This window comes from Neopsephotus bourkii, unplaced genomic scaffold (assembly GCF_033783945.1).
Source record: "Neopsephotus bourkii isolate Nb327-2 ecotype Australia unplaced genomic scaffold, CSIRO-AGI_Nbou_v1 NB_266, whole genome shotgun sequence".
In the NCBI taxonomy this organism is placed as follows: Eukaryota; Metazoa; Chordata; class Aves; order Psittaciformes; family Psittacidae; genus Neopsephotus; species Neopsephotus bourkii.
In genome coordinates, this window is record NW_026900775.1 from 1,267,959 (window position 1) to 1,412,137 (window position 144,179).

A 144,179-nucleotide genomic window follows, 5' to 3' on the forward strand; every position below is an offset into this window, starting at 1 on the left:
ACACTCATTTTTCTTGGTTTCCAATACCTTTTAAAGGTTTCTTTTTACATGTCTTGCACACGATAATGCAATCAAGATATTGAGGTTCCTGTACATATAACAGGTCAGCAGCACACACCTAATGCCTTAAAGCAGCCATTGCTCCAGCCCCGAATAGATTGAGGAAATACAAGTGAGGGTTTCAGGTGCATCATCACAACCTTGCTATCCACAATGCCAGCGAGTGGGCATTGTACTTGTAGCTATATAACTGAATAAAACAGGCCAGGGACCATTTTCTGCTGCTAAGCCCTAGCAAATGCCTCACACTCATAAAATACACATTTCCCCCCAAAAGAGTCCTTATATCCAAACTGCTCATGGGGATTGATCCCTTGCATGTCATGTCCTTTCTACTACTGGGAGAGGGTGAGATGGTTTAGTGTGAAGTGTTCCCGCCCATGGCAGGGGAGTTGGAACTAGATGATCTTAAGGTCCTTTCCAACTCTTAACTATTCTATGATTCTATGAATTAGGTGAGGGTTAGTTACCACAGGACAAAAGTCACATGAGAGAGAAATGTGTGTGTTGAGTGAGGACTGCAGTTCCTTCTCAAAACCAAAGACCTGTTTTATTTGCCTGGATGGACATGAGTGTGTCCTAGGGAAGTATCCTGACTAATACGAGAAGAATAGGCTTAAGAAGTAAAGCCTTTTGAATGTTACAGTATGTTCCCTATAGATAATTGATGGGGCTTTGAGCAATCTGCTGTAGTGAGCAGCGATCTGCTTGATCCATGGCAGAGGAGTCAGAACTAGATGACCTTTAAAGTCCCTTCCAACACAAGTCATTCTGTGGTACTTGCAGTTCTGATCATAACGACTGCTGAAGCAATAATAATGCAGTAATAATACCTAAGAGGCTATTATTTAGCCACGAATATCAAAATACACAGGTAATAAAGCATCTTCTTCACTTTACAAAAGGGAAACCATGACCGAAAGAGAAGAAATAGTTTACCCAGAGTTTTCCAGTGCATCTATAAGCAGGATCTGAGGCTCCCAAGGCCTGTGGGTGTTTTGTGCCATAGGAAACAGGGCTTCCCAAAACCAAACCATGGTTAGGTTTTATTGAGACACTTCTATTTATTGTTTAGCAAACTCTGCAACATTTGTTACAAGATTAACTCAGATTAAAATAGTTCTAGATGAACTAGCGTGTCCCAGGATGACCAGTAACTGGTCCCAGCTACTCAGGAAGCTTTGCTCAGACATAAGTTGCCTCAGATGTTCACACTGCTCCTCTAATTGGGAGGTATATTTCTTCTCTTTGAGATACGAGAGCAGTGCTTTGTATCTTGGCAGTGCCTTGATAAATGGCATTATCTATCTAATAAATGCTGGAGCGGCATTTATTTTCATGGCCATATCAACTTTCAACCATGTCATCAAGTAGTATATCCAACAAAATCCTTCTTCTCCCTGGTCATTTCTAACTGAACACTACATTTATGGAAGAATATTTTTATTGATCCTGAAATGCATGTACTTGCTCTCTCTACTATTGAATTTCATCCCTTTTCTATTACTCCAGTTTTCAGACTCATCCAGTTGCTCCTTGCAGATGCTCTGAACCTCTTGTATCACCTTGTATCACCATCAAGCTTTATTAATGTGCTCCCACTTTCTATGCCAGGACTGCTAGTGAAAATATTAATCAGTATTGCTCCCAAGGCTCCTCTATCAATCTTCCTTCAGGCCGAAATCTTCCTATCTCAGCAGTCCCAGTCTATTGGCTAACTGGTATGTGGGCAACCCCACAATTCTCTGTCCTCTTCACAGTTTAACATCTTCCCAGTTATATATTTCAGCTGTTATACTCTTTTGCTGACGTTCATGCTGCTTTGCTGAGGAACCCAGTGTGGATTGGCTTTTTTTTGTAAGTGAAAACCAATCAGATTTCTCCAGCAAGATCTACCTTTGGCATCCTAAATTGTGTTTTACTCTGTATCCATTTTTCTGAATATTTTTAATTTCCTTCTTTTCCTTTGAGACTTGTTCCAAAGCTGTGATGCTGTTCAGGTGGGACTAGCAAGTCTGTGTTGAGCTGGATCATTTTCCTTTCTACTTTCTGAAAGTAATCCCTACAGCTTCAACTACCTGTGCCTTAGAGATTTAGTGCTACTAGCACCACAATTTCTTTGAGTTTCATAATTCAGGCACATCAGGTCACCCTGACTTCTCTTAAGCCCTTGGAGTTTTGCTTCCTAATAATTTCCATTTCCATATGTTGTGTGTTAGTCATCCTGCCTTCACTATTGTGTTCAGCATTACTGTTCTTATCAGCCACCTCTGTACTAGTAAATAAAGCAGGACCTTGACATAAGCACAAAGACTGACAAATAACAGCCCATACCATTTAATGGTAGGGATATAATTGACCATTTTTGACTCATGCAAGCTAGTACTGACAGACAGTGCCCATGACCAGCTCAAGGACAGCTACAAGTAAGAAATCTGTATGTTACCACTCATTTTGGGAGGCATAGAGAGTTTGGTCATAACGGTATTAGCACTTGATCTACCCACATGCAAGCTTTTAGGTGCATATTATTTATTAGCATATAGCATCCACTGAAGCCAAGGCACAGTATTCATTTAGATTAGTTCATTATCTTTCTTTCCTACATTGCTAATTCTTGCCTTGCAGTACAAAAACCTGAAAGCAGAGGTACTCAGTAACTCATTAAGTTTGGCACAGTCCTTAAAACAGGGTGAAATTAAACAGGACTAAAAATGCACAGAGTGGATTTCTATATGCCTTTCTAGACTGATTTCTTTGTCAAGCCTGCAGCTTGTAAGCAGCTCCCTGCTTGAGTCCTTTTTATTCTCTCCATGTTGTGATTTTATCTGTTTTCTTTTTTGCACAATAGGTTATTTAACTTCTCCCTACCCTTTCCCCTCCCCATTCTGTTGTCTCTGCTGTCCTTTTATAGCTTTGTTTGGCTGATTTGGGTTTGCTTGATTTCTCCCTCTAATAACCTCTTCCTGCAGTGGGTGACAGGGAAGGTGCCGTAGAGGGTGGAAAACTCTTTCTTCTTTGTTGTTGTCTCCCGTGTGCACTGACAGGCTGGGAGAGAAACACAAAAGGGGGAGGGATGGAAATGGGAGGCACCGGAGCTGCCAGAATCCCCCCCTTTTTAACATTTCTGCCAGGTTTTCTAGAAATGACAGGTTCTTCCACCCTTTTGTTTTAGCCTCTCAAGGGGAGAGGGTGGAACTGAATGGCAGTACCATGAAAGGGTGGCCAGAGAGAGAAAATTGTTGGAGGCTTGATGTGCCGATTTGGGTTTGTAAAGGCTTCACCTTGGGTGAGTTTCTTTCCGCAAGATCCAAACTAGCTGTGGTTTGGCTGTTGGTGCCATGTAATTCAGAATGGCTTGTTCTAGGGGCGAGAGGAGGGCTCATATGTTCTGCTTTATGGTCTGTTTAATCTCACCAAGGGGGAAAAGACCCTAAGGAAAGGCAAAAAGGAATGAAAATAAGACTAATGTTTGGTCTTCTGTGGCTAAGATGATTCTGAGCTATTACAACATCAAATAACACAGCCAAGCCCTATCACTATTTTCTCTCTTTATTTTATGCCAAGCACAGAGCAGCTAGAGACCAGTGGCCTGTTCAACTACTTTATAACACCTTTGTTTCACCTTCACACTGAAGCAAAAACCCCAAACAAACCAAAAAACAGTGCACTGATTTCCCTGTTTTAGCACCTATCTTTATTTACTCTCAGAGCTCCTCTCCCTTCATCCCCCTGCTTATATGTCACTTGCTTTAATATTCCAGTTTCTTACCCCACCTTCCCACCACCCTCATGATGCTGCTTTTAAGATGTTTTTGCCATAGTTTTTCATCCCATTTTTTTGTCCTTGGAAGATGCCAAAAACCATTCTGGCTGGGGAGAGCTGCCCACTTGCCAAATTGGCTGCCATGCCTTGTTTTCCAGGGGACTGGGGTTATACACTTCTCCCACTTAGAAGCTTTGTTTTCAAGATTACATTAATCCCCAGTATTCTTAACAAGAAACAGCATACATCACCTTTAGAATAACAAAACAAATGTCCCATGTGGAGTCAAGGTTGCTTAAGATTAAGACTTTATGCTGGATTTATAACACCAAAAGGTTGCAGGGATTTTCTATGTTACCATCTCACATCTTTTCCCACCGTTCTGAAGGACAATATCATTTTCACTCCTTTTGGTTTTGTTTTATAGCAGGTAAACAATTATTCAGGATTCCAGTTTATGACAGGCCAAGGAGTTCTCAGTAGGTCTGTGAGGACTGGTTCTGGTTGGGCCCCTGAGAATCACTTCTTCCTCTCTCTCTCCATTGTTGCTCTTTGATATTTAGTGGCTCTTCACAATCACGTTTTTAATTTGTTTTCAGGGGAATCTCTCTGCAGGTTCCTCCTGCAGAACTTGGACTTGGCTCATTTCCTGGTACTGTCCTTCAGAGTTTGGAGAAAGAGTGCCGATGGCTCAAATAGTTCATGGGAGGAAGGAAAAATTACCTCGTCCGAAACCTTAGTGTACCACTCTGCATGCCAGCTCTACCCCATAGGCATCAAAGCTGGCAGTAATAGGGGTTCACTGTGCCCTTTTATCAGTGGTTTTGCATGCATCTAAAAGACCTGCTCTGCCTTCTGCTGCAGGTGGAAAGTAACCAGGAAAAACTACAGGGTTTTTGCAAAACAACCTTTTGCTGCAGTGTTTGAAGGCTGAGTTTGTAAGAACAAATTATGGATCTCTTTGAGATCTCAGAGACTTAATTAGAAACACTCTAAATATAGCTTTATTTCTTGCCAGATATTTTAATAAGTGTATTTGGGTGGCTCATTCCACTTTTGAATACATAATTCCCTAACGCTTTGAAGTCCTTTCTAGGCAACTGCAGACCATCCCGATTATAGACATTTCTGTAATACATCGTTAAATACAGCTCTAATTCTGCCTGTGACTTAATTTGATGCTAGGCTCCTCCATAATACAACCTCATGTTAGGACGGATAGTAATTCAGTATTTAAGTGTAGTTTGCCATCTCATAACGAGTCTTGCACAACCCCAAGATGTCCTTGCCCTGCACTGGATGGTGAGTTCTGTGCCCTGAGAGAGTAAACACCACTGGTCTGCATACTGTGCTGCTTGAGTAGGGAAGTTGGACGAGATGATCTCCAGTGGTCCCTTCCAACCTCAACCAGTGATGCAGAAGAGTTGGATGTCATCTCCAGACCATGGGGGTGATATTCTCTGAGCGGAGTACTGGAACTCACTCCCAGTCGACACTGGTGCCTCCAGACTCCCTCATGTTTGTGCCTTCAATCACAAAACCCATGGCTCCATATATAATTTCTTGTCTTACACTTCCCGATAATCATTAATCATGTCAGGTTATCATAATATGGAGCCTGTAATCCACTGCCTCTAAGTACTGCATCATCAGCTACAGAAAATTCTCATTTAAATGAGAAAGATGCAGTGGATATATTTTGTAATTCCCGTGCCATCTTACACTGATAGCCTTGAAGATTTTCTGCAATGTCTCATCCTTTGCTACAGTCCCTGCAAATTCATTCCACATTATTTCTCAGACTGGATAATTGTTTCTTATATTTACATTATTACATTTTCTAGGTTTCTTCAGTCTGCACACTCTCTGAATCAAACCTAGGCTAGAAAATGTTTTTAAACCCATATTGCCTTTTTATTCCTGCAACTACAACAGACTTGATCAATTCCAGCTAAAGATAAACTTCAGATCACGTAATCCTTTACTCAGAATTAGTTTCCTGCTATGCATTCTCAATTATATTTGTCTCCCCTCCATGTATTTACATTTTCCATTCATTTTTTTTTCCAACTGATCTATGTTTAGTTCATAATTTATAAGAATTTCATTATTTTTTAATGAAAAAAAATAATTCTTTGCTTCACCATTTTTCAGACAACCCCCATGGAGGACTCCTCCATGTTGCTGTCTGCTATGTCCCCTTGAAGAAGGCCTGGTGTGTCTATTGTTCTGACAGTTTAAGTTGTCCTGGTGAAAGGTACTACCTGTCCCTGCAAATCTTGTCAGCCTCTCCTCTCCTGATCAGCAATCATGAGATGTTCTTTCTTGTTCCTGCTACTCCGGGCTGAAAACTCTTTCAAAATGGTATTTATTTCTAAATGCTGGATGTTGCCTGGGTCTGTACATGTTCCCGTTCTCAAACACCTTTTCTTTCTTTGACATTTTCTTGCTGGTTATTCTGCAGCATCCCTTCCAAATTCCTCACTTTTGCTGCGACCTCCTGCTTCCCCAGCTTCCTCTCCTGCTGGTCGGTGTGTCGAGAGTAGCTGCAACTTGTCTTGGGTTTAACATTTCTATTCTGCCTTGAGTATTTCTGGTGTATCCTGGTAGAATTTTCCCTAAGTCTAAATCTAAATCTTCCAGCAGTGCGTTCTCACAGCTCTGGAAATTTCATACTTTCTAGCAACTATCAGATGTTTTTTAATACAGCCTGACAAAATGCTGCTGTTACACATCTGGCTCATTAGTTTAAGATCAGTCAACAAAAACTTCAAAAGATTCTTTTTCTATTTTCACTTTCCAATGAAATCTATTTCCAAAGTTCCATTTTTCACATGAAGCCAGTATTTCCCATATTTATGAAGCTTACCCATTTATTCTGGCTTAATTGCATAGTAGTAGGGAGAGGTACTGTAAGCTCTAGGTCAGCGCTCTGGATTTAGTTCAGTATGAACTAAATACCCCTGACAGCAAAGTATTAGCAACTGACACTGCCAAAAAAAAAAAAGGACCACTGTGAGCTCCTTCAATACTCATTTGAAAGCAATCAAATGCTGTGGCATTTTGGGAAAGCAGGCTCCTCTGTATTCCTGCTTTCCTGGGACAGAGAAAACTGACATGTATGACTAGATTCTGATTGGAAGAGTTCTGTCTCTTTTAAGGTAACTTCTTTTAAACTGAAAAAATTGAAAATAAAATAGTGACATTAAATAAAATTAAATAATTAAAAGAAAATATGAAATATAAACCAAAACCAATGAAAGCTCCATGAAAAGACAAGAAAAGACCCCAGAGACTTCAGTTCTCAATACAGTCTCTTGACTCCAACTATCCTGCCATTAAAAGCACCTTGTATGACTCATAGTAAAACTGTGAGGGATGGTGACAGTCACTTTAAGGCCAGAACTGGGGCCTGTGCTTTGCTTAAATATGAAGTCACCCAAATGTGGCTTTAACCAATTGGTTAAATAACTGTGATAAACCCTTTCCATATTTGAATACTTATTTAGAGAAAGAATCCCAGTATATAAGGTCTCATTCTTTGAAGGTAATGCTGTGTTAAGTAATCAGAGAATCATAGAATCACAGAATGGTTTGGGTTGGAAAGGACTTTAAAATCATCCAGTTCCAACCCCCCTTCCATGGGCAGGGACACCTCACACAGAACTGTTTTATCCATGTTATATGTGAAATGTACTGCAGATCATTTAGGACTATGGGAAACTGGGACATTAATTTAGACTGGCTGACCTTCAGTGTCAAAATTGATAATTCTTGGGTCCAGCTTAGATCTGGACTCTCTTCAAGGATTTAAGAAGCTGCAAGAAATAGCTTTCCATGGTATTTCCATGCTTTCACTTTCTAATTCCAAAGAAGATGCTATTGTGAAATGAAAATGGAAAGAAATAGCACAGGTAAGCAGTTTTTGAGGGGGTAAGGTTTGGTTAGTAATTTCCATGCTTTTTGTTTCTTACAGTGCTAGCTAAGCAGAAGATCAACTCTTCAAAATACAAAGCATAGTTTCAACTCTATTGAGACATATAAGAGGCATTTAAAACAGCATTTTAAATATGCAATATGATGCCAATAAAATATTCTGTTATTGAAAATCTGTGCTTGTGGTTAAAGTTAAAAGCAGGTTTTTAAATTGTAAAACAATTACAGTTTTCTAAAAAATAAATATGGGCTAAATTGTTTAATTAACATTGAGACACCTTTCTGGAAAAAAATAATCTAAAACCATATTAAAATTAAATTTGTGTGTGATTACCTCAAATGTGTCCTTATTAGTAGCTACCTAGAGGACTGTGGTCCTTCATGCATTCATGTTTAGCTCCCAATTATTCACAGTTTGTTAATTGGTGTGATATGGGATGAATATTGATGGTACGGTCTGAAGATGATTTCCATACCAAAGGACCTGGCATATTTCTGTCCATGCACACAGCAAAAGACAAAGTTCTCAACAGATCTGACTTTGAAATTTGGCAAAGTGTACTGTCTGTTGGCTCATTACACACATAGCCTTGCCCAGTGGATGATGGAAAATGCAATGCAATGTGATAAGAACAAATAAACAATTAAAAATGTAATGCAAGTAAACTGGCTAAGTTCAGTAGTTTGATTTGTATAAACTTCTTGAGAAGCTCTGAAGCCAGTAGGTGATTACGATAAGTGCAACAGTGGCTTAACTTGGTGTTTCTAATAGGGGAGGATCAGCATGTGGTGTTGGGTACCCAGGTTTACATCTAGACTGAAACATTCATGTTTTCTAGGAGGAAAAAAAGTCTTGGGAATTCAGATCTGTTTCATAGTTTTTCTCGAGTGTTAACATGCCATTTTTAGCCTCTCCGTGCATCTGTGTTAAATCTGGCATGGCCATGAGCCAAAGCTATTAATCTCAAGGGAAACCAGAGATTACCTCTGAGCCAGCACCCGAGTGGGATGGTCCAAACTGACATTTAAAATAAAGATGCAGAAGGAAAATATGCAAGAAGAAGTGCAAGAGGTAACAGGATGGAGGATTTCCATGAGAGACAGTACATTGAAAGGAGAATAAGACATAGCATGACACAAAGCCTCCTATCTGATCTGCAAGAAAGGATTTCGTCCTAACCAAAGTAGAGTTTCCAAAGGAATAGGTACATACCTTGCTATGGAAACTAGGCAGAAAGATATGGGTTCAAAACGATTGTATCTCATCTCTTCTTCATCCTGGCCACAGTGTGCAGTGTAAAATAGACCAATCTATACAAGCATGTGATATTCTTAATGGATTGTATTTTCTCTTGAAATGGCTCAACTTACCACTGAAACATAAAGAAATACAACTACTCTGTAAATGTTCAGAAAGCCAATGTACAAAAAGAAAAAACATTAACATTTAACTTGCATTTGAGATGATCTTTACCTTTGATCAGATAGTATAACATTAAAAAATGTTATTGAAATAGTGACATTTCCAATTTTCAGGCAACATAATTTTGCACATAACAGGGAGAATAGTCCTGGCCTGAATTCTTTTCACTAAAAAATTACAGTCTTTGTACGTTCCGCATAGTGTATAAATTCAGCTCAGCTTCTATGACTTAATTAAAAAAATAATTAAAAGCATTACATATAATAATAATAAATTATTTTTTACCTGTTCAAAATATTGTGGGATTTTTCATAAAATGTATTCATTCAAAACCTTACTTTTTCATCAAACTGAAACAAAGCACATTTTAGGTTAGAGAAAATACAGTCCTAAATGAAGTGTGTTTTTTTCACCTCTAAGTTAGTTTCCCTTTTCTTTTTCCCCTGGTTAGTGGCAATAGCTGAAGAATGAACTGGGGAAAAAACAGTTAAATTTCCTGTTCTTCATACTGTTATAAGCAATGCAAAGGTTATAGAAGATTACTTCTAGGTATTTCTATGTGACAAAGACACATACTCTGGCTCTGTCCATACCAGTGGAGTGAACAGGGCAGTGCGCAAGAGGCAAACACCCAGATTTCAAACATTGCCCTTCCTGTGAAGTTCTCAGCACAGCATGATTTTCACCTGCTGCAACTCATGTTCTCCAATCAATGCCCAAGCTTGGTATAGGGCTTGGCTTAAGGAGGAATAATTATTAATAGGCAGCTTGCAGATATCCATTTAGCTGTAGATAGAATATGTTCAGCTAAATGCACTGGGATAGTCCCTAGACCATTTAATTTTCTACTAAAGACATAGCCTCCAAGGCTACATTTAAGATTCGCTTTAGTCTTAATATAGAAGTCAGGTATGCAAGCCTGGCTCCAGGCACAGCTGAAGGATGCCTTTCACTGCAGACAGATCCCATCAGTGTTTAATGAAGAAGAATGTATTAAAAAAGTTAAGTCATTAGTGGTGTGAGCACACAGAGCATATATCTGATCTTGCATGCAGGCATTAAGAGAAAGTATCAAATAAGCTGCATTAAGAAGACTTTGCAAACATTTCCACACTGAAAGTAAGCCAAGTAAACCTGTCTTCACAACATTTTCGTATGAGGCAGGCTGGTAATGTTGAAGGGGGTGTAAAATGAAGACATGAAGGGGGCCACAAGCCTAGGACAAGAATCACAGAATCCCAAGGGTTGGAAGGGACCTCAAGAGATCATCTGGTCCAACCCCCCTGCAAGAGCAGGGTAACCTAGAGTACATCACACAGGAACTTGTCTAGGCGGGCCTTGAATAACTCCAATGTGGGAGACTCCACAACCCTCCCTGGGCAACCTGTTCCAGTGCTCTGTCACTCTCACAGTAAAGAAGTTCTTCCTGATGTTAACGTGGAACCTTCTATGCTCCAGTTTACACCCATTGCCCCTTGTCCTATCACTGGATATCACTGAAAAAAGCCTAGCTCCATCATCCTGACACCCACCCATTACATATTTGTAAACACTGATGAGGTCACCCCTCAGTCTCCTCTTCTCCAAGCTGAAGAGACCCAGCTCCTTCAGCCTCTCCTCATAAGGGAGGTGTTCCACTCCCTTAATCATCTTTGTGGCTCTGCGCTGGACTCTTTCAAGCAGTTCCCTGTCCTTCTTGAACTGAAGGGCCCAGAGCTGGATGCAATATTCCAGATGCGGCCTTACCAAGGCAGAATAGAGGGGGAGGAGAACCTCTCTTGACCTACTAACCACACCCTTTCTAATGCACCCCAGGATGCCATTTGCCTTCTTGGCCACAAGGGCACATTGCTGGCTCATGGTCATCCTCCTATGCACCAGGACCCCCAGGTCCCTTTCCCCTTCGCTACTTTCCAGCAGGTCAGTCCCCAACCTGTACTGGTACATGGGGTTGTTCTTCCCCAGATGCAAGACTCTACACTTGCCCTTGTTGAATTTCATCCAATTTCTCCCTGCCCAACTCTTCAGCCTGTCCAGGTCTTGCTGAATGGCAACACAGCCTTCTGGTGTGTCAGCCACTCCTCCCCGTTCAGTGTCATCAGCGAACTTGCTGAGAGTACACTCGGTTCCCTCATCCAGGTCATTGATGAAAATATTAAATAGCACTGGTCCCAAACATGCTTTAAAAGCAAGGAATAAATCTATACCTTGCTGTAAGAGCTTTAATGATGTTAAAGGAATGACTTATGCCACCAGCAAATTTGGGGTTAAATCCTGCACTCACTTTAGTGAGTAGTAAGATGTCCACTGACTTCAAAAGGGAGTTGGTTGCACCCTTGGCCTCCTTCTGTATTTTTCTTTCTCTATTGCCCATTCATACCATCACCTTTTGCATCTGCCTCCACTCACGATATGTTCAAGTATCACAGCAGGCTGTTAACCCCCCTTACCTCTCTACCCTATTTCCCTTGTTGCATTCACCAACAGAAGGAAAAGAGAGCACAAAATTCATGACCCAAAATTATTCATGAAACACTGAGAGCTTAGTTGCAGAGTCCATACGTCCTCCTTTACAACAGCATGCTTCTTTTCAGGTTTATGGCAGAGGTAGGTTTCTTTTCAGTCTTGCAGAGCTATGAAAAGACAAGTAGACTTGCCAAATGAATGGGCACACACACTTAGGCTTGCACATCTCATAGCTATCAAATGTGTTGCATTTTACTTCTTTCACGTGCTTATGGACTGTGGACACCTGTGACTTTTGGCTGCAGTTGGGATGGGGAAAGTTTCAGGTACAGGAATTAGCTTTGTACCTCTCTGGCTTCCTGAAACCGTTTTGGATTTGTTCAGACTCTTAGCATGTGTTTGAAGCAATTCTGTATGTTTAAAAAGCCTACATGAAGGAAAACAAAGAAAACCTAATGAAAGCTTGTGACATTTATTTTTCTTACTACACAATAGCTTCATTTGTGGCAAGTGGCATTAACAGTCTGTAAACTGAGAAACAGATGCTTTTAGCCAGTAAGGATTACTAAGTGGAAAGAGATTTGGTAGCAGTTGCTAGGTAGTGCAGGAACCATTTCTGGTAGCAGATGCTACCAGGTATTCAGGATATTTGTGCTTCTCTGATCATCTGTTGCGCGGGCTTCACTCTTTCCACTGACTCAGAGCTGAAAGCGTTTGGAGCTCAGTGTATTTCTGTTAGTTTTAGGATAAAATAATGGGGTTTGGAAGGGCAGCAATTGGTAAAAAACCCACCTTATCTGAAGATTGTCCAGGAACGGAGTTTTCATGCACACATCTTGAAAGACTTTTTGGAAGCTTTGTCAATAAAACATGCATCGATATTGTGACCATATACTCTTTGGGTTTTTTTTTTTTTTTATGAATGAGTGCAAAACTTATCCAGAGGTTTGAATGCAACAAAAAAATACAGGCTGAATTTTAAAAGTTAATGGAGACCTGATTTCTTTTGTCAGATTTTTTTTCCCCCAGTAAATTTGATCATCTAATTTGACAAAAGGCACTAAAACAGATTGACAAAGCTGACGACTGGTGTTCTGATGATTCTGATATCCAAAGGAAGAGAGGGGTTTTGGCAGCTGTTGGAGCTATCAACTCCCAGTTCTTCTTATGGGGTTTCAAAAAGATATCTCCAGCAGAGTGTATCATAGCCATTATCGTACTAGGCATGCATCTGCTGAAGTCGTTTCATTTCATCTCAAAACATTTAATGGTATAAAAACTGGAACCTTCGCCCCAACTTCTCATTCACAGCCTTCATCACCGAACTAGTATCTTATTTTTCAATTTCTAAGTAACTATTTAAAGTGTTTCATACAACACAAAATGGCTCTAACAAGGAAGCTGAGACAGCACTGCCAAAGAAACACAGATCTGGTGCTTCAGGCAATGTTCTGAGTGGCAGGAAATGTGTTAAAATTTAAACTTAAAATAGTATTCTCCCCACTTGGATATGTATTCCAACCACAGACAAATCTATTCTACAAAAGAGACTGACCATCCCTTCCTAGGACTGACTTGTGAACGTGGCTCAAACTCCTACATCCCATCCAAACCTACATGGCAATTTCAGTATGAATTTGGAAGACAGGTTTGTGCTGCCTTTGTCACCCACTGGTAGTCATCAGCTCTTCTTTCAGTACAACAGTGCAAGTATCCAAAGACACAGTATTCTTTTGCAGAAATACAAGTGAGTGTTCTGAGACATGATTTGGTTTTTGGCTCAGATCCATACATAGGTGATCATTAGCAAAACAGGTTAGAATGCATGTAATCGCTTAAATAAGTGACAGAGGGCTAGAAATCTTGCCTTGTAAATGTAATTACAGAGCTTGTCAATAGCCATTGATTTCCTAAGATGGATCACTTGAAAGCATTCATAAAGCTGGGAATGAAACAGAGGAATGTTGCAGAGCTCGAAAGGGAGTAAATAGGTTTTTTTCTATCTCTTCCTTCAAGTCATGCATTTGCATGGTGCAGCATCTTACACCTCAGGAGTATCTTTCATACTGTTGGAAGAAGATGCTTAGCATTCCTCTTATTCTCCTGTACATACTGGGTTTTAGTGTGTTTCGTTGAACTTTGACTTTTAAAAGACTAAATGCTGTAACATGTAATGATCAGAAATCTCAAACCTTTCTCTTCTCACACTCCATCTGCCCTCTTTTGAGTGACAATTTTGTCATTAATATCTAATGTTTCTTCATAATATCAGCTTTTAGATTACTCTTTTGTGAAGGAAACTCTCCTATTGTTTACTCTGCTCTGATGAGACCCCACCTATAATGCTGTGTTCAGCTCTGACGTCCTCAGCATGGACTTTTTGGAGTGGATCCAGAGGAAAGCCACAGAAATTATCCGAGTGGAACTCTGAAAAGCTGAAACTTGGGGTTGCTCAGGCTGGAGAAGAGAAGGCTCCAGGGAGACCCCATTGTGGCCTTTCAGTACCTAAAGAGGGCTTATGACAAAGATGGTGACAAACTTTTAGTTGGATCTGTTGCAATAGAACAAGGGGTAATGGTTATAGCTAAATTAGGGTAGACTCAGACTAGATTTAAGGGAGAACTTTTTTACACTAAACGTGATTAAACACTGGAACAGGTTACACATACAGGTTGGCAGATGCCACATCCCTGGAAACATTCAAGACCAGGCTGGATGGGGCTTTGAGCAACCTGGTCTAGTTGAAGATGTCCTTGCTCACTGCAGGGGTTTGAAATGGACGACCTTTAAAAGTTCCTTCCAACCCAAATGGTTCTATGATCCTAAAAATTGACTCTTAAAATTGCTCAGCCTCCTTCCTCCTTCTTTCTCTGAGTCTTGTGTCTGACCTCATTGATAGGAGCAAAATATTTAAGGGGATTCACATTGGAGCATTCTGTCCATGAAGGACTGCAGCCCATGGGAAGGACTCAGAGTGGAGAAGGTGATGGAGGACTGTCTGCCTTGAGAGGAGCCCCACACTGGAGCAGGGGAAGAGTGTGAGGAGTCCTCCCCAGAGGAGGAAGAAGCAGCAGAGACAACACGGGATGAACTGACCACAATCCCCATTTAATGTCCCCCTGTGCCATTCATCAGGGAGGAGGCAGAGAAACTGGGATCAAAGTTGAGTCTGGGAAGGAGGGAAGGGAGAAGGTGTTTGATTTGGGTTCGTTTCTCAGTATCCTATTTTGATTTGGTTGGTGATAATTTCAATGATTTTTTCCAAGTTGAGACTGTTTTGCCCATGATGGTAACTGCTGAGTGATCTCTCCCTGTCCTTATCTCAACCCATAAGCCTTTCATTATATTTCCTCTTCCCTGTACAGTTGAGGAGTGATAGAGTAGCTTTGGTGGGCACATCCAGGGTAAACCCACCTCAAAGGTACAGCAGAGTCTTACAGTGCTTCACTGCTTCTATTTCAAGAAGATGAATTTAAGTACACTTAAGACTGCAATACTTTCTGCTAGTTGAAAGTTGAGGGAGAGTTAATAATTCACTTGCACAGCTCATCTATTGTAGCCTGACCCAGGCCCACTCTTTCCTAAGGACTAGTGGTCAATGCACCAACAATGAAGAACTCAAAACCTATCTAATCTGAAAAATCAGTGGAATATCTTTCTCAGATAATTCAGCAATGAGTTTGAGACAGGTTTAGAGACCTTCAAGCAATGGTCTCCTGTACTTATCATGTAATCTATGTTCCTCTGCTTTGAATGAATTTCTAATAGCTGAGGGATAGAGGAACACAAAGAGAGCAAACACTGAAATTTCAGCCCCTGCCATCAAACCGCATCCAACACAGGGCTTTTACTCTTCAGATTTCCAGAGAAAACAAGAAGTTGCCTTGATTTCCATACTGATATGGGGTAAAATGGAGATTACCACAGTAAGTTGGCTGGTAAGCTAAATTTTCTTAAGATAACCTACAGATCTGGACAGCCCAAGTGCTGCAGATGTGGATAGAAAGTCAAGTAACCATCTGAGGTCAAAAGGAGTGTATGGACATCTTTTTATTTAAGTAACATCTTCAAGGTTAAGAACTCACTGGAGTTTGTGCCTAGGAAATAGCCTTGGAAATATGAAGACCCTCCAATTTCTTACCTAGATAAAATGAATATTTCCAGGGTGTCAGATGGCCTGGAAATCTGGCCCTTGTGTTCCAAAGAAGACAAGCTCTTTGGAACAGAAGTCTTGTCTTCTTTAAGGTTTGAGAAGTCCCCGTATCCTATGTAGCAGAAAACAGTTGCAGAGAATGTGATAGAAAACAGCAATCTGCTGAACATGCCACCCAGATTTGAGAACAAGACAGGCAGCTAGGGGAAAAAAAAACCAAAAAGAGCAACAAAACCAAAAGTGAAGTCACTTCAAAAATCCCTTAAAAACTCTCAAGGGTGTTGCAAATCCCTGTAGGCACGGAGGCTTCCTGGCTGTGGCTCTTTCCATAGAATTCTGCAGACTTTGCAAACACTTGAGGATACTGCAGGGAGTCAAAGCCTCCGAGCTGTCACTGCTGCAGTATAGCTGGCCAATTATGGTTCTGTTTCACAGCACCTTTAATATTTTCCATTTACTTTACCATTTTTCCCTTAACTTTTATTCAGGTAATCGTAGGCTTGAAGTCACCAACCTGATGGACTCAGAGAAATGGTCGTTAAGGAAAGCTAGCTTCTCCCTCAAGAGATTCTCTCACAGTCAGGTAACAGTTCTAATAATAACAATGACATGGGGAGGGGAGAAAACAATAATTTGAGAAATAGAATACAGTGTTCATTATGTTAATTTACTCCAAAGTATTTGTGTGGTGCTACTTGGCACTAAGAGACAACATTGAGTTGGCCCAGATCATGTAAGGAATATGGTAACATCGTGTGAAGTATTCAGGGTTTCATTTAGGGCAGGCAGGATAACTGGCTAAAGTTTTAATCCTTTATCATGTAAAACATATATTCAAAGCCTTGCATGCCAAAAGTGAAAATAAGTGTTTTGGTGGTTTTTTTTCCATCAAGCAGACTAATTTGACTATTTATTTCCTGTATCCAATCAAGAGAAGCTCAGGGCTAGAAAAAGGTAGAAGAAGAAGATAAGGCAAGTTACAACTGAGGTGATGCGACAAGGAAGTCCGGAAACACTTGGCTTGTAGGGGTTCTTTCTCCGACTGTTAAGCACTTGTGTATTTCTTATCTGACCCTCACTGGGAGAAATTCTTCTGTGTCAGTAACCACCAGCATCCAAGTTCCCTACATGATGTCTGGATAGCTCAGATTTTCTCCTCAGACTGTCTCAGATGACATAAGGAAGTGAAAGTCCACTGTTGTTTTAAACGTGAAACATCCATGTTTCTCCTCTAGGTAGGTTCTGCCATATATAAAGGCTCGAGAGTATGAGGGTGTAAGCCAACCCTTGGAGTAGAGACTCTTCTCAAAGCAGAGGGTTTGTACAGGGGGCTTTGCACCAGAATGTGGGAATTACATGAGAGTCACCTGGACTGAAGAAATCTCACAGCAGGTTGAGTCCATCCAGTGAGTGGAAACACATTTACTCCAGGGTTGACCTCATCTCCTTCCTCTTCTGATGGTTCCAATTGTGGAACCTTCCAGGATAAAGAACTGGATAAAGAACTGGCTGGATGGCTGCACACAAAGAGTTGTGGTCAATGTCTCAATGTCCAGCTGGAGACCAGTAACGAGTGGTGTCCCTCAGGGATCGGTGTTGGCACCGGTCTTCTTCAACATCTTCATCGCTGACATGGACAGTGGGATTGAGTGCGCCCTCAGCAAGTTTGCCGATGACACCAAGCTGTGTGGTTCGGTTGATACCCTGGAGGGAAGGAATGCCATCCAGAGGAACCTTGACACGCTTGTGAGGTGGGCTGATGCCAACCTCATGAAGTTTAACCATGCCAAGTGCAAGGTCCTACACCTGGGTGGGAACAATCCCAGACACAGCTACAGGCTGGGCAGAGAAGAGATTCAGAGCAGCCCTGCGGAGAAGGACTTGGGGGTGTTGGTCGATGAGAAAATGAACATGAGCCAGCAGTGTGCGCCTGCAGCCCAGAAAGCAACCGTATCCTGGGCTGCATCAAAAGGAGTGTGACCAGCAGGTCAAAGGAGGTGATCCTGCCCCTTTATTCTGCTCTTGTGAGACCTCACTTGGAGTATTGTGTACAGTTCTGGTGTCCTCAACATAAAAAGGACAAGGAACTGTTGGAACAAGTCCAGAGGAGGCCACGAGGATGGTCAGGGGACTGGAGCACCTCCTGTATGAAGACAGGCTGAGAAAGTTGGGGCTGTTCAGCCTGGAGAAGAGAAGGCTGCGTGGAGACCTCATAGCAGCCTTCCAGTATCTCAAGGGGGCCTATAGGGATGCTGGGCAGGGACTCTTCATTAGGGACTGTAGTGATAGGACAAGGGGTAATGGGTTAAAACTTAAAAAGGGGAAGTTTAGATTGGATATAAGGAGGAAGTTCTTTACTGTGAGGGTGGTGAGGCAATGGAATGGGTTGCGCAGGGAGGTTGTGAATGCTCCATCCCTGGCAGTGTTCAAGGCCAGGTTGGATGAGGCCTTGGGTGATAGGTTTAGTGTGAGGTGTCCCTGCCCATGGCAGGGGGGTTGGAACTTGATGATCTTAATGTCCTTTCCAACCCTAACTATTCTATGATTCTGTGATTCTATAATGGATCTTCCAGAATTTCAGGCTTCAGAATGGAGTTCTGACTTTTTTTAGGGAGACAGAGCTGCTCTATGGAGACTTCATAGCAGCCTTTCGGTATCTGAACAGGGCCTAAAAGGATGCTGGAGTGGGACTCTTCATTAGGGACTGTAGGAACAGGACAAGGGGGAATGGGTTTGAACTTAAACAGTGGAAATTTAGGTTAGATGTGAGGAAGAAGTTCTTCACTGTGAGGGTGGCGAGGCACTGGAATGGGTTGCTCAAAGAAGTTAGGAATGCTCCATCCCTGGTGTTGTTCAAGGCCAGGTTGGCTGGAGTCTTGGTCAACATGATTTGGTGTGAGGTGTCCCTGAGCACGACAGGGGGGTTGGAACTGGATGATCTTAAGGTCCTTTCTAACCCAAACTGTTCTATGATTCTGCTATTCTGTGTAAACCTCACCCTGACATGTTCTGGATCCCATTCCACACTGCTACAGTAGTATTTTCAGCATGAAAAGCATCCATGACTGCTAGGCCTGCACCATAGTCCTTCAGCTTCTCGAACAGATGCACATTACCGGAGAAGCAAGGGCTAGATATTCCATCCAAATTCTAGGCAGACTTTGCAATAAAAAAAAGAAAAGATGGCTTTTCTCCATCTCTCTGCTCCCCTCTATCTGTTTCTGAGCAGGAACTGAGCAGAATCCTAATTCTGTTGAAATCAGCAGGACCCAATTGTGCTCCCCTTGACTGCAATAGGAGCAAGTCCTTGGTGCATAATACATGGAAAAACTCTTTTCCTATTCTCAGAATTTGGAGACAAGGAATAAAAGAATCAAAAATGCAGCATAGTGCAGGGAAAAGGGGGAAACTACCCACTTAACTAAATGAAATCTTTGACTACCTAAGAAAACCCTAAGAAATAAGGCTGTCTGGACATACATCTGATCATTCTCTCTTTAGTCAGGAGAGGATAAGGACAAATGCATCTAACTGCATGAGGCTGCTGAAGTTCTTGAAAGTGCTTTTGAATTTAAAACTGAGATTGCTTACAGGGTGCTTGTACTGACATACTGACTGTGGCCATCGCAAGTGTGTGTCCAAGCAAATCCACATTTACTTTAAACTGCCTTATTTATATGCCAGTCTGTGGTAGCCTGCAATTCAGAATTCATATCCACTTGGCCATGGTGTTGAGAACATGCATGGACATTTGGTTTGATCTGAGCTCTGTAATGACACAGCTCCACTGTACCTGAGCTGGCTAACCAAAAGCAAAGCCACAATTGTCTGTGGGTGCTGCAGTCATGCAGTCCTGCACAACAGCACCCAGTCAAAAGGGAAAAGAACTGGGAGCACTGTGGACAGGCAGGATCTCGTTGAAGCTCTCCATGGTGGTGCTTGTTGGGTAACATGGTGGCATGTCCACACTGTGGGTCAGTCTCAGCCCCAGAAGAGCTACCAGCCTTTAAAAACATTCAGCCATCCCTGGTGAGGAAAATGGCAATGCAAGAAGCAAAGGCACAGAAAATACCCAATATGGAAAAAGGGTTTCTTAAATCAGTTTCTCCACCAACACTTTGATGAAATCTTCAAAATGTTGAAGGTATGAGAAAAACGTCAATTTCTGTTTTCTTGATAAATTAGACTAAAATGCACATACACTGTTGGTGTGAGACCATGCATGTGCATGTGTGTGTGGACACCTATATAATTAAACACTCATAGGCTGAAGCAATGATTCCTCATTTAGTTTCAGTTATACATCCCCACTGAAAGGCTTCCATTTAAAATTAAAACCTCTTTCCTAGGACCCAAAGCAGAGAATGCTGGGATCTGGTCTTTTTAATGCCATGTCAGTTCTTGAACAGGGTTTTTTTTTTCTGGTGGGGATTTTTTGTGGGTTTCTCTTTTTTTAGTGGAACATTGCCACTGAAGTTATTTTCAGAACATCATATGGATTTTTCATTGAAACATCTGTGTTAACTTCTATCATCCTTGCTCTGCTTTGTAATTTTGGAAACAGATATAAAGAATGAGCAACCCAGAGCAGAGTAATATAGTGGGAAGCATCCTTCATAAGTCAATTGAAGAATTTAATAATCTCTTTACAAATAAGCTCTGCAGCTATGAGAAAAATGTGTGGGTTAAAGGCCTTCCAATTAAGAAAGGTTTCTCTGTGGATTTATAGGCTGGTGGTTAGCTCTTCCTGTTCGGGTTTCCATGGCAACTGTCAGGTAGATTTTCTTCTACTTGCTAGGAAGTTGGAAATGTTGAGTCTGGTTGAGCCTTTCAATTCACTGAAGCTTAAATGAAATTCTTTCAAGGAACTGGCATTTAGCCTGGGTCATTTATTCATATCTAGAAGAGAAATCAATTATAGTCATCAAATGTGCAAATTTTTTTTATTGGAATTATTTTGGGTACACAATTTTTTACTGTTGTGCCACGATCTATTTTTAATGCTAGGGCAGGAAAGGTTTGAAATGCTGCAGCTGGCCTCTTTGCTGCTGATGGCTTATGGCTTTAATTACAACCCAAGACACACAGAGGCACGTCTCTTTCTTGTCTACTTTTACAGGCTATAATCACTCCCTGTGATATTCATGATACCAGCTCGAATCCTGCAGACTCATTAGAGTTGAGACACCTGTACTGTGAGAAACACATCTTACCACCTTTTCTCCTTTCAATTTTTCTTGTCTTGTTGATTTGTTTGAATTAGGCTCGAGGAAAGTAAATAATTTGTATGCTGTTATTCAAACTTTCTGAGTTCTTCATGGTTTAATTCCACATCAGAATCCCTGTGTGTTTGCACACTTCTTTGTGCTCCTTCTATTTTCCATCCTACACTGACTGCTGCCTGACAGCTCCATGCAAGCTTCATTCTTTTAATTCTCCAACATCAGATACGTAGGCGTGCACGGTGTGTACCTATCCTTTCAGCCTTTCTGCAATGCATAATCTGTACCGCTCAACAAGCTGTGTCCTGCAGGCTTTATGTGAATAACACCATGTTGACTTCACTGACTATTCTTGCAAGAACAGAGCCAGCATGGCTTGGCCCAGAGATCACAGATTATCTAAACAGAGGCAGGATGGTCTTCTGGGTAGAGAGTAGTTAAGAGCTTGGAAAACCTGGGGGCTTACTTCCCCAGTCTGCCCCTGGCTTCCAGGTAAAAGGGAGATTCATTTAGTGGGGAATCTTAAACTCCACTGAAGTCCTCTCATACAGGAGTTAATGGAGCTGTGTCAATTTATGCTAGCTAAGGATCTGCTCCATTACCTGAGCCTCACTCCAGCTGTATAATAGAAACAATAGCAGTGCCCTACCTCAGAGGGCTGTCGTGGGGATAGACAGAAAAGTGTTATGATACTATGATAATGAAGACTAGAAAAACACCTGTGATATACAGAAATCAGAATAACTGATCTGACATTTACTTTTATTCTTTCAGTCCTTCTGCCACAGACAGACAGTAATAGCTTGACAAAGTAATGCCCAGCCCCTATTTCTCCTGTTGCTTTGCTTTGCTTCCCCTGCCTTCTTCCTTTCATAGAATCATAGAATAGTTAGGGTTGGAAAGGACCTTAAGAACATCAAGTTCCTCCTTTCTTTCTTGGAATTTCAACTAGCTTCCCTTAAAAGTTTTTAAGAACCATCTAGCAAATATTCCATTCCATTTTCACCCTCACCTTGTCCCATTTTCACCCTCACCTTGTTCTCTTTTGTGCTATTCTGCTTATCTTTATTTCCACAGATTAAGACCAAAATCTGCACACAGAGAATTCCAAACAGATTTAGTTAACTTAAAGCACAAAAAATTAGTTCCTCTGGCATTGATAAAGCAGGCAGAACCAAGCCTCAGTGCTATAAATGCTAGCAGTCACTTACAGGCCACCTCAGAGAAAGAACACTGATTTGAGACCAAGAAGACACAATATCTTGTGCTAGAGTTTTCAGCATGGGTATCTTTTTTATGTTTAGGTCTGCTAAATAGCTGCCCTGAGCCTTTCTGTGTGTTTCCAGGGAAAATTACATCATACAAAGCATGACTTTATGAGTTGGTATCATCATACATACACTAAGGAGCTGGGTGACTGGATGGACTCAGAGGTGCATAGGGAGGAAGTGCCTCTATAAATTCAATTGTACAAGGAAATGGCTCAGTTGCCTAATAAATGGCTGATTCTTACAGCCAGGAGGATGTTTTGATATTCCACTCTAACCTTCCTCGCTGGTTTGGGGTGTAAACTTCAGGACACGGAGCTGACCCTAGTCCATAAATCAGATTTTAAACCACCTTAGTCGCCAAGGGACTTTACTCTTTTGCACCACAGGCAGATAAGTGAAAACTAAGATAGCACCAGTGCCACCAGCACATCTTGACAGTTCAGTTCTGAGGTCTGTATTGATTGCCCTTGTTTTCTGGATTATGATGTTAGTCTTAACAAGCAAAGGGAGGAGCAGCTGTGTCTATTTAGAGGACTGCCTCCATGACAGTAAAGCTCTACAGGTCCTCCAAGGCTCACACCCTACTCCTTTCCTGCAGCAAACAAACCCAGAATAAGCAGGATTGATCTTTCATCATCACTGTAGAAAATGGTGGGGTGACCGTGATTTTGGAAAGATTTGAAAATGTTCTCTTGTGGTGCTGGGCAAACAGAAGACAGGGCCCCTTTATTATTGTTTGGGAAATTTCAACACATTGCAGATTACAATTTCAAAAGGCTGAAGGCTTGGGTTATAACTCATTTTTCCTTTTGATGTCCCTTCTGTGGCTATTCAAACGCTGGGATCAGGCACACACAGTACAAGAAGCCAAGTGTCTGCTTAACCTCAGTCCAGAGCAGCACATAGGAGAGTAGAGGCTGGGGAATAACTCCACTGCTCACTACATAGTGCAGCTGACAGCAGTGCTGAGTTGACATACTAAGGGTGGTATTGCTGTGCTGGAAATTTCACTCTATGTTTTGCCAGTGCAACTAAGCAAGGAAAGGGGGGAATTGAGACTATGAAGAATCATATGTCAAGGGTGGTTATCTTTATGCATCAGCCTTTGCTCACAGCTGTGTAAAGTAATTATTTTAATCATCTCCATGATGCTGAATATCTATAGATGCTGAATATCTAACTCTAAAGCAGCTCTATAAGCTGCAAGTGTTAAAATGGCAAAAAGCTGGAAAGTACCGATGGTTGTTACACAAAACCAGAAGCAGCACGTTCCTTCACAGCTGTATATAGCCACATCTGTTTTAAATGTAAAGGCTGCTGTTGCAGGTGACCTTATATACTTTTGAGCATTAGAGTATGTTAGCAAGTGTGTTTTGGAAAGGTTAAAAAAGATGTCATTTCTTTTTTCAGAAGCTATTAGTTGGATACAAGCAGAGCATTTCAGCCACACAGTGTTATTGTAGGAAATACGAGGATCACTTCAGATTCAGTAATGGCTTGCTCTTCCTGGCACTAAAGAATTGTGGCATCTAATTAGTGACTATACTTCTCCATCACAATCCCAATACCGATTCATCTTTCCATTTATGCAGGCACTCACAGGATTATCCATATACAATTACTCTGTGGTTGTTGCTGCAAGGCAAGAAACAGTCTTACCAAGTCACTCTCTTTCCTTCTAAGCAAACCAGCAGAACGAAGAAATGAAGTTTTACTTCAGGTGCAATGCCTGGACTCCTCCAGGGAATGAGGAATGCTAGCAAAAGGCAGGACCTATTTGACTAACGAGGTAAAAACATCCCTGCCCAATGGCTTGACAAACTGCTGGGGAGGCCTTAAATTGGGTATGAGAGGGGATACTGGTTATGGGATGGTGGTAACAACTTTAACTTGTGATTACAAGGGGACAAGCCCTGCCTAAAGGGGCCACCTTGAGTGCCTGTACACAGATTAAGGCAGACAGAGGAGCAGGCAGGAATCTGGCTGTAGATGTGGATAACAAGCACTGCTGGAGTAAATGGGATGTGGTAGGATCCAAGACATACATAGGTTCCCTTCTACCCTGAAGGAGTCTGTGGTCTGTGACCTGAATGAGGTTGCTTAGTGTTTGCATTCCTGTAGAAGGCATTGACTGATGCCTGGTTTCTTGATTTAAGCTTCTAGTCTTTCCTTTTTAAATTCTTCTTTCTTAACTGATCAACATTGTCTCTTTCCAGAACAACTTTTACCAAAATTACCTTTCAATTTTTCTCCTGCCTACAGCAGTATAAAGCTGAAATAACCTCATGGATACCAAAGCAGTGATCCAAATCCACATTGCCATCACTGATATGTGATTCAAGAGCTTTACAGAATGAAGACTTATGAAGATGGTTGTGAAAGTAGATGAAGTTCTAGATACACTCTGTATTCACTGTACGGATATGCCCATCTTTCCAATCCAGGAAACAGCTCTTGAGCCTTTGAACCTCATTTAGATGCTCTGTAGTTGACACTGAAGAGTTACTTTTATTTGTTATTTTTGAATACGGAATCATCCTGCTCCCTTTCCAGCCCTTTTACTTTGCATCAGCAGAAACAGGCCAATGTCATGTAATCCCCTATCTGAGCAAGAACAGAAAGGTACAGATCATCCAAGTCACAGAGATGTCTGCTCCTCACCTTACACCCTCTCAAATATTAGCAAGCAAGCATGCATCATCAGGAGACCTTTACCTATTTTAAACCTGAAACACAAACTTATTTGAAAATGTTTCAGTCACTACTGATTGTTCATAGTATTTGCAAGAAAAGAAAAGCTAGTCTTAATTGTTGCTATGGTAGCTAACACATCTGCCGGGATATGTTGCAGTGGGAAGAGTGTGAATCCCGTGAATGTTTCCTCTTGTCTTTCCATGGAAAGACTTAGAGCAGGGCTCCTTAGTGGCAACTTTAGAAACTCAGCTAGAAGGCACTGCAAAACTGATAGACAAGCAGTATAAAATGAGTGCAAAAAAGCACTCTGATTGAAATAAGCAGAAAGAGCATGATTGGCCAGAAGAACTCATTGCCTTGTTAGAAACAAAGGAATTTTTTGTAGAGTTTAAAGCACTGTCAGAAGCTTTATCTAGATGGCAACATACTCACTTGTTGAGAATCCAAATACATATATTTAAAAAAGACTCAACAGAACTACCATTTATGGTTCAGACCAACTCATTAATATGGAAGGAAAGAAGGAAGCAAAGGAAGGAGGTCAGGTTCTTTAGAGTTCTCATCATTAAAATGTGGCCTTACACAGGGTGAGTGAGGAATTCTTGTTTGGCTGTTTGCTCATTCCACGTTCCACTACATACAAATAAGGAGAATATTTTCCCACCTTTATCTCTCCTTGTCAGTAAGATGATCTGCATCTTCTCTTCCTCACCCTTCCCACTACCCATACTTTTATGTTTCATTCTGAAAGAATTTGATGCACTGTTCCTCTATAGCTCAAACAATTCAACCGCAAGGCGGGTGGTTTCATTGAAAGATAAACAAACTTCTAACAAAACCCCACTGATTCCTAAATGACCAACTCTGATGACACTGCAGGCTGCAGGGATCTTAAACTACCCTAGGAAGTTAGCCATTTACTGCACTACAGAGTAAGAGCCCCTGTTGTTTCCTTGGCCAAGGAACAGCTGGTGGGTTTGTTCTTTTATTTATCGTTTTCCTTGGAAAAAAAATAATCAATTTCACTATTGTTTTTTAAAAAGATTAAAATGTAAGGTTTTGTTGTGGTTTTAATGTCGTATATAAACCTCCATAACTCTCATTGCATCCTTTGTCTGACACATTTATTGATTTCAGATTTGGGGGGAGAAGATTGTTAGCATCTTTTGTCCTTTTAAAATGTACTTCTGAATTGAATGGCTTATTCTGTCATGTTCAGGACTTTCCACCTTTAGCACTGGGATTTCTTGTCTTCATCTTGCTCTTGCTGGAGTTTCTTTCTCCCTGAATTAAAGCAAGTTTCTATTCCATTGGCACTGTTATTCTATACAAGGGGTAATGGGTTAAAACTTAAACAGGGGAAGTTTAGATTGGATATAAAGAGGAAGTGTTTTACTGTGAGGGTGGTGAGGCACCAGAATGGGTTGCCCAGGGAAGTTGTGAATGCTCCATCCCTGGCAGTGTTCAAGGCCAGGTTGGACAGAGCCTTGAGTGACACTGTTTAGTGGGAGGTGTCCCTGCCCATGGCAGGGGGGTTGGAACTTGATGATCTTAAGGTCCTTTCCACCCTAACTATTCTATGATTCTATGATTCTACACAAAAGAGGTGTTAAGACATGATTTTGTGCTCCATCTGCTTTCAAACTCAGTGAGTGACAAATAAAACTGTTTGTCTTATTTAAAAATTAAAATACACTTTTGTCAAACACCATCACTACACTTTGTTTAGAGTCTTGTTTTATGGAAATAACCTCATCCCTTAATGAGACCAAGGAGGCGAGGAGATGACTACATAGATATTCAGCATTTCTAAGCAACAAGACTATTTCAGAGGCAGATATGTGCATTATCTTCTCTCTTCCTCACTCTGGAGTGGATTTCTTTCTCAGACCCACACAAGTTAATCACATTTGTATGAACTGAAAATATGAATGATTCACTCAGCAAAGCCTTTTTGCACCAGCCTCCTCCTCCACTTCAGGTTCCTTCGTTGTAGAGATGACTCAAGTTGCTGTAAAGAATCCTTCCTGAATTCTTTGACAGAAAAAAATATATAAAATAAAATAAAATAAATAAAAAGAAATAATAACTATACATCTTGTCCTGGGAACAACTTCCGGCCCTTATCCCAGTATCCCACAGACATGTGCACCTAGACGTCAAGCATTCCCATAGCTAGAACCTTCCTATGATGACACAAGTCTGGGTGTCATCTGTGGAAAGCATCGCAGGTCTGTGCCCTTAAGAATTATCATTGCTGCTGATTTGGAGAAAACTCCAGGAACAAACTTGCCAACAAAGTTTTCAAGCTGACAAGCAGGTATTCTTTATTGCAGTGCTGGGAGACACGGGGGATAACTCCTCCTAATGTGTGTCCCCATATTGCTATACAAGCCATCCTTATATAGTCCCTGGGCATACATACATATTCATGAGGCTACATATGGATTACATCATTTTCCAGAGAGTTCCCTGCATGCGTACAGAATTGTGGTGGTGGTCTCTGAGGGTCGGTTACTTCCAACAATCTTCATCACTTCTGGCAGCCTTTGAAGCACATGCAGTAGATGCTCATACCAGTTTAATTGCTTCGTTAGCACCAGAGACATAATAATCCTCCCGTCCTCCTACTTATCAGTTAGTTTAACTGTAGCCCATCCTGGACACCTGCAGTTCCCAGATACCCCTTATCCCTGTGTCCTGTTCTTCTAGACTGTTTTTCTTAAAAATAGGCCAACTATAATGATTTATCTTGTGAGAATTCTCAGTATGTTCTCTAGCTGTTCTCTATTTTTTTTTCTCTATGTATCATGCACCTCAATAATTTTCCATTGCTACTGTTACAAAGCCATCAAACTTAGTATTACTTAAAACTGATTCTAAAGGTTTTTATATATTCCATTTTGCGACTTTTTGCCCCCTTGTCTCACTGCTGCTCGTCGGCGCTTGCGTTCCCCTCAGGCTTGCAACCTCAGATCACATGTGGCGACCCACTGGATTTCAGCACATTAGTCAATGGAGGAAAAGAAACTAACAAGGATTCCCTCAGTAGCGGCGAGCGAAGAGGGAAGAGCCCAGCACTGAATCCCTGCCCTGCGGTGGGGCGCGGGCCACGTGGCGTACAGAAGCCCCCATCCCCGGTGGAACTCTCGGGGGCCCCAAGTCCTTTTGATGGAAACCACAGCCTGCAGGGAGTGTGAGGCCCCCGGGGCTTCTCAGAGCTGGGTTGCTTGGTAAACTCCATCTAACGCTAAATACCAGTACGAGACTGAGAGCCAACAAGTACCGTAAGGGAAAGTTGGACTTGGAAGAGAGAGTTCAAGAGGGCTTGAAACCGTTAAGAGGAAAGAAGTGAGGCCCAAGCAGTCCGCCCACAGGATCCTATGAATATGGTACAAGCCTGATGAAGTAATGTTGAAAGACTACAAGGAGAAGAAGCAAAATAAGTGTTCAAGGCCAGGTTGGACCAGGCCTTGGGTGATATGGTTTAGAGCGAGGTGTCCCTGCCTATGGCAGGGGGGTTGGAACTTGATGAACTTAAGGTCCTTTCCAACCCTAACTATTCTATGATTCTATTCTATGATTGTATGATTCTAAGGTGTGCTTTCATCCCTACCCCATGTGCTTTCATCCATACATCCATGTGCTTTCATTCACTGCAACACATGACCTCTGGAAAGACCTATCATCTGAATTATACTCTGGTGTTACCTGGAAGGGAGGTAGCTAGTTCCCTTCAAAGAGGAAACCCAGATGGGAATAAATGGATGCAGAATGATTGGGAGACCAAAACCAGACAGCAATGTGGGCAAATATTAGCTCTACCAATCTTTGCATCTTTCTTGGCTTCTGATCTGTTGAACAGTTTTGAAGGAAAAAGATTGTTTGAAAAAAAAAAAAAACAAACAACAAAACCAAACCCCTCATCCCCCCCCAAAAAAAAAACCCACCAACCAACCAACCAACCAAAAACAAAAAAACCCAAAAAGCAAAGGTGAAAAGGAGGCCTGGCCCAAATATAGTATTTTTAGCATTTTTTTGGTGTACTACTTGTTAAGGAAGACACATCTCAGGAAAAAAGTGTGGGTTTTGCACCTTTGACTGTGTAGGAGAGCTGCTGAAATCTGTTCTCTGGACCTGCAGTTGGCTCCAGTCAGCAGATTCTTTCTGGGAATTTGGTAAAAGATCTTTTACTTAAATTTTTTTCTTTTCCATTTTTTCACAAACTCTGAAGAGTGTGTGTGCTGTTAAAAACTAACTATATTTTTTAATTAAAAATTGGTATTTAACTCAAAAGAAAAAATTCTGCATGTTTCCCTTGTTATAAAAATACATATGCAGCAACAAAGCCCACTTTTTTCATATCTAAAACTGTCATTTAGACTTGCTTAAGTTTTAGACAAGCTATCAGTTCCCCTGTTCTACATCTTTTCCTGAAGTTGACTCCAAATTATGTCTGCTAGTTATTTTTTATGTGCTTTTTAAGTTATATATTTTGTTTTAAAAAAGAGAAAATAACAGGACATACAGAAAGGAAGGAATTGTCTTTAAATTACTGGGTTTTATATGCAACATCCCACTGCGTGCATGACAGAACCACAGAAACTAACAATGTCAAAGATATTAGATCATCCAGCCTTTCCTTCTTAAAATGCAGAATTCTATTTGCTTTGATATCAAATCAAAAGAAACTAAAATGGAACTGTATGTAAAAAATTAAGGCAAATGGTCCTGACCTTAGAATACAAGTTACCTTACTATTTTATATCGAATGTCTCTAAGGGAGGATTTTCTGAAAATACAAATGGGAGTTTGGGTCCTGAGTCAATGGAAATCGGACATCTGATTCCCATTTGTACCTTTGAAAATCTTCCCTTTATAAATCATTGTGGAATTCCTGTACTATGATAGAATGTAGAAAGGGAAAGAGGGCTTGCAAGTAATGCTTGAAGCTCTCCAAGGACTATAAGGATATCCTTTCTACTTTCTTGCCTTTGAAACCAATATTCTTGGTTAAGGCACTTCATTTAAATATAGCTGTTCTTTTGCAATGAATTATGATTTGAAAATTGTGACAACCAGCTTTTTCCTGCTGGTGGTCATTCAGAAGTCTGCTGTATGATCTTTTGAAAACACCTGCACTATTGTTTGCACCCAACTTTTACTAATAGTCTGAAATGGCAAATGTCTGACAAACACAGGGAGAAGGCGGTGTTCTGTAGCTCGTTGGGCCACTGATTGCTGTCATTATTGCAACACTTTTAAGTTACATTTCTTGCTTATGTTTTTTTTTCTGTTTTGAGGCTTTCTGACCAGCTATTACACTATCCTAACAAGAATGAACAGAAAAATCAATGACCTGAAAAGTTCAACGCACTGTAATATGACTTAACTTGGAAATATATTGTGCAATAAGGTATTACTCATGGTCTAATCCTACCTCAGTTTTTTCCTTGTTATAACAATCTTCTTTATGCTTTATAGACCTGGGACAATGTAACTCTTCCTTCAAAATAAAATCATTTCTGTAAGTATATGATAACAAGAAATGTGATGATTTCTCATCGCTATTTCCTTTCATTTCTGGAGGACCAAGAGAAAAGCCATCACTTCTCAGTTGCGAGAATGTTTTGAAGGTTGGTTTGTATTCTCCCCCAGGATAAAATTTTCACTGTCTCAAAAACAGACTAGAATTCATTCAGAAGGACAGGCAATTGTTTAGGGAAATGAAAGAATAGGATATTCAGTTTGAGGAAGATGAAACATTTCTTAATTCATGAATAGAATCATAGAATACTTAGGGTTGGAAAGGACCTTAAGATCATCCAGTTCCAATCCCCCTGCCATGGGCAGAGACACCTCACACTAAACCATCTCACCCAAGGCTCTGTCCAACCTGGCCTTGAACACCGCCAGGGATGGAGCATTCACAACCTCCCTGGACAACCCATTCCAGTGCCTCACCACCCTTACAATAAAGAACTTCCTCCTTATATCCAATCTAAACTTGCCCTGTTTAAGTTTTAACCCATTACCCCTTGTCCTATCACTACAATCCCTAACAAAGAGTCCCTCCCCAGCATCCTTATAGGCCCCATTCAGATACTGATAATAACTGAAGAGCACATAAAATAACACCTAACAGTTATACTACATTTTATATCAACATGTTCGGACAACTCACATGTTACAGTTCTTTAAGAGTTATTCAATTAAATATGACTTGGTTATCAAGGTATTCTTAATAGATCCTTCAATACCAGAAAAAGTCCTGAAGACTGAAAAAAACCCAAATGTGATAATATTCAGAAAGAATATGTTGAATCATCTGGTGAGCTTCAGGGTTGTCAGAGTGACATGAAGTTATGGAAAATATGTAAAAAAGAAATAGGAATTAAGTTGATGGAAGTTCAAAGAGTGAAATATCAGCCAGTACTAATTAATACAAAAAAATCTTTTAAAAATTTGAATGTCATCTTTGATAAGATTAAGAGTTTGGAAGGGATAATTAAGAGATGAAACGTATTAATTCGGGTATGCAAATTAGGTATTACAATGCCTAAAATGACCTCACATGGAGATTTACAACACCTGCCTAATATAACACTTCAGATGGGCTTAGGCAGTGTGTAAATACTTGGTCCAAGGTGTTATGTAAGTGTGCTATTGAAGGATGCAAGCAGACGGGACCTCTAAGTTGGTCTAACAGCTTTGTGTTGCCTGAAGAAGCAGTATTGATGCTCCCTCCCCTTCCTTATCCTCCTCTTTCCCACCTTCTTCTGTTTCAAGCCCTTTCCTTCTGTTGCCTGTGGGGCTTATCTGACCCTTTGGTGAGCCAATTCAACTTGCAAAGTCACTTGAATTTATTCACTGTTTTGCCAGGCTAATTTTTTTCAGCTTTAATGGGTAGAAATGACTCCTCAAGAACTCAGACAAATGTCAGAGCCTGCATATGGAAAACAGCTGGAGCATGTGTCTGGGAGCTGGCTAAGAGAGGTGGAAAGATGTGGAAAGTCAGGATGCCTTCTTTTGGCAAGAGGGACCCACTGAGTCAGCCCTGGCCATCCATCTGGAGCACAGAGTTCACTGAAGCATCTCCAGTGAAGTGCCTTAGCTGAACTGGATATGGTGCACTGACTGAAATGTCTCCAAAGCAGAACCTCAGTTTGAGCAGATCAGTTCTCAATCATGATTGAGAGAAGGAGAGGTCTGAAATCTGATTGCAATTTAGAAAAGAAAACAAATATTCCCATATGAGGGAAAGTGCTTGTTTGTGATCCCACAGTATTGAATAATAGGCTGAGTAGCTCTTTTGCATTCAGGTGCCTAAACTCTGACAAAGTCCGTAAGGGTAAACAGGTATATAAATACTCATACTCTTATTCTTTTGTAAAGTACCAAGAAACACTGTAATAAAAACATAGCTTCACAGAAAATCAGTTTAACAACAAAGATTAAACTGGACATCAGAAAAAATACAGGGAACATTTCACTCTATGAAAGTATTTCTAGTAGGAATCTGCAGGAATCTCTACTAGGGCTGAGAAAATGCAGTGTTTCCATAGTGATGTAGAAGTAAACATGATGCAGCTGCCAAAAAATGGGTAATTATTGGCAGAATGATATATAATGATAGAGACAAGGAAATCCTGCAGAACAATGTGGCAAACAGGGCCTGCTCAAAGAAAAACACCTACAGATACTTGTGTCTGGGTAGCTAGTGGCACACATAAAAGTGAGCAACATTACAGAATTGAGGATTTAATCCTGGCAAAACACTAACCCTAAAATTAAATAGCATTGTAGTGTAACAGAACCTCAGTATACATTCCTTGTAAGTTATAAGGCCAGAAGGACAATCTTAACTCTTTGAGAAGCAGATTGATAACAATGGTTTGTGTGGCATTAATAACCAAACAAACTTGCTTGGTCTTGCTGGCTTTATGTTTTTTTATTGTTTAAGAAAGAAGTTGGTAAGAATTGGACAGGGTACAGTCACAGATACAAAACATATTTAAAAGCTAAGGGAAAAAAGAAAAAAACACAGCTTTCATTTTCCTGTTTAAAGGGCTTTGAGTGTTTATTTTGTCTACGTCCACACATATATGCATCCTGTAAAAGCTTGCTTGCCCTGCGAAAGAGGTTGTGACTGCAGGACGCAACTCCTCGAACCATAGGAAATCTGCTCTCACAAATAAAATATTACTTTGTTTCCAATTGAGGGTAATTTCTTCCAGAGGTGAGGTAGTTTTTTTCCTAGGACAGCTTACCAGGCTAATTTGTGCACAGCTGTCCTATCTCGATTGACTCCATGCTCTTCCCTTGGAGCAACTCCACGTGCCCAGCTGCGACTTGGAGGAAGGTTGAGAGGTGACTTGATAAATACCCCCAGGAGCAGAAAATCAGAGGTTTTGAATGGCTTTTTAATCTAGCAGAGAGAGCTGTAACTGAGCGATGCCAAGCCAAATTCAAACTGGAAAGTAGGTACCTGCTGTAAGCAGTGAACGGGATTAATCACTGGAACAAATTACCAATAGAAGTGTTGGTTCCGCTGTCTCCCCGTGTCTCTGCAGCAAGCATAGCTGTCTTCATGGTAGTCAAACAACTGCAATTTGGTTCAATCCAGGCAAAACCAAATTACTTCTGGTGTACAGAGGGTCGGAGTGCTGAAGGTTTTATCAGCCTCCATCTGCACAGTTGCCTAAGCAAAAGAACACATTAAGGAATTATTACATGGGTAATTTTAATAACATTTTTTTTTAGTATCAGTTATGCCAGAGCTGATTAAATATTAATGTAAAATCCAGGGGTTTTTACTTGAAGGTCCACTCAGTGAGATTTGTTTTCTCCAGCGAAGCTAATGATGATATGGGAATCTCAGCCTTTTGCAGAATTAAATGAGTTTTTCTGCACTTTATAATGCATGTGGTACATAAGTAAATACCAACTTCAATCTTTATTCCTAATATAAGCGAAATATTAGCAACTGCTCTCATAAAATCAGTAACAAAACTAATATTTGCATCCTCTGAGGTTGTAATCTGATTTAAGGAGAGAATGATTTAAAGAAAATCCGGATGGGTGGCCAGTCATCTAATTCATATGAGAATTTCCTAAGATGTTTTTGCAAGCGGGGTGAATGAATAATAAACAGTAAGTTAGAGAAGAGCAAATATATATCCGTTCAAACATTTATGCTCGATACTTCCACAATTCATAAGCTTTTTCACAAAACATCTGGCTCCCTGAGTACTCAAATAACATGACCTCTCTAGAAGCACAGCATTGATTAACTGTGTTTATTTATGAAAATGTTCTTGACTAAGTTTTTTCCTTCTCTAATCGTGGAAATGTAAAGCAAGATGTTAATTAAAACATAATGGTAAGATCAACTGTTTTAAATTAGAGAAGGGTAATATTCCATGTGTAATGGAAGTGACTTACAACATGGTTAGTTTGATCTAGATGTCTCTCAACTTGATCCTTGTGACTCGTTCCTCCCAAAATTACCCAAATCCTGATGAAATTTTGTAGGACTGGAGAGTCTTGACATTCTCTGAAAAATGTTAATGCGAGTCCTTTAAGGTTGCAGTAGTGCATGTGAGTGCATCTGCGTGCTTAACAAAGTGCTTAAATGTGTTGTTCAGATGGATTTCTTCAAGGTTAGTCAATTAAATGTTCATTTTTCAGATGTTTAGTAAAGCAACAGTTTTTGTGAAAGCACATTTTTGCTGCTTCAATTAAGCCATACATTTGATACTCAGAAACACAAAGAATTGTTACCTACGCAGGCATTTCCAAGAACCCATGGAGAGGTTTTGGGATTGTTGTTTCGTTGGGTGGTTTGGGGTTTTTTCTTGTACTTGCCTGAGCCATTTTAAAAAGATGCAAACTTTGATCCTGAAACTTTTTAATTATAATGTGCAATTGAAGCACATTTCAATTAAAACAAAGCAGCCTAAAACCATAGGGTGTTAGAAGCTTATAAGCAGGGTATAATTTATTGCATTTTGATGATCTGTTAGACTTCAACTTAAATCAATTGTAAATAACTCATTTGAAAATGGATACAAGGAAATTAACTAAATTGATACCAGTTTCTTTTTGTGATCTGAAAATATATGCATAAATGGCAAGAAAATGTTAATTGACCTTAACCTTTTCTGTGATAAATCTCTTCAGTAATGTAGTAATACTTGGCACTTATAGAGTATAGTACCTCTTATCTAAAGATCTCAAAGAGCTTTACAAAAATTAATTAAATCTCACGGCACTTCTTTGACGTAGGCATATGAAGTATTAAATAGGTGATTAAACAGAAAATGAGAGGCTAAACCAACATTTACAAAACAGGGTGCCTAATGATAGAAATGAGACCCTAAATCTGCTTATTGTGGTACCTTATTTTCATTAAAGCCACAATTCCCATTGATCCTAGGTCTCTAATGACTCATAAGCAGAAAGCTTCTGACTCACGAGGTCTTTGATGCAAGAACTTGATTATTTTGGCCTTTATAATGCCACGCATATCAGAGGCCAGACATTGCAGAGACCCCTGCTTGGTGTAAAGAAAGAGACATCCTCTCATCTTTAACACCTTCTAATTCTGCTAGCCTTCGACACAGCAAATTTAGCTTAGGTACGTGTCACAGCTTTGAAGCGTATCACTATGCAAGACATTAGAATGAACTGTCTCCTGAAGGTACCTGTCTCCATCAAGGGTTGGGAAAACCAAGAAGCTAGCTAACAGAGATGTCCAATTTTTAGACAGGCAATACCATGCAAGATGAATTTCACCCTAATTAGGGGAAATTGAATGTCTGTGGATCTGATTAGCACAGTAAGGCTATAATTCGAGTATCAAGAAAGCACAACAAATAGGTAATACTAACAGACACCTTTTAAAGAGAGCATTTTGAATCACATATGTCTCTGCCACTTTGAAACTAAAAACATAAAGACAGATAAACTTTATAATTATTACCCCATATTCTCCTTAACATATGTTGCAATATGGATGACCATAAAAACTTCCTGCCTGAACAAGGTGTGCACTCACAAAGCTTGGAAACAAAAGGTGTTGTCAAGCAATGTGTAACTACATATTTGCAAGGATGAATGTGATGGTACATGCATATATTGCACCTTACTCCTAAGATTTCCTGCATGAGGAAGCAATTCAGTGTCAATTCAAACAGAGGTACCTGCACAGGATGGGCACTTTCTCTTGCGTGTAACTCATACATAATGAATTTGAGGAGGAAGACTTATTCTTGCTGACAAACAAGGATCCCCCTTGGAATTAATTAGGATCATAAGACAATTTTTGTTAGCACAGAGCTCAGAATTCTGCCAGAATTCTCCTGTCAAAGACCAGGCACCCATCAGTGCTCCCACAACCAAGAAGAGACAGGCAGCAATTTATTTTCAGCATCTCAGTCTCTAGTTCCCAGGTGTCTTCTCAGGTGATGTATGAAAATCTTTGAATTCTGGGTTCTAAGTGCCCTGTGTTCTGTATCTCCAAAACTGACAGAAGTCTTTAAAGACGGATGAGTACTCTAATTCATCAGGAGTCACCATCTATAGATTCATGGTGTCCGAAAATATGTCCATGAAATATCTCCTATATACTTTTATCGCCTATATCTCCACTACCTGTCTCTCTTGTTTTTGTTGCTGTTGTTGTGGGGTTTTGTTTCCTCTCTAATTTAACTTTGAATACAAGTAACCTAGGGTAAAACAAAAGCAGACAATTCATGTTTGGAAATCACCAACCAAAAATATAATTAGCTGACATTCAGTACTCACTTTGCAGGGCTAGGCCACCTTTATTTGTGTCACACAGTGTACCAGCAAGAAACTAAAAGCGTGACCCATGAATGTGTGGCATTTTAAAGGCCAAAATAATCAAGTTCTTGCATCAAACGTGCTAAAAACGTGACCCAGCTTCTCTTTCAAGCAGTGGACTATCTTAGTTTACTTTGTTTGGTGATGCTCTAGAATTACAGAGTGATCTTGTAGTACCCATTAAATATGAAACTATCAATTTCTTTCAAAATGTCCTGTGTTTCTGGGTGAACATCACTGAAGATCTTTTCAAAGAATCAAATGTATTCCTGGGTATTTTATTAAAATGACAATGGGCGAGTTCAGAAAACACATCTTGTGTTCCTGTCACTGTGAAATCCTTGAACTGAAGTATTCGTGGCAGAATATAATCAGCTGGAGCTATTGTGCATAATTCTGGTGGTAGCTTCCATTTTTATAGCTCCAGGGGCCAGTAGTGTACAATGCTTATTTGGTACCACAAAAGACAATGTTTTGATGCCAGTCTTTTTTTCTTGGGTTTCTTTTTTTTTTTTTTTTAAATAATATATTTCTGTTCAGCATGTAGAGAGCAGATGCTTTTTCTAGGTGTCTCCAGGTACGCAAGCACCATGAATACGTTCTACATTATTCAATTACACAGCTGACATATTTTCTGAAGTGGCACGTTGAGTATTTCCTTATGAGCTTGGAGCATGACCCTAAAATAGCTTTAAAAAAAAAAATACAGAGCCAAATCAGGTATAATATTCTTTCCCTAGACTAATTTACCTTTTGTTGTTCTTGTAGCAATAGAGTTTTTGGCTGGATCAGCAAATAGTGGGATTAGACCGTTGCATTGTCAGTCCTCCATGAAAAGTGCTTTTAAATTAGCCAGCTCCTCAAACGGATTAAAGCAACCTTATACACCATGAAAGAACACCCTAAGTGCACCCAGATCATTCTCAATTGAACTTTGCATTCTCTTTGAAACAAAAAAAGGATCTTGTGCAATGCCTTCAGCTGTGTGGATGCCAATTAATATATGGGAAGACAGCTGCTGGTTCTGTTAGTCACAAAGGTTTATTTACCAGCATGACCACTGAGAAAGTCAAAACACTGGGTGCAGATTATATTTCAGGCTAGATTTTGCATTTTACACCCTGTTATTTTACAAATAATTCCTTTATCATTATCTGTGCTGAAGCAGTGTAAGATACATGTCTGAGTATTTAAAATTCAGATAATGCAGCAGGTTGAAGTTGAACTTTGCCCTCCTGCAAATGAGCGCTGTGATTCCAGGATAAACTCCCTTCTAGCGGCTGTTGGCAAACAACACAAAGTCTCCTTGTTTCAGCACCCATTTACAGCAGCAGCCACTTTCCCTCAGCGAGGGGATCTATTTCGGGTTGACTCTGAAGACCTGCACTACTCATCTATTTGTCCTACTTGTGTGGGCTTGATTAGCATAGCAGCAAGAGTGGCTTGCAGACTACATCTGTTATTTAATGATAGTGCCTGCTGACACATTCATATATCTTTCAGGGTGCCTTTTCTACCTCTGCTCACAGCTGCTTCCAGTTCCCTTATGGTCCCATTCAACTTGAGTTTTGCATGGCTGTGTGAGTCTCACTATGGCTTGGATCCTCATTCTCATTTCACTGCCTCTCTGTGTGCTCTGTAGTTGCTGGAGATTTATTTTGCCTGAGCTAACTGCCTCTAGATTTTGATGGGAAGGTAAGTGTAGGGGATTTTTAGCACAACTCAGATAAGGAACTTTTCCTTCCTTCAACCCAGCAAAGCAGTTTGCTGCTCATATGGGACCAATGCTCAGCTGACAGAAATAACCCGATTGACACCAATGCAGCTTGGCAGACTTATATCTGCTAAGGAGCTGGCTTTCCAGGATACACAGAAGCCTATCTTCTCACACAGCCTTTTGCTTCTCAGATATCAGAAAGACACTGGACTTAACCTTTGCTGTTGACTTGACCTTTAAAACCTAGCCCCAAGTGCCTCTCTTCCCCACCTGGAATGAAGAGTCTGCTCCAGCTCCTCCAGCCTGAGGAGGGTTGGCAGGATACCTCCCTTGGCTCCTGAGCTCTGACACGCACCCCAGGCCAGGGATAACTAAGGCAGCTGCAGGGCTCATCTGTGTCCAAAGGCATACAGAGAGCCAACTGTGCTGGCTTGAAACACAGTTTATAAGGCTGGATTTCTTTTTTTCCTCTTCTTGTTGCCATTAAGGGTTTGTTGAGGCTAGTTTAGTTTGCAGGACTGGATGTGCTTCCTAAGTAATTGTAAGGACACCTGCAGCTCCAGGGAAGACTACAAATATGATCATTAGTTTTTGATTGCTCAATCTTAATTCTCCAGCCCTGGAGGGATTGTGATAACAAATATTTTCACTTAGTAAATCAAGCTGTACACACAAAACTGAGATATACCTCACAGTAACCAACAACACTAATCATTTTTAAACAGCTTGCCCTGTGCCATTTTTTAAATCTACTGTATATATCATAATTGATGGCCTCATATCTTGTAACTTGTTTAATGTGTCCCTTCTGATTGTTCTAATGCTTAGACATTGAGTGATGCTTGAAGCTAAATGAATCGGAGCCTTACTCTGTGCACTGCTTACTATGCTGTGCTTGCTCAGTAATAGAGAACAGTAAACTGCATCATTGGAAACAGTCCCTTATGGTTTTTAGGTGACCCTGTCAAATAATCCCATTCCTAAATCTGTTAGACTCCATCTTCAAACCAGTTAAGTTTCTTGTTCCACCTCTTCTTCTTTATTCACCTCTTTTCTTAGTAAGTTGGGGCTGTTCAGCCTGGAGAAGAGAAGGCTGCGTGGAAACCTCATAGCAGCCTTCCAGTATCTGTAGGAGGCCTGTAGGGATGCTGGGGAGGGACTCTTCATTAGAGACTGTAGTGATAGGACAAGGGGTAACAGGTTCAAACTTAAACAGGGGAAGTTTAGATTGGGTATAAGGAGGAAATTCTTTCCTGTTAGGGTGGTGAGGCACTGGAATAGGTTGCCCAGGGAACCCATGTGAATGCTCCATCCCTGGCAGTGTTCAAGGCCAGGTTGGAAGGGGCCTTGGGTGATATGGTTTAGTGTGAGGTGTCCCTGCCCATGGCAGGGGGGTTGGAAGTGGATGATCTTAAGGTCCTTTCCAACCCTAACTATTCTATGATTCTATGATTTGATGAACCAGGCTGCTCTGATAGTTACAACTTCACATCTCTCTCATATTTAGATGTATTTGTTCTTGTACTATGTTCACACATAGTTCATAATATCCAATATTGCTAAGTAATAGCAACAAGCATATTTGACCTGCATCATAGAACTTATAATTAAAGGTATGAGACATAAATCACATTCTGTAGCAAGGTGGCCTTGCTATGTGCTTTTAGAGCACACAAGGAAACATGTAACTGTTTAGGCAGCATGATGGATGAAGAAAGTCTAAATTCATATCAACTGCAGAGAGAAATTTGCTAAAGTATATGGCACTGAACATAATTACAGAATGCAAGAAGGTTTCTTGTAATTTTTGTTTCTAAATAGTGTGGTCTGATTATTTCCCATTTGTTGGCTCAAACATCAGCAAAGAATGATCAGCTTCCTAAATTCTAGTGAAAACTTACACCTAAGGCCCTTGGCTGGGCTTTCTGAACCGTGTCTAACATTGTAGTCAGGCAAAAATTCCCTCCTGCTCCATGAAATGCCAAAGTTTAAAGAGTACCATTTAGCTCCAACCACCTGTTTCAATTAATTCTCTTATATGTTTCATGCCTTGAAAGCTTTCTTCTTTCTCTTTAAGTTGCTCTGTCAAAGACCACAGATGTTTTATTTTCACTGGAGCCTTACTATGCTTTCCGTAATAGCAAGAGGTGAATTAAATAAATCTACAAAACACTGCATACACGGGCATCCATCATCACTTACAAAACATGTAGTCATAGTTGTTAGATAAGAGAAACAATCCTAAATGACTTGGCAAGGCAACAACCTGCCTTGAGCTGTACTTGCTGGATATCACATTCAGTTACAAGCTTAAGGAAAGAAATACAGTCTCATAAATGGGGTACTAGACAGGGGACTGAACTGCTGGTTATAATCCTTGCTCTCCTGCTGGCCTGGCAGGCAGTATTTTGACTTCCACTCATGTGAATTTATGCTGAAATCTGTCTTAGCTTAATGTGTGGGGCATCACTTTTGTCAAGAGCCTTTCAGTATAATACTGATATGGACAGTAATCTAACACCAAAAAAGACATACAGAGTTTTTCACATTCTTGATAAAACTAGAGGCACTATATTGTACACTGTGTGGCTAGCGGCATACAGTGTAAATGTAAGACAATATCTCACTGCAATGCAATGAAGGATCATCTCATATATCTTCAAAATCCTGTTAGCGTTCATTTCCCAGCTATGGCTGTCATGCAATGCGCAGGCATCCTGTTCCTGTCACCTAACCACCATACTCCCTGCACTGTAGGTTCTTTCACACATAACCTGTGCTCCTGTAAGGAAACCTGCAGTTCTTTGAATCCTGTCTACAGCACAGATCTTACATTTCTTAGCAAGCACAGAGAAAAAGAATTTCATGACTTTATAAGTAAAGATTAACACAATCGTTTATCTGGCTTGACCTTGTTTTGCAGGAGGTCCACAGTTGTACACTGAAGACCTAGTTCTCTTGTTCATATTATCTACAGGATGCCTTTGGATCACCCTTTGAGTTGTTTCTAAGAGGCTCTCAAAAGTGCCTAGAGGCTCTCAAAAGTGCCTAGAAGATGGCAACTTCAGCTCACCCAAACCTGACTTCCTCCTGTCCTGGGTTCAGCGGTAGCAGTCATTTTTCTCCTTCTTAGTAGCTGGTGCAGTGCTGTGTTTTTGACTTTCAGCCTGGGAACAACGCTGATAACACCGATGTTTTCAGTTGGTTCTCAGTAATGTTCAGTCTGGCCAAGGACTTGGTGAGTCTCATGCTCTGCCAGGGAGGAGGGGAGGCTGGGAGGAAGCAGAGACAGGACACCTGACCCAAACTAGCCAAAGAGGTATTCCATACCACAGCACGTAATGCCTGGTATATAAACTGGGGGGAATTACCTGGAAGGGCTAGATCACTGCTCAGGTGGGGCTGGGCATCGGTTGGCGGGTGGTGAGCGGTTGTGTTCTCTTCCCTTGTTATTTCCCTTATCATTATTATTACTGGTGGTAGCAGCAGTGGTTTGTGTTATACCTTAGTTACTGGGCTGCTCTTATCTCAACCTGTGGGAGTCACATCCTTTCGATTCTCCTCCCCATCCCTCCAGAAGTGGAGGGAGGAAGCAGTGGGGGGAGTGAGAGAGAGACTGTGTGGTTGAGTTGCTGTCTGGGCTTAAACCACGACAACTCCATAGGTAACGTCTAGGCCATTTATCAAGGAGGGCTTTTCCATGGAGCATCCTGAATTTATCAGTACCTTACAAGGCTGCAAAGTTTTATCTTTACCACTATGCCCTTCTATCATAATACCTACACCACCACAACCACCTCACCTCTGCCAGAATTTCAGCTGGTATGTATGTCCTGCCTTCAGGAGAAGGCAAATGCCTTCAAAATGCTTATCATTTTGCTCTAGCAGAAAGAAACCAGAAAGAAATCTCCTGCATCTACCCTTATATAAGCAGCATGCATGAAATCCTAATTCCAGCAGTGTCACCTAAAACCAGCACCTATATGACAAGATCTTTGATTTTGCCTGCTTGAGCATATGTGACTGCTAAGTAGGGCCAGTTTACAGCTAGGAGGCAGGAAGGAGCTCCACTGCAGGTTGACCACCATGGCCAACATGCTACAGAGGGATAGGGTGAAGGACAGAGTCTGGGGCCAGCCATGAGCAAGTTCATATGTTCTGAGATGTAGAAGGCGAGTTTGCATCACTGCACTGATGCACGTGAAGATGTTATCATGCTTGGTTTTCACCTCCAGAAGGTGACCTTGGTCTCTGCTCTTCTGGGGCCCCATGTACCATTCTGGATGTGCCAACAGTCAGAACAGTGAGGCTGATGTATTACAGTGTCTGGGAGGGAAGGTAATAAAACTCATTAAATGAATTTTCAATTTCAAGTGAAACAGTAGTTTTCTTTAGTCTAATAAAATTCCAAGTATTTCCATTGATTGTAAAATATTTTATAATACTGCATTCAAACTGCCGTAGAAAAGATAAAATTAGGTCTGTGACATTGAGAAAGAAGTGTCTGCAGAACAGTACTTCACAATGGTTCCAACTGGAATAGATTTTCCCTATCCACAATGAAAAGATATATATGGGATAGATTAGTTAGGACTTCAATATGTGTGTGTGTGTGTACTGGTTTGGATTTTTCTTTATGCTCAGAGTTTTTATGGGACACTTCAAATATGTTGTGATTCTGTCCTGGGTTCAGCAGTAGCAGTCATTTTTCTCCTTCTTAGTAGCTGGTGCAGTGCTGTGTTTTTGACTTTCAGCCTGGGAACAACGCTGATAACACCGATTTTTAGTTGGTTCTCAGTAATGTTTAGTCTGGCCAAGGACTTTGTGAGCCTCATGCTCTGCCAGGGAGGAGGAGAGGCCGCGAGGAAGCAGAGACAGGACACTTGACCCAAACTAGCCAAAGAGGTATTCCATACCAACAGCACATCATGACTGGTATTTAAACTGGGGGCATTTACCCAGAAGGGTGAGATCACTGCTCGGTCGGGCTGGGTGTCGGTCGGCGGGTGGTGAGCGGTTGTATTCTCTTCCCTTGTTCTTTCCCTTACCATTATTATTATTGGTGATAGCATCAGTGGTTTATGTTATACCTTAGTTACTGGGCTGCTCTTATCTCAACCCGTGGGAGTTACGTTCTCTCCATTCTCCTCCCCATCCCTCCTGGAGCTGGGTGAGGAAGGGGAGGGAGTGAGCGAGCGGCTGCATGGTCCTGGGTTGCCAGCTGGGCTTAAACCATGACAGATTCAAAGTCTTTTTCAATTCCAAAAACAGTGTTAGGGTTGTTTTTTAAATGCTTACATGTAAGTAACAAAATAATAGCTTTACTCGGTTTCAGGAATGCATACATTAAGTATTACAAATTCCTTTTTTATTTTGGAGAGAAAAAAAACAACTGTGGAAGCTTCTAAATCTGTTTCCACTATGATACGACTGTGCTAACACATGGCTTTCATATCAGGTCTTGGAGAAAAAGACCTTCTTTTTTAGGATGGTTTCTTTCTCTATGGGCAGAGTTGGAGCATAAGTAAAAGTACAGGGAAAAAAAAAAATGAGAAGGATTTTAAAATATGGATAGGAAAATATATAAAATGTGCAAAATGTTATTTTGCAAAAATGACAGGGATTAATCAAGTGTGATAAGCCCTGAGACACTGATATTCCGGAACCAAAATTTTGGGTTCAAGTCCTGTGTGTGCAAAACACATTTCCTGGAACTTTTCATTGACAGACCAAGGCTTTCATTATTCTTCTTGTCATCCTGGATCATGGTGCTGGAATTGTGCTCGATATATTTCTGAATTTTTAATTCTGCATGGTATCTTTTTCGGATTCTTGGCCAAATGCAGCTCAAGTTCAAATAGAAAGAAGCTTTAATGTTGATTTTTCTAGGAACAGATAGACCAATGCTTCTTAACATCTTGCTCCAAATTAGCAATCACAGGATAAAATCATTGAGTCTGAAAGCCTTTTCGCTTTAGATTGAAGCTGAGCATTAGATCTACGCAAGCATTATTAACCTTTCCTTCTACTGTTAAAATCTGGGAGCTGTGGAAGGAGGTTTCAGCCTTATTTGAATTTGTAAAGCTCTAGGAAAGCAGTTTGCACATACCAAAAAATACTTCCTTCAAGATATGCTCAGACCCCAATGAAGTAATGTGATTTGCCTGGAAAATATTAATGGCACATCCAAAGATTTAGATCAAGACTTAGCTCTTTGTGTTGAAAATAGGCTGAAGATGTAAAGAGGCCTAGACTCCTAATATGACTTCAGAAGTTAAGAAAAATAAAGAAGATCAAGGAAATAAACCTTTTTTTCCTTTTTTTTTTTCCCCCTTCTCCTCCATTTCAGGGAAATAGGTCATGCAGCTCAAGGAGGAAACATCACTATGCTACAGGGACCACCACTGATATCACGAGACCAATTAGGACTACTTTCTGTTCAAAAAAATTATACACAGGTGTAAAGTTTGAGACATACAACAAAAGTAAAAATAAGATGTCTTCCTGGAATGCTTAAATGTAAGTTTCAGTTACTCACTTTAAGCATCAGCCTTTATTTATTGCTTTTACACTAACTTTTTCACACACTTCTCTCTGGCTTTAGCCAACCATAACAGCAGCTGTCCTTGTAGAAACAGGCAGGTGGAATTTGATACAGTGAGAAACCAACAGGTACCCAAGGAAGTAATTCTAACTATCTTTTGATGTGTGGGTTTCTAACTACATTGCTATCTGGAGGTGGGTGCCTATCCTATGTAGATATCTCCAAATTAACATCAATCGCACTGTGTCTCCATGGTAGCAAGAACTTCCTGAGACATGTACAGTCCTGCAAGATGTGAGGTGTTTATGCTGGAAAGGATGTGCCTCCCGAGTTCTTCAGCTGTCAGATTAAAGCTCACTTGGAGATGTCTGTGTAAGATGATATCACACAAGTTTTGAGTGTATTTTGTTGTTGTTGGGCATTATTGAAAGAGAGCTATGTCACTTCTGAGATGATGATTCAAAATGTGACAGCTTGAAGAGGAAATTAAGTCTTAGGTGTTTGTCACCTGGGGCAAAAAACTGAAGAGCTTTTATTATTTCTGACTTTCAAACATGCTCTCTCTGCCAAAACAGACACATATCTGTAGCCCTGATTGATACCTAATTTATAAAGAGATCATTCTATTGTTCAGTGTATTCCTGTAGATTCGTTTGCTCAATGTTAAGCATTGCTCTTCTAAGTTGTTTATCTTGTCAAATTTGTTTCATGGCAACCTGATGTATCTAACCCCAAATCTGGGAGTTTATCTGGGAAACTCGTGTCAAAACATAGATGCTACAGCACTTAGAAACACAGGCACCAAAATTTTACTGTGCTTAGCCCTTAGACCATAAAGTGTCGCCGTACTGCTCATCCTCAAAGGCATATAGATGTATTTCATGTATTTAATGGGATTCCTCTCCTCTGTTTAGAAGTCAGACAGCATTAGTTCATATCCTGGCCTCTAACCAGCTGTAAACTGACTAGAAAGAGTGAGACTAGCTGTCGGAAAACTTTCCAGGATGAGGTCAATATAGATATTTCATGTCATTCTCTTATCCTTACCACAGATGTCTATATAAATGAGTTCCTGGCATTCCCCTACTTACCTGTTACATGGCGTTACAGATTTGAAAGGTTACACTTTCTCTGGGCTCCAAGATTCCCTCTTGAATCCAGACATTCAGCACTGTGTTCATCGCACTTGGACTTTGTTCCACTTTTAGTAGCAGCGTGAAATCAGTCACATTTAAATCAGATGAAAACTTGAATTTTTCATATTAATTAAAGTTCAATAGATTCCTTATAAAGAATAGATGAAAGGAGCAGCAGTGACATGGGAGTCATGTAGGCCGGATTTTCTGCAGATTAGCTAAAGCTGGTATGAACTTCCTCCCTGGTTTTCTCTAATGTTTCCCCGTTTTTCGAAGAGATTGACAAATAAGGTTTTGCATAATAGCACAGGAGCATTTTCCCAATCATTTCCATATTGTAAAGAAGAGACAGGAGTTGAAATAAAAAAAAAACCCAAACCTCCAGGGCTGTCTCTCCAAAGTGATGTTTCTTGAAATGCTGCTAAATGCAAAGGAGCCAAATTAATCTCCACTGTGATTCTTCCAGTCACAATGTGCTACAACAGTGATGAATCTGGCTCCAGCGTGGAGACCCTCACTTCTTTCATTTGTACTTGTCAATATGCTAACAGTCACAATCATGCTTCAGCCTGAGTGAATTACAATGACAATAATTAACAAGGCAGGCTACAATTGTACAAATTTAGGAATCCCGCCCATTAACATGAATTTCACACAGAGAAATATAAACATAATATGTGAAACACAACCCCCAAACTTACTTAAGTTTCAGTATAGCTCCTTTGAAAAATAGTGTAGATGTAATAGTGCTGGTAGCTGCTCAGTGAGTATTACATTAAAAGAAAATACAGAAAGAGAAATGGTATGCAGATGGGGATATAATTTATCCACAGCTGAAACTGGGATAATTTATATTGGCAGAGCAAAAGCTTACCTTAGCCCCCCACAGTCCATCCTACTACTTCCAAGACCTCCCTCTAAAACTGTTAAACCTTCTCCTCAAAGATTTCTAAAAATGGATCCTATGTTATTAGATATACAGGTCAGCAACAAGTGGTATTTCATCCATTATGGCCCCTTAAGTGAATGGAACTTGTCAGTGCAGGAATCTCTGTTGTTAAACTTACCTCTCACCATTCCTAAATACAGACTCTATAGGATGGTTTCACAGGTGTACCCTCACTTCTCCAAAACAAGAGGAAATCTGTAACTGGCATCCTTGGAACCAGATTAGGAGTATTAAACAGTATAGGTGCTGAACAAATTAAGGCAAACAAATTAAGCTTGGCAACAAGTGATTTTTGTAAACCAGAACAGCCATTAAGATCATCTTTGCTGGCATTAGGAACTAGTCAATGGCTCTTATTGCCGAAATGGGATAGAATTAATGAGAAGGACTACCAACTACTTGTAGAGGTACTTGGCATCACCCAGAATAATGTTTCTCTAGCTTTTAGCTTTTACCAAACTCAGTTATGGGTGCAATCCCTTACAGTGGCAATTATACAAGAAGGCCACGAGGGCACCTTGACCACTGAGATTAGAAAGGTAATCTGAGAAAACGGAATTCAATTTGAAAAAGATTTCCAATCTTGGTGGCATCTAGTCAACTCCACTTATGACTGCACCAGCAGTAAAGCCATAGCTTCTGTTTTAACTGCATGCAGTGCTTCAGTATCCACCATACACCAAATCATTACACTGGGATTAAATCACTATGGGACTATACTATCCATTAGAACACAGATTATGGGCCTAACAAAATGGGAACAAATGGCACACTGTCGATGTTGACATATGTGTTGTACAGAAACAATGAGGATTTATTTGGGAAAGTAATGCCATTAAGGCCCAAGACATTTGTCTTGACAAAATGTTTGTCAGTTTCAAATGCATCCCGATGGAACCCCCAAAGCCGTACTTCTGTTTGTTAGAAATGGGTGTGCTTGCATGAGAATCCTTTATTTATAGGCCACACCACTATAGTTTTACACAATCACTCAAATATCTATATTTGCAGTTTTACCAAAGTTATGGGATGCAAATTTAACTATTCAGCTGCTATCACAACCCACCAATGTCTGCAATCTGATTACACATTGTATCAGCCTTTATTGCCTACCCCCATTGGAATGAATCTCACATCGGTTAAGAAAACTACTGCAATATGGTGACCTGTGTCAGCTGCTAAAATGAGTTGAAAACAATGGATGAAGAGCCCTAATTACTATCCACTATGATGCAGATAAGGTACTCCACACCCTAGAAACAGCAAAGAAAGATGGGGACTTCACTGGAGTGAAACTGTCCTTGGATGGTCACCAACAGCAAGTGAAGCTTGATTTCAGTGTTACACCCAGTTGTAGTCTCTTTGTAATTTTGTGCTTATTGTTAAGCTTTTGTTCATATACAAAGTCATGGTGCTTATTAATAGCTGTGAGTGAATATGTTGAAGTACCAGCAAATCTGATATACTAAATTATATACCAGCCTATTAAAAAAGTGATGTCTTTACTTCACAGAGTGGTGAGTATGGTCACCTTTCATAAATACATGGTGGTAAAGTGGACTGACTATAATCACAAGTTGGAGAGTGTGACAGATGCACTTCTGCTGTTTTAACTAACTGAACTTTGGTCCAGGCAGATGCTCAGCAAGTAGGCCTAATCAAAATTATTCCTATTGTGTAAGGCTATCAGTGAGAATACAGCACCAAACCTAAGAAAACATTTTGGCTGGAGGATGGCCTGATAAACATCTGAAACTGTATTAATCTGACTACAGATCAACCTCTTACATTATAAATACCTGCAACCGTCAGGGTCCATTGAGCTCTCCCTCCAGAGCAGCTGGCTACGTAGCAGTGGTCTCTCCTTGAGTAGGGACACTACTCAAGGTCACCCCTTGAGGCTGACAGATTCCTTACCTGAAGCCAGACATCAATGGGTTGTAAGCGATGCTTTCTGCATGCATGTAACATTTAAAATGCATAAAGCAAGCTTAAGCAATAATCTTTGGATCCCATACTGACTGTGAGTGTACAGAATAGTATTGACTCCCAGTCCATCTGTACTTATTAAATATTATACTTACCTAAATTTCCTGATTAAAACTCAAACTAACTACTAGATCACATCTGTCTGAGTGATCCCTGACTCTTTTGTGATACCTATGGACCAAGACCAAGCTCTGGCAGTGGGGTTAAAAGAAAGAGGACACACAACTAACTTAAACAGAGGAAGTTTAGATTGGATATAAGGAGGAAATTCTTTCCTGTGAGGGTGGTGAGGCACTGGAATGGGTTGCCCACGGAGGTTGTGAATGCTCCATCCCTGGCAGTGTTCAAGGCCAGGCTGGACAAAGCCTTGGGTGATATGGTTTAGTGTGAGATGACCCTGCGCCATGGCAGGGAGGTTGGAACTAGATGATCTTAAAGGCCTTTCCAACCCTAACTGTTCTATGATTCTATGATTCTGTGATTCTAAGCTACACTGACCACAACTGCTGCAGCCTCATGTATTGACTCTTGCTCCATGGTGAAGAACTTGTCAAAATAGTATGCCACATTTGTCCTTACTTTCCTTGAGTGTTCAGGAGAGAGTTATAAATCCACAAATAGGGTAGGAAAAAAAAAAAAAAAGGAGGTGTTTGCAAGGCAGTAGTTTAAAAATGGAAAAATGTACAAGTGCTTTAATTTAGTTTAAGAAATGAGGAAACTAATAAATAAGCAAACAGGTGTATTAGTGACAGATTGCTCAGAGCAGCATTTATTTTAATACTTTCTATTTTAAACAAACCACTGTTATTACTTAAGGAGATTCTGCTTGTACATTTCACTATCTATTTTAATGAATACTTGTAAAACTACCTGTGAAATACTGATTCTATATTTTTCACAGACAGATCAATCAATGTTATTTTTAGTAGCATTGCAGGGGGTGGCGATTATTCTTTACTGTAAGGTACCGTTATAAGGCTTGGCTTGAATTCAGCTTGGATGACAGTCTCAAAAAGGGCAATCCAAGACAAGCATACCCTAGAAACCTTTGACTCAGAGTTCACTTGCAGTCAGGGAGACTGCAAGAGTGAGTATGAGAGATCTCTAGTATGAGAGATGCACTACAGAAATTCCTCCTGGCTTTCTCATTTGAGAAAAGGGAAGAGGTGGGATTTAGGATGCAAGTCTGTTCCCAGCAGGATAAAAGATATGCATCATTAGGTATGACATGGAGTATTTCTAACACACTTAAGAAAATGTTTCCATGTTCAAGGAGAAGAACCATTGCTCATCTTGCTAGCACAGACTGTGAATAGTGAACTTACTCTCTCCTCAGATAGGCCCTCAGAGGACAGCAGATCAGCACTTAACATCCTTGGGACACTTAGAAGCCTCACAAGGTTCCTTTAGCAGTAAACACAGTTTCCTCAACTATCCAGAATGCCTACAGATGGCAACCATGGAGATCAAAGTTTGGGCTATTAGAGAACTGATGTACTCCAGGTGGCTTCATGGGCAGCTGCTTCACAGGTCCATCATGTCAAGCCAGGGATGACTGGTGTACCTTAATGAGAGAGGAGAAAAAGTGTCTCCCACTACAGCCTCTATGGTCACGTAGACACTCTGTCCTAGTTATTTAGTCTGTAAAGTTATCAGATATACGTCCCAACATGAGGGGTTTTAGCATATTAGAAAGCAATCTGGACTGTTAACTGAAATCTCAGTAAGGCAAGGATGTCTCTAAGTAAATTAACTGCTTTCTCCACCTCTGCCAAAGCCACCCGTACTCTGACTTTTGACAAATAACCCAGCTAGACTGAAGCTGCTACTATCATGATTCTTAACTGGTATTCCTACAAAGCACCCAGTGAGATAACAGATAGAAAGTGGTTTTAGCATTTAATATCACGTGTACACTAAAGTTATTCCTGAGAAAGCCAGCAGCAAGGTCCAGTTGGTCTAGTACTATGGGAAACATGAAAAGAAATTCTCAGAAGGATGCTAATCCTATGTTCTACCAACCCTCTGCTGTTCCCAACTTGACACCCCAGCTAGACAACACACTCCCCCTTCCCAAAGTCGTCTTTTAGATCAAAACTCTATTTTGAAATAGCAACTTCTTGTTTCCCACAGACTTAAACATCTAAAACACTTAATCTAAATTAGGTTGTGGCAAAGAATGAAGATAGGCCAGAGGGTTATCATCTTCTTCATGCCAGAAATCTATTTCAGCTTTGCACTGTTTCTGAAGCATGTTTATACATGGGACAAGAAAGCAAGCATGAAAAGGATCCCCAAGCCATTTCATCTTGTTGCAGTTTCCTGACAGTGCAGTATGAGAGTATACTGGGGAGAAAGAGGTCTCTGGAAGGCTGGAGGGTAGCCTGGAAGCCTGTCCAGGCATCCCCAGAGCCTTCTATCCCCACCCAAGGAAGAGCTCTCCCAGTCAGGGCAGGGCCACTCTGCACCCCCGACAGGGGATGGGTCCCCCCAAAATCCAGGGGCTTTTACCCCATGGCATCCCCCTGCCCACTGCCCTCAAAGAGGGGTCCCTGTCCCCCCACTCACGGGCAGAGCATTAGAGGGGTCTCAGCTGGGTCAAACCCCCCAGACAGACTCCCTGAACCCTGAGCATGTCAGGCGGTGCTGTCAGCACCCATCTCCCCCCATCCTACCTATGAAGCCCCCCCAGTGCTCCAGTGATAGGTGCTACTTACAGGCCAGGCACGCTCATGCTGAGTTGTTGGTCACAGGACAGGCACCAGGAATCGGGCCTGGAAAGCTGCCTGGGCAGGGGAGGAAAGGGCTGGGTGAGCTGGGAAACATGGGTTTCAACCCGGTTTATCCCTTAGCACACAAGCAAGGTCCCAGCCTGCTGGCTGGTTACAAAAGAATGGCGGGAGGATGAGGGAGAGCAGTGGGAGTTTAGCTCCAAAAAATACCACTATCAGTGGGAACTACTGCCATGTGCACCCAGAGCACCATGGGAACCAGGGGTGCTGGCAAGGACAAAGTGGCAACAGGGTGAGTGCTGTCTCTGAAGACATCACTGTTCCCATCACACTCACCTCTCAATCCCAGCTGCATTGTCAGCCTCCCTCAGCGATGCCTTAGAATCGTAGAATCATAGAATAGTTAGGGTTGGAAAGGACCTTAAGATCATCAAGTTCCAACCCCCCTGCCATGAGCAGGGACACCTCACGCTAAATCATGCCACCCAAGGCTCTGTTCAACCTGGTCTTGAACACTGCCAGGGATGGAGCATTCACAACCTCCCTAGGGAACCCATTCCAGGACCTCACCACCCTAACAGGAAAGAACTTCTTCCTTATATCCAATCTAAACTTCCCCTGTTTAAGTTTGAACCCATTACCCCTTGTCTTGTCACTCCAGTCCCTAATGAAGAGTCAGGGTGAGTTTACACCGAATCGTAGAATCATAGAACAGTTTGGGTTAGAAAGGACCTTAAGATCATCCAGTTCCAACCCCCCTGCCATGCACAGGGACACCTCACACCAAATCATGTTGACCAAGACTCCAGCCAACCTGGCCTTGAACAACAACAGGGATGGAGCATTCCCAACTTATTTGAGCAACCCATTCCAGTGCCTCGTCACCCTCACAGTGAAGAACTTCTTCCTCACATCTAACCTAAACTTCAACTGTTTAAGTTGAAACCCATTCTCTCTTGTCCTGTTCCTACAGTCCCTAATGAAGAGTCCCACTCCAGCATCCTTTTAGGCCCCTTTCAGATACTGAAAGGCTGATATGAAGTCTCCATAGAGGTGCTCTGTCTCCCTAAAAAAAGTCAGAATTCCATCTGAAGCCTGAAATTCTGGAAGATCCATTATAGAATCATAGAATAGCTAGGGTTGGAAAGGACATTAAGATCATCAAGTTCCAACCACCCTGCCATGGGCAGGGACACCTCCCTCTAAACCATATCACCCAAGGTTTCGTCCAACCTGGCCTTGAACACTGCCAGGGATGGAGCATTCACAACCTCCCTGGACAACCCATTCCATTGCCTCACCATCCTAACAGGAAAGAAATTCTTCCTTATATCCAATCTAAACTTCCCCTGTTTAAGTTTTAACCCATCACCCCTTGTCCTATCACTACAGTTCCTAATGAAGAGTCCATCCCCACATCCCTATATGCCCCCTTCAGATACTGGAAGGCTGCTATGAGGCCTCCACGCAGCCTTCTCTTTTCCAGGCTCAACAGCCCCAACTTTCTCAGCCTATCTTCATACAGGAAGTGCTCCAGTCCCCTGATCGTCCTCGTGTCCTCCTCTGGACTTGTTCCAACAGATCCATGTCCTTTTTATGTTGAGGACACCAGAACTGCACACAATACTCCAAGTGAGGTCTCACGAGAGCAGAGTAGAGGGGCAGGATCACCTCCTTCGACCTGCTGGTCACGCTCCTTTTGATGCAGCCCAGGATACGGTTGCTTTCTGGGCTGCAAGCGCACACTGAAGCTGGCTCATGTTCATTTTCTCATCGACCAACACCCCCAAGTCCTTCTCCACAGGGCTGCTCTGAATCACCATAGGTCACCTGCACCATACGTCAGGTGCTCCTTACATGCCTCATTCTTCTGTCAGAGAAAGAAAGACATTGCCATGTGTAACTGAAGGGCAATATAACGTGGACCACTGGGCATTTACTTTGCCTCCTGAAGGAAGACTCAGAACCTCAAGAAACGTTCGGCAACTCCCTTCTAATTTAAGTTAAAAGCAAGAAAATTCTCTTCCAGTTCTTTCCTCTATCCCACGGGGGGGGAGTGAGAGAGGGGCTGTATGGGGCTGATTTGCCAGATGGGGGTTAAACCACAACAAAAACTTAGACAATATTCATTTTTCAGCCAGAAAGAGGATTACTGCTTGGAATTCTTTTAAAGAGCCAAAGCAATAGGTACGCTAGTGAGCCATGAAAAGAGAAAGTCTACTGAGTATTTTATTAAGGTTTGGGGGGGGTATTTTTTTCCTACCATTGTTTATACTAGATATTCTAAGGTTGAAGAACCAACTTTTTATTGTCGCTCACATTGAGAGCTGTCTAGAGGATTCTAAATGATGGGTAATGAGAAACAAAGCTGAAAGTTGCTGGGAGGTATCTAGCAGGTACTGTAGGAGTCAGGTCAGGCCTTACTGTCTTCATTTTGGTCCACGGGAAAGGAGTAAGCAGAATACTAATGAAAGCTGCAGATGGTACTAAGATCGGTAAAGGTTATCAGCCCCAGTGATATGAGGCAGGAGGACCTGAACAGGTTAGAAATGTGGGCTTAAAGCAAAAATACGTTTAGCTTGGAAAATTGCAAGCTAATCCCACAAAAGAAAAAATAATTAATGCTGAGTAGCAAAGGGAGGAAGGTAAAAAGTGCCTGAGATGCAGGGTTATTGAGAGCAATCTGGACTGAAATAAAACTTTTAAGTTAGAGATAAATTTGCAGTGTGAAGCAGAAAGGGAAAATATTGTTGACTTAAAGACTTAGGCAAAATTCACATGTGTCACAAACCAAGATGAAATGTTGTAGCTCTGTGTGTGCCAGTATCTGGCAGAACATCTCTAAATGGAAGCATCTCAATACCAGAGGGCAAAGTACAAGGAGTGAAATCGTTTTTTCTTCCCTTCAGAGATAATTGTTTTCTAAGGACACGATAAAGAAGTTCTTGAATAAGTCATGAAAAGCAGGCTTGAATAGGTTATGTGAAAGTGGGCATGACCCTCCAGAAATAAATATTTTCTTTTTCTACTAATATTTTCATTGCAGTTGGCCAAAGAGTATGAGATGAATTTAAAGGTCTAGTACCCAGTGTAGCAGCCACACATTGAGAAGACGTAAGTGTTAGCACTTCAGGCTTTGAAAGAACAAGTGGGCAATTTTGGAGCTGCACAATAACAAACTTTGGTAAAACTGGAAAGTAAGTTAGACAATGCAGCAGATATGCCACGTTTGTAACTTCTGCTACTTCCAACTAACTTAAGCTTTTCCCACTGGATAAAACTTGATTTCTAGGAAAACATGTTTCAAACTCAACCCGTCTCCTGAAGGCGATTGCTTCAGTATTTTCATGTAAGATAGAGATTGTTTTTGTTCAGGTCACATTAGTCTAATTAATATGACAGATCACTAGGTTTACTGAAGGGGGCCTATAGGGATGCTGGGGAGGGACTCTTCATTAGGGACTGTAGTGACAGGACAAGGGGTAACAGGTTAAAACTTAAACAGGGGAAGTTTAGATTGGATCTAAGGAGGAAATTCTTTCCTGTTAGGGTGGTGAGGCACTGGAATGGGTTGCCCAGGGAGGTTGTGAATGCTCCATCCCTAGCAGTGTTCAAGGCCAAGTTGGACAGAGCCTTGGGTGACATGGTTTAATGGGAAGTGTCCCTGCCTATGGCAGCAGGGTTGGAACTTGGTGATCTTAAGGTCCTTTCCAACCCTAACTACTCTGTGATTCTGTGATTACTGAAGATCAGTCTTAGCACTTGGTTATTTGCTGCTTTATCTGGACAGCTATGGAAATAAAATCACAGCGGCGTATTCCAAAGGAACAGACTAGGTATTCAGTGATCTGTTCTTTTTCCTGTCCCTGACTTTCTTTGTCTCTTTAGGGCAGTTATTTAATATCCTTTAGACTTTCCTTACATATTGGTCATGAGGTAGTAGCCCACGTTTCCAAAAACTGCTGTCAAATGTATAGAATTTTGTGTATCAGAGAGAGATTATATATCTTGAAATGCTATATATACACATACACTGATATTGCTTTCTAGTTAACTATTATTTTGTTCCGTTAAACTGCTGACATTTGTTTCCAAAAGCTCTTCATTCTGAATTGATAGATTTTTTTTATTAAAGATTTTATAGTTCAGAAGACTTTCCTCAGCAAATAGCAATCTTCAGATCGATCGCATTTTAAGCCGCCTAATTTATGTGTTGGGAGATTTTTTACCCTCTGACAAATCCAGCTTCTATCATTTCAGCGAGAGGTTCTTATTTTATGTACACTACTTAAGAATGATTAATGAGTTTCATTCCTAAGGCCAAAGCTTTGATAAAAATCTATCATAAACACTGTAATAGCTAATAACAAGTTCCATTGAATTATATAATGTCAATTGAATTGAAACAAATATAGTTAAAAATGAAAGAACTTGTTTCTTCATTTTTTATAAGTGCAATGTAAAAATTCCTAATTTTGCACAGGCAACATAAAAAAATTGCTATGCAACAATAGTGCAATTATACCTGGAAATGCCTGTGCATAATGTTATTTCTTTTTCGACTCCCTGGCAAATGGTTGTTTTACATTGTGCAAGAGGAGTGGGGATTTCTGACCATAGAGGCATGAGGCAGACTGATTGCTGTTTCTCACACTTTTCCTCAGGAAAATCCAGGTCTGTTCCTGCCTCACTGGACACCAAAGGGACCTGGGAAAGGAATCAGGGTGTGAAGATTAAAAGGAAAGGTTTTTCAGACAAACCTTTTCAGCAAGGTTTTGGCTCATGTTTTGATCCACTTGTGCCTCTCGAGTTCTATACAGGAGAACAACGCAACACCACTGGAAGACAATTCTTCCACTGAGCTGTGCACGTAAGCCCAGGGAACGTGCCTGCGGCAGCAAGGCAGAGATGCACTGCAGCCTGTGCAGTGACAGCTAGGGTGCACTGATACATAAGTGCCTGGCAACTGCTCTGATTTATTGCAGTAGCTGTTATGGCTCTCTGTGAAGCCTAAAATAATCTATGAGCATTTCAGATTTTAATAGTATTCATGTTGAGGGCCTCTGTGTGACTGCAGCTATATGATAACATATGCCCAATTGGATCTGCCCTTTGTGTATGAGATGACACGATTTGGGCATAGTTTGCCATGAGGGAGATGGAGATTACCCATTTCCAGTGCAGGCAATGCTGGGTCTCCCAGTCTTTCATATACACCAAAGAGACAAATATTTTCCTTTTTAAGAGCATTTACACCCTCAGAGCTCAACAGATGGGGTGTTCTTGCCCTTCAAGGCAAAGCTCTGCTGTTAGAAGAGACACACAGAGGAGTTAGCAAGTAGCAGGCATGGAAATGAGTTAGAGTTTAATGGCATTTGGCTGTTTATTACATTTTCTTTCATTATAATTAACTCATATTTTCAATAGCACCAAGGACCTCAAGCTAGGAACGCCATTAGGAGTCTGTACAGTTCCTAGCGAAGAAAAATGCTGTCCAAGAACATTACTGTTTATAGAAGCTGAGCACTTCAGAAAGTTAAGCTACAGTTATGGTCACTAGCAATAGTCACTCCCTCCTCTGAAGCCAATGTTGTACAATGCTACATAATAATGTGTTCTTCCTTATACAATTTCTATTTACATATTCAGCCTATCTCCAGCAGTATGTCTCCAGTCTCCATGTCTGAACCAATCCCTCTGCCTGCTGCCAGCTTACTTCCAGGCAAGAAGGTGCAAAATCAACCTATTCCCCTCTCCAGCAGCATCTCAGTTTTAGTTCTCTTTCCAGGCATTTTCAGTCTCCTTTCTTTCTCTGTCCTCCTGAATATATGTTCAGATTTGCTCTCCTAACTTATTGCCTCCATTCCACTCTTGCTTCCCTTGTCTTCAGTTTCAGAGCATTTCTAACATCAGTTCAAGTGCTCAGTAGTAGTCATATCTACACTAGTATGTGAACTGGGTTGCAACCTTGAGAGTAAGTGGCAATGCTATGTTGCTAAGCCTTCCTTCATGCACTTTCTCCCCCCAGATTAGGATGGTATCATCCTGTCATTCCAGTCAGACTGCACCGACCCCTAAACCTTGCAGGATATACCTTGTCCATCCTTGTTTTTTTAACTCGCTTCTCCAGAAGTGCTCTCATTTGTGTAGTTTTCTTTATGGATGGTGGGCTTTTTTGCTGTCCCTGACATAAATGACACTCTTATGGACAAATTTCAGGTCCCTGCTTGAATCCTGGCAGGAACATAATTCCAGACTTCCTGAAAGAAAAGACAACTGCCATCTAATGATGCTTTTCCCCTTGCCTGGCTCTCAGCAAGGACTGGCTTGATTTGACTGGCATTTTTCAGCAATCAAAAGCAGACCCCTAGCAGAGAAAACTTAATCCCCAAATTTAGTGTGATAAGAAGCCGCAAAAAACTGAAAATAGGGTTAAATAAAAAGAAACATCGTGAAACTTTGGCAAGCGCTGCTCTTAGCCCTGCTGATAACGCCTTTTCTACTTGTCTGATATTCCTTGATCCTCTTGTAAAGATTGCAAAAGTTAAGGAAGATTTTACAAGCAGGCTCAATAAATACCAAATCACGTCTTTGTCTGTATAGCTGCATACTTCTCACCTAGTAAATCTTAATCTCTAAAGCAAAACGAAAGGTTTTGGTTCAGGAGCTGCCAACTTGCACTTTCTGAATTCATGGTGGATCCCTCCCAGATCTACCCAATCAGGTGTGAACACAGAAGTTAAATGTCAGGGTCAGTCTGCATACACAGATGCCTTTTATTGGGGGAGTCCAGAGAGCACCCTCCTATGGAACATGTCAGGATTTACTGACCACATTTAGGGCAGCTGCCAAAGTGTTTGGAGTGCTCTGGCAGCAGAAGACACAGCTGGTCCCATCAAAGTGATCACATTCTTGGACATTAATTTAGAGTCTGAGAGGATGGAGTGATGCTTGCCAGGGGATAAGATTCATAATCCTAAAGGTTTAGTGCCTCAGAAACTACAGGCTAGTAAAGGTGTGGTTACAGCAGCTGCAACTGCTTTGTTAACAGGTCACTTGAAACTTGGAGAAAAGCCTATTTAGGCAACATGTGGTCTCCAAACTGACAAGTTCTTTCAATGACAGGAGCTATAAATAGACTAACATTGTAAGTTATCAAACTCTGAGCACTGGAGTCTCAGTAAATAACAGTAACTCAGTGCTAGCGGAAGAATGAGTTATTCATCGATGTGTATTCTGAAAATACACTTGAATGTGTCTGGAAGGATTTCTTCTGGGGAGCATGTGCTGGAGGTATGTGGAGATAACATATCAGGAAAAAATGAAATATGTACTTGTGATGACCTCCACTAAATACATAAGGCCTCCTGCTGAGGTCTGATTTATTGTGGCATTTCGTAAGCAGAAGATAAGTAGCTCCAATAAAGTTTTGGTATTGACCTTCTCATAATGGCCATAGTAAATGTCTTTTTAACTTTTTTACCCATCCAGTCTGTAGCAATGAGAAAGGTCCAAATACTTCTCATGTATTTAAACCAATTAATGAGTTGTGGTCTGAGGCTGTTACAAAGAAAATTTCATAGGAGTCAGTTATGAACACCTGAACTTGATGCTGATAAGGAGAGTCTGGTTATCTTCCCTCCTATTTACAGCAGTATGGAAAACATCAACTTCAGAGCCAAAGCTGGTGTTTCAGCACTACAAAGTTGCTGAGTAATTTTATTTCTTTTCTTAACTGCTTCCTGTTTTAACATCTGGAATTTTCCATCAACTCACCAATTGCCAACAATAATCAATAATATAATGCTTCCAAACACCAAAGCAAAACCCAAACCACATTATGAGTAGAGTTGGCACCCTTATATCACCATATTATTTTTCCTGTGAAAAGAGTGGGAACTTGTGCACAGCATCTGCCCCTCTTTCTTGTCTTAGGGATTTACTTTCACCCCACAAACTAGTCTTAAGGCACGAGCATTTAGAAGGCTAGCACACATGGATGGATTAATTTATCAAAGCACCAAATTCCACAGAGATATTTTTCTTTTAGTTAGCCCCCTTTGACTGCAAGACAGCAGGATGTACCAAGGGGACAAGGATAAAACTATGTTCACAAATTAAGTGATTGTTATCCACAAGGCCATCAAAACTTTATTTTTCCCTTTACCAAACAGTTTTTGTGGACAGGATTGTGCTTGGGGAAAGGGAAGTCTCCTGGTGGTGTTTTTTTGTTTTCAGCATAGGGTAATTAACATATTCAGGTCACCACATCAGATGTAGAAATCCTCCAACAGCACACTACTTCTAAAATAATGCACTGGATTCAAAGACTACACAGAACTGTACACAAAGTACTCCATTAACAGCAGGTGCCGTACAAAAACAGCTCTCTTTAAAAGAGCTTTTAATTACTGTATATCTTTGTTTAGAAGCCACCTTCAACTATCTTTTGCTTGCGAGCTGCAGGGGAAAGCAATTAAATGTATGAGAAAACCACCCTTAATTTAAAGCTGCAGGAAGAAGCAATTTGTGTAACAGAAGTCTTAGCTTGTACATGAAGAAATACGGTACATGAAGTCACTGGAGGCTGGGTATTACTTGGACATAGTTAATACATGTTGTAAAACTTAAGATGTGTGACTACTGAAAGTTGAAAGCCATAGCTGGCTGGATGGCCTGTATTTATTCCTGCATCTCCCTATAACAGAGTTGGATGTTTAGACAAAATCCCATTTACATCTCTCAACTGTGTAATTCACACCTTCTTTAAATTCCTTTTAATAGGTGAAGGGTCTCAATACAGCTGAGTAAGCATCTTTGCTTTTAGGGGCAGAAAGGTACAGGGTTTTATTTAATTGAAGTAAAGCCATTAAGGTAGGTCTGGTTATAAAGAAAGACTTTACAAGTGAAGGAAAAAGATCTTTCTGGTCTTCACTGGTATTTCCCAAGTTTACAAGTCTTTATTTTAATGCTAAAACAAATATCGTATTAGTTTAAGACCTCTTTTTCAACACTTTTTCCATCACAGTATTGAAAAGTCTATTCAGACATAGTACAAAAAGGGATTTTGAATGTTTGGTGTATTTGTTTGTTTGTTTGAAAAAGGATTGAAAATGAAATGGTTTCGCTGTTTTTAGGGGTTACTCCTTGATGGTCAATGACATGAAAAAGAGAACAAAACAAAGAACAAAACAAACCAGTCAGTATGAACTCTACTGAAGTTAAAGGCAAAAATGTTCGTAAAACAAGACCAGAAAATGCTTCACTCCATTGTATTTTGTTAACGATACAAAGGTTAATTAGATACTTTCTGTTGCATTGTATAGTGAAATGCTTCCATTAATTACTGCTTCTTAAATCTAACTAATCAGTAAAAATTGACTATAAAACCACCAAGAAAGTATTCTTTCCCATAGTACTTAACTGCAGTCCAGTGCCTATGACTCTTAATCAAAATTAGATTGCAACAGATGCACCAAATGGTTAATAGTCAGATACAGCATCGTTAAAACCCTAAAATGCAGGAATTGTCGACTGACTTCAATTGGACATTCAGGTGTCTCTGTGCTCTTCTAAACACCTCAGTGTTTGTGCTTGTGTTTTCTAGTGTCCTACATTACAGGAGCAAAGGTTGTTATTAACAGCTTGCTTTACAATAGCACAAGGAAGATGTTTTTATAAATGTTTGATTTTATGCGTTTTTGTGCATTTTTTCAACAATTAGTCAAATTGGCTTCTTGACTGTAGCTCCTTGCTGAACCGAGCTTTTTTAGGTTTTGTTATTTAGTGCACTACTGTATTCCATCAAAGGCAAAGTTCAATTATTTGTCTTTTGAAGGTCTGAGTGCATTGTCTAAAATGCCAAGTGCATTAAAAACAGGACACCCTTGACTTTTGCAAGGAGATAGAAGAGGATAATAAGTTAGTTGGATTTAAAGGAATTTTGAAATTGAGCAGGTGTGTCTATGTGTGCACGAAGATATCGAAATAAGGATTAAATGCTATCAAATCAGCAAGAACATATTTTTGACCATTTACCATTTTTCTTCCTAACAAGGATCAAAAAGAAGGAAAGTCTTGTGGTTAAAACAAAGGACAGGGAGCCAGGAGACACTGAACTTGGATAAAAACACATACTAAAGCATTTTACTAGTATGAAAATAGAGCTTTAAAGGCACACAAGTGCAAATGAGAGCAAATTCTAGTGGAAAAAAGGCTGCATTTTTTTTGCTGTGATTACTTGTGGAATTTACTGACGCACCTCTTCCAAATCATATTCACTGTCCTTATGTATTTGCATTTCCATTTTTAACATAACCTTCTATTCAGTCTTTTCCCTCTGTACTGAGACTGAACCCACAGGAAGTAGCAAAAATTCCTGTAGACAGAATGAGTCTGTGGCAAACTTTGCAAAGAAACAGTTCTCAGCCATGCTGATTGAAACCTCGTTTATGGAATGACTTCTACCACCCATAGAAATGGATTCAGGTGGTCACTTCTTAAAAGCATCTGGAGGCTTCGAAAGAGAAGAAAAACAACTTAAATGTTGACTATGGTACCAATTTAACATGATTGGCTGTTCATGATCAGAAGCCTTAATAGGGCTGTAGGGCAGACCGTACATCTTGAGCCCTGTTGTGCAACTCCTGATGCCAGGACTCACCCTATAAGGTCTACATCCATGAATAAAGGCTATAACACGGGATGTAGGCATAGGAGCAACTAGCTTCTGTAGAGTTTATAAAAATTTAGAAGCCAGCTGTCTATGGCAGGCATGTTCAGCATGCGTCTCTTCCGATGTAAATGGCAAACTTCAAGTAAAGCAGAGATTGATTTAATTAAGTTTAAACATTTCAGCTTTTTATTTTATGGTTACACACATAAGTAGAGCAATAACTGAATACAAATGTTGCATATTTACTGTGGCATGATCCAAGCAATTACTACTAAAGTATTAAGGAAAAGCATCATTTCACTCTTTTAATTTTATTTCATAATTAGGTAGAAACTATATTTTGGTGAATACATTTATAGTTAGAAATTATAGATTATGCTTCTCTTTGTTTTGAAAGGATGATTTTAGCCCTGTTGCTAAAAGCCTGTTAGCAACAATTAAAATAGCTATTAAAAAAAAAGCATTTACAGCTCTTCTACTTGTTTTTCTTGTTAGTTTTCATCAAATATTTCACACTCATATGATGGATGCAGCCTGCTAATAGTCACCAGCACAGGCTTTCAAAACTGGTTTTAAACATCTGGTTAAAAACATTGCCTTTTATGTACTGTGACTGTTTCTACGTGAGTGCTGTGCCAGTTGTTCATTATGCCTCTGACTCCCGTTACTTTTTGTTCTCAAAAACGATTTGAAAAAGTTGAGAAGGAAAACTTAAAAGCAGAGCACAACCAACACCGGCAACTTTTCTGAGTGCCAGAGTTTTAACTGCTTTCTGCTGAAATGCTCTCCCGACTTTCCATTCAAGCAAGCATTTTTACACACAGTATAACAGGAAGGGGCTGAGTGCGTGCCTGCAAAGTGCAGCATGGTAAACATCTGTGTATATTCCACATATAGCCCACTATTAAAATCAATCTGTTCAGGTCACTTCCCATTCTGAGGAGAGCTGAGAAACGGAGCCACCAGTTTCTGTCACGTGCTGTGTCACCTCAATTAAAAATAAATTCAATTTCATGCGAAGAACCCAACTTGAAAATCCCAGCAAACAACAACAGAACCTTTCCACTAATGATTTTCAGTCATCACAAGTGGAGAGAGACTCAGACAGCAGACAGCATGGTCCCAGCATGCTTTTTGCCTTTTTTTTTGTTTGCACAGTAGCTGTCAGTTGCAGCCCTGCAGGTAGTAGAACCCAGTGGGAAGAGGGGCGGGACAGAGCGATGCTGCCTGAACTGACAGCAAATTTAAATTACTGAGCGTTCTTTTTCTTTTGTTGATTTTTTTTTCTTTCTTTGCGTGCCCTTTCTTCTTCTTTTTTTTAATTTTTTTATTCCCCCCCCCCCTTTTTTTTTTGTGGTGTTTTTCTACTCTGCGACAAACTGAAAAGATTCTCGCACATGCTAATTTAACAACCCTGCTTCGTCGTCTTCTTTCCCCCCCTCCCTCTTCTGCTTCCAGGATAATTAAAAGAGAAACCTGTAAAGGCAACATTCCTTCAAGCAAGTTGGCGCTGCAACGTGCTGGTAAGATGAATTTAATTATATTTTTTCCCCCCTTTCCCCATTTTTTCTTTTCCTTTTTGGAGCTGAAAGCTTTTGTATATCTAACGCAGTCATAAGTGTGGTTCCCCTGCTGTGGAGGGTTAGGATGTAATGAAAAGGTGTAACTGCTTGATATGCGACCTTCTCCTATTACTTAAAATGGATAATAACAGCTTTCGTGTCTGTCCTCATGATGCTTTTATCTGCGAATTGACTATTTGTTCAACAGAAGCAGTGCTGTGATTGTCGCACTATGACAATGAGGACTTGATTGTTTTTTGGTTACTGTTCCATGCTCCTATCAGGAAAGATAACTTGAGTTGGGGGTTTTTGTGCATGTGATTTTTTTTCTTTTTCTCTCTGAACGTTGCCTGAAGCGCTGATATGATGGGGGTGGAGATGGGGGTGGAGGAGACGGTCTTGGGTGTCATTCTGCCTGTTCAGCTGTTTACTAGGTAGGGAAGTGCAACACAGAAACTTTTTGAAGAAATAAATAAATATCTTGCATCTCGCATCGAGTGGGATCAGTGTACCCAGGATTTATTGTTTTCCAGTGCTGGGTAAAGTTCTTCCTGTCCCTCGCATTGTTCTTCTGGAGAAAGAGGGGAAGGGATGTTCCACTTCATATCTTGTCATACTATTGTAGTAGCTAATTGCAAGTAACTGACAAACTTTGAGATGAAATACCAAGCATTGCTTTTGTGAAGAATGGGTCTAATGCTGTGGATAGTTTCCTGTGAATACAAGCCTGACAGATACAGCCAGATCTGTATTACCATTTGTTGCCGTTCCTGCCTTACAAGTCCCCTTATTCCCAATGTCTCCTTTATAGTCTTTTCTGTCATTAATATATTATTATTGTATTATTTTATTGGTTTATTTTTTTAAGAAAATGAGAGGTGTTTTGCTTTTGCTTTGTGTTTACCCTTATAAAACTTATCAGGTGAATTTTTTTTCTCAGGCTTTCTGAATGTAGTTCTGCCAAGTGCTAAATGCAACGATACCTACTGAAATCAACAGGAAGGCTGAGCTTGTCCTGTATTTCAGAGGAAATTGCTGAGTACTAGCAGAACTGGATCTTATGATTGTTGAACTCTCTTTATCTAACTGCAATTAGTTGTTGTTGCACTTAAGACTGGATCATGTAGGCTTCTACTGAAGTATTTAGAATACACACTGCTCTTACAGTTGGTTGTTTACAGGTTTGTTGTCATGCTGAGGAAAACTTTCTGAACAAAATAAGGGATTTTTTGAGAGAAATCTGGTAGAGTTAGAAAAATGGTGTGATTCAGTTCTCTAACTCCTTGAAAACTGTTGTTCTTAATATATGTAAAAGTGTCCTGAAATTATTCATCTGCAGATTGATACATCAGACTTTCCATACATCAGACTTTCCATACTCGATGGTCTGACATGCCAAATGCATAATGTGATCACAGGAGCAACGTTGTGCAAGGAGAGGATTGATGAGGAGCAGTCAGGAATTAAACACAGACTCCCTGGAGAGGAGGAGAGGACGTGCCAGTGCCATATGGAAAATCACATTCTTTCACAACAACTTTGTTAGGGCACAGGGTTAAGGGCGCTGCACTTGCAGGAGTTCATCACCCCCCATTCCAGCCTCAGTTTGAAGCACTGCAATACTTCTAAGGTTTATTTCTCTTGTGCAGAAAAGCCTGGTGTCTTGTGAAATGAGGTCATTGTAGCTCTCACATCTTGCTTTTACCCTGACAACTTGCCTTCCCCCGCCCCAACACCAAGGTCTGCAGGGCCCAGAAAATTAGGCTTTGTCCCTTGTAATCCTAAACTCCCATCCATTTATAACCAAAGAAGAAAAGGATTGAATTCAGTGTTCTTGTTATGGAAATAAGTTTTTATTCACTCAGTATCAACTGACAGTTAGAAGCGTATCTGATGTAATATGAATAAACTGTAGGCTGTTGACAGTAAATTATGCAGCTATAGTCCCACATTCTCCTAGAAACACTGCCTTTACAAGGCTCAAGTGGCCTAGTGGGGGAAAACAGCTACCAATATTCTCATTTGATCTTTCTAACCACCCAAAGCCATGAGAAGTCCATCGTGGTTGATTCCCACTGCCCATGGTGGACACCTCAGCAATGAATGAGCAAGGCTGCATGGAGTAGAGCCTGAATGCAACCAGGGGTATTCGGTCACAGAGGTGATGTCAAAGTTACTGTTATGAGGAACATGAAAACATCATACAGCCAAGTTTAGATGCTAAGTTTGCTGACAAGAATTTGTTCCTTAAGTCACAATGTATAAAACCCCCAAATCTGCACCTTTAAAAAACCCCACCACACCAACCCAATCTACCAGTCTACTTTCTCTTTGAGTTTAGCCTTTAAATGTATATATTCTTAATTAATCTGTGCACTTTAAATTGCTGTTGGCTTCTAGAAATACTGTCTTCTACCCAGGGCTTGGAAATTTCTAGTTGAATAGAAATGCATTCATTGTAACAAAAAACCCTTGCTGTAATTTCCTGTCAGTAACACAGAAATAAGAAAACACTAGGCTAATAAAAATGATAATCTGAGTTTACAACTGTTAACAAGATTCCTGAATAGAAATGGTGCTATTATGCACAAAGAACTTCTATCATTACTAGAGGAATGTACTATAAAATTATGAGTTTTATTTTTAGGACCCTGTCATCCACTCAGAAATCAACCTGTAATCTTAGTAGTGAAATGCCATAAGTTTTGGCATCTTCCCTCCCCTCCTATTAATGAAATATTAAAGGAATTTTATAATTAGATACTTTGATAACTTAGCTATAAATTTTCTTTACAGGAAAAATCTGGCATAATTCTGTATTTCTTCCACATCTCTAACTCGCCACATACAGTCACTGCAAATCTGAGTTGAGTGCAGCAAGGAAAATTGGGGTGAATCACAGACTTTGGCAATAATGGTGGGATTCCATCAGCTTCTTTCTCCTGAGAGAGGGCAGATTCTCAGACTTTTCTCAGGACTCTGGAGAAGTACTTGAGAATATTTTCCCTCTTTCCCTGCATGGAATTATTTTTTAGTGTTTCATTTCTGGTCAACTGAATCGAAGTATCAAAGCATCATGGAGTCATGTAAAAATGCTCAGATTTTAACCTGTGAGGATTTTTTTATTCACTTTACTAATAAAAGACTTTTACATTTCTCTTCTAACAGCAAATTATAAATGACATCATAAGGGACTTGCTGTGTTTCCATTTGATTTAACACATTAGCTATGGTCCTCTTTTGTCAAGAACCACTCTTGAAGTTCTACATCACCAAAGGAAGACATACCTCTATACCTGGCTCAGAATGTCCCCAAGTTTCTGGTCCTCCCTTTCTAGCCGATTGACAACATATTGAGCCAACGATTTCTAAGACACACTCATTCCACAGGCCTGGCAGCCAGTCACACATCCTTCATCTCCTGGTGATTGTTTGCTGCACTTGTTGGGACTGCTAGCCCTGTGCAGGATAAAGGAAACCCTAAAAATAATCTAATACTTCCTAATTACTTTCATCACTTCTAAGGCAATAGAGGACACAGTATTTATTAGGTCACTAGACCACAGAATCACAGAATGGTTTGTGTTGGAAGGGAACTTAAAGCTCATCCAGTTCCAACCCCTACCACGGGCAGGGACCCCTTCTACTGGAGCAGCTTGCTCCAAGCCCCTGTGTCCAGCCTGGCCTTCAACACTGCCAGGGATGGGGCAGCCACAGCTTCTCTGGGCACCCTGTGCCAGCGCCTCAGCACCCTCACAGGGAAGAACTTCTTCCTAATGTCTAATCTAAATCTCCCTTCTTTCAGTTTAAAGCCATTCCCCTTGTCCTCTTGCTACAGGTCTTTGTAAGAAGATATTAAGTAAGAATATAAATAAACATTCTATCAAGGTAAACAGTCAAATATTAGGAAGAATCAAACAAAGTGAAAAGAGAAGGAGAATCCCAGAGAACTCAGTTCTAGACTATAATTATTAAACAAATTCCTCCTTGGTTGCTTTTCATGCCCCATGACCTGTGGAGGCTGGTAACTTCACTCCCATCCTAAGGCTAATGTACTCCAAAAGCTTTTGTAGCCACATCTTTCCTACTCACTGTGTTAAAGGCACTCACCATCTTTCTTGAGACCTCACCTGAAGTATTGTGTGGAGTTCTGGTGTCCTCAACATAAAAAGGACATGGATCTGTTGGAACAAGTCCAGAGGAGGGCCACGAGGATGATCAGGGGACTGGAGAACCTCCTGTATGAAGATAGGCTGAGAAAGTTGGGGCTGTTCAGCCTGAAGAAGAGAAGTCTCATGGAGACCTCAGAGCAGCCTTCCAGTATCTGAAGGGGGCCTATAGGGATGCTGGGGAGGGACTCTTCATTAGGGACTGTAGTGACAGGACAAGGGGTAATGGGTTAAAACTTAAACAGGGGAAGTTTAGATTGCATATAAGAAGGAAATTCTTTCCTGTGAGGGTGGTGAGGCACTGGAATGGGTTGCCCAGGGAGGTTGTGAATGCTCCATCCCTGGCAGTGTTCAAGGCCAGGTTGGACAAAGCCTTGGGTGAGATGATTTAGTATAGTGTCCCTGCCCATGGCAGGGGTTTGGAACTGGATGATCTTAAGATCCTTTCCAACCCTAACTATTCTATGACTCTATAATAACAAAGGAGGAGCAACCACAAAGCTCTGCATATGTATTTTTTTTTAACTTGCTTTCTCAGTGTGAACTCTCCAAGCATTTGAGCACCATGGTAGGCTTCATCTCATCCAAATTTAGATACCTGTACTGTAGACACCTACATCTGAGTTACCCACCTTGGGGTGCCATTATAGTCAGAGGGAAAAAGCAGGCACTTTCAGAGAGTGGTTTACCTGACCTATTTTAAACATCTATTTTCTCTGAATCCCAGAGAAGGACACCATATTCAAGACTCAGATCATTTAGCTACCTCTACTCCTCAAATTCTCTTCATTACCTTACTGTTGTACTGCTTAATTTAGGCATCTTTTCCTCAGCTGCTTGGCTTCTCTTGTAACTACTTCATTAAGACAGAGGACTTAAAACTCTGTAAATTACATACCTTGAAAAGTAGCCATAGTGGTATTGATTTACTGAGCCTCGTATACTAGACAGTGGTCTTAAAACAAGTCTAATGATAGTAAAGTTAGGGCTGGATTGCATAGACAGGGTAATGTCACCCACTTATATCATTAGTCCTCAAGAACTGCTGGGGGATTGCTGTCATTCCAGGCAGTGTGTTTAATGTACGATTAATCTTGTATTTAATTGTATAATTAATCCTCATGGTTACTTTTATTAGGCTGAACTGATCTAGGAAAAGGAGGTGCTGCAATTGGTTTATTTGTTCTACTTAGCAAACCATTGGCATTTAACAGTTATGCTACAATGCTTTAAAAGATCTAAAAGTCAGGAAACTCCATGAGTATGATGAAGTCTACCTAATTTAGACAGCACTGTTTTAATGAGTTGATGTTCCAGATGTAAGTTCCTTCATCCAGAGGAGGCTGTGTGCATTCGAAAGCTTCCAGACAGACAATTTGGCTTCCTAAATACATACAGCTAAGGGTGCATTTACAGTGCTAAAAGTATCTGATGCAATGAGATCCCTGGCTCGCAGATATAACTGTGTACCTCATCCCCATGTCTCACGTGGCCATATGTGGAGGGGCTAGCTGTGTCCTCTTGGCCCTGTGCCTGGCCCCAAGTGTTTGCTTTCGTGCCCGAGTACACGCCATGAAGGGTTGTGGGTGATGCTGGCGGGCTCACAACCCACTTAAACAGAGTCACAAGGGGCAGAGAGAGCCAGTTTTGGAGCATCCTTGTTCACAAATTCTAGAGGAAAAGGTACCTAAGAATGACCGTAAGCAGCATCACAGTCAGGTTAATCTTCAAAGAAAAACTGATTAATTTCAAAAGTAACTGTGTCAGCACATAAATATATTTTAACACGTACATAAAATACACTATATGGCTGTCAGAGACATCAGATCTCACAAGACAGCTAAGACATTCAGTGATATGGACACACTATATCGGACAAACATGCTCTCCCTTAGGATTCATTTCTTCACTTAAGTAGCCTTCATCACCCTAAAGATTAAGTGTAGGTTTCGTTTAAGGTAGAGAAACAGTATTCTAAAATTCATTTAAATATAAAATGGTTCATTGTAAGACATTGTTTAAGTTGGAAAAGACCTTTAAGATCATTGAGTCCAACCATTAACACAGCACTACCAAGTCCACCACCAAACCATGCCCCAAGAACCATGTCTACATGTTTTTTAAATACTTCCAAGAATGGTGACACCACCACTGACCTTTGCAGCCTGTTCCAGTGCTTGGCTGAGGTAATTCTATTGTGAACCCAAGTTCTGCAGTGTTTTGCAGAAATGGTTTTTATTCAGACAAGGACATGGAACTGTTGGAACAAGTCCAAAGGAGGGGCTTGAGGATGATCAGGGGACTGGAGCACCTCCCATATGAAGATAGGCTGAGAAAGTTGGGGCTGTTCAGCCTGGAGAAGAGAAGGCTGCGGGGAGACCTCAGAGCAGCCTTCCAGTATCTGAAGGGGCCTATAGGGATGCTGAGGAGGGACTCTTCATTAGGGGCTGTAGTGACAGAACTAGGGGTAAGGGGTTAAAACTTAAACAGGGGAAGTTTAGATTGGATATAAGGAGGAAATATTTTCCTGTTAGGGTGGTGAGGCACTGGAATGGGTTGCCCAGGGAGGTTGTGAATGCTCCATCCCTGGCAGTGTTCAAGGCCAGGTTGGACAAGGTCTTGGGTGAGATGGTTTAGTGTGAGGTGTCCCTGCCCATGGCAGGGCGGTTGGAACTGGATGATCTTAAGGTCCTTTCCAGCCCTAACTATTCTGTGATTCTATGATTCTAAGGACAGTGGATGGATTTTGAAGCATGCAGAAAACATTGTAATATGCAATATAATTGCTACATAAAAAAAGAGCTCTGAACCCAGGATGTGATCTCTTATACATTTGTTATCTTCAGCAATTACTGTATAAGCACTGTACAAGCCACTGACACAGTGAACAATCCTGAAGGCCTGTTGCCTGCGTTTTGGATAACAAGAGACAGAAGCATAGATTAATAGTGGCTCTTAATCAATCTGATGCAGTCAAAGTTTTCCATAGGAACTCCATTAATAAGCAGCTTTGCTAACGTCTTTCTCTTGCTCTATCCTAAGTCACTGACAATTATGAAGGACATATGCATATTAAACGAAGCTTTTACATTTGAGTGAAGAGCAATAGCAGCCTAGCCATGTCACGCATTAAGAGAGACCACATTCACAAGGCATTAAAGACTGGGTATTCTTGCTGAACAGGTTTACACATTTAAGCCTTGATCTTTCAAGGATTTATACACATGCTTAACCTTACATACCGCAAACGAAATCCTGGGCCTCTCAAAATCAATGACAAAACTCCACTGACTTCAAAGGGCCAATCTGAATAGTCTCTTTGGCTTCAGTGCAGCCACACAGTGCAGAAGTGTGTGAACTGATCTCCCCCAACATTGCTTGCTTGCGTGAAGTCTTAAGAGATTGAGGGAGCTGCTAAGTGTAACTTTTAAAACACTTCTGTCTCACAACAAACTATGAGCATTCAAATATGTTTTCTTGTCTGATCTGTGCTCTTTAGGGGCTTTGCCCAAAACCCTGTGGTAAAACCAGTGGCAGTGGTTTCTGCTGGAGAAGTCTGTGAGCAGTTTATAATGCAGTACTCTCCCTGGCTGGTATTGCACCCTGAGCAGCTTGTTTTCTTTACTTTTCAGAAGATCCAGTTCCTGGATCTATAACTCACAAGATTTTATAGGAAACCTGGGAAAAATCTATTGAAATGACAGGTCAGAAAAGCAATAATACACGAATTTGTGCAGGATGTAACTGCTGTTTTTCATCTGCTTGCTTCTAGTAATTGAGATTCCCTGTTGCAAAATCTAACAGCTGTCACAGGATCTGTTGAACATCAGAGACCCAGTCCTGGCTCTGCCTGCATTTGTAAAACAGTCCCATGGCAATAGTACCCCTGAGACCCACTGGGGAGGCCTGAGAAGTCTGGTAAAGAGCTGGGGAGGGGACAAAGTGATATTTGCCCCATTTTTCAGCATAGAACCCTTTCTGGAGCAGGTTAAGCCAATGATCCTTCCACCCTACAAAGACCCTCTGGCTCTACACGCAATGCAACATGCACTCATCCTTCATGGTGGCTGTAATGCTGAAGCTGAGGGGGGTCTTTGGCAGCCCTGAGTAACTGAGGTGTCTCAGTTCCAGCATGCTAGGAAAGCTCATGCTGGTAAATGCAGATCTTGTGATCAAAACATCTAACAACTGGTGTGCAGGTACACCATTGAGACTTGCGCATGCTAGGAACTACAAAAGTTTTGGCTATCATCTCTGTAAACTGGCAAAAAGATTTGTGAGGACAATTATCCCCACTGTAACAGGGAGTAAGTGCTTGGAAAAGAGATTCATAAATATTTGCATCCCGGTTATGCTTTAGGATTAGTGTATGTTAGCCTTTGTGTAAGCCAGATTATCTCTTCTCACCTAAATTTGTGGCAGTCACTGGAAAAGCAGAATAGGCTGGGTGACCCCGGTGAAGTTTTTTGTCTATTTCAGCATATCCCTCTGACACGTTTCATTGCTCCAGCAGCAAACAAAAACAACCCAGACTTAATTCCTTTTCCTTTTGGCCTTTACTGTAAAGGTATTTTAATTTCATCTTCATCGTCCTCCTGTACTAACGGGCTTTACCTATTCCCAGCAAAGTCCTGTGTGAAATTCTTAGCCACAGAGATTACAGAAATTTATTGCTTCACTGGCATGGTGGAGTTGCCACAAAATTGCATTTGTTAATGTAGCTATGAAAACACATGGCACCTGCCATCTCAGAGCACAGGGATTTTAAATATGGCTGGGAAGAATTTAAGAATGCCTATAAAATGGGCCTTGGCCGTGTCAGTTTAGCTTTAGGAAGGAGACTGTGCTATAAAATCCTCACCCATAATTGGACACAAGTGACAGCTTTACTTAACTAGTGTTCACAAATGAACGAGCAATGAAAATGTTCTGCTTTTCTCACCCCAGAAGAATCGCCATGGCAGATGTTAACACTGTTGAGAACAGCCTTATTGTAACTACAGGTGAGACAAATGGGAGATTTATTAGTCTGGGCATTGAGGGAAAGGGAGGGAGGGTAAAAGTCTTATTGAGCGCTGTTCCAAAGAAATGCAATGTACATTATCAAACACATTGCTTGGCACACACAGTGCTCTAAAACAGGGGCTATTCTGTGTCCATGAATTGATGAGCATGCCTGCTTTCTTGTTTGCTTTTTAAGTAGCCCATACCCAGAATCACAAGTTGTACATATTCTGCTTTTTGTTTGCTCATGTCTATCCGTACCCATTTAAATCAATGGCAAATCTCTAATTTCATCGATGATTCGAGGTAATCAATGACTTAAAGTCTGGGAACCCAGTGATCTGCAAAAGAGTAAACAAGAGACAATGTGGTTTCTCTGATGAAAGTCCCAAGAAAAGGCTTGATCCAGCACCTGCTGGATCCTTTCTGTTCATTTTCATGAGCTTACAATTGGTCCCTAACATAATGTGCATTCGGTAGAATTCTGCACTGGTTGTTCAGGCACTGATCCAGTAAAGCCCTTAATGACGTGCTTAAGACTATGGTATGGGAACAGTCCCATAGAAGCCACTGCAACCACAGAAATGCTTAAAGTCCAGCAAGTAATTAAAGGTTTTTCTTGCTGGAGTATCCTCGTATGTTTTTCAGCCAATCCCCTTTGAAAAGCAAACTAACAAGGAGTTTCTAAAAATCCAACACTTTGAGATGACAGAAATGTGGTAATATTCAGATTTGTACCCAGAATTTTAGCTGCCTTATACTTCTTTATGCCCAGGTATAATAAAACACTTGACTGCAATTGTGATATGCATAGGAATACTTGTAGCTTGAAACACAAATCTCCCTCCCCTTTTAGATTCAGGGAACTCTCTCACACAGTATTGCTCTGATTATCAGTCCCATTTCTAAGTAGATAAACATATTTCAGTTTATAAAAAGTAAAACTGTTTGCAGTCTAAGCAGGAAAATATTCTCTGTATTCAAAGCAGTTTGCCCTGAACTCTCTAACCAGGTGCCTTCTTAGAAGGGCTGCTTGAAAGAAGTTTGTGCTTTCATGCCATGTGGAGCACATATTGTTTAGCTGCTTCACTTCAGCTCATCCCATTTTAACTAGAGGGTACCATATTTCTGCATTGTCTTGCTTTCACGAAACCTGTGATATTCACCAGGTTTTTCAGGTAATGCTGTTTACAGCAAGCACTGCCTATGGTGTTTCCAAAAGTTTCCCACTGTCAGAAGCATGAGAGCCAGATCGAAAATATTGCTTTGGGAGAATGTAATCTTTTCAGTACAGATTTTGGTCAGCATGATTGTGTTCAGTGTAAGTGCCCAATAGTAATGATGTCCAGGCATAGAGCCAAATGCTAAAACTGCCCCCAGAGTGAATATACTCATACTCTGCAAGAGAAGCAGTAAAGTATGCTCGCATTCTGGCCAGCACCATGCGAAAGCACAGCTCCCCATGAGGATAATTCTTGCCAGGAGTATGAATAAGCTGCATCAAGGCTATGCATTATGGCAACTGCTGCATCAGGGACTGCTAAGTAACTCATAAATAAACAGTCTCTGCTGCCCCCCAATTCCTGTATCGAGCTTCAGAAAGTACTGATGTAGGTCCAAGTATGAAAGGCTTGTTCAGTGGCCTCAGTGGACTTTGAGAAGTGCCAAAACAGAGGTGGCTACTTTCCATCTCCTGCTCATGCGACTGGCCATAATTTTCCTGGCAAGTACAAATAGGCAGCGCCTAGGAGGATTTGGCTTCTATTCTTCAACTCATATTCATCATTTGGGTTGCTCCAGTGAAGTTATGAAGCCAGGAGCTCCTGTTAGGGTAGGATAAAGGCTCCGCAACAGCTGAAGTCTTTATTAATAAATGAATAAACCCAGAAAAAACGGACACACTTTAATAAACCCACCAACCATTTGTTTTGGGCACACAAGGGTATTTACACCCACATCAGAACTGCACTAAAATGTAGGGGTTTTGCATTGCTGCTCGTTTCAATTTTATTTTCCTGGAAAAGACTGAAGCCTATAAGCCTGCCAGACCTTCTGGTAACATAAATCACAGTGACCCCTTGAAGTCTGCTGAGCATCTGCCTCAGAATGGCAAATATTGGTCTCTAGAGCCTGACTGATCTTTAAGGATGATAGAAGTTACTGATCCAACTTGTACAACCCTTTGCATAACACAGACAAAATCATTTTATCCAGGAATTCCTACACTAGGGATAGTGATATTCTGTAAGGCTGTAGTACAGGTTAACTGTATTCTTGCAGGAAAGCCTCCTGTCCTGATTTAGAGGTTTCAAACTTGCTTATACAGATGCAGTATTCAAAGTTTTGTGCAGACAGATAGCAGTCAAGATAATAAAGAAAATGAGCATTAGACCTCTATGTTGCTCTATACCATACCTTTGCATTGGAAATTTTCCCACTTCTAACTGCTGACGTACAAAGACCCAGATGCAGCTTCTTTGCAGCAGAATTGCAAGTTCTGAGTTCAACTAACCCAATAAAGTGATTTTCTGAAAGGCAATACTCTGTCTGTGTGCTCCTTTTTTTCAAATACATTTTCTTGACTTTCAGGACATTTCATAATCTACCCCGCAGATATCACCTTTTGGAAAAGCATGGAAATACCATCAGTTGATGTGTCTATCTAAACAAAAATCTGTGTAATTTAGAGCAAGGATAATCAACCTCTTCTGTATGTGAAGACAAACTGGCCATCACAAACAGAGAAACATTTTCATAGTTTATATTTCTTTCTGTCCTTCTCTTTCAATAGTAAAAGAATGTACTTTTGTGCTGTAGCTACTGACTTTTTGCTAGAACAAAAATGGTAATCTATGATCCCTAGATCCCTACCAGTGATTTGTCTTATATAAATGTGTATCTCTGCTTAGTTTTCACAAAATACATTAGGACCAACTAAATAACATTGAAGTGGGACAGGAAGCACTTCAAAAGGAACTAACTTTCAAATGCTGTAAAGCTAGTTTGGGGAACTTCTTAACATGAAAGATCCCTCATGCCTCCAACTTTCTTTATGGAGGTTCATTCACTGTCTTAAAATTAATTTTCTTGGGTAGGAAAACTTGTCCTCAAGAAGGTAATAAAACAGGTTTTGAAAGTCCTGATGATAGTGGTTCATGTTACTGTGTTGTCAGTACCTTACCTGTTGCCATGCCTCTATGATTATGCCAGTACTGGGGAACAGTCAAGGACCATCCTATAGCTTCAAGGCGTGTTGGCATGGCACGACTCAAGTTCATCTTCACACATTCCGTGCAACCCCAGACAGAAATGACAGCTTCCAAACTTGCTCTTGGTACCTGCTGTACCTCAACCCAAGCTTGAATGATTTGAAGGGAAGTGTCAGTCGTAACAGCCCAAAACTCCACACTGTCAACTAAAGATCTATGTATGAATGATCAGGCAACAGTGCTTAAGCCTCAACCCTGGCCTTGAATTCTTTATTAGTATAGATATAACTAATGGAAACACAGAGCAGAGACTCCCCTCTTCGGAGTGCTCACGTTCTCTGATCTGAACTGGTGCAGTTTCATACCTTGACAACCCTGTTATAGAGGACCTGAAAAGAGGAAATGAGAGTAATTGCTACCAGGTGACTGTATAGATTAAGTAGGACCTTTTCAAATGTAAAAGTAGAATGCTATGTAATGAAAATTCAGTGTATGGATATATCTACAAGACATGCTTAAACCTTGACATTCTAGAGGATAGCTTTATTTTTAAAGGCTGCTTTAAGCATCTATTCCTCACTGATGGAGACAGGACAGTGAACTGGATAGATATGTGATCTAACCTGGTGCAACCCTAGCACAGAATCCTTCTGTTACCTGTGGTGGGCAAAGACAAGCATGTTTTCTGCTTTCCTTAAACGAAAGAAGGCTGGCTGTTGGTACTGACCTAATGAGACCTGATGAGGGCTGCTGGAGCAGAACTGGCTTTCAGATCAAGCACACCTGTATCCATCCAAATAAACACACTGGGTACTCATCAAGACCGCCTTGTCCAGGAGCAAGTTGGATTCTGAACAGGCATCCAAAGACATAAAAGCATAAATATGCTGATGCTGTCCCTTTGGAAAAGTGAGTTGCATACATTTAACAGAGCAGGAGGGGGTGAGGGAGTGGGTGTTGTGTTATTCTACTCACTTGAAATGTCAGTTCAGATAATTTTTCTAATTGAGTCTTGATATTTCACTGCTTCCCATAGTCCCCAAAATGATTATAAACAAATAAACAGACCTTTCTTAGTTCTTTCTGAAACAATAATGGCAAAGGCTTTATTTCAGATGCAAGAACTCCAGTTTAGGTGAAAATTATCTCTGGCAATGCAGCAGGTTGCATCGTGCGGACACATCTACTAATATTACTGCAATTTTGGTACGTGTTGTGCAAGAAACAATGGCAGGACATGTTCCAGTCCTGGTTTTATTAAACAAAAAATACAGACCAGCAAAAAGTGTTATGTCAGTGGAAAATAAACCCATAATATTTGTATATGGTACAATGACATGAAAATGTAGACAGAGGACCACATCACCGTGGTTTCCTACTGCAGGGTTTTGGCAGGCTTCCTACATATCTAGCCAGTTTAGAATTAGCAGGGTCAGATGTCCAAAATTTAATATAATTTGGATTTACCCATACCAGACTCCGCTGAGGAAAAATGAGTCTCCTTTCCACAAGACAGATAAGTCTTCCCAGAACGTTTTCCAGATTCTCTTCTGCACATCCCTTTGCCAATTGGAACCTTTTGATCTCAACATCCTTAGTGCCAAATTCTTTAATGGTGTAAATGAGTGAAACTCCACCTAAGGCAGTGGAGCAGATCCCATTTACACCTGCAGAGAACTTGGCTTTGATTCTGTAGCCAAGGAGAGATTAAAACCATTGGTTCTAGTAGATTTCTTAGGCCATAAAAATGCTCTTCATCTCCAGTTGCAGATAGCTCTGTTATCCAGTCCAAATATGAGAAGGAAAAGCAGCAGAAAATGCTGTTGAAGGGGTGAATCCTGGACAGGAAGGATGATACACCGGAAGATTTGGTGATCTCTATCATATGATCGACTATACATTATCATAATTCTGATTTGGATCCCTTCACTTGCTCTCTGTGCAGCTTTTTTCCAGATCTCCTAATATGAAACACTCATTCCAGATTGCTCTTTGAAGAAGGCATCCAGTGATACATCAGAGATTAAATGAGTCACTCATGATGGATTGTGCTTCATGGCTTTATATACCACAGAAAATTATGCATTTTACACTACTTTGTAAAATAACCATTTATCTAAGTAAACATATTGACTCCTTTTGGGTTCATATGAAAACTGTCTTGTGTTGTGAATCTTAATTTAGCAAGCTCTTGACAGGCAGGAACAAAGACAGCCAACAATGATGGAGAAGGATCAGTTACTTAAATGTCGATAAAGGGAGTTTAAAAAATGAGTCAAATTAAGAGATCAGTTTGTTCTCTAGTGCCCAATCAGAGGTACAGACCTGGCAACTTTTGCTACCTTTTCTCCTCTCAAACAAAAAACCAAACAGAAAACCCAGAATCTTTAGAATCTGTGGTGCAGTTATATGCTGTTATAGGGTCAATTCAAACCTGACAACAGCACATGCTGGAGAAAGAAATGAGGCCAAGTGGTTAGAACAAAGCGAAAGTGTTGAATATCATTTTCCAGGGATTCTAACTTTTATCTTTCCAACACTTACTGTAGGTACCAAAGCAAGATATCTCTCTGCCAAAAAATACAAGTTTGCTCATCTGTAATATGGAAATGATGCTTCTGAGCCAGGTTGTCTCTGGGGTCATTCTATGCAGATCACTGTAATGTTTAGACATCTGACACTGGTAAAATCAGATCAGAATAAATGCTCCCCAGTTACCCTTCTGAGTTGAAAGTGTCCAAAGGCTTATGCAAGAGCACAGTCCAAGAATGTGGGTCTAACGGACTCATCCAAGGCCCTTTGGAAAGCCCTGTATTTGTCTGCCCAGGAGTACAGGTTACCACTAATGGAGTCTCACTCAGCTTTCAATGTTGTACCTGATCCATTCTACTTGTTACCCCAGATGCACTTAATTGGTGTACCCGCCTGATTTCTGTCCTCTTTGCATCTTTTTCCTTTCCCTACCTCATTCACAATAGGGTCCAGGACGCTGAGTGACTTCAGCAAGCTCTGGATCAGGTTTGTAATCACTTCAAGCCTCTGACTAGCTGGCTCAAAGCATTTAGGATGAATCACCTCAGAGACAAAGAAGAATATCAGAACAAAGTATTATCTTATGTATTTCTGCTTCCCCAGAGGTTTATTCTTAAAAAAAAAATCCATTGTCCTATATGTAATGTAAAATAATTCACCGTGGAGCAAAACATTGTATCATGATACAGATCTGGGCAGTGATTGAAATAATAACAGACTGTTTAATTGCTAAATTACAGTGGTGATATTATGAAATAACATATTATATCCGCATTTATAATAAATTAATCCATCATGATTAAAGGTCTCTCAATGAATACCAAATGAATTATTACATGATTGGCCTTTATAACTATAAGCCTTTAAAATTATGCAGTATTCTGCAAGCAGCTAACAGCCTGCAGAATAAAGTTGCAATGAGAAAAATGTGTCACAAAAAAAACTTTTCTACATTTCATGCAAAACACCTTTTCGTTCAGAACATTTTTACATTGAATTTGTTAGCAATTACAACAGATAGATAGCTTTTTAACAGGAGAAAATATGTCCACAATCACACAGTGTTTAGGGGAGAGGGGAAAATTACCACGATATGACTAATTTTATGAAAGACATCTGTCATTTTCCACTGTTGTAATACAAGCTGTTTAGCAAGTAAATTTAATTAACCATATTTCTCATTTTAAAATGGGGACGAAGAAGGCTTTTACAGCGTGCCAGGAGCATATCCCTTGAATATAGTTTGTTTAATGTTCCCAATTAGACTGAATCATCAAATTTTCTGAACCTTAAATATTTCAAATTAATCTGCTTCCTCATTGCTTTTCTATATTTTATTTTGCTGCCATTTGTACTGTGGAGTACATGTTGTTTGTTGTTGATATTGCTGGTTTAGGCTCTCTGCTTGAAACTGAGGGATTTTTTGCTGTTAAGTATTGTGCATAAAGAAAGAAGTCTCCATCAAGAAGTTTCCTGTTGAAAAAGAGTGACATACAAAGAGTGTGAAGTGAGAAAGGCAGGGAAAGCAGGTGTATCTGCCCCACATCATAAATAATTCAGTGAAACATCTGAGTCTTGATCTTCTGTTGTATCAAATACTAGGCCACACTATACTTCAGGCTTATAAAAGGGTGCAATTTGAAGTCAATGGTAAGCTCATGCTTAGGAGTATGAAATTCCCTCTGATGCTCGTAACAGTTGCAGACCTGGTCCTTTTTCTAATGAGGATAATATTCATTTTCACTAAATACTAACTTCCCATTAATTCATGGAGCTTACAGCAAAAATAAGGATGTTCTATAAGAGCCTTTTATTCATAATATGCAGAAGCTTATGCTATAACATGGTTCCCCCCCCAAAATGCTGCCAGCATTTATGCAACTAAACAACCAAAGAGAAAGTTATGTTATTGATATCAGTGCACATCTGGGGTAGTTTCCCTGACTAGAACTAAAATGTGACTAGAAATCACAATTCAACCTCAGTTTACAAAAAATATATAACATTTAAATCCTACTAAAATAGTTGGTTGCAACCTCACATAGCATGTTTTCCAGTTGCTCAAACTACTCTTAAGGATACTTAAGCTAGTAGAAGCTACTCGCTTGCTAAACAAAACCTCTTGCAAATTTCTGATGTTAGTGCACCTTCTTAATTCTGCTCCTAAATTTATGCACCATCCAAAATTTAATATCTGCTGCTTTTGTACACAGGGGAAGACTTCCTCCCTGTTCAGAAAGAAAAGCAATCACTGCAAAAAATGCCCATGCCCATTGCCTGGGATTGTGCTGAACTGTACAGAATTTCACCAAAGAATGAAAGATTTATCTATTTTTTTAATTCACTTTTATTTAGAAACGTCTACATAGGTTATGTATGGAGAGCACAGCATTAATTCTGGCAAGCTTTTATTACCCTAATGTTAGATTTAGGAAGTCTAATTGTACATAGTATGTGTCTGGTATTTAAAGAGCATCGTTCCCTTAATAGTGTGAATAGAGTTACTGAATGTGAGGAAAAAGTCAGTCCAGAGTATAATATGGGTGGAATAATCATGAAGAGAAGTGAATGGGGAAAACTGGAGGAATTTGTTACTCTCATGTACGCGCACACACTGTAAACCTGCTAGGATACCTGCAAGTTTAAACACTGCATCTAGCCCTTTAGACCAAAATTCTCCTCCATGCTGTTGCAGGAGGACAGTCTTTCATAACTCCAGTAAATGCCCCCTGTGTTCTGAATAGGGCCTTTAAATGAGTTACAATGGAGAAGGGTCAGAAAATTGGCAGAAAATTACTAGGCTATGATATGAGAATTAATATGTGGATTTAATTGATAATATGTGGAATTGATAAGTCATCTTTTTTATCCCAGAATTCGTGTATTCCCTTCATCAAGACTCCCAGGGCTGTATTCAGGCAGTGTGAAGTGCCCACATCTGGACAGGGTACAGAGTTGGCTTCTTCGGAGGACCAACTGATGCTCCAATAATTCACCGTGTAGGTGGCTGCTTAGAACAGACAGGAGAAAATATTAGCTCAAAAATGTGCTTACAACCCAGACACTTTCTAAATATCCGAGACAGATAAGCACAATGAAGCTTACTGGTAGAGAACATATGATTATCTCTATTCATAACTGTGCTATACAGATAGAAGAAATATGTGGTCCAGCATGTGATGTATGCAGACATGAAAAAAACACATCCCTGAGGGGTCAGAAGCAGAAAAGGTGTTAGAAGCTTGCATGAATTTTATCTGAGCAAAAGCAATAGGATCAAGCTCCGAGACAGAACAGCTTTTAAGTGAGCACAGACAATACTGCAATTAATGGAGACGTATCTACTCAGCATTACAGTACAGCCGACCTGCATCCTTGGCTTATTAATTTCTCCCACTAGTACAAGTAGGTTGACGTCTTCTAAATTAAAAACAGTTCCGCCTTAGGAAGAATTGCCAAAGAATTTGTACATTAGAAGTCTCAGGAGATACAACTCTTGCATGCTGCCTTCGCTGGGGAAGAGTACAAGTTTATCCTTCAGGAAGTGTCATCTGCCAGTTATGACAGCTACACATTTGTATTCATTTATGAATTCACCATTTACAACTGTGGCTATTTAACACAACAATTCCCTGGGAAAATCTTTGGACTCTGTATTTGCATAATGAGGAAAAACTTTCAAGAACAGCCCTTCTCCTTCCTCCTTTTCTGCTATTACAGCTTTGTACTAACTAATTTTACACAGTAATATTTTAGGGCAGCATTTGGAAGGGTTGTTCTGGCCCCTGTGCACATAGGAAACTTGTGAATCTCTTGCAATTTTGTATAAGGGACAACATTTCTGATAGGGTGTATTCAGGAGAGCTGATTTTCTTATTCCGTAGGGTGAAATTGTAGTCTGACACTTGGGCTGATGCAACTGTTAACTGGAGCAGGGCTCCAGGTAATGAAGCTCTGTTTCTGATTCAACTAGAGATGTCCTGAGTGACCCTGAATAAATCACTTAATCTAGCTTGTTCTTCATCTTTGTATAGCATTGAATACCAGCTAATATTTCTTCTTCTCCCAGGCATGCAGTGGGAAAGCAAGCTGTGCATAATGTTGAGGTGTTTAGAAAGCTCAGTGTCCACCCGGCCATGTGTTTGGTCTGTAATATGAACTCCTTCCTGAAGCTGAGCCACAGTACCTATGAGTTCACACAGGCTGTTAGATCTACCTCTTCTGGATGCATTTCCTTTGACAGCTGAGGTGGTGGAGGCTCATCAAACTTCAAACCAAGAGATAGAGAATTGAAAGAAAATACTTTCTATTTCTCCCAAGACAAAAAGGAAACTAAATACAAAACTTACCTGTGATGTAGAAGCAAAAATCAAAAGCTTATCTTATTAATTTTGCATTGTTTCACTTTATTTCAGCAATTGTATTTAAATATCTGTAAGCTCCGATCAGAAGTTGATCCAAAGAGGATATTTCCATGAGTTTCTGGGGTTTTTTTCCTTCTTGGCTTCTCTGTTCATTAGTGGTGCCTAAGGTGCTGATGGAGGGGAACAGGATGTCAGTTTGGAGAGGAGTAGGGATGCTTTTAGTAAAATATTTGCCTCTGAGAAGTACAATAAAAAAAATGAAAGAGAGTTGTTGGTGGACTTGTGTCTCAGAGAAGGTGAAGCAACATGCTGCTTAATGCATATGCAATAACGGGAGATTTATGAGGAGAGAGGTTATAAGAATAGACCACATTAATCTTCTGCTTCAAACTCTTCTCATTAATCTCCCACTAATAAACCACAATAGTAAAAAAAAATAGAATATTCCTTTAAGTCGGTTTTGCCATGATTTAACTTAAAGAGCTTCCCAGGAAAGAGATGCACTGCTTCTGTTTCTCTCAACTTCTCATGTTATCCTATACAGTACACAGAAAATTCCTAGCCAAGCTGTAAGTTTGCAGTACCATGCGTTATCGCTATAACTTATTTTCACTTCTGTCTGGAAGTCAGTGCCATTCCTCATGGCTCCCACCTTCCTTTCTTCTCTCCTTTCCCCATAGCTAACGAGATATAATAGAGCTGCAACTTGTCATAGTTATCTGCTGGTTAGCCTGAACCTGAACTCTGGGAGGAGGTGAATTTGCATTTCTAAAACTGACATAAAGCCAGATACCTGGGTAAGCACGATCATCAAACATAAAAACAAACAAACAAAAAGAGTTTGAGAAAATGATCATGAGCCGGCAGTGTGTGCTTGCAGCCCAGAAAGGAACCGTATCCTGGGCTGCATCAAAAGGAGAGTGACCAGCATAGCAGGTCAAAGGAGGTGATCCTGCCCCTTTATTCTGCTCTCGTGAGAGCTCACTTGGAGTATTGTGTGGAGTTCTGGTGTCCTCAACATAAAAAGGACATGGAGCTGTTAGAACAAGTCCAGAGGAGGACACGAGGATGATCAGGGGACTGGAGCACCTCCCATATGAAGACAGGCTGAGAAAGTTGGGGCTGTTCAGCCTGGAGAAGAGAAGGCTGCGTGGAGACCTCATAGTAGCCTTCCAGTATCTGAAGGGGGCCTATAGGGATGCTGGGGATAGACTCTTCATTAGGGACTGTAGTGACAGGACAAGGGGTATTGGTTTCAAACTTAAACAGGGGAAGTCTAGATTGGGTATAAGGAGGAAATTCTTTCCTGTGAGGGTAGTGAGACACTGGAATGGGTTGCCCAGGGAGGTTGTGAATGCTCCATCCCTGGCAGTGTTCAAGGCCAGGTTGGATGAGGCCTTGGGTAATATGGTTTAGAGCGAGGTGTCCCTGCCCATGGCAGGGGGGTTGGAACTGGATGATACTAAGGTCCTTTCCAACCCTAACTATTCTATGATTCTATGATTCTAGTTTCCTTTAACAATTCAAACAAAAGGAAATTCAGCAAGAAGCTTTAATCCTTCCTGAGCTCTGTTTTGTTACATGTAAGGACTGCAGAAGTGCTGCATGCTACTGAAACCATCCAGATAAGTTGGCAGTACCTAAGTTAAATAGATTGGGTTCATCACTAGCCACTGAATTTTACTCTACATCTGAATGTCTTGGCTCTAGTGTACTGCATATGTTCAGTAAGTCTGGATTTTATGATTTTCAGTTATCTTTATAAATATCTTTCTAAGAGTGGAGGCTCTGACCAGATAGGGATCATGTTACTCCATGGACTCATTTTTCTTCACAGAGTAGTAGAAGTAGCACTGTCACAACAGCAAAATTGTATTCTATCCAGGAAGTAAATATATTGATTGCTTACTTAGTAGAACTAGTGAGCAACGCACATTGCACCTATTCTCTGCAGCTTGCACTGACTTCAAATTTGTTTTTGGATATGGACTTCATGCATAAAGCTATGGGTTTTGTGCTTGTGACTAGTTTTCTTCACTCCTCCCTGTGTCCTGCCGCTAGAGATCATCCATCTGCTGCCAGTCTCTGTTAACTCAGAGGGACCCAAGATTCTGCCATACCAAGTACTTCTCCTCCTGGCCAAGTAATTTTAACCCATTTAGTGCCTGGTACAGAGACTATTTACTTGGATAATTGCCTGGGGAATGAATATAGGCTGAACTAAGATCATCTATAGGAATTTATTATTTGACATTCTTCTGCATTTAGTGTTTTTGGGGTGTTATTTTTAGTGTTTGAGTTTGGTTTCTTTTGGTTTTTACTTCACAATATAAAGTTAATATGCCGGGGCTTCAGGTCTTCAGATCAGCTTGAACTCAGTTTATCACTGACCATCTATTTTTTAGACACATGGTTCCTCAGTTACTTTGGTGGAAAGATTGAAGTTCTCCACCTAACAGCAGAATTTATGAAGGCTTCTTTATCTGGTGGTCTAAGCAAGAAGCCATCAGGTCTGAATTCAAGTGGAAACTCTTTTAAACCGTCTTTGCCCAGTCTCTTTGGGGATCCTTGCAGCTCTTCTGTTCATATTGCCTGTGTTCTTTGGGGAAATGTAGAGCTTCAGCCGCTCCATGCTGTTAGCTGTGCATCTCCCCAGTACACACGTTTGTAAATGCAGTTGAGTGCATCAACAGATGACTCTTTGACTAAGCACCACACACATGATATTTCATTGGTTTTGCTCTGCCTTTGAGAGTTTTCTCCATTCTGACCATGGTTTCACTCATTAAACTATGCTTATGATAAGGGATTCCTAATATGTGTCTCCTTTGGATTTTACATACCTGGGCAAAGAAATCCTACTTGACTACAAGGTATGGTACAGGATTTCTGTTAATAGACTGATTGCACTAACTGGTAGATGCTGGGCAGAATCTGCATAGCACCCATCCAGCTCTACCCTTTTAAACATAGAATCATAGACTAGTTAGGGTTAGAAAGGACCTTAAGTTCGTCTAGTTCCAACCCCCAGCCCCTTATCTATGTCTAACCACACACATCCACACTATGCAGAAGCAGGTGCACACTTCAGCCTGTTATCTTCAAAGCAGTTTTGAAGTCAACATTGCAGATGCTTTATTTGACTGCTGTATAGCTTGATCCTAAATGCACCCACCTTGTGTGTCAATGGCTTCTCAGTAACTCACAACAAAGCAAACGTGCATGTGCCTGCACAGGCTGTACCCACTCAGACAAGCTGCTGTGTGAACATACCTTCAGCCCACAAGACTGATGAGAATTTCTCATCAGTGTGAGTTTGAATAAGGAGGTACTGCATTGCCAAAGGAATCTCTTTTTTTATTGATTTCAACAGAAATTTCACTGTAAATAGCTCATTTGGCTAAAAACCAGTCACCCCAAAATAAAAATGTGGCTGGTTGCGATGGTAGTCTAGTAGATTGTGGGAAATAAAGGCGTTTCAGTGCAGGAAACGAGTTCATGTCTCTCTAGACACGGAAAGCTTGGACTGGTCATGGTTTCATTCTCAGCTATCCACATTTACTGAAATGGGCAAGCTGTTTCCTATCCAGCTTTGCCGCTAGTCACAAGTGTCTGTGTTAATTAAAAAAAAACCCACCTAAAAATCTTTACTACTGAACCCAATCCCTCAATAAAAAGTTTGTTTTTTTGTCTTAGGGGCACACATAAACTTCACCTTGGCCTTCTTAGAAAACAAGGCTTATATGATAACAGCGCTTGTCCTCCAGGCCACCATAACTATTAACATCTGAGACCATGAGCAGACTCCAGCTCAGCTCAGCTCAGCAGCCACTCTGTATTTTACACCAGCAATTGGTTCTGCACACATGAAAGCCAGGACTAACCACAATGCCTCTTACCTGCCAAGATTTCATGGTGAGGTCCAGCCCATACATTAGCTGGGACAAGCCCAGGGCAGAACAAATCTGGAGGACATTTGGCTTCGTTAATTCTGCAGCATTCTGCGGGGTGGGAAGGGAGATGTGGCTTGGCAAGATGGGATTAAATATTGTGTATTAGGAGAAGCCCTCGCAACGGCATGTAAAGCAAACCTTCCACTCCGCAGAGTTCCCTGGGAAATGACTGTCCCAATCTTTATCATGGTTTATCTCTTGGACAGTGCCCTTTGAGCACTCGCACACCACAACCCAGTCAGACCAGCAAGCTGCTGCGTTATCATGGCTCTGAGCCCTCTCCTCCTCACTCTGCGAGAGCAGATAAATGGAAAGCAGGTGTGTTGTATCCAGCATGCTAACTGAGCGAGTGCTACCCAAATCTGCTTCTTCAGCTCTCCCTTTTATCTTGTCTTTAACACCAAGCAGCCACCGCTGATAACAAGCAGATTAAAACCGCTATCAGATTAACATTTTCATGTAATATATGGTCAAGAACCTCACATTAAAAGAGTATCTTTCCTGGCATTAAGCATCCTTCACTCACCCAGGAAGCCTTTATCAGCTTGAACCTGCTCTGCTCGCTGCATAATAAATCTCCGAACCCTGATTCCATAGTAAGAAAATTCTTCATGAGGACAGCAGGAAGCTAAATGGATGACTCTGAAAGGAAAATCAAGCAAAAAAGATTAAAGTGCTCGTCTTCTTTAGCTTAAAACTAACTTTCTGTGCTAATTCTTTTAGCTGGGGATTGCTTAGTTTGGATGTTCCATAGTGTGACACAGATTTTTGCTTTCTCCAGGGCAACTCAAATTTAGCTCAGGTCAGATTTGCTCCAGATACACTATTTTTTAATGAAAAACCTCTTTCTCTTTTTCTCTTCAGAAACAAACCTCTGATCCACTTGTCTTTTCCAAAAATCTTTCTGGTAAAATATCTTTTCTGGTAGATAGAACAAATGAAAATTGTCTTGCACAGAAACACTGCTTTTTTGCATAAGGTATCCATGTTAAAATATGATGATTTAATGAGGTTTTCAAAACAGCTGTCCCAGAAACAGTTTTATATTCATTCAATGCTCTGTTCAAGATCTTCCTAGAAGATAATCTTCAAGAAAGTCTATTTTAGCTATACTTTAAAACAGGCTGGCTGGCACAGTCCCAAGTTGCTTGACTAGTGTGCCCGATAGATTTGATTTTCAATCCTGACATTATTCTTTAAAAGCATATAGTGCCTGAAGGAATCTGAAATTGTGTTTTCTCTTCAGAATACTGGACAGCCTCTTTCCTTTATTACAGAGCTGTACAATACTCAGATTCAATCACTAATAACTTTCCTATACTGTGTTCTTAAAACTATGTCTAAACTCCAGTACATTGCCTTTAATAAAACCATTTTCTTCCAACTCAGATGTTCACAGCCACCTTTGGGAGAAGAAGAAATCTTCACCTGTGAAGATGTCTCTTTTTGGTTGAGAACTACCCCAGTAATCACTGGAGGAAACATTATTTTCAATCACATCCCAGATGTAATCTGAACCAATGCCCTAACTTTTGCAGTAAAAATTAACCAGAATTCTTTCTGCTGTTTTCTAGAGGCCAACTTTCAGATGGATATACAACTTAACAAATCATCCAAATCCACATCAATATAAAATGTATAGAGAACCAAAAAAAAAGTTATTTCGGTGTTTTTAACAAAATATACACTCTTTTCAGTTACTGAAAATTAAATCATGGAACAAAGCTGGTAGGGTTGGATTTTGCAGCCATATTCACACTGATTAAAATGTGTCTGGAGCGTACGTGTGCATCTCTCATATCAAGTGAAACGTTGCCCTGCATTTCAGTGGAATAACATAATTTTGGAGAAGTAAGAAATTATCAAGTAATAATGGAAAGCACCTGCTAGAAGCCCATTTTTATAGTAAAGCAATGACATCAGAGCCACTTGACACTGTTTTAACCCTTAGCATTTCAGAATAAAATGGTAAGGAGCCAAGCTTTTGTTTGCAGGGCACCTTTCATCTAACCATATCCTAAAGTGTTGCGCAGACGTAACTGATTGCATGAACAACGCGATGATTCATCTCAGCCAACAGCAAAGTTCAGCAGCATCTGAGGCTGAACAAAGCTGCTGCATATAGGAAATTCAAACAAAAGGGCATGAGGCAATAATGATTCTACCAAGGAGGCTCTTTTATTTTTACTGTGAAAGGATATTGGGGAAGGAACAGAAAGGTTAGGCATGGAGATTCCAGCAAGTGAGAGTGTAAGAGGTACCAGGCAGAAAGCGATGATTGGGCAGGAAGACTGCACAATAGAAGTGCTCTCAGCACCAGATGCCAATTTCCAATAAATTCAAGCATCACATAGGGTTTTAGCCACATGACTCCTATTGGCTTTAATAGGAGTCATGCAGCTAAAAACCCCTCATTGCTTGGAAAGTTGCTTATTAAAAAGTGAATGTGAAAAATTAATTCAAGACAGGCTATTCTGAAAGAACTGGCTTGGAAATACTATGAGTTATTCCAGCAGAGAATTTGGCCTGATCGTTGCAGTATTAGCCCGGACACCTTTTTCCACTTGATATTGTACATGTGCCTTCTCCAGCATTAGTTACTGGATAAAGAGGGATGTGAGCTCAGTTGACACTTTGGTTGACTGCCAAATAGAACTTAATAGAGTTAATAGACACTAATCCTGATTTAGAATTTTTCAGGGTTTGCTCCATAAATAATTGTGACCACTGTATGCTTGAATACTGGTTTTAAAGAGGAAAAGTGTAGACATTTGAGTGCACCCAGGCTTACACTATTCCATGTAAATTACATTTCTGAAATCTGTTTCGGATCTTGTTATGTAAATATATGATCTGTATTTTTTGAGCTGTTGTTATAGCAGCTGTCATTGACCAACATGTGTTGGTTGCCCCATAGAAAAGCCTGAAAACAAATCCTCGGGTGTTTTTAAACTCCATTTGCACTCCCACCTTCCTTACCAAGCCAGACAAGAAAATGAAGATATCTGAGCACATGATCAGTAAAATGTTTTCAACAGGGATGCCAGATGACAAGAAGCATAAACAACAATTAGAGGGACAGCATCTCTTTACAGATGCAATAAATAATATATACATTTCCATCAGGCCATCCTCATAGTGCCTGCTTTGAAAGATCCTCATGAGGAAAATGAGCTGAGTTCATTCCTGAGCATATCACTGTCATGTGCAACCATTATTTCTGAAGTTCATTGATAAATTGAGAAGAGAAAAACACCCAGACTCAGACACCTTTGTTTTCATGGGCTGGACTGTCTTTTGAAGGAAGAAAAATTCCCAAGATTAGTACATGAGATCATTTTACCAGTGAGCAACTCTCGACAGATAGAGTAGTCCAATGCAACCTCAGCTGTTCGACATACAGACCTTTCACCTGAACTGCTGCCTAATTATTTTCTTGAGGAGGGTATTATACATAACGTATAAAACTATGATTGCAAAAAGCAGCTGAGTACTGAGTATTCCCATACTAATATTCCTGTGTCATGGCAGCCAGAGCAGTTTTTTTCAGTATGAACCTTCTGCAAAATGTTACCCTGTAAAAACACAAATCAGGACAACAAAGGAATACTGAATTCTAACATCTATAGCTCAGTAGAGCTATTAAACCCATCCCTCCTTCTACTTGCATGCATCCTGAAATGCAACGAGTTTCTGTATGAAAACAAAAAGTTCTTATGTTTTGCTTCACTTCAATGTATTCACCTACTCACCTCCTTGGTAAAGGTCAATGCAAATTTTGCACCTTAGAAGCTTCAGCTCTTAAATCAGCTAGGGGCTAGAAATAGACTACAGTGTTTCAGGAAGGAGTAGCTTGTACTTTCTCCCTCAAGTTTCAGTTTCTTTAATATTTTTTTAGGAAGCATATAGGACTATACTGAATAAGGACGTGGACTGAGAGTGAAAACAGTAGGATAATTCTAATGATTCCTTTCTTTAGTCATGCCAATTAAGTCAGCTGAATGACAAAAGAATGAAAGGACATATACACACAAAAGAGAGTATCTGATACAGCCCCATATTTATAGATTAAGCTGATATTAAAAAACTGAGACAGGGAACTTCAAAAGGCAGCCATGTGAGATACACAGAAATGAGTCTTACTGATATTATCATGACCAAGAAATGGATAATGAATTCATTTACTGTACTGACATTTCTACCAGCATAAACGGTATAAGATGTAGGAAGCCTGTGATATAACATTGAATCCTGACAAAATGTCTTCATTCACCCATGGCACCCATCCATATCTCTATTTCCATGGCTACTTGGTTAGCTCATTGTCTCCTGCTAATGTTAATCTGTGGAACTATCTTCCACCTGCTCCCCAGGATTTTGGATGACTAAGTCCTCCTCCAAGTAGAAGCACTAGCTTCTCAAGATGAAAATGCTAACCCTGACAGCTACTTTCTTTCAAATACCACCACAATTCTTTCCAATGTGCAAATAGCTTTCCTCATGTGAATTTCTGGCCATCGTGAAGACAGAAATAACGACCTGTGGCAACTCTGTCCAGACATCAGCATTTCTCACCACTCACCCTCACAAAGATAGGAAATTGAAGTCCATTACAGAAGGTTTTAAGCTGCTTTTCTCTGCTTCCAAACCTTGAAAGTCAAGGCAGGAGCTCCCCTACAGTAACTTTGCTCTCTCCTTTGTAGTGACAAAGCAGAGGCAATCAAGAGAGAAGGAGGCAACAGAAGGCAGGAGGAAAAAGGGGGTTTTCTCAGACTTTGCCTTACTGGATTGCCTTGGGATGGTTGAGGCATTTCAACCCCATGTAATGCACCTTGTCACTTAGAATAGTCATAAAAAGCTTACTGCATTAGGTGAGTGAAGGTGCTGTGTAAGAGTTTATTTTTCAATTCACAGTTGTGATGAGAAGACTGAAATGTTTTAAGTCCTCAATTAAGATGGTCTTCCCAAGAGATTTCAAAGTCCTCAGCATAAAGATAACTGTGTTCTTAAAAAAAAAAAAAAGTGAGAAAAGAAGCAAATACCCTACTATGCCATCATTTGCCAGTCAAATGCAGCAGGATACTTCGCTGCCTTCAGACATCTTTCTTTGTGTTAGGGAAACTGTAACCCTTAAAATGAACAAACAAACAAAAAAAAAAAAAAGGCAAGAAAGAAATCAAACCTCAGAAATGAAATTATGATACCCCAGGGACAATAGATGAAATATGCCTGAAGTCCAGAAAGAAGTTAATTGCACATCAAAGAAGAGAGCACGATCCAATGAAGCAGTGGCCCTCTGCAGCTTTCAGCTAACACCTGCACTTAGCTTCCTTGTGTTTTTCCACCTTAATGAACATATGGAGCCTGATCTATAAAGGGAGCAACGTGTCATACTCTCTGTAAGTAGTTTTGCACAGTTGGTGAAATGAAACAGAATAAGCACTGGTATAAACACCTTTCATTAATCACCCAAATACTGCTATGACAATGAAGTTAACAGTTTGATTATTAAAAGCTTGTGTTCCTGGATATACGCAAATGCTGTGCTATTCCTATAAAACATTAGGAAAAGAATGTGTCAAAAGGAATTTATTCAGTCACCAATGGCTGGCTAATTTTTCCATTTCCTTTTTTCTTTTTTTATTTTTTTTATTTTTTTTTTGCATTTTTAAAAGGACAAATGTCTTAAAAAAAATAGAATCATAGAATAGTTAGGGTTGGAAAGGACCTTAAGATCATCAAGTTCCAACCCCCCTGCCATGGGCAGGGACTCCTCACACTAAACCATGCCACCCAAGGCTCTGTCCAACCTGGCCTTGAACGCCACCAGGGATGGAGCATTCACAACCTCCCTGGGCAACCTATTCCAATGACTCACCACCCTAACAAGAAAGAATTTCCTCCTTATATCCAATCCAAACTTCCCCTGTTTAAGTTTGAGCCCATTACCCCTTGTCCTATCACTACAGTCCCTAATGCAGAGTCCCTCCCCAGCATCCGCAAAACAAGGGTATAAAATAAAGGTAGACTCTCTATATATTTGCCTAAAACCAAACAATGGAACAGAAATAATGGTGTCCAGGCCATCTATGCACAACAGTATGGAGAACCTTATGTATTCTGTGAGGCTGAGATGTGGAACCTGAAGCACACCTTGGTATTTCCAGGACTCCAGAGAAGCTGAAAGGCACCACTTGGGGTATTAATAGATAAAAGAATAAGGAAACTTCAGGGCTTTCCAGCTCAGGATATAAGAGGTTTGTGAGTTCTGTGTCCAGGTCAGATAAGCTCTCCAAACCTTTTTCAATTTTGACTTCCTTCCTTCTTCATATCCTCTATTCTGCTCAGCTCTCAGGCTCTTTGGGAGCCATTTCTCATTTGCCAGACTTCTGGCATTTAATGGGAAGTATAGAACCTTTTAAAACCTTGAGCTGCTCTAGATTCATGTTCCTAAAGCTGCCCTCATGCTTGGAGTGTGCTGAAGCTGAGGATGCCGTAAGTCCAAACACCTTTGCTTTGAAGGCACAGGGGCTTCCCATCTGCATTTCTATCACATAATCTAGCAGGAGGCCAAGCTCATTTCTGATAGATATTTTGTTTCTATTAAATTATTATTTTATAACAAATTATCCCTTTTGGAAAGGAGAGACCTAATTAACACATTACAGAATATTCCTGAACAAAATAGTTTCATAATTTCTTACTACAGTTGTGCCCATTTGTGTTCCTCAGGAAAAGTCCAGACTGGATGAGCACAGAGTACTTAGCATTACTGCAGTCATCTCTAAATAGTTCTTGTTTTTCCTGTACCTTTGCCTTTTGCTCACACTTCATGTATTTAAAACAACAAAAATATCACAGTCTGCAGTGTTATCTAGGCAGTTAGCAGAGTTGATGGCAACAGTTCAAAATTAGATTACTGCCTCTTGAGGTTTCTGTAAAGGAAATGGAGTCTTCACTGTGGCAATAATAGGAAAGGGGGATATCTGATTCTAGTAAAGCTGTGTAGGTATCAAGGAATTGTAGCTTTTCTTGCTGAACAAATGTCAAAAGGGTGTCTAGATTAGTGCCTTGGAGCAGTTTTAATGTGCACGTCACTGCAACAGCTAATCATGTGCAGCAATATGGGATTTCTCTTAGATGTGAAGGCGGGTTGTGTCCATGAGTCTCACTGCTGGCAGGTGAATCCGTGCCTGCTGCATGTAAACAGCTGGGAAATATTTCCTGTAGCCTACTAGAAAAGCTGACCCTCTTACTACACCTCAGAGGATCTTCTCACTTATGCTTGGGCAAGATCTCCGATGCCATTTGCTCATGTAAAAGACTAGCACACACAGAATTTTGTAGGGAATCTATGTGCTCTCCCTTGTTGTTAAATCTCAGGTTATATCATTATACATGTATTTTATATCCTTTCCAAATGATTCCACTATTAGAGAATGCAGCTTCACAAAGCACCTCCTGGATTATAGAGCACACTGGGGAGTTCCTCAATTACTTACACAGCACAGTGGACATAGCATTCCTACTGGATATCTTGGAGACACCCTGGCCAGCCTTATGAATTGTATATTTAATTATCATTGCTCCAATATATGGAACTTAAGACAAAGATTTTATGGGCAAAGTACACCAAGTATGTGTTGCTGGTCTTCCCCAGTGTCAATGAGATCCAGAGAACATAAAGAATGTGTCCTTGCCCCCAGTTACAGCTTTTGCCTTTCAAATAGAATAGTAGAATAGAATCATAGAATACTTAGGGATGAAAAGGATCTTAAGATCAACCAGTTCCAACCCCCCTGCCATGGGCAGGGACACCTCACACTAAACCATCTCGCCCAAGGCTCTGTCCAACCTGGCCTTGAACACCACCAGGGATGGAGCATTCACAACCTCCCTGGGCAACCTATTGCAGTGCCTCACCACCCTAACAGGAAAGAATTTCCTCCTTATATCCAATCTAAACTTCTCCTGTCTAAGTTTTAATCCATTACCCCTTGTCCTATCACTACAGTCCGTAATGAAGAGTCCATCCCCATCACTTGTATAGGCCCCTTTCAGATACTGGAAGGCTGCTATGAGGTCTCCAAGCAGCCTTCTTTTCTCCAGATCAAGTTGTAATTATACTTTTGTGTTTATCTCTGCTAGTTTAAGTGGTTTTGAGCAGCCAAATTGGAACACGAGGGTCTTTTTGCTATCTGTGTTTTATGAACCCCACAGTAGTTGAGCAACTTCGACTTCCAAAAATGATTTTCACTATAACTCCATGCCAAATAATTTGTAGACTGAAGTACTCAGCATGCTAATCAATCAGAAATCAGGTGTTTCAATAACTGACCTTGTGGACTTTCTGAGGTTCTTTACCTAAATATACAGAAGATCACACATAGAATCTTAGGGAGAGCAAGGCACATCACATTCAAGCTAACACTGGCAATACAACACTATCCTTCCTTATCTTATTGATTGAAGGTAATTCAGTCTGATGGTTCAGACTTCTAAGACAAGGTAGGTGATTTACTTTCGTGTGACTTGTACCAATAGCCCACGTTCCCATTGATATGACCTGCACATATACATTTATGATCATATATCCCTAAACTCAGTGCTTTAAAGCACTGCCTCCTATCCACTGATATGGTTTGTCTTCAATTCATAGGGAAAAAATACTATGAGATAGTTTGAGTCATTTTATAAATCCAAACAGAGCCAGTTCTGATTTATACTACCTAGCTTGCTTGCAATAGAATTGGAAAAAATGGTTATGATATTCAGTAGACACTGCTTGGGTCTCTATTATTAATTAAATTAACTTTTATATACAAATTATTTCCAGATGTGGTGGTTAGTGACATGGTTTAATAGTGGGCTTGGCAGTGTTAGGTTAATGTTTGGACTCAACGATCTTAAAGGTCTTCTCTAACCTAAATGATTCTATGATTCTATAACTCCCACACAATCCTTGGTCATACTTCCATTAACCCTATGCAAACAAGAATAATAATATAGGTTTATCTTACCCATCCTGTGTCTCTAGAAAACCTGAGATATGCTGACACCCATTTAAAACCAACCCTAAAGCCATCCGTTCCTAATGATTCAAAACTGACAGATTTATTCATATACTTCACCATATACACTTAGCCCTGGAGGGTCTTGGAACATTTTCTTCCTAGATCCTGAGGGAATATATGCAAATGCTAAGTTCTCTACTTAAAAGTTTCAGAACTGGAATAACAAGGATGGTGTAACTCAGGACTGAGGAACTGTGGTGCAAGGGAAGATTGCATTACACCTGCCAGTGTTAAAACTGGATATTGCCATTATAATGAGCACCCATTTTTATGACACTAAATTTGCACTGGAGAGATTTGGGGATTAGGTTATGTCAGTCCTCTTCAGATTCACTGCTGAAGGCAAGTGAACATGACCTCTTCTTGACACCAGAACCGGTCATGTCATACTCTGAAAAATATTCTTCATTATTCACTATGAAAAATTGTTTGTGATAGCATTTCACCCTGGGTTTCTTTCTAAATATTTCATGCTGACACTTGCAGGTGTTTTATTATAAACTTACCTGGTTAAAATCAGAACTTTGTGAAGGATCAAAGGCAACCACATTGCATCGTCTGATGTGGACAGGAAATTTGTATTCCAATTCCATACGCATTTCCTGATTCTTTTTTCTTCCTAAGAGCACCTTCTTTACTTGGGAATTAGACTTTCCTATAAAAGCAGAGCTCTGAGAAGCTGTTCCCAAGAAAATATTTAGTTGGAAATTGTGACTTAAGAATGTGCAGGGCACTGAGAATAATGGAGAGCCTGGAAGAAGGATTAAAAACTTTAAATGCACTTAGTGTTTAATTTTGGAAAGAAGTTTTCTAAAATGCCCCCTGGATGTCAAGCAAGACAGAATAAGGTCAACTAATTGGCAGTATCAGTTATGACCTACAGAAAAATGTGGAAAAATCTTAGAAATAGGTCTTCAAAATTCATTAGTCAGGAAGTAGTGAGGAAGAAAGGAAAGATTGTGCATACAAAAATGGAGGATATAGAAATTGTGGCACAGAAGATAACACTGAAGATTTGTGAAAGATGTACAGGAAGATCTTGTGAAATATTTGAAGCCATCTCTCTTTGTTTTTACACTGGAACAAACACATTAGTCATCATGGCTAAATCAGAATCCTAGACAGCCACAAAGCTTTCTGATTTCTGTCAAGGACGATATAAGGTGTAAGTTTTTCAAGAGATTGCACATATGGCTTTAAAGAAAAGGCAGGAATTAAAACCTTGACAAAAGCAGGAGATCTTAAAAACAGATGGGCTTTCCCTTCAAAAAACCAAGCAAAGATTGAATTCAAATCCCCAAGTGTCTGAACTTACCAGGAAACACAGGCACCCACAGGAATGTTCCTCTCATTCATAGCAATACAGTGCAGAGGCCTCCATTCCATCTAGTCACACAAAGTTGCCCTTTATAAATTAAGAAAATCATGTATTTTTAGAATATGAACTATTTCAGGTATCCGCTGCAGAATCATGTTGTTTTCATGAAACACTTATTTCCTCCTTCGACTGAACTGAGGGTGTAGACTGCTTGTTCACATTAGATGCCTGTGCTTCTTTGAATAAATCTCATGCAAAGAGGCAGTGCTTTACCCTAGAAAGCCACACTGCTCAATCCAAACAGGTTTTGCTTTCAAGGTTTTTGAGCCTAGTGGTTAGCGGCATCTGTCTCTACTGTTTCTTCATGGCTGTTTATGTAGGCTCAGTTGTTGCACTCCCTTTTTCTGTCATAAGACAGAATTTTGTGGATTTGGCTTCTTGTTTTAATGAACACAATAGCTATACGAGTTTTCTAAGAGAGGATGCCTCAAAGCTGTCAACATATTAGCATTCAAGTGTGTTATTAACTGGCAAGGGTGAAGCATTATCCAATCATATTGGTTCATGTAGAACTAGATGGTGAAAGAAATGGATTTCTCAGGTGGATCACTTTCCTTTAGGTACCTTGAAATCCCCAACTGAGTATGAAAAGCTTTATCCTCATGCCTCTCCCATCAACTCTGACAAATAAGAGAGAGGTTGTAAAAAACAGGCTGCCCAAACCCCTTTTACATTCATCTAATCCTGGAACAGCTTTGCCATTAAACAGTCTTTGCAGGGTGGTTCGCTTTGTGCAGACTCAGTGAGGCTCATATTTACTATTCTGAATCAAAATTTAACCTGATATACCATGTCTTCTCCTTATTAAGAAGGGAAATCAAAGGTAGCAGGATAAAGTGGCCCATCCTCAAATCCCCTCTGCAGTGGAGGTTCAATTTATCACTTCCATAAAATCTCACATGTCTGGCAGATTGGGAAAACACCTAATCAGATTTGTGTGCTTGAATATTTCTATGCCCCTATATTTCTTCACCCACAATTCCCTCAGATTTGTTAGGAGGTCAAGATAATAAACAAATTCAGGTCCTACTGCCAAAATGAAATTTGCCACCCTTGCTCCTCAGTTCCAGCTCACCTGAAGACAGAAATGTATGAAAGTTTTCAAAATATGCAAAATGTTTTTTTATTAAATGGGCTTTTTTAGACAGGTTCAATTGTTTTTATTTTGTTTCCAGATCTTTCTAGTTGAATAGAAAATGAAAGAGAAAAACACAAATAAAAACCAAGGACTTGTCCCCAGAAAGTTTCCTGTTTGACCAGAATTTCTCTCCAATGCTGCCTCTGTAAAAAATAAACAAGCACCCTTCCTTGAAGCATAAAAACTATGTATCATTATATAGAAGGTATCATAATATCATAGAATAGTGTGAGTTGGAAGGGACCTTCAAAGGTCGTCTAATTCCAATCCCCCTGCAATGAGCAGGAACACTATAACTAGATCAGATCTGTGATTTTAAGGCCTAATTCATGTTAAAATTGAAGCATTTTTACTTCACATGAACCATGTGAATTATGTCACTGGTTTGATGAATTTGGTCTTAAATTTAGGTGAATATATGTGAATTTGGGGTCTTAAAGAAAAAGAAGTATTAGAGCAATAGTACTGGGCATTTATTATCATGTCTTTATGACAAGAAGTTAAAATACAGATGAAATTTTTGTAGATTTTTCTTTTTCGGGGGGGTGGGGATTTTGCTGGGTTGTTTTGGGGTTGTTCTTCTTTCTGTAATGCTATTGTCTATTTCTTTCATAGTTCTGTCCTTAGAACTTAGTTCAGACTTCTTCCTGTTGCACTCACTCAGGGCAGCTATCGTATCATAGCCAGGAAAGATAATTGAATGAGGAATTGATTTTTATTGCCTGTAATAAAAAGCAGTTCTTATTACTTTTACAAATTACTCGTAATTACAATTGTCTAGAGACTGCCTTATCACTCTGAATGGAGCCGAAATAAGCTGGATGCACAATAGTACTTCTATGTCTATGATTTAAAACTTGTGTTCCCATTAATGGCAATGTAAATTAGCACTATGGCAAATTTAGTTCGTATCATTTTACTGGACAGATTCTAATACTGCTGGGGAAGAATCTTAAGCAGACATGCAATTTATTTCTGAGTGGCATCGTTCCTGCTGGAGCATGTGCACTGAGTCTGAGAGGTTTCTTTAATTATTAAGGAAGTAGAGATGTGCAAGTTACACTTCATGAAACATTTTGATTATGTCATTTAGAACCCGAGTGCTGGAAAGTCTGGAGTGTTATAAGATTTGTCCATCGCAGGCATACAAAGCTAGTTTCAGCATTAAGATTGCTCTGATTAGTTTCAGCAGATATATATTGAATGGCCTTTTCTAAAGTCTTGTCTTTAAATTTCACAGAAAAGCAGCAATAATTTTGCACCTGCCACATCTGAATTCTTTTTCTCCTGTTTATCCTTTAGTAAGACTAATAGAGAATATATCTGGCTTCTTTTCTGTCCTTTCTTTTTTTTTAAGCGGAACAGGTAACTCTGGGTCACTTTCATGACTTGGTCTGTTAAAGACAGGGAAGGAAAAGCTAGAATTAATCACAGCCTTTCTCACCTCCCTGAAGAAAAATGAATTGTTAAAAATCCCCTGGGCACTCTGTCTTCATTAATGTCTATCACAGACTTTTCTGCCTTGTTTAAATGTGTCGTTCCTATAAATCAAGGTATTGATCTCACTTGATTATAAGGAAAGTGTCTTTCAAGAAGAATGGGAACTGGTTTGAGGATTAGAGGTTGATACTTCTTCTTATGACCTGTTTCATGACTGCCAATCATCTGGGCTTCCCTTGTTAGGTAGTGTGAGCATAAAGGAAGGTCAATATTCTCAGAAGTGTTCTAATGCTAAATTAGATTTGTTAATTTTGTCCATGTTATACTTTACATTTGATATGTTTTATCTCACTCATTTAAAACTTGCTACCTTTAAGGCAAATATTTGTTAGACAGTATTGCGCAAATTTGGATTCCTGAGTATTTCTTACTAATAAACAAGTCTTATTAATTCACTAAAACCTGCTTAAGGAAATAATAAGCAATTTTAACATTTCCTACATTAAGCTTGCATACCAGATATCTAGACATTTCCTAACCACACCATGGATCACAGACAGGAAGTTTATAGAGGCATGTGCTGGGCTTCTGCAGTTATTCAATACTACAATTAAATGAGCAAACTCTTTACTAATGTATATGGTATTTCTAAGTCTCTGTGCCTCAGGCATTCTTATAAATAGGAACCTTTTATTTTATTGTGTTTGCCAGTAAAAACCCTAATTTAAAGTTTCAAAAATATTAAAAAAAAAACAACAAAAAAAGGTTAAAAAAAAACAAAACAGAGACCAAAGAAAACCAAAGCAAACAAAACAACAAAAGAAAACAAGAAAACCCCAAACCAAACAAAAAGAAAAACCCACCAAAAGAAATAAAAGAAAAACCTTCCTGAGGCTTCTCTCAGGACATCCTATTTGAAATTTCAGTGAATAAAGGCATACTTAAAACTACCTAATAGGATTTTGGAATGGCATTCTACACTCCACAGAATTTTTGGGTGCTGATAGTAAAGGAAAAAAACCCTGAACTATAACCTTGAAAGGAGAGCTCTTCTAGTCCACTTAGTCCTGAGAGCCTAGAGGAGAGAAACTGCTCCCCTGGGGCATTCAGCAGAGTGCTGGGGACTATACAGCTTCTTCTAAGGTTTCCTGCTCCGCATCACTGATGTATGGAACATTTGAGGAGAAAAACCTTTCTTGCTCCTCATGGAAACGTGCCGCCAAGCTCTCACGTAACGTAAATCATGTATATGCCATCACACACATTTAGGTTTCATTTTGCACTGAAGTACAGACTCCTCAGCTGTTTGCTTTCCAACATAAGCACACAGTGCCCTAGGTAGACAGGCTGACCCTTAGATGGAACCATGGTGTAGGTTGTTCCCAGAGAAGACCTATGCAAAATCTCGAAAACTAAACACTACCTTGAGAAGCCAGGCTGAGGCTTGTATCAACAGAGCAGCACTCAGTTCAGAAACAGAAAGTGAAAAAGGTTTTCCCTTAGAGGAAGGACTGAGCTGATTAGGGCTGCGAGATGCACTTTTCCTTTTTAAGATGATTTTCACAAGATGCTTGCATGGCAGATCACAAGGGAATGCCTAATGCTTCACAGGCTCTTGTCAGCAGGGCAGAGCTGAGTGTCCAGCAGAAGTCCCATCAGCAAGGGATCCTCAACATACTTCAGGCTCAGTCCACTTCCAAATTCATTGCTGGTGGCATCATCTAAGACATGATCTTCCCAGATCTCTCCAAACACAGCCAGACCCCTTCCACAGCCCAAAAGCTGGCCTCTGGTGAGTACATTGCTGGTGGAGGGGACATGGAGAGGGGGCATGGAGAGGGGGGTACATGGATCCTCCCAAGGCTGATGTGTACGGCACTCTGGGCATAACAACTGCAGTAACAGCATGTTAGAGTTCCCTTTTGTCTTAAAAATTCCCACCATCACTTCAGGAACTGATGCCCTCTCCAACTTGCTCTGGATCTCTAACTGAAACCAGAAACTTCCTTTAATTAGACAGCAAAGACACCAGGAAATTCTCCAAGTGAGCAGTTGCGTCACAACCAGAAATGTTCTTGCCCAACTTTGACAGCCCCACGCATTTCAATGCTTGCATCTTCAAAAAGTCTGGTCACTTTTGACCTAAGTAGAAGACTCCAACCTGCAGTGTCCTCCTGTCTCTCCCTCTCCCAGCACTAAATGTATGTATGAGCTGGGCCACCTGGTTCTGCTCACCAGACCTCCTAAAAGGTTGCAACTTAGGTTCCAAAAGACCACGAAACAAATTAAATGTAGAGTTAGATCATTACCCAGTGATACATAGCAGTATTAGCCCTTTCTCACCACATCTTCTCACCCCTCTGCCTAAACACCACTCATACTTCACCCAGCACATCAAAACCATCTTCTGCTGACATTCCCAGACCTGACAGTGAATGATAGTATAGATAGTATAGAATAGTATAGAATGTAGTATAGATAGTATAGAATAGTATAGATAGTATAGAATGATCCCATTTCAGATCACAGTCCATTTTTCCTGTCCCTGTACATATCATCTGCATGGCAGGAGCACAGTTTCACCCATATCTCTCGTGGATTCTTCCTGAAACCATATATTCATATGACAAAAACAGATCAGCTCCATTACTCTCCTCTCCATCCCTAATAGCATAACCTATACAAAAGGTTCTTGTCCATTTCTACTAGACTCTCCAGATAGAATCATAGAATCAAACTCACTCAGTTTTCTGATGTCCTGTTCTTTGTGTTATCTCCAAGGTAATACAACCACGTTTGGGTTCCAGTTGCAAAGTTACAAAACTTGACCCATGGGTAGGTGTCTCAATAGTCTAGGTCTGGATATTGATGTGCATTATCTTCTGTCTTCCTGATCACGCAAAGGAGTTACATGATTGGTGTTTTTTCTCACAGATACATATAAAGCAGACATATTGATCCAGGATGGTTTCACCATGCAAATTCTAAACAAATTCATCCTGTTCAAGTGGACCAAGAGCAGACGATACAGCAGAGAAACTGCAAGACAACTAGAAGACCGAAATGCAAGCCTTCATCCAGAAAGACTATGAGGATCGGCCTAAAGTCAGTTGACGATAGGCTGAATCTACCAGAAGCTCTTGGCCTGTGAATGTAGGACAAAAAAAGCCAGAACAAAACTTCTAAGTGCTGGACAGTGTCGGAACTGCTACCAGCACCCATTTCAGTAGGGGACAAAGCACTATGGACCTGCAGGAATTTTGTCCACTAAAACTTTTTTCCAATACTTTAAGCTGTATTTTCAGTTACTCGAAAAAATGATGTATTCTGGATCTTCTTCCAATGACTGTGTTGGTTAGGGTCTACATGGATATTTTCTGAAACAGGCCACGCAACTGTTATTTTTCCCTCAATGATGTAATACCTCTGCAACCATAATCATTCCTTGTTCTTAGTGTTCTCATATTAGGCCTCAACTGATGAACATTCACTGTTTATGAAAAATAAATGTGTTTCAGCTGGTGAAGTTGTCTGCAGTGCCTTAACTCTTTATGTTTTTCTGGGCCCTACAGTGTTTTCCTTCCATTGCGACCTCTTTCGTAACTAAAAAACAGATTAGAAGCTGACCTACTTTAGTGGACAAAAGGAATTCCAATTGTTAATGACCTATTCAGCATAAACTTGTATATCTTTGCACATTTTTACATCCTATGTATTTTTTCTAACATTAAATTTTGAGGAAAGCACTTAATCACTGCAAAACTTGGATAATTAAAGTAGAATTGGTTTTCAGACTTCCAGGTTTTTGTCCTCTGTAAGTGGTGTTCAGTCTTCCTCAGATGATTTTTCAACTTCTTTCTCTTTGCTTCTACTCCAGTCCTTCATTTTTTAACCCTAATATGACTGACTTCTCCTTGGGTGCTCCCCTGACTCCTGTTACTACCTTCTCAAGGAACTGCTTCCTCCACAGTGTCAGCTCTAACTGTGCTGGCTAATTCATCCATGCTCTGGTTCACTCATTGTTAACCTGTAATATGGCAAATTTAGCTGCTTGAGACCTGAAATCCACAGTTTTTCAGGTTTTATGTATTGTAGGGCGGGCAGGACTATACTACCTCAGTTTTTCACATGCACCAGTGATGGCAGTGTCTTGCACACACACTTGAACTCCATGGGATTCAAGGCAATGAGAAATACCTATCTTATTTCTGAATATCTTTCTTTAAGAAGTGATATAATAGAATAGGCTGATATGTGATTTCTTGCTGACGTGAAAAGTCAGTCTTGCAAAAATTGTCATCTGCTTTCCTTTCCTCCCATCCCCTTACCAGCAAGGTAAGAGTGATACCCTACTTTCATTTAAATGTCAATTATCTATTCTTGGACAATAGTCAAGTAGACTTAATCAAGTAGATATAATTTTTAAAGCAGGCTGAATGAGCTGACAGCAGAAATCAAAATTCAATCATAAGAATGATCCTGTCAAATTAGTCATATTGTTTATTCTTTCCTTCATCCTCACTGACCCCTTCAAGAAAAGGTTCTTCATAAATAAGCTTACCTAATACCTACCCAATTATTTCTTCAGTAGTATTCTGGAATGTCTTTCATGATCAGTTGTGGTTAGTGTTTTAATTAAACTTTTGCAATGTATCTGCCTGAAAATATAGCCAGTGAGACAGACATACTTGTTCTATGGGAGCTGATTGACAGAAGGGAACAGATTGACTTGGCATGTTAGGAAGACTCATTAATCTTCTTCAAGTACATACTGGGAAAGCATGGAGTTCTCTCAACAAGCTGCTATCAAAACAGAGTTTCTGTTTGAACAGTTGGAAAACTAACTGTACAAGTGAAAGTTATAAGCAAAGAGTGAGGTGCTTTTGCAGGAGGCTGAAACATTGTAGTTTGGGGGGTTTGTCACTGTGTGTAATGTACTTTAACATTTAAAACAGGGTGATGTTTGTTAGAAAATAATCCACTGTCACCTGAGTCTGAAGTTTTGTGCACTGGGTACAAACTTGGAACTTAGGGATTCAAATCATGCTATGAGTCTTGATTCTTAGATTGTTTTACTGATTTTATACAGCACAAATATGCTGCGCCTTAAGAAGTATATATTATGTGCTTTCCTACCTATCTAATGTGACAAAAATATGGAAACAGAGATACCTCAGGTGAAGTACACCAGAGGGGTTTAAAAGAAGATGAAGGTACATCTTGCTGGAGAGTCAAATTAATTAGAAGTGCCAGAAATCACAATTTCACTCAGTATTTCTGACCAGCTTCTCAGCAGACAGACTTTAAACATCTGACAATTTTTCATATTTCTTATACTGAACACTTAGCAGGAAAAGCTTGATTTATTTTTTTTTCTGGATTTTTAAATTAATTAATAGCTAATATTTTATCCACAGGCTACATCTGACAATTCCCTGCAATCTACTCTTATAATTTTTATTGCACTTACTAACAATGAATATATCATCTGAAAATATGTCCTTTTAAAGCAGAATGCTAAAAATCACTCCAGCTGAGACACATCGAAGGGAGAAGTATAATTAGGTATTTTGGGGAGATACATATACATGTACAATTATATTTATGAGATGTCCTGGGAATCTATCTGATCCAGATGCAAACAATGCAGAAAAATGCTCAAGAGCCCAGACAGGAGTGGCCATAAAGAGGAAATGAGGCTAAAGTTCTTTTCAATTATAAACTAGATTTATGTACAGCACAGGCCAAACAGTTAAGGTAATCTGAAATGGTGATTACAAAGAGTCTGTTGACCTGATATTTTTTTTTCTTGATTTCTTTTTCATTGCATTTCCCCTAAAGTGCAAAGGGGATTGAATTTACAGAATTTTTGCTATCTGAAACCTACAACGTAGTTCTTACGATATTTTTCCATTTGTAAAATGAAAACCATACTTTACTGATGTCGTAAATATTACAGGCAAATTAGGCACTATCAAAATCCCCATTAAACACTCAAAGCAGCATCAGCATCTGCTTCACATACGATATATTGTAAAAAGAAGTTTTCTCCACTTCCTTACACGAGAGATTTTTGTGTGCATTCATTGTGTTTGCAGAGCTTTCTTTTCCAATGCAGAGTCAATTGAATGGTTATACAACATAAATCTTAGCGGGCATACAAACACACATAGAAATAATACAGACTGCAATACATTTAAGCATGGGATATGTATATTGGAGTGAAATTGGACATTGTTAATAGAGGTTTCCTGGTAACAGAACTGCTGTAATAGGAAATTTTATTCATATTTGGCTTAATAGGCATGCTCAGGGTGCCATGCTCAGTTCTGAAATGCAAAGCAGACAGCAAGATACAATGCACAATAACACTGCATGTTTCCAAGAGAGAACTTGGTTACATCTTCCTTGGTCCTCTTTTAGCATAGCTGTCTGCAGTTCTTTTACATTTTCAGATCTAAGCTCATGAATACACATCCCCCAAGAGGGGTGTCATCTATATAAATTTGAGAAATTAAGAGAAAAAGGAAGGCATTTTCAGAGATGTTCATACGTGTAGATCGCCTCGTTTTGGGCTGGTCACTGGGTCGTTACATCCTGCACTTTCAAAGACCATCAGAGGTTTTCAGCCATCTGGAATCAGCAGGCCTATGTAGGTACTCATTACTTTTGAAAACTAAATCTATGGTTTCAGCTGAGCATCCAAACAGCAAAACTCATATATTTGGAAAGTGTTCTTCAGGCTTTCTTGCCACTGAGAAATGGAAAATACCAAAGGAGCTCCTACATATATTTAGTTAGAACATTTTGGACAATGTTTGTCAAAGTGCGCAGTATAATTGGTCCTAAATCTTTGCAGAGATACACCCCTTAAGGTTTTCTGTAGTGGAGTTTACAGATTTTCAATACTTAAGTACTTCCTGTGATGCAGCCCAGGATATGGTTGGCTTTCTGGGCTACCAGCACACCTTCCTGATCGCATAGAGCTTTTCATCGACTAACACTCCCAAGTCCTTCTCCTCAGGGCTGCTCTCAAGCCAGTCTCCTCCAAGTCTCCATTCATGCTTAGGATTGCCCCAACCTAGATATAGAACCTTGCACTTGGCCTTCTTAAACTTCACAATATTTGCACAGATCAATCTCTCAAGCTTGTCAAAGTCCCTCTGGATGGCATCCCCTCCCTCCAGCATGTTGATGCACAACACAGCGTGGTGTCATTGGTAAACCTGCTGAGGGTGCACTCAGTCCAGCTGTCCGTATGACTGACCTTAAACAGCACCAACCCCTGAGGAATGCCACTTGTCACTGCTCGCCACTAGGACATTGAGCTGTTGACTCTAAGTGCAACAATTCAACTAATTCTTTATCCATCAAGTGGTCCATCCCTCAAATCCATACCTCTTCATTTTAGAGACAAGGATGTAGTGCAAGATGGTATCTAATGTTTTGTACAAGTTCAGGAAAAGGACATCTTAGCCACCAACTCCATAACCCCATTGTAGAAGGCCACCGAAGTTCTCAGTCATGATTTGCCCTTAGTGAAGAAGCCATGTTGGCTGTCAGCAGTCACTTCCTTGTTTTCCATTGCCTTAGCATAATTTCCAGGAAGATCTACTCCATGATCTTGCTGGGTACTGAGGTGTGAACAAATAACCTACAGTTTCTCAGGTCTAAGCCTTTTTCCTTTTTAAAAACAGGGGTTATATTTCCCCTTTTCCAGCCAGCAGAAATTCCACCAGGCTGCCACAGCTTTCTAAGTATGATGGATAGTTACTTAGCCACTTCCTCCATCACTTCCCCCAGGACCTATAGACGCATCTCAGTGTTGTCCTCAACATAAAAAAAAAATGGAACTGCTGGAACAAGTCCAGAGGAGGCCATGAGGATGATCAGGGAACTGGAGCACCTCCTGTATGAAGACAGGCTGAGAAAGTTGGGGCTGTTCAGCCTGGAGAAGAGAAGGCTGCATGGAGACCTCAGAGCAGCCTTCCAGTATCTGAAGGGGCATATAGGGATGCTGGGGAGGGACTCTTCATTAGGGACTGTAGTGATAGGACAAGGGGTAATGGGTTAAAACTTAAACAGGGGAAGTTTAGATTGGATATAAGGAGGAAATTCTTTCCTGTTAGGGTGGTGAGGCACTGGAATGGATTGCCCAGGGAGGTTGTGAATGCTCCATCCCTGGCAGTGTTCAAGGCCAGGTTGGACGAGGCCTTGGGTGAGGTGGTTTAGTGTGAGGTGTCCCTGCCCATGGCAAGGGGGTTGGAACTTGATGATCTTAAGGTCCTTTCCAACCCTAACTATTCTGTGATTCTATGAAATCTCATCAGGTCCCATGGACTTTTGCACCTTCAGTTTCCTTAGATGAGCTCAAAACTACACTGTGCATTGGGCCATTCGCCATTCTCCCAGTCCCTGCCTTTGCTTTCTGCAACTTGAATGGTGTGGTTGGAGCACTCACCAGTGAAGACCAAGGAAAAAAGTCATAGAGTACCTCAGTCTTCTCAATGTCCCAGGTATCCAGGTGTCCTATTTTGTTCCAGAGTGGGACCACATTTTTTGTTAGTATTCCTTTTATCACCAACCTATAGAACTTTTCATTGTGTGACCATATATAATACCAAAGCCTTCATATATATATCTACAGACACCATATATAATATCAGGAGCCTTCATATATAAGGTTCCTTTGAAACACAAGATCAGGAATTATGCATTGGTGTATTTCCACAGATCTAAGACTTAGAAACTTGTAAACTCTCCCCGAGACCCCTTCATTTGCGCTCAGATAACAAAGGGTTTTGGTGGCATTGAGACAAATAGCTCCAGTCAAGTTTGGTGAAGCCTGAACTGAAGTACAAAAGAAGTAAAGATGGAGAAACAATGTCTGGAAATTTCTGTATTCATGATCCAGTGACATTTCAGGAACTGGCAAAGTCCTGTGCTTCTGGAATTAGAAGCTTTATTGGAATATCTTTAAGAGAGAACTTGGCTTGGACCTTAGTTCAGCTTTTGCCGCTCATTGTTTCTTCAGAAATTTCTGTCCAGTATTTCACACCAGTTCTCTGTCCTTGCCCTTCATTCACCTCCCTTATCTTTTGAAGGGTAGATGAGGACAAAGGCAAGAAGCCAAGCATTTATGTTAACATTTTCACCCACATCAACACTAAATGAAAGTGGAAGAACAAACAACACCTCTCATGGGGTACTATGATGAAAACCACATAAACTCAAGGGTGACAGCCACCAGATAAATAAGATCTTAAATGATTAATATTACATATTAAGACCACTTCAGAACCTGAGTTAAATGAGGATAAGACAGCAAAAGAGATACATTATTTTGGCAACACTCCAATAAAGTTAGCTGTGAAGCTCTAGGCACAAGTGTTATAGTTCAAACCCTTCAGGACAGAGGTTGACACAGATACCAATCAATGAAAGAAACATTAAAACCAGCTGAAAATACTATTTGTATCTAAATAATCTGAAACAATAGTTTCAGAAGCACCAAAGCTGCTTATTCAAAAGCAGTTATCTGAGAAATTGTTGTTGAGTTCTTGCACCATTTTCATACTTTGACAATAGAGGCTGTTATGTTAATTCAGAAAGTGCACAGTAATGGTTTAGTTTTTACTAAATAATTCCTTTATTGCTAATTACATGGAGCATTTTAAATAAATTATTCATACACCGTTTAACCTTTTTAAAACAAATGCTTTTAATCTGTTTTTTATCTACTGTGTGCATCTCCTGGTTTTTTTTCAAGTACATGCTCCCAGAATAAATAATACTGATGCTGGTAACTAACATGGGATATTTTTGAGGAAGGATACTTCAAATATCCCTTTATTTCCTATGTATGAGTGCCTGGCCATGCTATGCTGTACCACAGACTATGCTGTAAGTAGATTCAGCAATAAAACTGACTGTAAATTAGTTAAATGTTGTCTTTGTCACAATGATGGTTCATGTACAGTCAAGGTTCTGACATGTTATGGGTTAGAAGGGACTATTCCTCCACCTTACTTGCCCTATTTTTCAAAATGCATGAGGCAATTCAACTAGAAAATCTCTAAACTGCTGGTTGGTAGACGTGGTAAGTCTGTTTTCACATAACATTTGAATTGTAGTTGAGGTATTATGACAAGCTGCCTTACTGTCTAGGTGCTGAGCACTTTTGCAATGTAGTATAAATTATCTTACAGGATTACCAATGATTTATATGTATTTTTCCTAGTCTTCCGAGTTTTGCTAAGGTTAGACTTCCAGTTATTATTTATTTCTATGTCTCGGTAAAGATGAAAAGTGAATTATTCATTTCTGTATTGTAGACTCGTATGGTTGGAAGTGATCTCAGAGGCACTCTCATCTATCCCCCTGCTCTAAGAGGCATCAACATCAGATGTGTTAGTCCTGACAGATGCGTTTTTAAGGTCTTCTCATAGATTTTCAGTGATGGAGTCATCACAACTTCCTAAACAGTCTGCTCAATGTTTCCCTAGCCACACTGTTCCAAAGAGAGTTTGTTTAAGGTTTTTTTCCTAATGTCCTTGCTTTGATTGAAACGCAGTATTTCTAATCCTTGCTGGCACTGGCCTGAGGAATAGACTGCTCCCCTTCACACTGCAGTAATTATTTGTGTATCTGAAGACTGCCACCATTCCCACATCAGGTTATTAATTTCTTCCACTCGTTTGTCATAGACCAGATTTCCTTATTCTTCCTCTTCAAGTTCTCTAGCTTGACTGAAGCCCTATGAGCAAAATGCGGACATTGGGCGAGATTTCATCTCCATTGGAACTCCGTTCCATTTTCTATGATGTCTACAGCTGAGCAAGTCACCAGAGGCTTATATTCCCCAGTGGGCTCGTGACCTCCTTAAAATCAGCAGTGTTCAGGGTAAAATTGCATTTCATTAAAAAGCTTGATTTTGTCCAGATTAATTGCATCCTAAGCTCCAACATCATAGAATCATAATACACATGTACTGGGGAAAACTTATGTGTGCACAGTAGGTATATAGACAGCTCATCTTGTAGATGCCAGAATAAGGTGATACAAATTCTGGAATAGTGCTTCTAGAGATAATTGTTGTTAGTATGCTGCTCCCATGTAGCCTTCTAATACCCATACAGATAGTGCAGGCTTATACCATCTTGTCTCCATTTTCCTCATCAGAAAGGGTTGAGTCTCATACAGCAAATGTGCGTCATCTTTATGTGCCATAGAGAGGTCACAGATATCCCAGGGTGTCTAAAATAGCACTAGATGCCTACACTTAGGTAGCTGAACCCTTCTGTGTCTTTGTGCTTATATTCTTCCTTATATTTCCCAGTATAACATTGGGCCATTTTGAGACATGATAAAACCCAGTTGCTTTTCCATGGAAAAGCTACGCAACCAGTTGTTCTTCATGCTACGCTTATATGTAAGGATGTTAACTATTCCTGTTGAGGTGTGGTATATCATATGTGCTTTGTGTTGACCTAAATACATGCAGGAGTTTAAATAAATGTACTTCTGTTATATTTGACTTTGAATGTGTGTACATTTTAGTATATCTCTCCTGAACTCTGTAAGGTCATCCTCCATAACTCTAGACCTAGCTCCAGTGTCTGTGCTTCAGAGTCCAGTTGCACAAAATGCTTCTAGAAAAAAGCAGTGTGTTGTAGAAAGTCCATGGGGTTCAGGACACCTCAGGTCTCATTGAAGCTCTTTCAATGATTTCAGTCTTAGACAAAACTATTTCTCTGTTTCACTTTTTATCTCCATTCTGTCAGACCTTCAGGACAAAGAATATCTCTTCCTTTGCATTTCAATCTCTCCTAGGATGTCTAACTGCTATTGTAAACCAATTAATATATTATGCTTATAATAAAACTGACATTTACAGAGAGAAAAACTACTAATTTTTATTCCAGAGCATGCTAGATGTAAGGCCAAATATATTTACCCCAGGAATATTTTTGTACTAGAGGGAGAATTTCTGGTCCATAGAAGGAAAAGTAAGCTTTGCATCCACAATTTTAACTGCAATCTATTATTAAACCCGAAAAGAGCAAGGTGTGATAACAAGGTGCAGTATACCAGGATTGGGGTTTAATTTTAATATCAGATAACTGTAGAATTAGGCATGGAGGGAACTCTTCTTAGGTTTTAGAGGATTTTCTTAGGATTGTTCCTCTGGCTGGTGTGCCAACGCAGTCTCTATTTCTCATAAGTTTAGAGTTCATGTTGTGTCAGTGCTTGTGTCTGCCTATGCTAGATCTAACAACTAGGAAGCGTTTTCTGATATTCAGTTTGCAGTTTCCTCCATGTACCTAAATGCCCCTTTAGAGCTTAATTTTGAAGGCTTATGTATTTCTTAGATATTAATGCTCTTTTCATTTATTTCCTTCATCGTATTTGGTATTAAATGCAGATAGTGATCTTTGCTCTTTCTTTTTTTGTGGGAAAGGTTATTATTTTTTCTGTTTATCACAAGGCTGTCTGTAAGTAACATGCAGAATTATCTCTCCTCTTCTCTTGTAGAATTGCAGACACACAGTGCTTGACTGCAAAGCACTGTAATTTTCATGTGGGGTGGTTTTTTTTCCTAACACCCTGCATTTAAAGTTTCACATCTGCAGATCTGAAGAGGAGGATGTAAAATAAAAAGCACATGGTGTTCTCAGGAAAACAAAAGAAGAGTGGGTGGCTTTAGATAAAACGATTGCCTTGTACTTCTGACACTGATTATTTTGTTTGGTGGTACATAAGGCTCTGAAGGAGAGAGTCCATTTGGGAGAGACATCTGCACTCTGAAATTGCCCACTACAATGGGATACAGGTTAGTCTTTGGCTGAAGAAAGGATTCAGATAAATTCAGACATAAATGAATGTTCAGTGTTAAGCGAAGAATACTACATTCCTGAATGGATGTTAAATGATATGTCAGGCAGCTGTAAAGCATACCCTTTAAAATGAAAAGATCCTATTGCCTCCATGTCCTCCTTGCTTATTTGCACTGAAGCATCAGTGGACTGTCTCTCTGGTTCTTTCCAAAACAAGGATTTGATTAGCCTCAGCTGCCAGGCAAACTAAACCCCAGGAATTATCACAAGACAGACATACTTTCAACTGGAGATATAATTTATACTGAATTAATGGCTAAACATTTATAGCCGACCTGGGCTAAGTAGTATCATAACAAGAACCAAAGGTATTTTTCAAGTAAGAATATATATTTTATGTCGTGTATATCTCAATCCAGACTTTGAAAGGCACCTTTTTCTACATAAATTACAAGTATTTCTCAGGGAAGAGATGGGCATTTCTGTTTAAAAAAGAGGAATTATGAGATTTCACTATAGTAAACCTAAAGGGAATGCATTTTTTCTTACAGGTCATTGAAAACAAGGTTAGTAGAACTTCTCATTGAATAATCAAAAAGCAATATACTGTACATCCATGTAAAACTTGTCTGATTCAATATTTGCTTTAATTAGGCTTGCTTCAGCTCTTTCTAGGGCTAGTGATCCCTTCAGAGAGCCAGCATTTCAGATTAGGATTCTGTTGAAAGACTTGCAATACTTGTCAATTAAAAAGAAAACCCTTCCTCCACCTTCTTCTCTCTTCCTTGCAAGGAAAATTAAAAAAAAAATAGAAATAACAAATTTTAAGCATTAAAATAATATTTTCATAATTAAATACTAATGAAAAATTATTCAAAGCATGGCATTCCATGATTTTTCGGAAGCCTAATCTAAGGGTCAGAAATGTTTTTCAATTTAGTCTAGGTAATGTGACAAACTAAAGGAAGGGTCCAGACTGGAATATAAGAGGCTTTGTTGTTTTTTTTAACCTGGGAATTTACATAATTATCATCTCATACTTAGGAACAGCATGAGAACAATCATAGAATCATAGAATACTGGGTTGGAAGGGACCTCAAGGATCATCTGGTCCGAACTTTCTTTGCTCTATGACCCATCTTTCACCCTGTCCAGCTGAATCTTAAGTGACTAATATTGGGAAATCCACCACTTCCCTGGGGAGCTTTCCAGTGGCTGTTTGTTCTCAGTGTGGAAAATTTACCTTTTGTGTCCAGTTGGAATCTCCCCAGAGTAACTTCTGCCCATCATCCTTTACCTTTTCCATGTGAATCCTTGTAAAAAAGAAGTCTCTATCTTCTTTGTAGCCACTGCTTGAATACTGGAACATGGGAATAAGGTCTCCCTTGAGGCTTCTTTTCTCCAGGCTGAACAGTCCCAGCTCTCTCAACCTTTCTTCACATGCCTTCCCAGTCCTTAGATCATCTTTGTGACCCTTCTCTGGATGCTCAACAGCCTATCCACAGCTTTTTTGTAGAGCAGGGACCAAAACTGAACACAGTATTGCAGGTGTTGCCTTGACAAGCACTGAGCAGAGTTGGACAATGACATCTATATCTCTTCTGGTGATGCCCTTGTTGATGTTCCCCAGCATCCCATTGGCTGTCTTTGCCACAGCAACACACTGTTTACTCCTACTGAGCTTATGTCCCTTGGGAGCCCAGAGCTGCTCCCCAGCTGGGTAGACCCCACAATGTGCTTTACTCCTGGATCGTGTTTCCAACCTGCTGCTGCAGTTTATTCTCTTTTTTTGATATATATAATTCTAAATGTGTGGTGTTAATGGACAAAAGGTCATGCTTTTAATTTCTGGGAATTTTTTTTTTTTTTCTTTTGAAAAGACTGAATTGGTCTGAAAATGTTTTATGCCAGAATTTTCTGCACTGAAGCTCTCAAGAGGCAGTGAAATTGGCAGTCTGGCTACATGCATTTCTACAAGGATATCAGGTTTACAGGGCTGCAGGAGAGATTTCATAAGCTCCCTGGGTTTAGGGCAAATTACTCAGGAAGACTACCCCAAAAGTAAGGACTTCATATCTCCACAGTGTCTGGCTTTAAGTGCTATTGTACCTTACAGCTAAATCAACGTTGGAGGTGTCTCACAGAAGGCTGAGTCTGGATTGTCACATCTGATTTCTTTTTTGTTAACTTTGTCCAAAATTTTCCAATCACTACTAACATAAAGCATAGTAAAAAAAACTCTTCTTCTTCTTGGTTTTAAGAGGACAACTGACTAAGCATTGAAAACATCTATTAAGCTACCTTACAAAGGGTTTTTTCCTCTTAGCGCCTAATAAAGTAGCCTTCGGATGTTAAAGCTTTAAATGAGACCATAAACTTCACCATGTTGATTTGTTTTAAGGCACTTTACAGATCATTGCTAAGACAAGGCTTTTAAGGCTTTTAACATTCATAGTTTCAATACCAGGCAGCAAAGAGTAAAGTCAATGGATGTGGGTTTCTAATGTCTCCAAAGAATTCTCCAGGAAATACAAATACTGCTGTGTTTTTTAGGGGGTGTGTAAAGATTCTGCTTCGGGATTAAAATCTATACTCTTCTAGATACACAGATGTTGACACTGATATTGAAAAGTACCGTTTGGGTATATTGCTCTTTGCATTCCACTTTCTAAACACATCATGTCAGAAATACCGAGGGACTGGATTTTGTCCTGGTGGTCTGCCCAAGAAGGCAAAGAAAATACCATAGCCATTGTTTGTCCATTCTTTTTTCACTGTTGGTGCACAGCAGAAACCAAACAAAGTAATGGAGCTAGAAACAAAATGGGAGAGGTGAAAAGGAGTAAGTAAAAGAAGGCCTGAATGAAACCAAAGGTGTAGAAAATCACTGACCATTTGAAAGAAAAATAAATTAATTAAAGGTGAAATAAGTCAGTAGAAATAAACAGAGATAACAGCTCAAAATTAGAAGAGAAAGAAGGATGCAGTTTACTTTCGGTGTATTAATGGGATGGTAAACCTAAAGTGGAAAAGTTAAGGAAAAAATCATGAAAGCAGAAAAAAAAACTGTAAAAAGATGAAGAAAAATAAAACCAAGAAATGCTGTAATAATTCCAAGCATCTTATTTACAGGAAAGAGCTTTTAACTGTGCCTTCTGTATACTTATATATAGTAACGTCACATACTGAAAATATAATAAAAGGAAAGAATGTAGGCTTAATGTGATTGTGATTTTCTAAGCTGTGACACTTTAACATCAACATAATACACCAGGAATCTAACTGAGCATGAAACTTCAGCAAATGCTGGAAATTAAGCACTTCAAGGATCCCATTCACTGCCATAGCTTATTAAGGCATGCATATGCTTAAATGTACTGCTGGATTAGGGTTTCTGCAGAATGTTAACTCGCAACACCTACAAAAGAAGATAATGTTTTAAACAACATCAGTTTCCCTCATTCAAAGTTTTTTCTATGATGGCATAGGTTTCTGTGTAAATATTTGGGATCTCTTTTCAGTTGAATCTCTTCCCTTATCAGTTGATTTTAACAGCAAATGAAAGTCATCTGCTCAGGATAGGCTGATTTTTAACTTGGATGTAGCCTACGGTCCCAGTGCCACCCCGTTTGCAAAATTCTGAATGAAGAAAATAGATTTACAAGACAAAGCTGCTGTAGGAAGGGAACATTTCCAGCACCACACACTCAAAATTAATGAAGATGGGAGGTTCAATTGAAGGGATGGGGCTTGGAAAATGTAGAGCAAAATTGCACATGCACAAGATTATTACTCTAGCACATTCACTAATTAATCATAAAAAAAGAAGGCGATGGCAAATACCAGATTTCCTAGTCTGTATTCTTGTTTTCTAGCAGATATCTTCGTAAATCCTGCTTATATTATGACTTCCTTGACACAGCACTCAGATAGGGATGTATCAGAGACATCAGCTCCAAATTGCACAATTAATCTAAGGTGACCTGAGTAATTCAGCTAAATGAGGCATGATCTGAATATGAAAAGGTAGAAGGTATGCAGAAAAAGGGAGCAGAGCATGAAAGGATCTGATCTTAGCTCAAAATAAGACACAGAGATTCCGGTTCACTATTTCCCTGCACTTTTTATCTTGCATCTCTGTACAAAGTGGATGTTACACGATACAAAAGAACAAGTAAATAAAGATGCATCTCGGTAGTAAAGTAGGACAGGGCTGTAATTTAACACATGGGACAAGGCTATGCTAAAAGGCAGCCAAAACCCCCTCCACTTTAGCAGCACTATCTCTGCTCTCTCAGATCTCTTCACTGTAACTTTAAGCCTTTCACAGATTTGTATAAAGGTGACTGTCAATTGAATTTCCCATTCAACAGCCCTAATAACTCATCATATTTTTTCCATCTGATTCATTTGTGGTGTTCCATGGTTGTATTTTTTCCAGCTGAAAAACCTGTAGAAGATTTTCTTATCCCATCACCACCAGGGCTCATCCTGCCCATGTCTCACCACAGTGATTCAATACCTCTGTTCTACCAGTGCCGCTTTTGCAGATTTGCACCATAATTCAGATTTATGAAATAGGCTGAGTTTAGAAAAAATAAATATTTAGTAATTAAGAGCAGGAAGAAAGAACAAAACCAAACCAAACAATTCCACAGTCGTGTGGAAAGAAATTTAAAACTGGGGAAAATAAAAGAAGAAAAACCTCAGCCAAAGAGAGTTATGTACAAGCTGAACAGCAAAAGAAAGAGAGCTGTTGATGACAACTGATTTTATACAATGATAGGCAGTTTAGTGAGCTGTCTAAAGACAGACTGCCCTCACAAAAGGATCAATTTCTACTTGTGCTTGTGGGTTTTTCAGAGGAATGAATAACTCCTTGGGAGTTTTTGCTACAGGAGGAAAAAGCTATGCTAAAGCAGCAGCGTTATGTACCTTTGGTGATGCTGGGGCATCTTTCAGACAATTGTCTCTTTTTTATACCGTTGCTATTAGTATCACTGCTCAGCTCAGAGTAATTTTAAATGTATCCTTATCTCTTTCTTACTTATCTCCTATGAATCTTATCTGCTAGCTTTGCAAAGGAGGGGACAATAAGAGCTGTTTGCTTTACGAGCCAAGGTAAAATGTACAAGCTACAGCCTATACAGCTGCTGGGAATGTGCCTTTTCTTCATGTGCAGCTCAGTCAGCCTCTTTTACAATTACTTTAAATTTTATTATTTTATGAAGAGAGCTCTTGCAGTCCATTATAAGCTACTACCAGAATCAATTAAACATGACACAGTAAAACTGCAGAACAAAGGACAGAAGCTTCGCAGGATACAGTATGTTCAATTAATTATTCCACTGTGAATTAAAGGCAATTAAGATTGAAATCTTTTTCATTGATTTGTGCTAGTTTATCTGTGATTGAGCCAGTAGATGAATTGCATAAAACGACCGAAAGAAGGAGGAGGAGTGAAACAGCTTCTAAGAAACATTTAGCTTATTTGGATTTGTTTAAGGTCAGATACCATACCAGACATGTCTCAAACTTGAGAATTGAAGCAGAAGTTGGGAATGAATGGGGTGAAGAAAACAACTAGCTCTTAATTACACAAATTTGGTGTATAGAGCAGGAATAGGCCTGACCGAGTATGGTTCTGTGGAGCTTTGCAATGTGCCGTGGAGACCATAAGGGTCATTTCCCCTGCAAATACCCGGGGGAACATCTGGGTTTCTAAAGTGCACTTTTCTATGTGGTATTTAAATGCCTTCAAGACATCTGTGATAGAAGCAGCTCATCTGCAATTTGAATCTAGGAATTTTTTGCTTTCAAAGTGAAAATCAGATGCCTAAACCCATGAGCTGGAAGGATGGAGACCATAAAAGCTACCTTAGAAAATGTTTATAATGGTCTGGAAGTGTAGCTAATAGTGTGTAACTTGTTTTCCTGCTGGAGACACTGCTCTGTGCCTGGTTATCTCTCAACTGTTAACAGATCTCCCAGTTACACCCTTCCTGAATGCATATTTTTTTCACCATACGCTGTTTTTGGTGGACTATACTTTATTCAGCTATCCCTGAGCTGGAATTAGAAAACAAGGTCCCATTGCTGCACTTGACAAAAGTACATGTACAAAGGCAGTCCTCAAGACATTTATTGTATAATGGGTAAAGTATCCATAATAAAATACCATTATGGTGTATTAGGCTTTTTGTGGACTGTGAAATGCTTTGAATGCAAAGGGAATTGCTGCATTTCCAAACTCTGGAATACTCCAGTTTTGCTGTCTGTGAAAAGACACCAATATCAGAGAAAGAAAGAACAAATATTAAATAGAAATTTAAGGCATTTTTTAGTCACTTATACCATATTTATGAATGCATGAGAAATCAGGCTACTCAGTAAGTTGATACTTGGACCTCAACAGCTATGAATCAGTCAGAAGCTGTTACTGTCTGGTGGCCATTTAAGAAATAAGTGAAATAGTCCACATCCCTGTGGGCAGAACAACGTCCTAGTAACCATGATATACGCTCTGCTGTTACTCCTGCTGCCATTCTCAGCACTCAAAGAAAGATGGAAATGACCTTAATTTTCTCTCATTGAGGTCATGTCTTCATACCAAGGCTGAGCTGCCTTGACATGCCAGTGTGGGTAACTGTGTGCACTTGCCACAATATACATAGCTTGCAGGGCAAGGATTTGAGACTCCGAAGGTTAGCAGCATGACTACTTCTGCCATCAGTAATGTCAGACACAAACACACAACAGAATCCCACCTTTCTGGATGTAAAGTGCATTTACGTACAGCTATGGTGAACATAAATATACATGAATATACACCTTTATTTTCACAAAAGAGAATCCACATGGAAGGAAGTTAATCTCTTCACCAGGATTTTCACAAACTTGATTTTTCTTCCTTTCTTCAAACGTGTGGGCTCCAACTCTCTGAAAGTAAGAGGTATAGGTGTAAAATAGGCACAATGGCAGAAAAGCACAGACAGGTCCATTAGATCTTGAATGCACAGACCCACCAGGAGCTGCTGGGTTGTGTAACGACTTCTCTGCACACACTGCTTTGGATCACAGATGTAGTAGAAGCATTGTTCCCCCATTAACATTTTAAGTGCAAAGAGCAGTGCTGTCTTGCTGAAAAACCAAAGTGTGAGCATAATGAATTGTGCTAAACTGGTTTATTACTGCTCCATTACACTTCTGTATAGATGCTTTTTCTACGTTAGCTTTTCATAACTCATAATAATTCTTACATACAGGTATACCTACTATACATGCACCTATATCTCTCTTTTTAAATACAGTTATACCTCTGTATATTCAAATATAGGTGTATGTAGAGATACATACAAGAAATAAGTAGTATGCCACCCTTGATGACAATACATTCTTGTACATTCAATAAGGAGCACTTACTTTTATATATTTATTTTATATACTTATATATCTGTTAGTACATAACGCTGCAATTGCAGAACACATTTTATCATTAGTAATGTATCATTTTCTATATACATTATAAAAATCAAATTCAGAGCAGCAGGTAGGATTTAAGATATTCAGACTTTTCAATGCACTGTATGTTGGTGCCTGCTCCTGGGGTTATAACTCCCACCACGTAAATGCCAGGCTCCTACCGGAACTGCCATAACCAAACAGTTGTGCCTGAACTTTTCCCCAAAAAAACTGTTAAAAGATTCAGGGAAACATCCATAAATAACTGGGAACGGTATTTCTGGTCTGGTTCAAAAGGAGAAGAACAAGCTATTGAGAAATCATCTCATCAAAAGACCTTTCTGCAAATAGGCACCTCTAGAAGTAGACAGTCACTGAACTACATCCTGGAGCCTAAATTTTAACCATCACCCAATTTAGTTACCTACAGCCTTCTTTTAATCTTACCCTACATGCCCATAACCCCCAAGTTTGGGGTGAGTATAGTTAAACACCAGAAGATTTGCATCATCTAAATAGATTTCAAGTTAGCTGACTGCAGATATTAAACCAATTACATAGTATGTGTGAAAGTACAATAGTTATAATTTGGTGTCATTTTCATAAAAATGACATTAAAAACTCATAAAAGAAATGTCTGGAAAGCAATTATTTGCTATGTTTTGCTTTTGTAATTCTGTGGCAAAATAGTTCAAGAAAGATAGTGTGTTTCTTAAACCTGCTCCAGTACAATGGAGAGCTCAGTACAACGGAGTACTCTACAATTACAGAACTCCGACATCTCAGTGACAGCCCTGTGTCTTCAGTTAATCCTTTGCTTAAACAGGGCAAACTTGGGTCTTGTTTCATTTCTCTGGAGGGAGCTAATCATTCTGCAGCAGCAAAAAGCAGCCTACCATTTGTAAGTGTTCTCACTATAAATCTCAGAAATCACTCTGAAGCATCTCAGGGTCATTTTAATTGCGGTCACTCATTCCCCAGCACAACAGCCCCACAGGGTACGTGTGTTTTATTAGATCATTCCTTCAAGTTCTGACTAGAGTCCCAAAAAGTGCATGTAGTCTGAAAAGTGACAGTAAAAATGACATTGTAGGTTCCTATATATCTTCTCCCAATGGATTCCAGATCCAATTTTCTCACTTCATGAGTGAAAAGATGCTTATTTTCTCTTCTCTCACTTGCAAACACAGCCTGTGATCTGAAAACCAAGAGGGGTTCTTTCACCTCTTGCCTCATTATCAGTAATAAAGGATCTGCAAGCAGAGTTTTACTGTTCTAATGATGAAAATACATTCTAATTTGGTCTTCACTTTTGACTTTATTCCTCTAATCATATTGTGACTTTTTCCTGTCAACAGGATAAACATAGTAAGGGCCAGCATCGAGTAAGAGGAGGTCACTTTTATGAAGTCGTGTGTCACAGCATAACAGCATTTCACATAGATTTGTTAATGTATCAAGAGAAAACTGATATGTGGAACATTTCAAAGTTTGTTTCTGAATTTCTTGTCTTGAAAGATCATTTTTAAATAGCATGAGAAGTGAACTTTAATGCCAGCAGGGAGTCCTGCTACTTTGCAAGATTATAAGGAAAGAAAAAATCTAGAAGAAAAAATATACTTTTTTTTTTTTTTTAAGAACAGAACACAAGGGAGTACAATGTTTGGCTTTAGACCCTTGACAGCATCATTTTTATTGAACCAGTCATCATTTTTCCCCCCTATTTTTCAGTCAACTAGAGTGGAGACAATTGCTCCCTTTAGGGCAGTGTGGGGTAACCAACCAGGACCACTCTAATGGGATTACAAGTGACATTTCACTAGCCCTCATTCCAGGTAGATGTTTCTGCATCAGCAGGCTCTTTTCAGTCCCTTTCTCCTCTCTCAGAAAGCCAAGAAGCTGTTTCCAACAATTACCTTGACCATACCTGAGCAGGTCAAACTGTAGTCAGTTCATATTATTCTGTCATCTTGAAACTAGAGGTGTGAGAAAGTTGGATTTTTGAGCAATAAAAGAGAGAATATAAAAATTAATGTATCCTATTATTATTAACAATAAAACATCAGCCAAATATAAAAGAGTCATGAACTAAAATCAAGGGGTGTGAAACAAATCATTTAATCTTCTTGCTTCACATCACACTGTTGTGTTTTATGGTAGATTGCACAAAATGCTCTTTGTGCTCTTTCAGTTGCAGGACTTCTTTATTTTTAATGTGTATACTGCTGTTAACCTCACCGTCTCTACAAAATCTCATAGTTCATTGCAGAATGTAGTGTAATACACTTCACCATTCTGATTAGATATGGGTGATTGTAACACAATAATCGTGGGCATGTGCTACATCTATACTATCAAGCCATTCTTTTTTAAATATTAAATAGCCTCTTGGGGCAAAAAGTAGGTTAATCAAAATAATACTGTCAAGTAGAGAGTACAGACCTTTTTATAAAAGAAAATTAAGTAGAACTGGTAATTATAACTAGTGTACAACCTTTCAATGTAGTCAATAAGAAAGTCAATTTGCTTAAAATAATGAGGTATTCTGGCATGAACAATCTGTTCATACTTTGTTCCCAAGAGCCTCCAGAGGGAATCAGAGCCCTCGCTGACATTTGATACTTTCGCTCAATTTATCAGCTCTGTGTCAGTCTGAGTTTGTAAGATGGTGGAAGGAAGATGCTTGGGGATTGGTATGAGAAAAGACAGTTGGTTTCCAGTGCCTGAGCTTATCCTTATTAAAAATAAATAAACCCCTCTCACTTCCATCCACATTCCCTCCAAAACTGACTTGGGATGTTTAGATATGGCATTCAACTAACAAGGATAAATAGTGTAATAATAATAAATGCTATCACCATTTGGAAGACGTGAGGGGATCTTAAGCTTTGGGTTTCACTAATGGAGATCTGTTTGCAAATTAGTGAGTACGGGAGGAAGCAGATTACCTCCCACTTGCCGTTTCACTCTGAGATTGTTTCTGTGCTGCCAGAGGAGCTGTCAAGGGCCAGTCTTGGTAAGACAACATACAGGATGAGGTCAATTTAGTGCCCAGTTGAGAGCAATATTTTCTGCTTCCAGCAAATTCTACAGGTTTTTAGCCCAAACTACTGCTGCTTGCATTCCCTTCCCTTCAAACCCGTTTGCTTTAGGAAGCTTTTCTTGGAGAATGGAAGTAGACAGAAACGTAACTCGGAAGGTTCAGGGTGACAAACAGCTGTGCTTATGGCAAATTCTCCTTCTGGATTTGATATACTGCTCAAAAGTCTCTCTCCACCCAATGTGGAGAAATTTCAAAGGTCCCAAAATCATGGTACTCTGCCAGAAAACAGTGTTATGAGAAGAGTGGTATGGAAAAGAGATATCTGTACATACATCCCATAGAGGTCACAGCTAATTATCAGCTTGCAGTGTCCCTGCCCATGGCAGGGGGTTTGGAATCAGATGATCTTCAGGTCCTTTCCAACCCAAACCACTCTGCGATTCTATGATTCTAATGAGAGTTTGTGCTAATTCACGCTAATACATAACAGTATATTAAGGTGTGTTGCTTGTTCGGTTTCTGGAATCGCTTGCAGCCCAGAAAGCCAACCGTATCCTGGGCTGCATCAAAAGGAGTGTGACCAGCAGGTCGAAGGAGGTGATGCTGCCCCTCTACTCTGCTCTCGTGAGACCTCACCTGCAGTGTTGCATGCAGTTCTGGTGTCCTCAACATAAAAAGGACATGGATCTGTTGGAACAAGTCCAGAGGAGGCCACGAGGATGCTCAGAGACTGGAGCACCTCCTGTATGAAGACAGGCTGAGAAAGTTGGGGCTGTTCAGCCTGGAGAAGAGAAGGCTGCGTGGAGACCTCAGAGCAGCCTTCCAGTACCTGAAGGAGGCCTATAGGGATGCTGGGGAGGGACTCTTCATTAGGGACTGTAGTGATAGGACAAGGGGAAATGGGTTAAAACTTAAACAGGGGAAGTTTAGATTGGATATAAGGAGGCAATTCTTTCCTGTTAGGGTGGTGAGGCACTGGAATGGGTTGCCCAGGGAAGCTGTGAATGCTCCATCCCTGGCAGTGTTCAAGGCAGTGTTCAAGCATTCGATTGAATGCTCAATCCCAAGCAGTGTTCAGGTTGGTCAAGGCCTTGGGTGCCATGGTTTAGAGCGAGGTGTCCCTGCCCATGGCAGGGGGGTTGGAACTTGATGATCTTAAGGTCCTTTCCAACCCTAACTACTCTATGATTCTATAATATCTGAAGGGAGATGTTCTTCAGATCACCAAAATCAGCCTTTTGACAAGTGGCAACTCCAGGTTTAGGCCACTAAAACAGCGCTCCAGGATAATTGACATTATTGCTCAGTGAGACACCTAGCTGAAGGAAGGGCAGTAGCTGGTTCATAATCTCAGATCATGCTCAGTTATGGCCAGGTGAGAATGGTCAATTATCCTGTGCTGAGGGAACTCATAGTGGAGATAAGTCATTGCCATCATCCTCTTTCAAAAATAACCCCTGAAGATGTGCCTGTGAGACCAAACAAGTAACGCTGCGTTTCTTCACGAAGGCAAAAAGGGGGCTCCAGTCCTGGTGATCCTTTTGACTCTGTCACTGAGTAGCGAAAAACAGACAGATCTCACTGAGGGCAAAAAGGGGCTGAAGAAACAGAGGAGCAGAAACCCTGAAAAGCAACAGGACAGCAAAGTCATCCGCTCATTTCAAAGGCTGCCTCATTAACTGAGGAATTGATGTGTCCTTTAAAGGCTTGTGTGCATTTGTAAACAGTTCAGGGAAAAGCCACTGTCAGCAGGTACTCAGGAACAAGCAATGTATTCTGGGGGCTTCCTGTGCACAGCCTTGGGCAAGCAACGCAAGCATTGCACGGAGCCCAGTGCAGGACCTGGGGAGCTAGCAAAATCCTTGCCCTCACTGATGCTCTGCCACAGCAAAAAGGTGCCCAGTTCCTTTTGGCCTCTGATGAGCTCCATGTAATAGATTTGTTTATCGTGGTAGGGTATAAGATGAAAGAATATGTTTTCCCAGGCCTCCCCATGGAGGGACATGCCAAGCATTCCTGGGAATGTGAAGAGCCATGCAAAGCCTTGCTGCTTTTGACCTTCTCTGCATGGACACGGAAACCCTCTGTGAGAGATCCCTTCATGGGATCAGAATCTACCCCAGAGACATTTCTGTGTCTCCTGGGCACAAACGTGGATGCAAATGTGTTCACTGAAATGAAAGTGCTCTGCAAAGTTGCAGCACCCAAAAAACTTCCCTCAGGGAAGATTTAATAACACCTGATTCCTCATACTGTCTAGCTTGTTTTGAAGGTAGTTTTCTCTTCAGAAGGGTTTTTAATGTCTCACAGAGGTGTCATCCCTAACAAGCCACTAACACTGCCTTTGGTCTGACTGAAAAATAGATATATTGCAAGTTCTTTCCAAGAACACTCCTCAGCATATTGCAGCTGGTCTAGTGAGTGGCAATAGCTGTGGGACAAACAGCTTGCTTTAAAGGAAGGAGAACAAAATATAAAACAGCTAAAGGATAGAAAACCTTATTACTCTCTAATATAAAGAAGATACAAGAACTTCTTTACCATTAAATCTTCCTAAAAAAAATCTTGATTCTTTTTCCAAATAAGGGAACACTTAGGTAGACCTCAGTGTACTTTTCCAAAATAAAGAAAAAATGCTCACTTTACAGTGATACATTTCATTCTGTCAGCACCTCTTTTTCTGGAGTTACCAAACACAGAAAGGATCAGTCAGCAACTTCTTACATTTCTACAAATATGAGGAATTGAAAAAACCCTGATTTCAGTCTAATGTTCCTTTAAACCCTGCCATATGAAAGACACAGCTAACACCAAAATGTGAAATGAGTTACAATAGCAAACAAATTCCTGATGTTGAAAACAGTGCACATGGCTTCCATTGCACCACAGCAGTCCAGATACCTGCCTGTGTCACATTGTTCCATAAACAGATATCTGACCATCTCCCCTAAAAACATGCTATCAAACTAAGGCTAATTATACACTCTTACCTAATTAATTCCAGGGAGAGGCTGAAGTTTGACAGGAATTGAGGTGGTAGTGGAAAATATTTCCTACACTTGCTACCATGGGGGATTAAGAGAGAAAAGGTTAAACCTTCTCAGTATCCCCACATGTCAAACAGAGACCCTGAGTTCTTGAAAATGCATAGCAAGTGATGGAATTGCTTTCTACAAACACTTGTTCAGTTATTTTTAAGATTTCTCTTGCTATGAAAGTTCAAACAGAAAGTGTTTTTTTTTTGGTGGTTGTGTGAAACTGAAGTTACAGGGGAAATTTTCATCCAGGGCATGGCTACACAAAGCTGGTAGCAGTTTCCGATTCCAGCAACTCATTTGATGGTGTACTTATGCTCTTAACTGGGTTTACATTTAAACCTACAAGGCACTTGAATTCCAGGCAGTTCTTAGCTATATTGCCCAATTAACTGATGATCTGGGGTTCTTTGATTTTAGAAAACTTCCTGAGATAATGCCTTAAATGGGGGTGGTATTCAACAGACGTGTCCCCACCCACTGATGATTGGGCCTCACTGAACTCTCTCAGGTGTAAGTACAGTAAGTATATACTAAGTACAGTAAATACTAATTGAAAAGTGCAAGCTGCTCTTGAAAATGTTTCCAGGGTTATCTATAAGACAGAATAAATGCAAAACATTTACTAAGTGTATACTGCACAGGGTAGAATTCATCTGATCATGCATGGGTTTCTGGATGTACACAGATACACGTAAAATGTTGGTTTCAGCATTCCACCAACTCCTAACTCCCTTGTAGAGAGATAGTCAATATATCCAAGGGTCTCATCCTGGTTTAGACAGCTACATTTCTTTAGATAAATCTTCCCCCTAATCTCCACTGACTCTTATGGAGCCTAGATTCTCATAGCTCCAAAGCCTGAGCTCAGACACACACCCACCTATCACCAGATGAATCTCAGTTTGTGTTTCCAACTCTCTGCTTTAACATTTTTCTAACTTCTAAGACAAAAAGGTGGGATTTTTTCTTCTTGCAGAAGTTAGAATTTATGCTGTTTCCTAAGGAAAAACACAGTTTAGTCTGTCCACCTTACCAGGGTGCCAGTTGTAGCTGGTTATGGATATGCTATTCCTCATGTGGTTTCAGATCTCACCCACCCAGTGTGCTGGATTTCATCCACTCAGCAAACTGACCACATCTCTCATTATCAAGCAGGCTGATTCCAGCCTTTGTATTTCTCTGCCTGCTTTTTCTAGTCCCCATATGTACATTTATATGTAATTCCCTGTATTAAACTGTGATATTAACTTATAAAACTTCAATGGCTGACGAATGCTGGTTTGTTGTTAATAATAGGTTAAGTGATTTCACATGTTGACTTAATGAGTCAGTATCAGAAAGCTCACCTATCTCCTTGCTCCATCCTGTGCTTCTGACAGCCAGGGAACTCTGCCTCTTCATGGCATGATAAACACAGGCAGTGAACACTAAGAATCATTAACTGCATTCACACTCCACGAATGTCTTTCACTCTGCTGGATCCCATTGCTCAGTTATAACCGTGTCATTTATACTTTGCTGCTCATCATCAGAACCTTCGTATCAGATGTGGCATTTGCTCATTAAGGCTACGCTATTCCCAGGATTCAGGTAAGGATTAACACCAGTAGGAGCTGTATCCTTACTCTGTGACAATGTTGTTCTGGAGCATCATTAGAATGATCATCTCCTGCTAGAAATTTGCTTCTTGAAGACATAAATGACATTGTCAACTTCCTAATTTCCCAGTTAAGCTAACATGCCACGCAATGCATTAAATCGATTAGATGTAAAGCCAACTAAATCAAACTATCTTGCTTTTATTTAAATTTTTTTTAAGCAGAGCACAAAGACTCACTTTTGCATTTGCTATGCTGCCTGAATATTCAGTGTACTCAAAACACTGAAATATCTGGTGACCTATTTCTGCAACTGAAGATAACATGCAAAAACCACCAGCATGGTTTTTGTATGTTGTCTTGAAATACCTTTTATGGATTTGCCAGTCATTATTGCTTCCAAAACACATTCGTTTATAATATTACTTGTGGGACTTAACACTGTGCTGCATGGAGGAACTTTGACTTGTGTTGGACGGCTGTAAAAATCAACATCAAAGCACTGGATGTACTGCAGTAGGGAATGCTTATTAATGTACAGTTGAGGGGAGCAGTGAAAATGACCCATCTTAATGCTGTTGACAGCACGTTTGTCTTGGTGTCTGACTGGTTTTAATTTGTCATCTGATAAATGTCCATTTATGTAATGGAGAGTTAAGTGCTCATTAGTTTACATTTAGCTTTGTGTCTAGAGTCAGGTCAGGCTGCTGAAACTGATGTTACATGAAAGCTATTAATAGTCAGAAAAGGTTATTTCAACAAAAACAACTGAAAGGAAATATTATATCAGTAACTGTTGAAATAAATTCATCATTTGTGTTGTAAACCATTGGCTGACTCTACTGTCAACAGAGTAGTCTTTCTTGGTGGTTTTAGTAGATGTGGAATTGTCTAAGAACTTTTGTTTTATACAAGTTTATCAAATCAATGTTTAGAAATATGAAAATAAATCTATAAACTTCATTACTGGTGAGTGAAGCAGGTGTTATAGAATGCATAACATTATTAACTCATGTGGTGTCAGATGGTCTGTAGTTCAAAGCCACCTATCTTTTGTCTCTCAGGCTTTTCTTGTGTTTGCTCAGTCTTACAGTGGAGTTATCAATGCTACTTATAATGAAGATGTTACAATAGATGCCATTACTTCTAGGGCTTTCATCTGAGACCTTCTATATCTGATGAACAGCAATGAATGTACAAAAAATGGCATAATCCAAATTCATTGTGTAGAGCTGGGTAGGATTTTCCCTCTGAAATTTATGTAACTGCAAATATTTTACCATCTCTCCCAAAATATCATAATGAAAAGCACACAGCTGTTCTTGTGGTGCTTTGGCATGGGGTGAGAATGTGCATGCAGTCAAGTTATATACTAAACTGTAGCCAGGACTACAGAACAGAAACAGAGTCCAAATCTAGGTGCTCTTGAACCAGCCCTGCCAAGTATGTCTGCTCTACTCTCACCTATTAAAGTCACTCAGTCTGTTAAGATCCAGTAAAATCTCTTTTCCAGTGTCTCCATCCTGTAAATCTTGGCTTCCTCCAGCTTGTAACAAGTTAATACTTGGCTGTGTATGTGAACTCCTACTTCTGCAACTGAAGTTAAAATACCTTTAGTCTCAAATCCTTTTAAACACAGGAAGATAGGGGAGAGATTGGTGTGTGATGCACAGCATTACTGACACCTTAAAACAATACATGTTATGCTTTAAAAGCAATCTTAGGCCAAGCTACACACTGTACTTCAAATCCATTCTGCAGCTGTGTTAATCATATTGAAAAAGCCAAGAAGCTTTTGTACAGCTTTGAAAGGTGAAAAATGAGCAAAGAGGACAATGAACTGCAGGGAGAATTATTTTCCTTGTATTTTTGAAAAACAAAGCAAAGGGGTTCATCCAAATGACCACTTCAGTTAGTACCATACAGATGAATTCCTAACCTCAGCTTTCTCATTGATTGAACATGGTTGACCTCCTTCATAAAGTACCTTGGTTTTCACTGATGAAAAACACAGTGTAATAGCTGCCTGGTGGTGTTTCATACCCCACAGGTCAGTGAATGCAACTTGTGCCTTGTGTGACTAAGCCATGCTTAATGAGTATCTGTATTAGCTTTCAAATCCAGCCCTTTGACTTAATTTATCTGCACAGGAGCCTTTGCAGTAGAGCTCCAAGCAAAGGCAAAACTGAGGACATCATGCTTCTAGTGCCCCAAGATTCCAAGCTTTTGGAAGTGCCACAAGTATCTTTTCTCAGATGGCTGCTGTGTTTTCCAGGCAAATATAGTTCCTGAAGCAGCAGGAACTGAGTGATGTAGAGCTGAGAAGCCTGGACTATCAGAGTCAGAGAGGATTCTTCCCTTAAAGACCTGTGCTAAGATAGTCTGAGGTGCAGCCATGATGCTTTGGAAAGGTAATAAAGTTCAGCTATATGGACATGAGCCTTGCAGTGCTGTCTGTTTTCAGGCCATCTTGAATTACTGTCAGAAAAGCCATCAGGGAGGCAATAGGGACCGGGAGAAATATCAGTAATCAATAATCATTCATGACACTTCACTGCTATGCAGAATTACTGTAATCTGGATTCCTAGGTTAAAATACAGCACTATGAGTTACCTTTCACAAGGTCTATCTCATGTTTTTCTTTCAACTCTATATTCCTATGGACCTCAATGGTCTTACTACGTTTCACAAGCTTGATTCTGCTTTTTTAAAGTTGTGCTTATCAGGTTTAAAAAACTTCTGTGCATTTTCAGTCATGCTCATGAAACTGAAAAGGGTGCAATTGAAAGCAATATTAATTTTTATTACAGGCCTAACCATCAACATTTAACCAATTCCTGCAGCCTGTTTGTAAAAAGAAATGTTCTTACTACTGCTTTCAAGAGACTAATGGAGAAGAAGAAAGGTTCACAAATTTTCAGAAGTCCAGAGATTTGAGATTTGAAGACAAAACTTCTGTCTGTTTTCTAGAGCAGTCCTCATCTCACACACACTCTGAGTTGAATCCTAAGTACACAGCATTCCTCAAGCAACCCATGCCCCACCCTCCACAGCTTATCAAGTTTCAATCCTTCAATAATGCTCACAACTTTGTGAGAAATTGGGACATTTTCAAAGAAAGTGGAGGGATCAGGCGAGGTTATTTTGTTTGATGAAGTCAAAATGTGAAGCCAAACCTTCCCACGAGCTAAACCCCTTTCTACTTTTTTATAGCCAAAGTATTTAGGATCAATTCTTTATTATAAATTTCCTTCTAATAGGTATATGACATCGTAAATTTAGCACATACGAGATCTTCATAATTCTAAGCTTGTGTGGCTTACAATGAAATGCAGTCATATCTCTCAGCATCCTTGTTTTGGTACCCTTATCACTCTCAAAGCCTATAAAAATTTAATCTGGGTAATCTTGACCTGACAATAATTACACGGAAAACTCACAAACAAAAAGTGTATTATTTGGAAGCATGTTAACTTTTTTTTGCTTTTTCAGTTTCAAATATTGAGCAATTAATAAAACTGACCAATTTCATTAACTGTATGTTGGCAAAATGCACCTACCTCTGCCTCTCAAACTCTTCTGACATATCAAAAAGGAACTAAACCCTTGTTATACAACTTGCAACATCAAATAATGATTTTTCTATAGCACTGTTTCCTGTATCATGCAACATATGAACTGAACAATTAGCTGGAAAAAAGTACTCATCATTTTCTACGAACTTGCAGACAGAGTGGTATCTCTTAAAACAAAACTGCAAATATTTTTAAGAAGCAGTTTATAACAAAGAACATGTCCTTAATAGGGACAAAGTTCTTTCTTAGAAAAAAATTACTCTCAGGATGAAAAAAATCTCAGCATCAGTGCTAGCAACAAAATCCAGATTATATATAAATTTCAGAGGATTTAATTAAGATAATCAATCAATTAAAGCATTTGAGAGTAAGTGATATTCAGTCTCTATGTGGCAGAAAGTGATAGTAAATTGTAAAGACTGTTAAAGAAACAACACATCAACTGCTACAACATGGAAAACAGTCTTATGTAAAATGGAGAGCTTGTAGCTCAAAGGCAAGGCTAGTCAACAAAAGCAATTATGTTCTTATCTACTGACAACTGCAAAAGGAGAAGTCAAGTGCAATATCATGTATTACGAGGCAAAGTACCAAACATGAGACCTCAGCCATAATTTTTATTTCAGATGTGTAATTACATGAAGTCATAAGACAACACAAGAAAAGAAACCTTTTTTTTTCCCAGCTCTGCGATTAGATCTTGTTAAATCACCAGCTTACTTTGGGTTTACTTCTGAGTGGAAATAAAGTTTAGTCAAAACCTACTTTGCTTAGTTTTGCTCTGTAAAGTTTTGATGGATTGATTCGGCTTTCCTATTATCCATGAAACAAACCAAAGAAATATAAGGCAAATAAGAAAGATATGGTTACTCTGAGTGGGATAGAAGTTGCTCCATTTGGAGCAAGAATTACAATGATCTTTTGAGTATTTTGGCTAAACAGGTTGCATACCTAGTTACCATTAATTTAGTGAAGGCTTGTTATAGATTGTAATGTGCTTTATTTTGTTCTCTTTCTTGAACAGAAAAGTTCCAACCACCATTGCCTGAGATGTGTTTACCTTAAACAGGACTGATATAGGGTCAAAACAGCCCATTATTGGTTAGCTGGAAACAATTAACATTTGGGTAATTGTGATATGTTTTTACCTTCATATTAGCAACAGCAGAGCAGGGTAAACTCTTGAACCAAATCAGCATAGAAGAAACCGAAATAAAGGGTTTTCTAAGGAGCTGGCATAGGGTGGTGACTGCAAATAACATTATCAAACAATAATGTGACCTCATATAATGTGACCTCATAGGAGCCTTCCAGTATATGTAGGGGGCCTATAGGGATGCTGGGGAGGGACTCTTCATTAGGGAATGGAGTGACAGGACAAGGGGTAACAGGTTAAAACTGAAACAGGGGAAGTTTAGATTGGATATAAGGAGGAAATTCTTTCCTGTTAGGGTGGTGAGGCACTGGAATGGGTTGCCCAGGGAGGTTGTGAATGCTTCATCCCTGGCCGGTGTTCAAGGCCGGGTTGGACAGAGCCTTAGGTGCCATGGTTTAGTGCAAGGTGTCCATGCCCATGGGAGGGGGTTGGAACTGGATGATCTTAAGGTCCTTTCGAACCCTAACTATTCTATGATTCTATAATTCTATGAATAAGAGAACACACACACCAGTTCAAAAAATATGGGATTAAGGTTCCCATCCGTGGGTACAAGTAACATCAATAAGACGGATGGTTTCTTGATGACACAGGATCACACTCTGAGTCACTGCCAAACATGCTAGAACATATAATGCCACTGCACAAAAACACCCCATAACAACAAGGGGCTTATTTGTGTAACTGTATTCCATGAGGCCAGTGAGGAAACCCCATAGTCTCAGTAGAAACACAGAACAGAGACTGCCTGGGTCAGGAATTTGCAATCTAAATATAGCTCTTGATTTGTAGAGGGCAGGGTAAAAATTCTGTGTTCAGTCTGGCCAGCATTGGTTTAGCATGTGCATCACATTCCTTTTTTTTCCATTCTGTTTTCCAAGACCAATCAGGAGGGATCAACTAAGAAGCATAGTTCAGGCAGAATAGAGTTACTGTTTTCATTTTTTTTCTGCATAAATAATGCAATGTTATTATGGAAAGGAATATAAAAAGATTATCCTCTTTTCAGTTCCAGACACTGGATGAAGGTTGAAAAATATATTACTGCACTTCGCAATGTTACACTTGCAGAGAGAATTTGAATATCAATAAGCAGAGAGATTTTTAAATGGATATTTACATATAATATCACTGTATGTTTACATTTAATATCATATTGGATTTAATTTTATTATGTTTAAGAAAGCAATTGAGTGAAGAATAAACACTGTGGGATGTTATCTCATTGATATGCAGAATCAATATGATAATCAAGTTGCTGATATAAACTCATAAGAAAAAGCTTCTGACATTTCATCTAGGATCCCTAATTTCATATTTACAGTGTGGCATGAAACGATATACTTCAGTCTTACTGTTTAACTAAGAAGATTACTCTTGTATCAGTTTCTCTTTTTTTTCTAATTACTTTTACCTGCCTTTCAAATGATTCCAGACTAATTCTGGCCTCTACCAAGAAAAGTCATGAAGATTTTTTTCTTTTAAAAACAGTTTAATCATAGAACCACAGAATATTCACAAACATAAGGTGAACATATAAAACAAAAGATCATCCTAAACCTTTGCTATAATCCTTGTGAGAAGCATGTTTGTCTTTATGAGTTAGAGTGGTTAGCATGTGTTTCCAACATCCTAAACGAGTGTAAGCTTGTGAAAGAAATTAAACAGGGCATACCTTGTCTTCTTAGCAAAAAATATAGTCAGGCATGATGACTATTAGGTATATGGCTGATGCATACTAGGGAAGTAATTTCTCTTCCCTATTTTCACTATCATTTGATTCCTTTATTTAACAAGCGCAATTCAAATAAGCCTCCACACCTTCACTGGGTGGCATATGCTCTTTAACAGATTGGCTTCAATACATACCTAAATGCTCCTCAGAAAAGTAAAACTATAAACCAGTACACTTCCCTAAACTTCATAACAGCACCCATAGGGTGGATTTATTGCATGAACTCTCTAAGGGTGTAGGTATCATCCTTAAATGTCCAGAGCCAATGGCAGTAGTGCAGGGAACATACCAGAGATGGGGACTTGCTGTGATTTTGGGGCAGGGCACTGACATGCTGTGAAGCCTAAGAAGTCTTTACTTTGGCTGGAGATGTTTTATTATCCTTTGGGTCTGGGCACTGACAGGACTATGAACTAAATGTTCTCATCTATTTAGACCTGTGTTTAAACGTTATTAACAAATCATAGAATCACAGAATGGTTTGAGCTGGAAGGGATCTTAGAGTTCATCTGGTTCCAAGCTCATGCCATGGGCAGGGACACCCTCTACTAGACCAGGTTACAGTTTACTCTCCCCCTGGATCATCCCTCATGGCAATATCACACACAGGGCAGATGTGTTACCCCTGCAACAGACTAAGCAAATGCAGTGGTGTCAAACTGTCTTCCACACATCTTCAGTGACGTGAGAACACCTCCTGAAATATGTTTCTCTGTCTGAATTAAATAAGCTTATCCTTTTGCAAACTGTTCTATAAAAAGTTATGAGAGCCGACTGTCTCTAAATCTGATATATCATTAAAGCTTCTACAACATTCCAGGTATTGCCACTAGTAATTTTGTGAGTTAGGATTGACTGGGTCTCTATTCAAGGATAAAAAAGGAGTGCTGTGCCAAGAATGTTGACAAGGAGCAATATGAACCCAGTCTTATCTCAGTGTTATTGCTCCTGCCAGTCACTATCTTACTATTAAGATAAAGCAAGTTACCCCAGCGTGTAAGCCACTGATTGAAAGCTGGATAATGATTTCTGGAGTTTGCACTGGAGCTGAAGTATTGGGGACAGTCTGGAAGAAGATGGATTGGCAAATTGCAAATTTACATTTTAGGATGTGCATATAAAAAGCAATATAATGAATTTATATACCTGTTCATATATGTACTTCTCTGACTTTCATTGGCACAAAAAATGGCATCTACTTTTCATAAATAGGTATACATAAATATGTCATCTCTGCTTGTTGATACAGCATTTTAGGTATGCAGAGATATTTAAACATAAAAAAGACATTATTTCTATTCTGAATGGTTCCATTAGAGTGATATATACCTCAATATTTGGGAAACATCAGTGTAGCTTACGTATTGTATACCTATAAGCACTGTGTGCATATATGTGAAATTTATATGTGGACAATCCAGTCCTGTAAAAAGGTTCATGCTTTTAAGTGGCTTTTGGATCAGTCCCAGTATATATTTCTTGTCTAGATGAAGCAGAATTTAATACTTTTTGTTTCTTGTTGGCTGTCTGATAAGTTATGGTTACAACAAGCAGGAGCTTAGCTGGGGGAAAAGAGGTTATGAGATTCCAGAAGTGTGTGTGTTCCAAAGAATTAAACTAAGACTGCAAATATATTTGAAGAAACAGAGGCAGACCTCATAAGACAGTAATAGGACATTCCTTTAAGGTGCTAAGAGCAAATTTCTCTTATATACAATTCACAATCTGCACCTCAGTATCCACACCTTAGATTCACCACATAACCACTAGGTTATTAACAGTTTGGGAGTGACATTTGCTTTGACTTGTTCTGTGAGGGCATATTTCTTATCAAAACTGATATATGATTCAAGAATTACATGTTTGTTCAGGAAACCTTTTTGGACTATCCTCAACCAACTCTGCAAGACAGCTTTCAGCTTCAAAGTTGGTTGCCTCCCAGGTTCCTCTGGCTTCATCCTCCAAGCTATCTGGTGAAGCAAGGATGCGCTCAGTGTCCTATATGTCTTTATAAATCACCTACACACCAGAGCATAGGCTAAGTTAGGCTTTCAGCTGTTAACATAACCTTTTAAAAATTAAATAGCTTGTTACTGTAGGGCTCCCTTAGTATTTGATGAATAGCAATACGCACCTCAACAAAATAACTCATTTAAACTTTTATATTGAGATCTCTTCTAGAGATACCTCTTTGGCAAGACAGGAATGTAGGAGCAGTGTTCCCCTAACACTATCCTACAATTCTTGCAGGATTCTTAATCCATCATGTTTATTTCATCCGTTTTTCCTCTCATTGTCCTAGCCATTTATATATGGGGATATTTTTTAAACTTTACCAGCAATGCAATTATGAAGTGTGCACTTGGCGAGAAAGTCTACATATACCCATCTTCAACATTAAGTGCATACTGAGTTAAAGAGCTAACAACAAGTTTGCACAATTTATATCATTCAATATTTGCATCACACCACTTTGTACAACGACAAAAACCCAAAAACACACATGTTTTTTCTCCTACTGTACTATTCCAGGTAGAAACTACTGTTCTTATTTTGTAATAAACAGAATAGTTGTTATTATTTCTTTCTTCATTTTACTATTTGCATGAGCTCAAAGCACTGGATTCCATGGAAATTGAGGGGTTGGAGTTTGGTGGGTTTTTTTTAACATGAGCTTATAGCTATGAAATCAACACTGTTCTACTTTTTAGTCTTGGGCTAGAAAGTCAACAGGATTGTCCTTCAGACTTTGTCTAGCCTGCCTGCAATAGGCTTTACTGTCAGTATCTACTTAAAGCAATGATAAAAAACAAATATACTGTAAGGTATGAAATCAGAAATAGCTAGTGGATTGCTGCCAATATTGATCATTATGACAGCTTTTGGATTTATTGTATTCATTTATTGCATTAAAAGATTGTCCGATCTAAGTCTTTTCCAGTTTTTAATGAATGTTTAATGGTTTTCAGGAAAACAATACTTTAATCTCTGCTGGCACAAATTATAGTTTGGTGTGAAATTCAGAAAAAGAAATTAAGACATTCTCTACCTACCATGTTTAGATCTAAACCATGGCAGTGTTGTATAAAGTCTTATGTAGGCTCTGTTTATGTTACATATATCATAAAAGCTGGCATCCTCTACAGACCTTGAAATCCCATGTAGACTATAAGCAAGCAGTATTATCTCTATTTTTTATACTTGGAAATTTAAGCATAGAGGCTAATCTGAAGTTCTGTTTAGCATAAAAGCTTTTCATCCAGGGTTTTATATTAGCTGCTTCTCTCTAGTGTGTTGGTATTTCTAAAGAATAATACATATATTATACACTTGTAAGACTGAAATTTTTCTTCAGTCTATACATCGCAGATGAGGAATAAGAAAGAGAAGTGACTTTCCTAAAGCTGGGCAGATTATGTGTGGCAAAATATACACCCTGCATCTTAGAAGTCTCCTTCTCATCTAGTGTGGAATACTGGAGTTATTCTTACTTTCCTTTTTAAACCAAGAGCTTCCTATTCATAGAAACATTGAATAGTTAGGGTTGGAAAGGACCTTAACATCATCCAGTTCCAACATGGGCAGGGACACCTCACACTAAACCACCTCACCCAAGGCTTCATCCAACCTGGCCTTGAACATTGCCAGGGATGGAGCATTCACAACCTCCCTGGGCAGCCTATTCCAGTGCCTCACCACCCTCACAGGAAAGAATTTCCTCCTTATATCCAATCTAAACTTCCCCTGTTTAAGTTTTAAACCATTACCCCTTGTCCTATCACTACAGTCCCTAATGAAGAGTCCCTCCCCAGCATCCCTATAGGCCCCCTTCAGACACTGGAAGACTGCTATGAGGTCTTCACACAGCCTTCTCTTCTCCAGGCTGAACAGCCCCAACTTTCTCAGCCTATCTTCATACAGGAGGTGCTCCAGTCCCCTGATATCCTCACGGCCCTCCTTTGGACTTGTTCCAACACTTCCATGTCGTTTTATGTTGAGGACACCAGAACTGCACACAATACTCCAGGTAAATTTACTCATTGAATGGTGAAAGATGTCTTCAGATCTGAAGATCAGTCTTGGTGTGAGGAGCTTTTTGTATAAGTAGACAGTGTGAAATGGACTGCCTAAATTTCCGTTACACATAAATTGGGATTAAGGCTTCAAAAACCTAAATCCCACTTAATGATCCAGTTTACTTCATTTTCAAGTGAGGCTACCAGTAAAGATACCCTTATTCATAAGTCATCTCTTTATTCAATACCTAACTTGAATTGTCCGAATATGCTCAAGAATTCTTGCTGTGCAGAGTTGGAAACATTTCTTGCTGTAGTCAATCATGCAGATGTGCCCAGAGAAGCCCCAAGGCTGGAAATGGACAGGACCACAATTGCATGAGTACTGCACAGCTTTGCATAAGTAGGACATGAAGGATTTTGGGTGAGAATGCTTTCCAATCCCCCATTGTCACTACTGTAAGAACAAAGAAAAGAATAAAATCTCCCAAAGTGAGGTGTAAATCCCTTGGCTACCAATATTTGGCTACCAACATCTCACTCAGGACACTCCAAAACTGCAAATTAAGCATACAAAGCTGGACTGAACTCTGCATTTTAAAAGGCATTGGTCTATCCCCCGTTAACTATACACATCGGGTACAAACTGAGGTAGATGTTTTCTCTTCTTCCCTATTTCCCTTTCTCTCCAGGTTTACATTCTCAAAAGTTTAGTAAGACAACACTAATACTTGACATTGAAATCTTGCCAGTTAATATCCATCATGGATCTCCTAAATCCCATGTTCCATCATCTGTTATTGGGGTTTTTCCAGTTTGTCTACTGACACTTCTTAATTTAATGATCTGGAATAGCTACTTTTAAAGACTATCCCTCGGTAGAAATTTTGAAGGTGAGAATGTGGTTAAACATCCTCAGCCTAAGGGAGTTCAAACCCACACCACAGAACACCTTAATTATTCAGGCTTGGAGTATCCTAAGGAACGAAATATCAGAATGGGAAGTGATGAGAAAGCAAGGTCTTTTAAGCAGAGCAAGGAAATGCTAATAAGAAAGGACAACAAAGACACAAACCGCTCAGAATTTGAAAGGGAAGAGCCCAGATTTGAAGCTAGGAGAGACTCTGAAAAGAGAAAAGTACCCTCTATCCAGTCCAGATCTCATTGATGTTATTTTTTTGCTGCTGAATTCAGAAGAATGATACACCAATATTTCACAGTGCTGCTAATTTTCTGCTCAATATGAAGCCTTTTTTTACAGATGTGCCATAACTTAACTTGTAAACTACTGATTATGAAACTATGCTAAATAACACCTCCGGTATGAAGATAGGCTGAGAAAGTTGGGGCTGTTCAGCCTGGAGAAGAGAAGGCTGCGTGAAGACCTCAGAGCAGCCTTCCAGTGTCTGAAGGGGACCTATAGGGATGCTGGGGAGGGACTCTTCACTAGGGACTGTAGTGATAGGACAAGGGGTAATGGTTTAAAACTTAAACAGGGGAAGTTTAGATTGGATATACATCATTGGATATGATATAATATAAGATATTGGATTTAGATTGTATAATCCTTACAGGATTCTTTCCTGTAAGGGTGGTGAGGTACCGGAATGGGTTGCCCAGGGATGTTGTGAATGCTCCATCCCTGGCGGTGTTCAAGACCGGGTTGGACAAAGTCTTGGGTGCCATGGTTTAGTGTGAGGTGTCCCTGCTCATGGCAGGGGGGTTGGAACTGGATGATCTTAAGGTCCTTTCCAACCCTAACTATTTCATGATTCTATGATTCTATGTTAATGCAAAATTTTATCTGTCTGTACTGATTTTTATTAATCTGGCATACAGACGTGCCTATGCCAAATTCTAAAATGTCAGTTGTTTCACTGATTTACAGTATGAATTACAGACTGTCACAACTTAAATTACTTCAGGGTGTGCAACAGTGCCTGGACTACCAGTTTCATCATTCAGAATTAGTTATTAAGAAACTGAGATAATGCTAAAACACCAGTCCCCCATATGTGGTGAACAACTTCTATAGGAAAATATAGGGTGTAAATGAGGTAAAAACAGCAAAGGCTGTAAATCTTCTGGAATTTAGTATGCAGTTAGCAGCATGTAGATCCATGAATGTGATTAACAGTCTCCTGCAAGTAAGACAGCTCCTTTAGCTGTCAAGATTCTCACAAAGCAAAACCCAATTACACATAAACAGATCTTGAATCCTCCCTCTGGGCTTGTGTTTCTCTTAGCTATAGATTTTCATTCTTACTTTTTTTTCCCCCCAAATGTAATATTTAATACATCTAAAGGTTGCCATTTTATTGAGGAATTCAGACAGTGTAATCCCCTGGGTGGCTTTCTTTGATCATATGTGGTACATTTTAAATTGAATATATTGACAGCATATTATAACATGCTTTGTCTTGTAAATTAATTTTCAGTTAGTTTTTAATGCATGTCAAATATGAATTGCAATCAGTTCTTGGTTTTGTGTTTCAATATCATGACCACTTTTTTCATGAAAGGGCAAAAACCTTCTGTAAATGGCTTTGGGCTACTTACAAGTAAAGCATGTCATTTCATCTCAAAGGGCGCAGTGAAGGTCACTTGGGACAAGGTTCATGTGCTTTAACTTAGGCGTCTAAAAATTGCTTCTCTAAATCTGAGCTACATGAGTTCCCTGCATAGACTACAAACCAGAAATTATTGCTTTTTAAGAGTTATTAATTTTCTCAAAACCAGCCAGTTTTGCTAGGTCAAGTGAATTAATCTCTGAAGATCCCTTTTTCTCTCTAGTGACTCTAGAAAGAGCCTGTATTGTCCAGCTTAGACCTTGACACATTTTTAGATACTTTTTAGGTAAGGTAGGATTAAGCTGCTTTAAATAGATGCCCAGGGTCATTTGAGATGCCTTCTGGTATCCAAGACATGCACATGGTGAGACAGATATGATGTAGAGCCTACAGGAAGCCCAAGAACTTGTAAAGTAGCTACTAGACACCAGGCAAAATAATCCCCAACACATAATGAACATCAAATTGTCTATTTGAGTTAACTGAATTCTATCCTTGATTTTAGGTGACATATATTCCACCCCAAGTTACTTCAGCAAATGGGGAGGGCAATAAAGTATTGCCTTTCCTTCCTTAGAGTGCTGGTTTAAGGTTAGGTGACTCACATTCTGTGGGTTTGAGACTGAGATGTTGGAACTTGGATGTCAACAAATAGTTGTGCAGATAGATGTCACCATACAGTTGTGTATCTGTGAGCTGAGTAGCTGAGCTCTCATATCCACCAGTTGCCCATATGTATCTTCTACAAGCTGTGCTGCTGAAGTGTATCTTAGGCATTCACGTATATTATTGGTGGCTATGATACAGGACAAGTGACTCATGCCCATCTAGACTTGTAGCCGAAGTACAGATGAGGCACCTGTGGCATCTCCAGTAACTTCAATGCCAACATGTGGGTAAATAGATCAAGCCCCTCTTGATACAGCTGTTGGAATCTAGACAACAACAGAGTAGATAGATAGTAGACAACCCACAAGAAATACTTATGATTCATCAGACAAATCACAGTATGCTCACAGTATGCTAGAGATTGGAAGGGACCTCAAAAGATCATGTAGTCCACAACTTAGATATCACAACTTAGATAAGTGATTTCCTTAGATCTCCATTAACTGCCATGTAGGGTCTGGTAACTGGTGCACATGTAAGTGATTCAGTCTGCAACTGAATTAATCCATATCAAAAGCTGGTTGAACTTTGGTTTGTGTGACACAAGGTACTTCTCATCTAGTCCTCTCTATACAAGGCACACATTTCTAAATGTAGTTCCCCCTTATCCATTATCAGTGTTAGAAGTGGGATAGAAGAATTCAAGGATTCTTCTTTTGGTTGGCTGTGACCATGACACTTCCACTGAAAGCTGTGGGACTAATTTGATTGTCCTTAAAATGTTTGATAAACAGGACAACATCGTGTCCCCTAAAACAATGTTTTGTGTGTAAAATGTCTCAGAGAAATTACTTACCTCCACAGCACCAAAAATCCTACTTAAATACTGGCAGCAACTTTAGAGGAATTCTCTGTTTAGCTGCTCAAATGAACAGATTTAAAAGTAACTTAAAATCACAGTCTCTATTTGCAAAAGTACTTATGCAGAGTCTGGAGAGGCCTTTAATCTAGCAGACAGAGGCAGGATAAGGTCTAATAATTGCATGCTGAAATCAAAGAAGTTCAAGCTGGAATTAAAAGGAACTAATTTTTTAACTGTATAATGAGCTAACTTACTGGGGCAAATTACTAAGTGTCATTGTAGTCCCTAAATCAAGATCAGATATGCTTACAAAACATACATCTTAGTTTAACAACATATAGCTGGGCTTGAGGCACAAATCCCTGGATGAAATATGGCCTGTGTTACACAGGAACTCAGACTACACAGAGTTCGAACCTGTTCATCATAATGGTCCTCTATGGCTTTGAATCCACAAAGCAATAGGCAAGGTATTAACTTCAAGCAATAGGCAAGATATGTTCATGTAAAACTTAATTTACTTGGGGTCTTTAACCCCACCTTCTTGTATACTTGTTTCTGCCCATATGTGGGACTCAGGTCTGCTGCTAGTTTGTGAGAGACTGAAGTACCTCGACAACCAGGGTTTAACTTACATCTCTCTTCAGTGACAGGATTTACATTTAGCTGAAATACTAACAGGAAGACTGTACACTTTCATATTTGTTTGACCTAATATTTCATGGCATCTGAGTTTCCATATTTAGTAAGACATGCCCTGTTTTAGTCTAGCTGCTACTACAGCTGTATCACAGGAAAGAGCCCTCTTTCAGATCATCGATGGGGTCCTGTTTCTGGAGGTTTAGGTGATCACATAATGTTTACTTAGAAAGCCATGGAAATGTATAAATTCCTTTCCCTCACCTTACAGAGACTATTATATTTAGGAGACAAAAAGAATATTAAGGAATCAACTAACCATAGAAGAATTACACATTAATCGAGATGCCCTTTAAAATGCAAGTGGCTAGGCATCACCTTAGCAGTTCTGACCTCACCTGTTGCTTTTCTGTCCCAAAGAGTGAATTAGAAACAGGAGCATCCTAGTGCCAGTATCTAATGGTCACCTGGAAAACATCTAGAAAGCATCTGGGAAACAGTGAGCTTTGCTAATCCCTGAGTTTTAAAGGAGTCCATCAGTAACCAGCTTCAACAGTGGCTTGTGATGTAAAGGATGGAGAAAAATCACATGACAAAAATGGTAAACCTGGATAGTGATGTATACGTCTATTTTAAT

At 39.9% G+C, this 144,179-nt stretch overlaps 1 long non-coding RNA gene across 2 annotated transcripts; it reads left to right on the forward strand.

The window, feature by feature from the left end:
• The first annotated feature begins 63,929 nt into the window (after positions 1 to 63,929).
• LOC133208370 (uncharacterized) lies at positions 63,930 to 103,925 on the forward strand. Of its 2 annotated transcripts, none has more exons than XR_009724341.1 (3): positions 63,930 to 64,103; positions 102,015 to 102,195; positions 103,338 to 103,925. It is a non-coding gene; the product is annotated as an uncharacterized LOC133208370 (long non-coding RNA). The 2 variants fall into 2 exon arrangements; XR_009724340.1 differs by having other exon boundaries at positions 102,029 to 102,195.
• The last annotated feature ends 40,254 nt before the right edge of the window (positions 103,926 to 144,179 follow it).